This window comes from Diospyros lotus, chromosome 15 (assembly GCF_014633365.1).
Source record: "Diospyros lotus cultivar Yz01 chromosome 15, ASM1463336v1, whole genome shotgun sequence".
Lineage (NCBI taxonomy): Eukaryota > Viridiplantae > Streptophyta > Magnoliopsida > Ericales > Ebenaceae > Diospyros > Diospyros lotus.
Genome location: NC_068352.1, coordinates 17,698,439 through 17,811,736, shown reverse-complemented (window position 1 = coordinate 17,811,736; position 113,298 = coordinate 17,698,439). Strand labels below are relative to the sequence as shown.

General features: G+C 36.1%; 2 protein-coding genes across 4 annotated transcripts; one reads left to right on the top strand and one right to left on the bottom strand.

Moving 5' to 3' along the window:
• Positions 1-26,817: 26,817 nt before the first annotated feature.
• On the bottom strand, positions 26,818-94,961 carry LOC127791836 (probable sugar phosphate/phosphate translocator At1g06470). 3 transcript variants are annotated; one of them, XM_052321963.1, is made up of 14 exons: positions 94,602-94,961; positions 94,209-94,261; positions 93,469-94,107; positions 93,187-93,356; positions 76,530-76,615; positions 76,327-76,376; positions 52,468-52,535; positions 50,240-50,340; positions 50,096-50,108; positions 46,484-46,668; positions 46,160-46,246; positions 30,144-30,238; positions 29,137-29,301; positions 26,818-27,442 (listed from the first exon to the last, which is right to left on the bottom strand). In XM_052321963.1, exons 3-13 carry the CDS (start codon positions 93,729-93,731, stop codon positions 29,157-29,159), a joined length of 1,263 nt encoding a protein of 420 aa, XP_052177923.1. In that variant the 5' UTR covers positions 93,732-94,107; positions 94,209-94,261; positions 94,602-94,961; the 3' UTR covers positions 26,818-27,442; positions 29,137-29,156. The 3 variants fall into 3 exon arrangements, with proteins under 3 accessions (XP_052177923.1, XP_052177922.1, XP_052177924.1); XM_052321962.1 differs by having other exon boundaries at positions 93,469-94,261; XM_052321964.1 differs by lacking the exons at positions 93,469-94,107; positions 94,209-94,261; positions 94,602-94,961 and having other exon boundaries at positions 76,530-76,635; positions 93,187-93,350.
• Positions 94,962-100,641: 5,680 nt separating this feature from the next.
• Positions 100,642-104,330, top strand: LOC127791470 (uncharacterized). The gene is made up of 6 exons (XM_052321369.1): positions 100,642-100,925; positions 101,594-101,707; positions 101,816-102,071; positions 102,502-102,616; positions 102,849-103,010; positions 104,108-104,330. Exons 1-6 carry the CDS (start codon positions 100,821-100,823, stop codon positions 104,142-104,144), a joined length of 789 nt encoding a protein of 262 aa, XP_052177329.1. The 5' UTR covers positions 100,642-100,820; the 3' UTR covers positions 104,145-104,330.
• Positions 104,331-113,298: the final 8,968 nt, after the last annotated feature.

Here is a 113,298-nt window from a genome sequence, read left to right as displayed (position 1 = left end):
TGCTGAGAAGTCAGAGGTAGGGTCCGATCACTTTATCTGTAACAGCCCATGCCCCTCGTAATGAGGATCCCACTGAAGGCGATAAGAACTGTTTGTCCCCCATTATACAATCACTATATTTTTATATATTATCTAAATTGTAAAAGCCCCTCAATATAAATGGGAATCAAAGAGACCATGAGGGGCAAGGACGAAAAGAATAATCAGATACCGCCACTCTGAGAGAATAATCAGACGGCGGCCGTGGACTAGGCATCGTTCTGGCCGAACCACGTAAAAGATTCTGGGGTACACGCTTGGAATTTTGGGGGGAGGGGTTTCCTTCCTTCTCGGTATTTTTGGATTGACTCACCGCGGCCCAAAACGAATCACGGTCGGCCGAAATTGAACGTCGACACGATATATCCTATTATAGATTCAAGTACGCATTAATTACAGTTTATGTGATTTATATGAATTTTACGATTATGGGCATTAATGATTAATTGTATATTATGTTTATCATGCAATATTATGATTTTAACTTACATGTAGTATCAGAGCCTCATTTATAAAACTCGTGTATTTTTCGTATAAATTTATTGAATGTTCGTATTTGCATAATCCAAGCATATACAGATAATTGAATGTTCGTATTTCCATAATCCAAGCATATACAGATAATGACATTAATTTATGTATATTCATGAACTGTGCTCATATATTAAAATAAAATAAAAGTTTGGACAGTGGAATAAAGTATATGAGGTTTCTCTATGGCCATTGTTCCGTTTTCTTCTCACCATCATGCGTTTACTTTTCAATGTTCATGAGTATATAAATATATGTATATATATATATATATATTATGCATGCCATTTTAGTGGCTATTACAATGGGTTTCATTCTCCACCATAACACACTGGACATGGCTTTAAGGCTTGCCACGGACGACAGTGTACTGCAATTTTCGCACACCATGGCCGTCGGTCCTTACTCTCTGCTATGACTGATTTCCAGTTATGGCTCTTATTCCCTGGCTGCGCATCTCTTTGCCTTCAACGAAGATCGATCGACATTAAGTGTTCTTCGATTGGTCAAAGGCCACGATTCCTTGATCATCATCGTCGATTCAAGCTTCTTGCCATAACAGTGGCCAGTGAGAGCTTGTAGCTCACCATGACTGTCCGTGTGGGCTTCACGATGCTGCTCCTTACTGTGGCGGACGGTCCTTGAAAAGTCGACGGCCATGGCGTTGCAATTGCCGACAATTAAGGGTGTTCAAGCTGGTAGTGAAGGGCGATGAAGTTGCCGTGAATGATAAAGAAGACGGCGATGGGGCAGCGCACAGAGAAGAAGATGAGAGGCGGGGGCGGCTAATGCAAACCCTAGCTTAAAAGTGAAGAAGAAGATGAGGTTTAAGATGGGTCAATATTTGGGTCGGATCTAGGTCGGTCCGACCCTATCCATTAAGTAATCCATTCAATGATTTGGGTCAGCCTCTTTGACCCATTAATACTAATGACCCAGCAGATTGGTTTGGGTCTATTTTGACCCATATTATGATTTAAATAGATCCATAATGGGATCCGTTTAAAATATATAATTACGATATATATATAATAAATAAAATTACTTATAATTTAAAATTTATATTAAGAAAAAAAATTTGTTAGTCACCAAAGTGGCCAAATTTTTGTAAAGTAAATAAATTTTAAATTATAAAATAATAAATCCATAATTGGATTTGTTTATATATACAATTATGGTGTGTATATATAATAAATGAAATAAATATTTATGGCTTAAAATTTATATTAAGAAAAATTTGTTAGTCACCAAAGTGGTCAAATTTTGCAAAGTAAATAAATTTTGAGCTATAAATTATTTTCAATTTTCTCATAAATATTATAGTTGATGACATTAAAGTTTTGTTTGATGTTTGTTTATGGGTAAATTGAAGTTTACATTATAAGGCTTTTTGGAATTAACCCAAAGGTTATTTATTTGTCCTTATAATTGTCAAACATAAATGTAATAATTATTATGTTCTATTAATTTTATTTTGCATATCCAAAGATAGCAAATAGTTTTAATTGGTGCATATTTAATTATCAATTATTTTTTTTTTTTATACACCTTAGTATCGCCCAAAAGAGAACTATGATGTGCCTTCTGATTAATATCTGAATCTGAAATTACGTGAAATTTTTATGCATTGATGTTGAGTATTTAAATTTCTTTTGCAGTATCTGTGCCTGTTTCAATGCATTCGCAAGCATCATCTGTTCTGTTTTTCAACGGATTAATTTTTTTCGATTGGAGTGAACAAGTTCAGTTTCATTTAGGTGTTCTAAATCTTGATTTAGCATTCAAAACTGAGAAACCCGCTCATCTCACTGATAAAAGCAGCGATGAGCAGAGGGAATTCTATAAAATATGGGAAAGATCAAATAGATTGTGTCTTATGTTTATGCAGATGACTATTGCAAACAACATTAAGTCAGCACTTTGCAAAACTGAAAATGCTAAGGAACTTATGAAGTTCGTGGAATGGCGTTCCCATACTGCTGATAAGTCTCTGGCCGGTACATTAATGGGTTCTTTGATCACCATGAAATATGATGGTTTTCATACCATGCATGAGCATATTCTGGAAATGACTACCTTAGCAGCGCAATTAAAGACTCTAGGAATGACCGTGGATGAGTATTTCTTGGTATAATTTATTCTCAATTCCTTGCCTCCAAAGCAATACGGGCCATTTCAAATGAACTATAACACTATAAAGGATAAGTGGAACGTCAATAAATTGACCAGTATGTTCATTCAGGAGGAGACGAGGCTGAAGAATCAAAGAGCTCATTCCGTTCATTTTCTGAAGCATCAAGAAGCTGGTAACAATTTCAAGAAGAGAAGTGGCAAGAGCAAGAAGAAAGGTCCTTGTAACCTAAATGATTTTTCGAAAGGTGCTGATAAAGAACCTATGGCTGTTAAGTGTCACTTTTGTAAGAAAAGTGGACATATGAAGTAAGACTGCCTGAAACGTAAAGCATGGTTCGAAAAGGAAGGTAAGCCTTATAAGCACCCCCGCTCGGATATCCCCAACCACCCGGACTACCCGAACGGAAGCGCCTACGGAAAGTAAAAGAATGAAACACGAGACAAGAACCACCATGGCATGCATACACAAAAATAAGAACAGCAAAAACGAAACTAAACACATGCATGCACTACGGGTACCTCGCTAGCACAGCGGTCACATGATAAATAAATAAATATAGACTTCTGTGCCGACATACAAGAGACTCGAGGAAAGATCCGGCACAGTACAAAATAATAGAGTAAATTCTACTCAACCATCAGAGTTGACCAGGACTGACGGGACTATTTGTACACCATATCGACTCTGTCGCTAAGAGATGGCTCCCTTGCCATGGCCCACGCTGGCACTACCTGGAATGATGGAAAGAAATGTGAGTCGAGAGACTCAGAAAGCATAAGAAAAGAAAGGATGAAGGTTGCACAAAACCAATAAACTTCTCTAAGAACACCAACCCCCAAATACATACAAGTCATGAGACGCTACAACACCATAGTATAGCATAATAAAAACACATACCGGTCCTTGGGGCCCACATAAGTGTTAGATATGAGCCCTAAAGACCAGTTCCAGTGACACAAAGGGACTCGATCTTGTAATTCTTTAAATATTATTTAAATGGCAAGTTTATGTTTTTTATTTAAATTGCAATATGGTTTAAATTATAAAACATATATCCATTAGTATAATAAGAAGTGGATACCATTCTTAAGTGTTAAGAATACGAGTTACGGATAATCCACAATTTGTTATACTATAAACATGTTCCTGGCCATAGAATTCCTATCATGGATGATAGCAACTCGTAAAGGCCAGCACATTGTCTTCCTCCTTGTTTCAGTATGAGATACTGAAAGATAAGGTTGGTGAGTCTCGTGCCATTCTGTATGAGCTATAGAAGGAAGATAAGTGGGTGCTCGTTACAAGAACGAGTTCACTGAACGGGACTGTTAACATTAAATCACATGGGTTATTTCTCACGGGTCAATGATTTAATGTTAGCTGCGATTTTACAACTAGTCCTTAGACCTGAGATGACATGGATATCTGTGTATTGGTGGATTAGGATATCAACGATATCATGTGGTTGTTCTAATCAAGGATAATCATACGTATCTATATGCCTGATTCAGTGATACATGAGGTATGTGTGCATTAGACATGGAATCTATCACCTCGAGATTTATGAGGAAGATATCCTATGCGATCCAGTAATCACTTGACGATAAATCCTTGGCCGAGGTAATGTGACGATGGAATTTGTTCCATACGGGTTGTGTCATAATTTGTCAAGATTGATTTTGGATTTGGTCATATGACAAGATTAAGAGATTCGACCTACTGACCATGATCTCATATCTTGTCGGGATATAGGATGATAGAAGGACCGTATTGTATGGTAACGTAGTAAAAGGTTCACAATACCCGCTTCACAATAAATTGGGTAATCATGATATATTGCTAGATGTCACTCATGATTTACGAGAATTAATTGTTGATTATTTTTGTTGCCAATTTATTTGTGGACCCAGAAAGTCCCACCCAAAAAGAAATTACTTTCAAAGAGAAAATAAATAAATTAGTAATTTTATAATTACTAATTATAGTGCATTTATTTATTGGATAAATAAGAATAATTAAATAATTATATTATGAATGTAATTATTTAATCATAGATTGGGTTGGGCCTTTTGCTAGTACATTAGGCTTGGCCCAATGGCACTATTGGATTCAAATAAATTCCATTGGATTGGGCTTGGTCCAATTGCATTAAATGGAATGGGCTTGAGAAGCCCAACCCATTTAATGAAGAATAGTTTTTAATTGGAACTATAAATAGCTCCAAACTCTTATTTTCTCTTATAAGTGTCTTCTTGATTCACTTGAATGTAGAGAGAATTTTGGAGAAGTGTTCTTGAATCCAAGAGGTAAGTTAGAAATTTTTGTGAAAAATTTCTTCTACTTATCTTCTCTCTTTGATATTCTTGAATAGAAGTGATTTCGGGTGGACCGACTCGGCATCCTACACTTGGAGGATTATACGGCGGGAAATCTAACGGTGAAATAAGATTTCATCAAAGAGGTATTTTTCGTTTATGCCTTCGTTTTATTAAACCATAATTTCTGAAAAATGGGATACCTCCAAATTAAATTTTAATTTCCGCTGCGCATATGATAAGATCTATGTAACTCAACAATAAGACACCTGGCACCTAAGTCCCATACCAACCTGTCGCTGCCCTGGACGGTAACAAATACCTCCAGCATCCTGTGCGCGCCATCCCGGGTCGGTACTCCTGCCACCCGTGTGTCCGTGTCGGTACTCCCGACACCCGAGCCATAGGCTCCCTCGGAACGGTCCTCCCGTTCGAGAACTAATAACTACCAGTATCCATGCAATGCACATAGCAATGCAATGGCGTAATGAGCATCAACGTGATACATGGCGCCCATAAATCCAGGCATCAGGCCATGCTCCGCCCACATAGTAAACCACACGCGATGCATATGCCTGTGCTGGATGCAACCTGACCAGCTAGAATGTCCGTGTCCAAGCATACTCAATAAATAAATATCCCAACATGCAACCCGTATCCATGTGCATATCAAATCATGAACAGTAATATAATGAATCTAAACGTGTAGTGAATCACATACTGGTAGAGTTAGTCAGTAGTGCCCGGCACTGGTCAACGGCCAGTGATTAGGAGTGTTCACCCAACGGTCCACTTTAGGGTCGTACAATAGTCTACCCCAACGTCACCAACAACCGACCCCTACCCCACTACTCGATAACCCTAACTGAACCATAAATAAATCCGAGAAAATTCGTAAATAAACCTGATAAAATCATAAATAACCCGCACATTTAGGAACCTAGTTCCCAGGCTGGTTTAGCATCATTCCCAAAAGGAGTGGGGGCGGTACAAACCCCCATAGGCTCACAACGAATAAAATTCTAAAAGTCTCGGATTTAATTTAAATTAAAGCAAATGAATAATACTTTAACAAATAAGGCTAGGTGCCGAATTAAAGTAAATGAGGTGATAAAATACAGGAAATCACTGAGTTTCTCATGGGAATTAAAGAACACGAGGAGAGGGTTAGAAGCTTGCCTTTACACGGCCATTTCTTACTTTTCTTGCACTCCCGCTACGAAGTAAAATGTTTAATAGCAATTAATAAAACCATGGCTCGCATTAATTAAATCTAATCGTGTAATATAAATAATTTAACCGTCTAAAATCCTACGTAGGTGCACCTCAAATAAAATCTCAATAAATCTCATATTTATTTTAAATTAAATAGCGCTAATAACATCTTCCATTTATATATATAATTAATACGCGATATCAAAACGAGTTAAGGGAAGGTGAGGGGTTTACAAAATGGAAAGAAATCGCAAGGGTAGAGGAGAACTTGCCTCGTTTAAGCTTATTATAGCGTTTTCACGCTTAAACACCACCAAATTAATACACGCTGCAAATTAGATTAAACTCTCAAAATTAATAAAATTAGACCCAAAAATTAAATTTCAACCGTACAGATTTATTCACATAAATTATTTAACTTACCTACATATTTAAACATTAATTAAACTGCATTTCTTCTATTTTTCCATGATTTTCCCCCCTCATTTTCATGGCCGCGCGCTGCTTCCTCTTCTCAAATTTTCCTTCACTGTTTGCTGTCGAAATCGGCCAATTTCACGCTGCAAACGAGTTAAAATGAAGTAAAGGAGGGGCTGCCAGAAGCTGCCGCGTGGCAGCTCAATTTAACCCACCGCCTCAGCCTCCAAAACGGCACCGATTTGGTGCCTCATTTGCTGGAAAATTCCAGCGTTATTCCAAAACCAACCCCGCGGGCCTGCACTTGCCGGGAATTGATCCCAGCTCCTCCACCTACGCATGTGCGCAAGCCACCAGCTGAGCCGCATATGCCTACTCATTATTTTGGCTGTAATCATTAATTTTAAACTATAATTTAAAGCTGCCTTACACACAGAAGGGAATTTTCAGGATTGCACGCATCAAGTTTTGATCCCTTAACCTTCTCCCTACATTTAAACACTCAACCACTAGGCTGCCACCACTCTTGTTTCTTATTTAGCGCAACATTTGATTTTCTTATAATCAACAATCCCCATTTCCCCAATTCATCCTTTACACACACAAACTACCACAAATTCCCATTCCCTCTAAAATAATTAAATTAATATTTTCCTTTAAACCTACAAATATTTAATAATCACCACAAATACAATAATTAATAATTATCAACCAAATAATTTAATTAATTCCTTATTTTCCTCAAAACCACATAAATAAATACTTCTTCCTAAATTCTCAAATATTCAATAATGTCCTCAACACCGGTTTGAATAATTATTATTTATTTTCAAATTTTGGAATATTACAAGCCTTGTGCTTTAATATGTTATGAATCAAACTTTACTGAAGTTTCACATAATATTTGATGGATTGATTCTGGTTCCATTACTCATATTTCTAATACGATGCGGGGGTTCCTTACGATCCGAACCACAAGGCCAAATGAAAGTTTCATGTTCATGGGGAATAAAAGTAAAGCTCTCATTGAAGGCATTGGCACTTATCGTTTGATTTTGGATACCGGACATCACTTAGATTTATTAGAAACTCTTTATGTTCCTACATTTACTCAAAACTTAGTTTCATTACAGAAACTTGATGTAGTTGGTTTTTCTTTTAAATTTAGTTCTGGATCTTTTAGTTTATTCAAACATAACAGTTTTATTGGTTCCAATATATTATGTGATGGTCTCTACAAGATTAAACTTGATAATGTGTTTGCTGAAACTGTGATGACCTTGCATCATAATGTTGGTACTAAACGCAGTTTAGTTAATGAAAATTCAGCTTACTTGTGGTATAAACGTTTGGGTCATATATCTAAAGAAATGATGGAAAGATTAGTAAAGTATGAAATCCTTCCATATTTAGATTTTACTGACCTTGAAGTGTGTATCGATTGTATTAAAGGCAAACATCATTTTGTATACCTTAGTTTTAATTGGTACATATTTAATTATCAATTATTGTTTTATTTTGTACACCTTAGTATCGCCTAAAGGAGAACTATGAGGTGCTTATGATTAATATCTGAATATGAAATTATGTGAAATTTTTATGCATTAATGTTGAGTATTTAAATTTCTTTTGCAGTATCTGTGCCTGTTTCAATGCATTCGCAAGCATCATCTGTTCTGTTTCTCAACGGATTAATTTTTTTCGATTGGAGTGAATAAGTTTAGTTTCACTTAGGTGTTCTGAATCTTGATTTAGCATTCAAAACTGAGAAACCCACTGATCTCACTGATAAAAGCAGCGATGAGCAGAGGGAATTCTATAAAATATGGGAAAGATCAAACAGATTATGTCTTATGTTTATGCGGATGACTATTGCAAACAACATTAAGTCAACGCTTCCCAAAACTGAAAATCCTAAGGAACTTATGAAGTTCGTGGAATGGCGTTCCCATACTGCTGATAAGTCTCTGGCCGGTACATTAATGAGTTCTTTGACCACCATGAAATATAATGGTTCTCATACCATGCATGAGCATATTCTGGAAATGACTACCTTAGCAGCGTAATTAAAGACCCTAGGAATGACCATGGATGAGTATTTCTTGGTACAATTTATTCTCAATTCCTTGCCTCCAGAGCAATACGGGCCATTTCAAATGAACTATAACACTATAAAGGATAAGTGGAACGTCAATGAATTGACCAGTATGCTCATTCAGGAGGAGACGAGGCTGAAGAATCAAAGAGCTCATTCCGTTCATTTTCTGAAGCATCAAGAAGCTGGCAACAATTTCAAGAAGAGAAGTGGCAAGAGCAAGAAGAAAGGTCCTCGTAACTTGAATGATTTTTTGAAAGGTGCTGATAAAGAACCTATGGCTGTTAAGTGTCACTTTTGTAAGAAAAGTGGACACATGAAGTAAGACTGCCTGAAACGTAAAGCATGGTTCGAAAAGGAAGGTAAGCCTTGTGCTTTAGTATGTTATGAATCAAACTTTACTAAAGTTTCACATAATACTTGGTGGATTGATTCTGGTTCCACTACTTATATTTCTAATACGATGCAGGGGTTCCTTACGGTCCGAACCACAAGGCCAAATGAAAGTTTTGTGTTCATGGGGAATAAAAGTAAAGCTCCCATTGAAGGCGTTGGCACTTATCGTTTGATTCTGGATATCGGACATCACTTAGATTTATTAGAAACTCTTTATGTTCCTACATTTACTCGAAACTTAGTTTCATTACAGAAAAATATTTTATTACTTTTATTGATGATTTTTCACGTTACAGTTATGTTTATCTATTGCATGATAAGTCTCAATCTATCAATGCACTTGAGGTGTATATTAAAGAGGTTGAGAGGCAATTAGATAAAAAGGTGAAAATTGTAAGGTCAGATAGAGGTGGTGAATATTATGAAAAATTTGATGAATCAGATCAATGTCCAGAACCATTTGCCAAATTCCTTGAAAGATACGGTATTTATGCTCAATACACAATGCCAGGTACACCACAACAAAATGGTGTTTCTGAAAGGCGTAATCGTACCCTAATGGAAATGGTTAGGAGTATGATTAGTCACTCATCTTTACCCTTATCATTATGGATGTATGCATTAAAGACTGCTATGTATTTGCTTAATAGGGTTCCTAGTAAGGTAGTTCCAAAAACTCCTTTTGAACTGTGGACGGGTAGGAAACCTAGTTTAAGGCACTTACATGTTTGGGGTTGCTCAGCATAAGTAAGGGTTTACAATCCACATGAAAAGAAATTGGACTTTAGAACTATCAATGATCATTTCATTGGATATCAAAAAAAGTCCAAAGGGTATAGATTTTATAGTCCTAATCACAATACTAGGATTGTTGAAACTGGAAATGCCAGGTTCATTGAAAATGATGAAATTAGTGGGAGTGATAGAATGCATAATGTCAGCATTCAAGAAGTTAGAGTGGAAGTTCTTATGCCCAAGACTGATAAAGTTGTTGTTCCTCAAGTTGCAAACCAACCAAATAACAGTCAAGAACAACAAACATTCCATGATAAACCGGCAGTAGTTGAACCACAAGCAATGGCGTTAAGGAGATCTCAAAGAGATAGAAAATCTGTTATTTCTGATGAATATGTGGTTTATCTACAAGAGTCTGAATTTGACTTAGGAATTGTTAACGATCCAGTTTCATTTAACCAAGCCATGGAATGTGATGATTCTACTAAATGGTTAGATGCTATGAAAGAAGAGTTAAAATCTATGGATCAAAATCAAGTCTGGATCTCGTTGAATTTCCTGAAAGGTATAAAAGAGTTGGATGTAAATGGGTCTTTAAGACCAAACGTGACTCTAAAGGCAATATTGAACGACATAAAGCCAGACTTGTTGCCAAAGGTTTTATTCAAAAAGGTGGCATCGATTATAAAGAGACTTTCTTACTAGTCTCTAAGAAAGATTCTCTTAGAATCATCTTGGCTTTAGTGGCTCATTATGATTTGCAATTACATCAAATGTATGTAAAAATTGCCTTTCTTAATGGGGATTTGGAGGAAGAGGTCTATATGGATCAACCTGAGGGTTTTTCAATTGAAGGTAAGAAACACATGGTGTATAAATTAAAGAAATCAATATACAGACTTAAGCAAGCCTCCTGCCAATGGTATCTAAAGTTTAATAATACCATTACGTCTTTTGGCTTTCAGGAAAACACCGTTGATCGGTGTATATATATGAAGGTCAGTGGGAGCAAATTTATTTTTCTAATCCTATATGTTGATGACATTCTACTTGTTGCTAATGATCTTGGTTTATTACATGAAACCAAGAAGTATCTCTTTGAGAATTTTGAAATGAAAGATATGAAAGAGGCAACTTATGTGATAGGAATAGAAATATTCCATGATAGATCACAAGGATTGTTAGGGTTGTCTCAGAAAGCATATATTAATAAAATTCTAGAGAGATTCAATATGGATAAGTGCTCATCAAGGATAGTTCCAATTCAAAATGAGAATAAATTTAATCTTATATAATGTTCGAAAACTGAATTGGAACAAGAGCAAATGCAAAATATTCCTTTTGTATCTGCAATTGGGAGCCTAATGTATGCTCAAACTTGCACTAGACCAGACATAAGCTTCGTTGTCGGGGTTCTGGGCAGATATCAAAGTAATCTAGGCCTTGATCACTGGAAAGCTGCAAAGAAGATTTTCAGATACCTGCAAGGAACTAAAGATCACATGCTCACTTATAAAAGATCCTATCATCTTGAGGTGATTGGCTATTTAGATTCAGATTTTGCCGGATGTGTTGATACTAGAAAATCAACATTCGGCTATTTGTTCCTATTAGGCGGAGGAGCAATCTCATGGAAAAGTGCGAAGCAGTCTGTCATCACTACATCCACTATGGAAGCTGAGTTCGTGGCTTGCTTTGAGGCCACCGTTCATGGTTTATGGCTACGGAATTTTATTTCAGGGTTTCAGATTGTCGACAATATTGCCAAGCCGCTGAAAATTCATTGTGATAATTCCGCAACAATATTCTTCTCTAAAAATGACAAGTATTCTAAGAGTGCTAAGCATATGAAAATTAAATACTTGGCCGTTAAAGAAGAAGTTCAGAAACATACAGTGTCAATAGAGTATATTTGCACCAATCTTATGATTGCAGATCCTATGACAAAAGGACTGCCATCCAAAATATTTAATGAACATGTTGAAAGGATGGGTATTTTGGGTATTATGTAATTTGACTCTATTAAAGTTTATGTATTTGACACTTTGATTTCATATGTTTCTGATATTCTTGTTTTCTATTTGTATACTTAATTGTTTAGAATAAAGTTGACAGGAATAATTAAAGTTGGACTGTCATGATCATCTTCATTAAATGTCATGTTAAGTTGGAAGTTAGTGTTGTAATACATGGAAGGGACTGGGTCAGAAAGAATTGACTCACAACCGTCACGACCCGTATTAATATTTTAACTTAATAATAACGTTATGGTAACCAAAATAAAGAGAATTAAATGATGATTGTTTGTGCACATTATGTTATTTCTTATTAAATCATAAAGGTAATATCATATGAGCCAAGTGAGAGAATGTGAAAATTATCTTGTGGCTTACATGATAATTAAGTAAATATCTCAATAGATATTACAGTGTTTATCTAATGAGATAATCAAGTTCATTATCAAATATAATTGTATTAATCTGATAAGATAAATATAAAGATTTAATAAGATAATAATCAATCCTAATTCTATTTGGTTTAGAAGATGTTAATAATAACTCCTGAGAGTCTTGATGGAAGACTATTTCTATTATTATAAATAAGGGTCTGGTCCTCTCCTTACCCAATACGATCAAAAGTATTAATTACAGTTATATTATTCCATCATTATGTTTGAGGTCAAGGGGGAGAAACCAGATTCCGGTATTTCGTCATCAGTTGGTATTTCTCATTACAGTATATCCTATTATGGATATGTTATCCATTATTATTTCTAGCTCAAATATAAGGATTGGAATTAAATTCTAATTTTTAAGAAATTTATTCCAAATGAGGTAACTAGAATTCGAATTCTATTGGGATCGTTTGAATTACCAAGTATGAATTCTATATCTAGTTGTGGAATTGGTTGGTTCCAACCATACTGTAAAAAATTTCTCATAATTTTAAAAATTATTTTACATTATAAGTCCTGTTTTAAAACATTTTTTAACGGTTCCACTTAACAATTTAAAAGAATAAAAATAAGACATAATTTAAAATAAATTTTACAACTATTCTTTAGAATGAGACTAATTAATTTTATTTACCCCTAATGAAATAAAACTTATTAATCTTTAAAACAACACTTATTATCAAAATAATTGTAAACAATTTTAGAATGAGGTATATATTTATTTTTCTTGTAAAATTTATTTTTTTCACATTGACTCAAAGTCAACATTTATGTTCACGATGGAAGCTCAAATGACAGGTGAATTATACAAATAATCACTAAGTGTGCTCTTAATTACTATTTAGTCATTAAATTTTAAAATATTAATTATTAATTATTTATTTTTTAAAATCATTTTTCATCGATCACTCATAAACTCACAGTAAATTGGGACAAATGATTATACATACTATAAAAAAAAACACACATGATGATGTAAATTGATTATGCATTAATTGCTAATCACAAGTTAATAGATGTTACTAACTCATGTGCCCTTTACTTTTTTTTCTCAAAAGTAGAAAGGGACACTGCTATGTTACCCATCGTTGGGCAACATAACAATTGCCCAACTGAGATGGGTAGCCCCATGCATGTGGGGCCCACACCCCTCTCTTTCAGTTTGGCAACTATTATGTTGTCCGACGATAGATAATATAACAATTGCTAGTAAAAAGGTAAGTGGGAATTCACTTTTATGTTCAAAGGTTACTATTTATTAGCAAAATATTAAAATAACAAAGATTGGTCTCAATATTTTGGAAGAAAAACAGTGTCATTCTTGGAAGAAAAAATTATCAGGACCACCAAACCAAATTGTGTCTCTGGATGCTACAGCAGCTTCATTATTTATTTATTCTATATATGAGGGACAAGTGACAACTCGTTGGATGGGCCACACTGTTGCCCAAATGATAACATTAAATAATAAGAATGTGTTTCGCAAGGCTATCACATTCCATCAATAAAATGATAACATTGAATAAATAAATAAAATGAGATCAGTGGTCGTCGTTGACTCAAAGTCAACATTTATGTGAGCTATTTTTTTTTCTAAAATTAGTATTTAGAATAAAAATAATCACTCAAGTGTGCTCTTAATTACTATTTAATCATTAAAATTTAAAATATTACTTATTAATTATTTATTTTTTAAAATCATTTTTCATCCATCACGCATCAACTCATAGTAAATTGGGACAAATGGTTATGCACACTATCAAACAAAAAATACACGTGATAATGTGAATTGATCGTGCATTAATTGTCAATCACAAGCTAATAGGTGTCACTAACCCATGTGCCTATCAAACCTACCCTTTTACTTTTTTTTTCCTCAAAAGTAAGTGTCAGTAACCTATGTGCCCATCAAATATACCCTTTTACTTTTTTTTTTCAAAAGTAAAAAAGGGCACTACTATGTTGCCCACCGTTAGGCAACATACCAATTGTCTGACTAAGAGGGGGGTGGGCCCCACATGCATGCGGTCCACCCCCTCTTAGTCGGGCAACTGTTATGTTGCCCAACGGTGGACAACATAACACTACCGCATTACTTCCCAAATGATAACATAAAATAATAAGAATGTGTTTCACAAGGCTATCACATTCCATCAATAAAATGATAACATTGAATAAATAAATAAAATGAGATCAGTGGTCGTTGTTGACTCAAAGTCAACATTTATGTGAGCTATTTTTTTTTAAATACTAATTTTATCTAAAGAAAATTAGTTTGCATTCTCTTTGCTATTTTAAGTTATTTTTAGTTTTTAATTTTATAAAATAATAAAAACGCGTTCTTTTTGCTGTTTTTAAAAATAAAAAAAAATTACAAAGAAAACTCAAAATAACAAAAAGTTATTTTGAGTGTTTTCATTTAAAACAAACTCCAAATTCAAAATATATTTATTTATTTATATTTTATTATTGTAATGGGAAAAAATATTACAAAATTTATTAATTTTAAAATGTATATATTTTTAATAATATATTAACATTAAATATTTTTAATTTACTAAATAATCAAATTTATTGAATAAAATATTATTAAAAAATTATTTTCAAAATTTCAAAGAGAAAGCGTTTTCTAATTTTCTATTTTGAGAAATAGTTTTTCAAAATAACAAAGAAAATACGTTTTTAATTTTTTAAAAATAGACTTCCAAAACACAAAAATAAAAATGAATTCAAAACTCAAAACTCAAAATTAAAAAGTAAAGAGAACACAGTCTTAGTATTTAGGAAACGAAAATGTGTTTTGATAGATACTAATTTTATCCAAAAACTTGTGAGCTATACTCAAAGGAAACAAAAGTATATAGGAATAGTGTTAAGAGTAAAAAAAAATATGATTTTTAAATGTGTTTTAATTTGATAGATGGATTGTGAGAATTATTCTTAACTTTTCTTTTTCTTTTTTTTTTTCTAATCGATGATTATCAAAAATTCATTTCCTTCTTCTCAAATGTAGAGGGGTAGGGGGAATTCCTTTTCATGTTCAAGAGTTACTATTTGTTGGCAAGATATTAAAATAAAAAAAAATTGGTCTCAACATTTTAGAAGAAAAATAATCATTTGTATAAAAGTAACTTTGTTTGCTATCACTAGGGATGGAAATTGCAACTGAAATCATGGGGAACCAAATCGAAACCGAACTGGTCAACGCGGTTAAAAATCGTTTGATTGGGTAATGGTTTGATTTGGGAAAAAATCGAACATTGTTTCGATGGGTATGATTTGGTTATGATTTTCACTAAAACTAAACCAAAACCCGAACTGAATGATGGGTAATTGAACCAAACCAAACAAAATATATATAATATATTATACATAATATAATATGTATAATATATATATAATATCTATATTATATACAACCCAACCCACCCGAGCCTAGCCCACCCCAGCCCAATTACCTTGCTTGTAAACCCTTCTCCTCTTCTCTTCTCATTCATCTTCTATTCTCCTTCATAAGTTGTGTAACGACCCGCTCCCACTTACGGGCGCCACCGGTAAATAATCGACCGGATTACTCACCCGACAACCACAACTAAAGGGTTGGACTATGTTTCAACAGGAGATGCCCTAGGTGGGAACTAGGCTTCTTCCTTCCCATCGCTCCACTCAGGAATCGGTCCCAACTCAAATAAGAAAAATCCAGCGGACCGAGACCCGAAACCCGAGTGAGCTTCACCTCTCTTCAGCTCACCCCATAGCAAGCCAAAGGTGACCCAAGCACAAGGCTAGCATACAAACACTTCGCTGAGTATTGGAGATTTATGAGAACATACCTTGCTGATCTTAACTCGGTCCGAAGCTTGGCTTTACCGACTATGCCACATTCAACAAGCAATCTCACAATCATCTATCACACTATGATGATTACACAATTAAATACATTTAAGCTCAATAACACAGACATTTACTCACAAGGGTATACATACACCACGCCCCCTGGCTACATACAAGCAATATTAAAAATACATAACTCGGGCAACTCAGCTAGTTGCCACGACGGCCTCCCGGCGCCATCCCTGCTTGCATTCGGACTTGCATCATCTACACATGAGGTAAAACCTCATGAGTCATAAAGACTCAATAAGGGTGCAATGCATGTAAATATGAATATAATCATGTTTATGTATGTCAATGCATGCAAATGAGGCTAGGCTCACACATCCTCACAACCCTTCAAGGTTTGAGGCATCAACCTATCAGCCCCCACCACTAGTCCTCCTTATGGCCACAGGTCCACTAGAGCTTGCATCACACAAGATATAACCACTACATGCCAATGCAACATAAAAACATTATCAAACACATTTACCAACTTGCAAGGCCACCTCCACATGGGGCCATCCCTTACTTGGCTCGAAGCTTCATCTCTGCCTCGACACGAATTCCAACCTGAATCTTAAGCTCTTCTAGGATCACCGTCTCCCCGGTCGAACCTAGATGTAACCACACACAAAATCCCAACTCTACACATCACCAAAATTATTCATTAACAAATTTCAAATAACCCCAACACAGGGTTTAATCCAACTAATACTACCTAATTCATTATCTCATATAATGAGAATAATTAAATTAATTTACTTCAATTAATTCAAAAGAATTAATTAATTACCTTATTCAATTGGAAGGAAGAATCGACCAATCACCCACGCCGACGTTGCTTCCCGAGCTGCCATCTCATGCCCGAAATCCCATTCCCGAGCTTCCGGTATGCTCTATGAGCCTCAATATAATTTCCAGGACTTTTCCCCAATTTTCTGAAATTTTTTCGGGATTTTTCCCCAATTTTCCAGATTTTCTTTCATTTCCTTTTCTTTTTCTTTTTTTTTTCCTTTTTCCTTCTTTCTTCTTCACTTTTCTTCTCCCGCGCGGCCACTGTTCACTTTCTTCTTCGCTGGCCTGCGTGCACAGCGCGCTTGCGCGGCTGCCACCGTCGCTCGACCTCTCCAGCCGCCACCCGTGGCCGACGTTGCCTCTTTCCATCTCCCTCGGTCGCCACTAGCTGCCCTGGGTCGCTGCTTGTAGCTGCTGAGCACAGCCATGGACCCCATTGGTGCTGCAACGGAAGCTTAGGAGCTGCCATGGCTGCGCTCTCGGCCATCCCCATCGCTTCCAAGCACCTCCTTACACTCCTGCTGGCCACCTCGCGCTTGCTGCCATCCACCATTGCAGGCGTGAGCCATCGTGAGCCACCGCCAGCATGCACAGCCGCACCAGCGAGCTGTCATAGCCGATCGTCTTCCTCCCTCGTCGCAGCTGCAGCCTTCGGCAACCCCGTCGTCGTCACCGCGAGCTACTGCAACTCACACTTGAGCCATCGACGGCCGCCTCAGGGTATCCCCGCGCCAACGCCTCTGCCTCAGCCACGACCGACTGCCATTACTGCTGCCTCCCTCGCGCGTCTGCCATGGCTGCACTCGATCGGCCATCTTCCAGCCGCCGGCCATCACCGCATCTCCCTCTTTGACTGCTCTCGGTCAGCATCCTCCCGACCATGAGCTCTCGCTCTGCTCCCATTCTCTCCTTTCTCTACCTCAAAATTTCAGAGAAAATGAGAGGGGGGCACTGTTGCAAGCTTGGACAACAAGCTTGCACGTGCCTATATATATATATCTATATATAATTGCACACTAACCCCTAATTTACATATTAATTCCACTTAAGAATTTTTAATCACACTTGGGGATTCCAATAATTATACTTGCACCCTCCCAAGATTTTAATTAATTACCCCAAAGCCACCAAATCCTTAATTCTTCAAAATTAATAATTGACTTTTTCTCGATAAAGCCAATTTCGTCCCTGCACCTACACAGGACCTCAATTCGACCCGAAAGCGTTTAAGGGTTGCCTTATTCAGAAAACCGAACCACCCCTAGGGTCCCCTTAGCTTCCAGGAGGTCCCTTCCGCCTATTCGGTATTGGCACCCACTTAGGCTTATACAGAATTTATTTCGAAATTTATTCCTGATTGGACCGCTTCCAGCGTCATTATCCTCATCTCGAGACGCTCACCAATCCCTTGCCTTCTTTCCTGGACATCCAAGTCCCGAGGCACTCCCAACTGCCAATTCGACAATTTTATTAATTAATTTCTCGATATTAACCCTTGGGCTTCCCGGACCACCCGAGGTCCTTTTAAAATAATCAAAAATTATTTATATTTCAGCACCATGTAATACCGGGTATTACAAGTTGATGGGTGTTGTTGCAGTGTTAGATCCTAGGTATAAGATGACTTTTCTTGACTTTTACTCTGCTAAGGTCTATCCTTATGATTATGATGAACAAATTAGCAGCATCAAGTACCTTGTTATGATTTGATGGAAGAAAATCACATTAAAAAGAACAAAGTGAATGATGTGAATAACCAATAATGTACATTGGATGGGAGCGTCACTCCAATTCCAAGAGAGAATTTCATTTCTTTTGATGATGAATATCAATCTTTTCTTAAAAAGAATAAAACTATTAAAGTTACTAATTTCAAAACTGAATTGGATCTTTACTTGGATGAAGATGTTATAGTTGATAATTGTCAGTTTGATATTTTACTTTGGTGGAAAGTGAATGGGGTGAAGTATCATACCTTATAAACTATTGCAAGAGATATATTAGTCATTCCTGTATCTACTGTTGCTTCGGAGTCGGCATTTAGTTCTAGTAGGAGATTGGTGAGTCCTCATCGTAATCGACTTCATCCAAAGACAATAGAAGCATTGATATGTGCCCAAAGTTGATTATCAAATGAAGTGGAAAAAGGTGAATTTATTTCATTTACTAGTTATTTTTTATTAAGACTACATTTTCATATTAATTTATTTTTATATTTATAATTTTGTTAGATGGAGTTGACTCATTTATTTCAGATGGCTATGCATTAATTTACGAAGAAGATATTAATGTTGTTGATGAAGGTATTAACTTTCGTAGCTAATTTTTTTTAGTTTAAATTACAATATAATTATGCAAATATTAATTTATTGATCTTAACAATTGTAGGTTTGGAGATGTGATTTTATATCTAAGAAGTTTTGTAACTTTATGCAAGAATAAGATAACTTTATTAGAATTTATCTTTGTTTGTTGTGAAATTATCAAAAAAATTTATGAATACTATTTGTCTTTGTTTATTGGTATGGATTAAACTAAAAAAATCATGATTAAAGTGAAACCGAACGGTTTGGTTATAATTTTAAATTTTTAAAATCAAATGGGTAATAGTTTGGTTTTAGTTTTAGTAATTTAAGTTTGGTTTGGTTATGATTTTGACAAAAACCAAAACAAAACCGAACCATTGTCAACCCTAGCTATCACCCTCTTCCATTACATTTATATTATATATTCTTTAAGAATTGTGACATGACCCTTATCTACGAGATTTATAAGAATTGTCTTTAAGTAAAAGGAATTATAATTAAAAGAATTAACGGACAATAATAAGCCACATTACTTAGGTTTCACATTATTAATTAATTTTACATTATTATTAATTCTACAATCAACCCCGTAAACATAGTTGTTATGAATTAATTTAAAACACCCAATATTGAATAACTAAATAATCAAAAGTAAAAGATATATATATATATTTTATATTAAGTTCATTATTTGAATAATGCCTCATCATCTCAAAAAGTATGATAAAAAAGTTAAATCAAAGAATTCGATGACTCCCAATTTTGATACTAAAGCAGTACTTTAATCATAACACATAACACAACAGACTCCAAACAAAATCAGTAGGACCAGGACGCTAGGACAACTTCATTATCCATTCTATATCTGAGGGACAATGACAAATCAATGGAGGAAAATGCAGATGCATCGATGATTGGGCGAGGCGAGGGAAATGAGGCGACAAAGGCACAACGACAAGGCGAGACGAGGGCAGCGGCGAGGCTAGGGCAGCGATCATGAGAGGGGAGAGGAGAGGAGAGAAGCAGGGACGACGACAATGACCAATTTTACAAATTTGTAAAGTGGGCGAGGACAATTTTAACCTTTTATTCCCTTTTTATAAATATCTCTGTGATCTTATCTGACTCTCCTGTAATGGAGTTCATCGATGGATGGGCCACATTGTTGCCCAAATGATAATAAAATGAGATCAATGGTTCTCGTTGACTCAAAGTCAACATTTATGTTCACATTCAGATGACTGGGCAAAAAGCTATTAGGCTGACGTGGTTCCCTATTCTAAGCTATGTTATATTAAAAATAATTATTTTTTTGATTTTATGTTAAAAATATATATTTATTCTAATTAGACTCTCTATTTTCATCTTTATTTAACTTCTTATTTTATTTATTTATTATTAAATTTTAATTTTATTTATTTTATATCACACAAAATTAATAATGAAATATATAAAATAATTAAAATACACACATACATAAAATTAATAATTAAATACATGCATATATAAAATTAATAATCAAATATACAAATTAATAATCGTATATACAAAATAATCAGATACACATATACATAAAATTAATAATCAAATACACAATACCACTCATCCAATACACAAATAAATAAAAAAACTTTCAAAATCACAAAACCCAAATCTGTATAAGATAATCGAACAGCACGCCACACAATACACCTATCACCACTCGTTCTGCTCATTGCTGTAGATGGCGCTTTCGAGGCCGCCATTGCCTAATTTGGTGGTTGTCGCCTCAATTTTGTCTGTTGCCACGTCTGCAACTCGTCTTCTCTAGCCATCTTATTCAGATCTGTTGGTCTCCAACCAATTTCGTCTTCCAAGTGTTCGGTGGGGCCAATTGTCCAAGTTCTTTGAGAAATTTTTGTTTTTCCAAATTCATGAACCCAGAAAAAGAGTAACAAAATGTTTTGAAATTATATTAAATTATTAATTTTTTGTCAACTCATTTAAAGGATTAATTTTATTTATTATGTTATTATTTTTATTTTAAAGATAAAAAAAAGTTGATATCTTGATGTTCTAATTATTGAAGATATATTAGCAAATAACTAGTGTACATACATACACACACATACATATATATTCAACTACTACTCTTAAGTTCGGAATATTCGAAATCAATTATCTCAAGCTAACCCTGATTATCATCAAAATTTTTGTGTGTTTCGCGATATGACATATAAAATCTTTGTGCTTCCTACAAAACATGGAATCCAAAACGTTTCATCTTTAACTTCCTCAATACTCAATTATTTCTTTCAAAGTCTAATGTAATCCCTCACCTTGCATATAAGTAAATTTAAAAGGTAAAAGAACTTATCATGTTTAGGGGTGTGCAATCAGTTATAATCGAATCGAACCAAATCGCATGTAATAACTGAACTAAACCGATCGACTAACCCCAACTAACTGAACTAACCAAAATTTAAACTGAGTTAACCAAACTAATAACCAAAAATCAATTGTGCAAAACCATAAATTGATATAGAAATTAATATAGAAACAAATCAATTTACAAAAATTGATATAGAAACAGAGGAACAACATCAATTCATATAGAAAAATGCAAAACCATTTACAATAAGGAAGAACCGAAGGAAATACAAATTCGTTTGTGCAAATGAAGTAAATACAAACGAAAAACTCTTAATGCAAATGAATAAATACATCAAGAAACTAACCTAACTGAAAGTAAAAAAAAAATGAAAAATCTTACAAAACCCTAACTTAATTGTTGATCGTCCAAGCACAAGGAAAGGAAGAAACAAGGAAGTGAAGGAATGGTGTGGGTCATCAATCTGGGTCTAATGAAGGAGACGAAGGGGATGACGAAGGGAAAGGCAAGCGCGACTGATTATCGACGGTGAAGGGATAGGTGTCGAAGGCGGAGGTGACCATTACTGATGGTGACGCGCCAATGGACACAAAATCGATCGATTTGTGTTGTAGGGTCTCTCTCTCTATCGATCTTGGTCTCCATCGCGTTCGTCTCTATCCAGCCTTCTAGGTGAGCAGGTGAGTGACTGCCTTGGTTGTCGCGAGGAGAGGGGACTTGGGGGGGGGGGGTCATGAGTAATAACATGCACTTTTGGTTCGATTCTTCAATTATTTATACCAAAGTAACTGAACTGAACCGAATAATCGATTTTCAAAGGAAAATATAACTGAATCGAACTATTTTATATGAAAAATCAAACCAAATCGACAGAACTTGTCGGTTTAGTTCGGTTAGTTCAGTTTGCCCGAACTTCTGCTCGCCCCTAATTGTGTTATTATAAAATCTTAGTAGTATTCTTTAAGCATGCTTGATTGTTAAGAGTTCCCCTTGATTTGGGGAATTGTGACAGATAGCTTACCCACACATAACTTTTGGCCAAATGGCCTTTGACTAAAATAAGGTAAAATAAATAAATCAAAAGTTGAATAAATTAGTAAATGAAAAATATACCTTTCTTTTCAATTTGCTCTCTAATCCCCTTTGTCTTTGTCATTTTTGCTGAGGGAGCTGCCCTGCCCAACATCCTTGTCATTTTCGCTGAGATAACTGCCCACGACAAGAAGGTTGGTAGGTGTGATTCAACTATCTTCTTCAATAATCATCAAATGGCCGCCACTTTCTCCGTTAACGTCTAACTCGACATGAACTGGAAATCCCCCAATCGGTAAACTCTCCATGCACACCTTCTTTATGCATATATGTTTGTTTACTTACAGTTGTGTGTCGTATTTTCAGTTTTGGGCATTTGGGTTTGCCACATTTCAAATGTTCTTGGTTATTTGCTCGCACTTTGATGTTTCTATTCATATGTTGTAGGGTTTTTTGTTTGGAGAAATTTCTGGTTGATCTACGTTTGAAGTAAATGGCGTAACAAGGTTACAAAAATCAAAATTTTTTGCCCTTAATGTAGTGTAATGCAATTGTGATGCCACCAATTTGGCACAAATTGTGACTTTTGTAAATCGTAGAAGCCAATGTAATTTGAAAAATTTTTAAGTTTTTTTTATTTTGCCTGTTGTATGTTTGAATACTGTAAGAAGCTTATGTATTTTGTTCCATTTTCATATTGTCCACTTAATGTAATTTGGTTGATGAATGTGGTTTTGAATCAAATTTGAGATAAAGGGGATGGCAAATTGAACAGAAAAAATATCTTAGTTGAAAGTGGTTGTGAATCAATTTGTTGGTTTTCAAACACCCTTAATAGCCAATCATGTGGATCAATTAGCAAATGGGCTAAATGGGTAAATGCTTGGAGGTGTTGGAAGGATAATTATTTTAATCACCCATTGTTTCTTAAATAGCAAATGCAAACGATTGGGAAAAAATGTTGATTAGTTGTTTGCTTTTGTGTTTTTGTTTCTTTTGTAATCAGAGATGGTCTTTTTCAAAACTGATTAGTTGTTTGTTTGGGTAGATGGAAGAACATTCTATTAAGTTTTTATGAAGAACACATATGCATCATTTGTCATTGAACTATTTTATTTTTGTAATCAAGATTCACTTGCACTTTGCTATGGAACTATTATATTTTTTTATTCATTTGTCAGTAAAATTAAAACTTACTTCTAAGGAAATAAATTCAAACCAACTTTTATCTAATAAATCCAGAAGATTAGCTTATTCACTTATGAGTTAACTATATATGATTCGTCAACTATACATATTAACTACTTTTAAGACCTGAAATTGATTTTTTTTTTTTTTTGTTCTACAGAACAAAAAAATAGAGTATGCAGTTGATGTTAAAGACAAGGTATATGGCAGATAAGCAACTGATGTAGAGTAGATATGATGATGATGTGGAGGGTAAAAATGGCAGCTGATGTAAAGTAAATATGATGATAATGTAGATAGTATGGTTGATTTTCTTTTGTAAAATTGCTTCTATCATTACTAATATAAATTTTGACACATTACAGGCCTTTTTTTTTGTGCCATAACTTAGCTTTTGTATGGGCAATTTTGTGGGCATATTTTTGGCACTTTGTTGGGCATTTATTTTGTAAAAATTATATGTTCAAAGGTAAAAAAAAGCAAGAAGTAAGCTATGTATGACAATGATTGTACATAAGTCGTTCTTGACGCCATCCTCGATGTGGGAAATGCATGTTATACAAGGACTTATAATCATAGAAAATAAGCTTTTATATCTCTTTGTAGTATGACACAACCATTTCATCATAAACAAAGTAAGCATCCATTCCACATATGTATGTTAATTACTCTTGAAATTATCAAAACTAAGTGTTATCGAGGTCATGATCACAACTAAGCATACAAACTCTATTAAAGATGTTATTATAACCAATTTAAGATGTTCGGGGGCAACGGAAGCCGGAGACAAGCAATATATGACCATAACAACACATAACTCGTTTTAGTTTTATCATAACGCTGTCTATGTCGTTAGGTGTCAAAACATTATCGGATGGGTTCTAAACTGGTGAAATAAGTACATTTATTTCACTTAAGCAAAAATTAGATATTTTCAGGTGACAAAATCGAGAAGTCAGCTAGATATTGACAATAACGATACATAAGTCGTTTTAGTTTCACCATAACTCCACCTATGTCATAAGAGGTCGAAATCCTATCGAATGGGTTTCCCAACCAGTGTATGTTCTTAGAGATGTTATATAGGCACTTATAATCGTATAAAATAAGCTTTTATATCTCTTTGTAGTATGACAACCATTTCACCAAAAACAATTTAAGCATTCATTTCACATATGTATGCTAATTACTTTTGAAATTATCAAAACTAAGTATTATCGAGGTCATGATCACAACTAAGCATACAAACTTCATTAAATGTGTTATTAAAACCAATTTAAGATGTTTGGGGGTAACATAAGCTGGAGACAAGCAATATATGACCATAACAACACATAAGCCGTTTTAGTTTTATCATAATGTCGTCTGTGTCTTTAGGTGTCAAAACACTATCGAATGTCTTCTACATTGGTGAAATGAATACATTTATTCCACTTAAGCAAAAATTAGATGTTTTCAGGTGACGGAATCAAGAAGTCAGTTAGATATGACCATAACGGCACATAAGTCGTTTTATTTTCACCATAACGCCACCTATGTCGTAAGAGGTTGAAATCCTATCGAATAGGTTTCTCGACCGATGTATGTTCTTAGAGATGTTATACATGCACTTATAATCATAGAAAATAAGCTTCTATATCTCTTTGTAGTATGACACAACCATTTCACCATAAACAATGTAAGCATTCATTTCAAATATGTATGTTAATTACTTTTGAAATTATCAAATCTGAGTGTTATCGAGGTCATGATCACAACTAAGCATACAAACTCTATTAAAGATGTTATTATAACCAATTTAAGATGTTTGGGGGCAACGAAAGTCAGAGACAAGCAATATATGACCATAACAGCACATAAGCCGTTTTAGTTTTATCATAACATCGTCTATGTCGTTAAGTGTCAAAACACTATCGAATGGATTTTACACTGGTAAAATGAGTACATTTATTCCACTTAAGCAAAAATTAGATGTTTTCAGGTGACAAAATCGAGAAGTCAACTAGATATGACAATAACGGCACATAAGTCGTTTTAGTTTCATGATAACGCCATCTATGTTGTAAGAGGTCGAAATCCTATTGAATGGGTTCACGATCAGTGTATGTTTGTTTTATATATGGTTAAATGAATGCAATATCATCTGTGAAATACATTATCTCTATTTTTGTTATGTCTAAAAAAAAATTATAATTTTCTCGAATAAACAATTTGAGAGGAGCATAAATGGTCTATCATGGTAGGAAAAATAGTTTTCTCAAATTAATATTTTTTATTTATCTCTTATGATATATTATAATTGTTTCTCTTATTATATATTGTTTGGGGCAATAGAAGAAATAAGCTAATTTTTAAATAACGATGGAGTTTGATAAACATTATAATAACTTGTTTAATAATAATGTGTGATTGGGTTGGGAAGAAACACAAATTAATAATTTGTTAAAATAAAATTATAGCCATTAATTGTTAAAACAAGATAGGGGTACTAAGGTCTTTTGACATACATGGCTATTTTGAACATTTAATAATAACTTTTACCTTTTATTTAATACTTGAGACCTTTTATACAAATAACATTAAATAAAGGTTTTTTAATCAAACTTATCCTTCCACTAGGCCCTTTTAACTCAATCCCCCATTAATTTTATACTAACTATTTGGCATTAAAAAAATACAATTATGTTGCAAGTAGCATGGATTTTCATGTATTGGAGAGCCAGGACACTTTTTCTTTTTGGGTCTCATAAATAGTCTTGAGGGAATAGTATTTCGCCTTTCAGAAGTACTTGTTTCAATAATTCCAGAAGTATGATAAATGGTTCATTAGTCCATTCCCCATGATATGCTTCTAACGAACTCTTTGTCGCAACATCAAACTAACCACATAACTCCTTCTGAATTGAACATAGTGTTTGGTCACTGAGAAACTCATTCTAGAATACAAATAAACGATAACAAATGTTAATACAGTAGCAGTCGAGACAGACAGACATAACCCTAACAAATAGAATCAAGACATATGCAACTTTCAGGGTATAATACATTTCCTCAAAACAATTTTAAGTTTACATCCATGAGAAGGCAAGAGGCCAATATTTTCCAATGAATTTAATGTTAAAACAGTAACACCCAATGTTTCATACGTGGTTCTACCTACTACCTAAATCCTCAATATTTCAACAAACAATACTCCAAATGAGCGGCAACAAAAATCAATTGTCAGGGTTGGTATTTGGTACTTGAATCATCTGACTTGACAAAAAATATACAATGCACAATCAACTTGACGAAGGAAAAAGAATCCCCATTTAACTTCCAATTGTATGCTGTGGGCAGATAGTCGAAAAAGTTTGTTTTCGACACTTGCAATACAAAATCTGATAGGAAAATTGTATAAATGGAACCCGAAAAAGGTTGAAGAATGAAGATACGGGTACAATGTTACCCTTGAGTTATAGCTGCAGGTGCTCCAGCCTCCAGCTAGCAAACAAGAGAATCAGATTGCTCCAGGTAAAAGTTGTTGGCGCATACCTTACCTAGTGATATATCAAAAAAGTCAAGACTTCCTGTGATCAATCTGAGTAACAACTTTACCCAGGAATTTTGAGATTGAGATTTCGAACTCCTCCAACATTAAAACTTTTGGTATTCAATTAAATAAACAACTTTAAACAGGTGAACTCGGACAGATAAACCATAGAATACAAATGAAAGCATTAATTGGTATATCAGATACTACCAAGACTACTTTGTTTTATCCAGTGGTAACAATCAGAAATAGTATACACCATTTGAGGGGAAAAAAATAATTTAAATGCATGCCAAAATGGAGCTGGAAATGTTAAAGAAAACAGAAACTTGAAACATGGTCCAAGAATATATATATTATAGGACACAAGAAGTATCAGGGGATTTAAAAATTAAAAACAAATTTTATCACATTAAAAAACACTTTCAAATATGTGTAAAAGAATTAAAAACAGTAATACAGAGCATTAGACTACTTGCACGATAAATAAAATAATAGTCCTAGAAAAAATAGGCATGCCAGAGCTCAAGAGACCGTTTTGAGTTCTCTTCCCGTTCTCATCCTTTCGTAAAGCTAAATTCTTTGTAATCAACTCTTTGTTGGCCATTTTCATTGCTTGATCTTTTGTTAACTATCTTAATGTTCTTGGATGAAATGGGTCTTGGGATAATATCTGTATTATGTGTTTTATGCTCTTGTTCCCCAGCGCAGCTTGTTTAACTGAAACATGACCTATTGTGAAGGATTTGCAAAACCCGGAGTAGCCTTAAACCCTAAGATAACAAATCTTATTCTTAGATCTCAATGAAAATGAAAATGAAGCAAAATTTAATTAGAGTTATGATTAGGATCTTCAAATTCAATCTGATCATTTAGATATTCCTTTTGCAGATAAACACAAAGCTGGTGGCAGAACACAAGCAGAAATATGGCAAATTTACCTCTTGGACTTTAGATATCCCCTCTTGGACAAATTTGTAATAATAATGATACTGTTAGATGACATTTAGACAAACTTCAGAAAATGATTACGAGTTATTGTGGAAAAATAAATTTCAAAAGCATTTAAAAGAGAGAAAATGTTGTTGTCAAATGTGTTTCTGAAATGATTTTTCAAGATTTCTAGGGCTTTATGATATTTCAGAAAATGTCTTCAAAACATTTCTTTCAAGTTTGCCTAAAGATTTATGAGGACAAGTCAAAGAGAGTTTGCTCGAAACTAATGATTTAAACCAACAATCACATACTTTTTACTAGCCACAAGAAATCCATCTAATCTGAATAGGAACTTCCCGAATTAGAATCAGAAATAGAAATAGAACCATTCTTCAAGCAAAATAACTCCACATAAAAATCTCTCATTACATGAAGGCAAACTAAAAACAAGTTAACCATATATACCTAATGTTATCATCACAATATCAGTACAGATGAGAAGAATATATTAAGACTCAGCGTGCATTCTATACCATACATGTAAAAAAATGGAGAGATTCACAATTTGTTTTTATAAAATTAAAAATGGATGAAGACTCGTGAAACTAAAACATGTTATTTGGAATCAATAGATCACAGAAGTACAAGATTTCATCTAATGCACTGAAAAACATGTTATTTGGAATCAATAGATCACAGAAGTACAAGATTTCATCTAATGCACTGATGCAATCTCTTAAAGAGGACATAGCACAAGAGGACTACCTGAAGCTTATCCATTATATTCAACTGTCATGACTACTTGGCTGCGAGGAGCCATCACCTTCATCGTCCATCTCCTCGAGGATAGCATATTTTGCAGCTGAATTTGTTAATGATGACCTTGGCACTTTCTCTTCACCTGATTCACCTTTTTGTAGCTTCATGTATCTAGCAAGGTGTTAAAAAGAAAAACGAATAACATATCAATACACATCATTTAATTTTCACTTAAAAGAAGCAGGAAGTTTCCATTTTCGTATACAAAATAAATAGCCATGTTTTATTTGTAAGAACATGAGACCAAGATAGCTTCCTCTTGCCTAGTATCTAGTGATAGGTGTTGCAACAGATATCCATTGACAACTTCACCCATAAAAGAATGAGAAAATGTAAACACCAGTATAAATAATAAAATCTATGGGGTTGAGAAAGGTGCAGGTTTCGGGTCACAACAACACCAAAAACACTTTCCTGTTTCAAAAAGGAATAATGACTACTAAGTTAAGAAATTAGTTTGCTTAATAACCAGAATAATTCCATTGAACTGCCAAAGAGAATAGAAATGAAGAAGGATAAAATATTTGCACTTGATTTTTAAAAAATCATTTAGGTTAACAGTTAAAACAAAAAGTCTTAATTCCTACTTTTTCCGCAACCATCAGACATATAATTTAGACATCTTTAAATAAAAAATCAGCCATGTAAACCTCCAATATGCTTGGATATGGTGGAGACAACCTATTTGAAACAGCTACAATGTCTCAAACAAATCAGAAACGAGGTTCTCTTTGTTTCATAAGCATGATACCATAATATGTGGGAATTAAGAGAATCAAAAGACTAGATATTGCCAAAAACTGACCAACATAGGCATTGTTGAAAACTATCAAAATTGCATCGTAGAAAACTAAACCAGAAATGTTTTGTGGAGAATTGACTTCAATTTTAGCTATGCAAATGAGGAATATCAATGACAAGATCAGGTATCAAAAAACATATGAATGACTTACTTGTACCAGTTGAATAAGCTCACACCAACCATGATTGTAATAAGACCAAACCCCTTCATCCAAGTAAATTGATCATGGAAATAAAACACAGCAACCTGTATAAAGATTATGCAACATAAACAATTAAGTGGACAACCGCATGGATCAGTAGCCCCTCAGAAAATATGAAAACATATGAGAATCAAGTTTATGAAGGTAGAGAACTTGGGAGAGCAGCAGAAACCAGTTCACAACCTAATCCTAACATTTTAATGTAGCTTAACTTTTTCAAAGTTTTATTGCTGAAAATCTTGAGAATTTGTCCTGTACCTAGGGTTTAACCTAGGATTGGATTGGAAATTGGAAGAATGAAGGGGGAAATTTAGAAGAAGAATAGGGAGAATCAAGAGAACAGAAAGTGAGGGAGAGAAAGATTGAGAGAGAGAGAGAGAGAGAGAATTTGGAGGAGGGAAATCAGAATATCATTTATCAATTCAAACATAATTTCTTCCTACGGTAGTGGCTTATTTATAGCCTCACCGCTCTTGCACCCATGTGCAATTCGTTTGGTCTCAACCCATGCATCCATGTGCAGTACAACTGTAATCCTAACAAATTGCAAAATACCTTCGAACAACTATTTATATCCCTATTACAATTTTGCCCCTCTATTGCTCCTAGGGTCATAACAATTCCACTCACCTTAAAACATTTCTTGTCCCCAAGAAATGCCAAACCTCCATAGCTTCCTATATGCTTTTTTCCTTCTCTTCCACAGCTTGGATGGAGATGTTTTGAAAATTCTCTGTATGCATAGCAAATTTGTAGTAGTTCTCATGTACACCTTGACTGGAACATAGCCAAAATCGACCACTCTCTGTTGGTCAAAGTGAGCAGCTGAAATTTGTCGATTGCTATCCTTATCAACTTCCCCCACCACAGTTTCTTCAATGTAGGCTGGTGCACGTCCAGGAAATTGACTAATTGTGACCCCACTTTCTTTTAATATTTCGTCACCATTTTTGTCCAAGCCCTTGATGAATGCATGTCCAAGTTCATCAGCTTTAGGATTAGTTGTTGTAGAGCCAATATAAGACTGTTTAAGTCCTAATTGTTCAATCAAACCACTTTCAACTGCATGTGGACCATTACAATCTTGACCCCACCTAGGATACATGTTACAGGCATTGCCATTCTCAGCTCTAGGGCTGACCTGCTTTATAACCGATTTATCCAACAAGTCAATGTTTTGTTCCAAATCTGATTGTTTCCATGCTGTTCCATCAACATCTCTATGTCTCAGTTTCTTCTTCAGTGCTTCCAATATTAATTCATGAAGCCTGGCACTATCAGCAACATGCTTGAGAGTATTGGGCTGGAGCGCTGTCAACATTGGCCTCAACTCTTCGTTTAAGCCAATTATGAAGCTTGAAACGAAATAGGCCTCTATCAAATAGGGGTTATGATTGAGCATCAAGGCCTTCAGCTCTTCAAACCTCAATTGGTATTCCATCATTGACTCTACCTACCTAATTTTGTTGAACTCTTCCACCACATTAGACGAGCCCCATTTTAAGGGACTCCAAACCTCTTCTCAGGCTACCCCATTCAAGGGACTCCTCTTGGTTAGAACTTCTGCGAAAATCATCCGAGACATTTTTTCTCGGTTTATCAAAGAATTTTGCATGAAAGTTAACATTATACCTCTCAGTCAGCATCATTGCAAACTCCTGTAGCTACTCTCATAGTACACAACCCCATTCCACGCACGATTCGTGTATCACTCTTTTTGTTTCCTTGTCCAATCGACTGGACTCATTATCAAATTTATTTTCCCCCGTCTCATGTTTTAGGCCAAAATCCTCATGATTCTACCTTTGACTAAAAATACAACATTCTTTGGCTACAATTTAGGTTCCACTTGATTCATGCGTGCACTACTCCCCATGGCCAGCTTCTCATGAACAAGGCATCCCACTAAAAATGCAGCACTCTTTTGCTCCAATTGAGACCCCCATTGTCTCATGCATGCACTACTCCCCATGGCCGGTTTCTCACGAACACAACACTTCAAAGACCAAGGGGTAGGGGTTTTGTACATACTACTCTTCTTTAAACAAGTTAACCAGATTTAAAAGCTGGAATCAACCTCCTGTTTCCTTGACTCACAGCCTAGAGTGTTAACAATAAACAAGCAGAATAAGTTGGAAGAATTCGCTTCTCAAATGGAATCCACCTATGATTTTACTTCCCTTCTGTCTCTGCTTTACAACAGTTGCCTTATGGTACTGCTTACTAATTTGCAATCGGCTGCTCCAAATCCGCCTCCTATATTGATCGACTCTGATGCAGTCGATACAATTTGCTAGATTCAAGCTAGAAATCACCCAACCTGCTTCGTCCCTCAATTCCGAGCACGAAACACCGAAATTAGTGGCCAAGGGTCACTCACTTGCTCCGCCTTCCAAAAATTGAACGGAAATTTGGATTGGCTGGTCTATTACAGTCACAAGGATAACCTCGCTCTGTGACGCCTTTTGATTTGGACCGCAATCTCCCCAAAACTGGTTGATTCTGAAACAGCTGCTACTATTTTCCTATTCTGCTTTAATCACTACTTCAATTTCAGTAAACTTAATCTGTTGTGCATCCCGGATACTAGCTAAACCTGATTGACTCAGTTTAATTCCCTTTGAAAATCTTCCGTAAACCAACCTGCTACACTGCAATCTTTCTAGAAGCACAATCAGTTTCTGTTGCTGCCAAGAATCGATCAGAAATCACCCAGATCTATACTCGATCATCTTTGTTATGGCTTCCTGCAGGTCGCATACTCTCAGCGTCCCAAGTCACTGGAATCTTGTCACTGGTCGCTTGCCTATCCTGATTCACTTAACTCACAAAGCAGTAATCAAGATTCAGCCGTTTGGTTGCACCTCCAAAATCCGAGTCTAACCACGAAGAGTTGTCAGAATCACAATCGAAATCGCCGGACCTGCTCTACCTAATCACCGATCGCAATTGACAACGGTCGCATCTCCCACTTCCTCGTCCGACTCACTCGTGAACCTCCTGGCCATCCGCGTCACCACCTTCGATGGACTCCCTCACCAATCACGAACGTTCCTCTGTACTGATCGCCGATGGGCTCACGCTCTTCTCATCCACCTGCAACGACCTAGATAGGTTCCGAGAGTTGTTGATTTTACTGCTCGAACTCACCTAACTACTACCGGTTTTCCTAATCGCCTCTGCCTCATCTTCAAGTCTAGAATTGATTGAAATCACAGCCGAGGATGACTGCTCTGATACCAATTGTTGTGTACCTAATGTTTAATCTAGGATTGGATTGGAAATTGGAAGAATGAAGGGGGAAATTTAGAAGAAGAATAGGGAAAATCAAAAGAACAGAAAGTGAGGGAGAGAAAGATCGAGAGAGAAAGAGACAGAGAGAGAGAGAGAATTTGGAGGAGAGAAATTAGAATATCATTTATCAATTCAAACGTAATTTCTTCCTACGACAGTGGCTTATTTATAGCCTCACCGCTCTTACACCCATGTGCAATCCGTTTGGCCTCAACCCATGCCATGTGAAATACAACTGTAATTCTAACAAATTGTAAAATATCTTCTAACAACTACTTATATTCCTATTACAATTTTGCCCCTCCATTGCTCCTAAGGTCATGATAGAATTTGCTAACAAAAATACAACTTATAATTAATTCTTTAGCATAAAAACCACAATCAATCACATGTAGAAGTAAAAGCAATCACACAAGTGACAGAATTGCTATGTAAAGCTCAAAAGAGAAACCCTAAGAAGAAAAATCACCATACTTGATCCAGCCAACAAGTCCACCATTAAGAATATAGATAGAGGTTGATTATTTTTAGTCCGAATTCCACTTATTTTTTGCAATCCAATCTATGAAATGTGAAAAATAAACTTGTTGGAAGTTTTAATGAGAGGAATAAACTTCCATAATCTCATTCATCCGAGGGATGCAAAATATATGACACAAAATTCCAAAGAAAACTCCTAACATTTAGGACTAGATTACAACAACATATTTTTTATTAGGATTAGACTAAATTCAGGATTTCCTTATCTGATTTTAAGGAGCATCCTTATCCTTCATGCTTGAATTCTTCTTCATCTTTTTACATCTTTATCTTTATCATCTTCTCTTCTTATTCTCTCATATATAACTTGAACTTTTCTCCTTTATCTTCTCCAACACTCCCCCTCAAGCTCCTAAATAGATATCCATCATTCCCAGCTTGCCTCGAATAGATTCAAATCCTTGTTTCTGCATTGCTTTAGTAAGGATATCTGCCTCTTGAAACTCGGTAGGGATATAGGTAAGACTTATACATCCTCTTTCAATCTCTTGCTTGACAAAGTGTTGGTCAAATCTCATGTGTTTCATCCAATCATGTTGTACCAGATTATTTACAATGCTAATTGCCAACTTACTGTCACTATGAAGAATTTTTGGAGATGACACTGGTAGGTGCAAGTCTTCCATCATTTTCTCCACCCAAATTACTTCACATAGCCCTTGTGCAATAGCCTTATGCTTCTACACTGCTTCTTGCCACCACCGGATGCTTCTTGCTTCTCCAAGTTATCAAATTCCCCCATAATTTTGTGCAAAATCTGGATGTAGATCTAATGTCTTCAATAAAACCAACTCAATTAGCATCTACAAATGCACTTATTCCTTTATCTTGACTCTTCCTAAATAAGAGTCCTTTCCCAGGGGATCCTTTGAGCTACCTGAGAATGTGATATGTTGCCTCAAGATGTCTTCTTGAAGGTGGAAGTGACTTACTATGCTTATAGCATATGCAATGTCAAGTCGTGTGAGTGATGGATAGATTAATTTACCCACCAATCATTGATATCTTCCTTTGTCTACTTGGTACTCTCTTCTGCTATCTTCATTATTTTTCCAGTTAGGTTCTAAGAGAGTACTAGTAGGTTTACACCCAAGTTTACTAATTTCCTTCAGCAAATCAATTGGTACTTCCTTTGACATATAAAAACCCCTTCCTTGCTTTTAGCTACTTTCATCCCCATAAAGCATTTCAATTCTCCCATATCTTTCACTTCAAATGTAGTCCTTAGTTGCCCTTTTAGATTTTCAATTTCCAGAATGTTATCCCCTGTGATGATAATGTCATCCACATAGACAATAAGGATTGTCCTCTGCCATCTACTTCAATTTTTGTGAATAGGGTATGGTCTGTCTACCTTTGTTTGTATCCTAGCTGAATAAGGGTGTTACTAAATCGTTTGAACCAAGCCTTTGGAGGCTGCTTGAGACCATATAGTGATTTCTTTAACTTGCATACCTTTCCTCTCGTGTTTTTTGTCTCAAAACCTGGGGGTATCCTCATATAAATTTATTCTTTTAGCTCCTCATTTAAGAATGCATTCTTGATGTCCAATTAATGCAACTTCAAATCTAAATTAACAACCAATGAGAGTAAAACTTGGATAGAATTAAGCTTGTGTCATGATCCACGTAGCAAGGAGAGGGAGATAGAGTAATTAAATGAAATAGGCAGGGAGAAATAGCTATTAGCAATATAGGCAGTAGTATATGCTGTAAGGGGGGTACAAGTTTGTTGCTGCTTAGGCGGGTTGTACATTCCCTAGCTGTATGCGGTTAGCCGCACATGGGCAAGGAATCCAGCTATATATTCAGCTGCTCCTTGCCACGGATGGGTATGAAATGATTCTAACAGAATTCTGACATTCTCTCCCTCATTCTCTCTCTCTCTCTCTCTCTCTCTCCGATCTCTCTTTCTCCCTAATTTCTCTCCCTATCTGTATTATTTCTCCTTCGAAGAGTCCACTGGACGAAGGAATTCTAACCAAGGTCCCCGAGAGCTGACATTTTGGTATCAGAGCACGACTTGGGCAACGAACGGAGCTGTAGTTACCCTCACCATGGCGGATGGAACGAGAATGAAGCAAATGGAAAACCAACTACAGCAAGTGGCGACATCCATGGCGGACATGCAGACCAGAATGGGTACACTAGAATCCTCAGTAGGAGCGGGAGTGGATAATCGAATTACCCAAGCCATGGAGAGGTGGCGAGAAGAAAACCAGGAGCAGAGTGCTCTGTTGAGGGGACAACTAATGGAGCAGATGCAACAATTTGTGAGAATGTTCGCATCGCAACAACCAGTGAGACTTTCAACAAAGTTTCCTCCCAGGCAAGGTTGTTAAAATCGGGATTTTAAGTGGGATCGAAAAAGTGTCCATAAAATCGGATCGTAAAATCGAATCGTAAAATCGTAAGATTTTAGAGATAATTAAAAATACCCTTCAATTTTTGTAAATATATGTTTATAATAACATAATTTTATAGAAAATGAATTAATATCTTTTAAGAACCTGATTATTCCTTATTATAGTTCAAAAAATGATACTTCCAAAATATAGCTCAAAAACTAACCGGTTGGTATAGGCAATTTAGAGGCAAAATATAGGTAATTTAGAGGTAAAATATAGCTTAAAATTCTTTAGAGGATTCTTTCAACGTCTTCCATTAGATTTATGTTGCATTTTTTTCTTGATTTAACATTGATTAAATCAAGTAAAATCCCGATTTGGGGTTTGGTGGTCCATTAATTAATTACTTGTTTGTCTTGATTTAGTTATGCAATCAATGTTAAATCAAGTAAATTGGAACTTATTCAATTAATGTTAGATGTTATGTGACATTGGAACTTATACAATCAATGTTAAATCAAGTTCCAATTTAGAGGCAAAATATAAAAATTTATTGCATAAGTTCTAATGTCAGATGCTATGTGACATTGAGACGTTGGAAGCATCCTCTAAATTGCAACTTAAATCAATGAAAGTCTTTGAATCGTAAAATCGTTTAGAGATATCTGAAGCGTAAAATCGTAAAATCGTATATGTAAAATCGAGATTTTATAGGATTTTATCTCAAATTGGATTTTACATGGGATTTGAATCGATTAGGGGTCTTCGAATCGTAAAATCGTAAAATCGTACGCATAAAATCGGGATTTTAACAACAATGCTCCCAGGGATAGAACGGAGCCAATCCTTCCTGGGGTAGGAATGGAGCCTCTGCATGTTGGGTGTCGGAATTTGAATTAGAACCGGAGATGATGGAAGAGAGCCTGATGGGAAGAGGACCGGGAGTTCAAGCTCATCGGAATCAGCCGAACTTCCAGGTGCCGAAATTAGACATCCCACTATTCGATGGGGAGAATCCGAGATGGTGGACCAGGAGGTGTGAACGAATGTTCGCACTATACCAAGTTCAGGAACAGCAGAAGGTCATCCTGGCATCCGCCTACTTGAATGAAGCGGGGGACGCCTGGTACCAAGGATGGCTTGCGTCCAAAGAAGGGAGTCCGTGGAATGTATTCGCAAGAGACCTCTGTACAAGGTTTGGAGACAAGAGTTTGAGGGACGTGATCAAGGAATTTAACAAGCTCAAGCAAGAAGGAACGGTGCAGGCCTATTAGCTCAAATTTGAGGAGCTGAGGTCGTTGATGGTCATGCACCAACCCCACTTGACAGAAGAATATTTTGTGTCGAGTTTTATCAGTGGGTTAGGAGATGAGGTGCGACCGATGGTTAAAATGATGCAACCGGGGACGGTGGAACAGGCTGCTGACAGTGCAAGGCTGCAAGAGATGACGATTGAAGCGCTGATGAGAAAACAAAGAAACCAAGTTAAGGGGGTCATCACCGGAGGATGGCAGGCGGGAAACAGAGCCGTTGGAAGGGATACGGGACAAGGAGGCAAAGGGGTCTTGGCTTTGCCTTCAACAGTTCCAAATCCTGCTAATGGGGGACGATTGATGGAGCAAAGGCGCCAGGCAGGACTCTGCTACAAATGAGGAGATAAATATTTTTTTGGGCATAAGTGTAAAAGGCAGCTGTTAATATTAGAAGCAGAGGAGGATGAAGAAAAAGGGGTAGACGGGACTCCAGAAACGGATGAAGAAGACAAAGGGGAGATTTCTCTACACCCGCTTAAAGGGTCAATCAACAATAAGATAATTAAGGTGGAGGGAAGAGCCCGTGATGCTCAAGTCATGGTACTTATAGATAGTGGGAGCACCCATAGCTTCTTGGATGAGACTATGGCCCGAAAGTTAGAATGTGAGATCTCCAGCTCCCCCCCTCTTTCAGTAACAATAGCTAATGGAAATAAAGTTGTGAGTCAGTCCTCCTGTGTGGGGTTTTGCTGGGAAATGAACGGTGAAGAATTTGTGGCAGATTTGAGGCTATTGAAGCTGGGGGGTTGTGATGTGGTGCTTGGTGTAGATTGGATGAAGGGAGTCAGCCCTATCAGTTTCGATTTCAATAAAATAGAGGTAACTTTTGAGAAGAATGGGAAGAAAAAGACCCTAACAGGCAGTCAAGAGTCAGGGGTGTGTAAGATGATTTCCGGGAAAAGGTTGCAAAGGATGTTTAAAAACAAACTTTACCAGGTGGCCCAGCTTTTCTCTATACATGCCATAGAACTCACACAAGAACAAGGAGTGCAAGAAGGGGAGTTGACAATGGCTGTGAACAGCAACTCACATGAGCCCTGGAAGGTACAAGAACTCGACTCTCTTAACATGCTCTTAATTGAATTTAGGGACCTTTTCTCTGAGCCAACTGCTTTGCCACCCAAAAGATCACTTGACCACACCATTAACTTAAACCCAAATGCCGAGCCTGTTAACCTAAGGTCTTACTGCTACCCACCTAGACAGAAAACTGAAATAGAAAAACTCATCAAGGATATGTTACAAAGATCCATCATACAACCCAGCCATAGCCCATTCGCATCTCCTGTATTACTTGTCAAAAAGAAGGATGGTTCATGGCAGTTTTGTATTGATTACCGCCAACTTAACGCCATGACCATCAAGGACAAATTTCCCATACCAATTGTTGAAGATCTGCTTGATGAGTTAAAAGATGCTTCTGTTTTCACCAAACTCGACTTAAGATCCGGCTATCATCAAATTAGGATGAGGCCGGAAGACATCCCTAAAACAGCTTTCAAAACCCACCAAGGGCATTATGAATTCATAGTAATGCCATTTGGCCTCACCAATGCCCCTGCAACTTTCCAAGCCTTAATGAACCAGATTTTTGAACCATATTTACGCAAATTCATATTGGTTTTCTTTGATGACATTTTGATCTACAACCCCACTTTTGCCCAACACTTAACCCACCTTAAAACTACCCTTGAGGTCCTTAGCTTCAATAAATTGTATGTTAAAGAGTCGAAGTGTGCCTTTGCACAAAAGCAGGTGGAATACCTTGGGCATATTATATCAAAAACAGGTGTGAGTACTGACCCTAGCAAGGTGGCAGCCATGGTTGCTTGGCCCAGGCCTCAGAATGTCAAGGGGCTAAGGGGATTTTTGGGTTTAACCAGCTACTATCGACGGTTTGTAAAGGACTACGGTGTGATCAGCCGGCCACTCACCAATCTGCTGAAAAAGGATGGATTTCAGTGGGATTCCAAGGCAAAAGAAGCTTTTAGAGATCTTAAACATGCTATGAGTCAGGTACCTACCTTAGGCCTGCCAGATTTTAGCAAGACATTTGTTCTAGAAACAGATGCGAGCGCTAAGGGGATCGGGGCAGTACTGGTTCAGGATGGAAGGCCGATAGCATTTTTAAGCCAAGCTCTAGCTCCTAGGCATCTCGGGCTGAGTATCTACGAGAAGGAGCTACTGGCGGTATTAATGGCAGTGGAGAAATGGCGACATTACCTGGAAGGCGGGAGGTTTGTGATTAAAACAGATCATGAAAGTTTGAAATTTTTGCTACAACAAAAGCTGCACACCCAGCTGCAAAGGAAGGGGATGACAAAGCTAAAGGGATTGGACTATGTTATCCAATATAGAAAGGGGAAGGAAAACCTAGCAGCCGATGCACTATCAAGGTGCTTTGAGGAAGGAAGCCTAGCGGCAATCACCACCCTCGTTCCTGACTGGTGCCAAGAGGTAGCTGACAGTTACAAAAAAGCTGGAAGAACCAAGGAATTTCTTCAGCAGCTGGTAGTAAGTCCAGCCTCAAGACCAGGTTACACTTTGAGCAATGGAGTAATCAGGTACCAAGGGAAGCTGGTGATAGGCGAGGATGAGGAGTTAAGAAAGAAAATAATAGAGGCATTACATGCCTCTCCTATAGGAGGACACTCGGGAATTGAAAACACCCATCACAAGGTCAAACAACTATTCCAGTGGGCAGGGATGAAGAGGTATGTCAAGGATTTTGTTCTAAGCTGTGATATTTGCAGGAGATGCAAATTCGAGAATGTAGCCAAACCAGGGATGCTGCAGCCTTTGAATATACCTGAAGGACCATGGGAGAGTATCTCAATGGATTTTGTTGAAGGGCTCCCCAAATCTGAAGGAAAAGACTGCATCATGGTGATAGTAGACCGGTTCACCAAATATGGCCATTTCATCGGGTTAGTTCACCCCTACACTGCTCAAGAGGTAGCAAAGGTGTTCTTGGATCAGGTAATTAAACTACACGGTGCACCAAAGGCCATAGTATCTGATCGCGACAAGATCTTCACGAGTTTGCTATGAAAGAAGCTGATGGGGCTGCTGGGGGTGAAGCTACATATGCCAACTGCTTACCACCCTGAATCCGATAGCCAAACTGAAAGGGTGAATCAGTGTCTAGAGATGTATCTAAGGTGTTCTTGCTTTCCTACAGCCAAGAACTTGGCACAAGTGGCTTCCCATGGCCCAATGGTGGTACAACTCTAGTCACCATAGTTCTATAAAAAGGTCACCTTTCGAAGCACTCTATGGCTATAAACCGCCTCTACTACCATCCTTGGGAGACTCTTCCACAGTGGCAGCTTTAGATGTTTATCTTCAGCAAAGGCAGCCAGCGTTACAGGTGCTAAAAAAGGAATTAGCTACTTCCCAGAACCGGATGAAGCAATTTGCAAATAGGAGGAGTGAAAGAGAATTTCAAGTGGGAGAATGGGTGTATTTGAAGCTTAAACTATGTCACTTAAGGGCATTACTGCAAAACCCCAGCTCCAAGTTGAATCCAAAATACTACGGCCCATTTCCCATCACTACAAAGGTGGGAAATGTAGCATACCGGTTGCAACTTCCCGAAGGCTCCAACATCCACCCGGTATTCCATGTGGCACTCCTTAAAAAATCGGTAGGGACTCAACCAACAAGTCCTACTCTACCCGACCTCCCCAGTGCCAATGACAGCATTAAAGAACCGGTGGCGGTGCTAGATAGAAGGGTGATCTACAAGCACGGGGCCCCTATTCCTCAAGTACTCATCAAGTGGTCTCATCTTCACTCGGATAGCAACACATGGGAATACCTGCCGGACATGCTTCGCCAATTTCCAAGAGTCACCAGCCTCCTCCACATTTCTTGAGGACAAGAAAATTTTGAAGAGAGGGGTAATTGTCATGATCCACGTAGCAAGGAGAGGGAGATAGAGTAATTAAATGTAATAGGCAGGGAGAAATAGCTATTAGCAATATAGGCAGTAGTATATGCTGTAAGGGGGGTACAAGTTTGTTGCTGCTTGGGTGGGTTGTACATTCCCTAGCTGTATGCGGTTAGCTGCACATGGGCAAGGAATCCAGCTATATATTCAGCTGCTCCTTGCCACGGATGGGTATGAAATGATTCTAACAAAATTCTGACATTCTCTCCCTCATTCTCTCTCTCTGTCTCTCTCTCTCTCTGTCCGATCTCTCTTTCTCCCTAATTTCTCTCCCTATCTGTATTCTTTCTCCTTCGAACAGTCCACTGGACGAAGGAATTCTAACCAAGGTCCCCGAGAGCTGACAGCTTGGCCACTGGAGCAAGAGTTTCCTCATAATCAAATCCTTGGGTTTGGTAAACCCTTGGGCTACTAGTATTGCCTTGTACCTATCAATGCTTCCATTTAACTTGTACTTTATTGTAAAAACCCTGCCAACAATTTTCTTCTCATCTGATAAACTGACAATATCCCAAGTTTCATTATCTTCTAGGGCCTGCATCTTATCCATTAATACTGCCTTCCATTTCTCATCTTGCAATGCATCATATATATCCTTAGGGATCACTATATCATCAATGCTAATTGTTAAGGCCTTGAACTGCGGAGATAGCTTTGAATATCCCACATAATTTGAAATAGGGTGTCTAGTACATGAACTCACCCATTTCCTTAATGCTATTGGAATATCTAGATCATCAAACTTGTTAGATGTCACCCTTTCCATACTGCCATTGTCATAAGTTTTTGGACATATCTTTGGATCAGACTCTGGGTTTGGCTAAGGGTCACAAGGCCTTCTAGAAGATACCAGAGTTGGTTTATCAAAGGCTGGATTTTCTTAAATCTGGTCTTCTTGATCTGCCCTTGAATTAGGCACTAAGGTTTGAGTTTGAGGAGGGGGAGGTTCAAGAAGTGATTCAGTAGCAAAAGGAGGTTCAGGAGTTGAGATCATAGGTAGAGGCAAAGTAGAGTCCCACTATTTCTCTACACTAGGTCTATGTCCCTACAGAGGAATGGTGTGAAAAAATCGTTGATGTTCAAGGAAGGATACATCACAAGATACAACGAGACGTCGTGTAGAAGGGTGGTAGCATTTGTATCCTTGTTGAGTGGGAGAATAGCCAACAAATATGCATTTAAGAGCTTTAGGTTCAAGTTTAGATTGAGAGGGTTGATACTTATGTACAAACACAATGCACCCAAACACTTTTGGTGACAGAGAGTTTAGAACCCTAGTGTGATGGGGATAAAAATCAAGAAGGACACTTAAAGGGGTTTTAAATACAAGGACCTTGGAGGGAAGCCGATTAATAAGATAGGAAGATGTAAGAATAGCTTCTCCCTAGTGCATTAGGGACTGAGTTTGTGAACATAATTGCCCTTGTAATCTCAAGAAGGTGGCGGTTTTTTCTTTTTGCCACCCCATTTTGTTGAGGATTGTAAGGGCATGAACTTTGGTGAATAATGCCATGTTTAGTTAGATAATGATTAAAATCATTGAAAAAAATATTCCCGACCATTATTTGAACGTAAAACATGGATTGAAGATTGAAAGACATTGTATATCATTTGATGAAACCTTTTAAACACAACATAGACGTCAGATTTGTCTTTCATTAAGAACACCCAACTAACCCTTGTATGGTCATCTATAAATGTGATGAACCATCAAGTGTTAGTCAAATTAGGAGTCCTTACTAGTCCCCAAATATCACTATGAATCAAATAGAAAGGCTTTGTAGGTTTATATGCATGAGATGGATGAGAACTTTTGGTTTGTTTAGCAAGGATACATTGTTCACAATGAAAGGAATGGCTTCTTTTATTAATGAAAAGATAGGGATACAAAACTTTGAGATAATTGAAACTAGGGTGCCCTAAATACTAGTGCCATAAGTTCAGAATTTGAAATAGTAGACAAGGAAGATTGGATTTGTGACCTAGATCCAAGGGACTGACCAAGCTTTGAAATATAATAGAGGCCTCATTTTTCCTCAATACTGCCAATCATCTTCCCCGAAGATGGGTCCTGAAATTCACAATAGGAAGGAAAAAAATGTCACCAAACACTTCTTTTCTTTGGTTAATTTACTTACTGACAGCAAGTTACACTTTAGATTATGAACATATAACACTGATTTCAAACTTAGACCTTCCACATTAGCTGTACATTTCCCTTGGGCCATGGCTGTAGTACCATCAGCCATTGAGATGGTTAAACCTTGATCATAAGGTTCATGGGCTGATAGCACTTTAAGTGATCTAGTCATGTGATCTGAAGCACCTGTGTTGATTATCCAACAGTCTATAGGGAATTTGAAAGAGATTAGAGAGTGTCTAGGTGTATCTTGTTTAGCAAGAGACACTACCGGCTTAAGGGCTTTTGTTGTCTTAGGTTTGGTCACTTTAGTTTGGCTCAACAGTTGCTATAAAACCTCCAACTAATTTGCAGATAGAATTAGATTAGTTAATTTTCTAGTCTCCAATTCTCCCCCATAGGCTGCTTGATTTCCTTTCCTCTGATTCCGAGGCTTTCAATTTGCTAGTTTTCCATGAATTTTCCAGCAAGTTTCCTTTGTGTGACAACTTGTTGCGGTGGTCACACAATGGTTTGTCTTTTTGAGGCTCTCCTTTGGATGAATTAGATGTTTTTATCCTTGAGGAGACTAATGCTGATGTTTGTGAGTTTACATCAAAATTGGACACCCTGAAGGATTTAACATCACCTTTTTTTGCTCTCTTCACTCCTGACTTTTGCAAAGACTTCCCTTATTGATGGAAAGGGTTTAGTTCCAAGTAACCGCCCTCTTACTTCATCAAGATCAGAATTAAGACCATGCAAAAAATCGAACACTCTCTTTTTCTATCATCTTATCATATTTATTTCCATCTTTAGCACACTCCTATTAAATCTCATGGAATAAATCCATCTCCTACCACAACTCGGTTAAAGCATTGTAATATTCAGTAATTGAACTATTACCTTGCCTTGTTATCTGAATGGTAGAATGGATCTGGTAGCTTTGGGCAGTGTTTTCCATGTCCGAGTAAATTTCTTGCACAGCTTCCCAAATCTCCTAGGCTGTCTTGAAGAAGAGCTAAGTCCATCCAATCTTTGGCTTCATAGAATTGACCAACCATGCCATCACAATAGAGTTTTCAGCCTCTCATACACCATAAGTTGTTGAGTTTGTGCTTGGCTTAGAAACTATCCCTGTTAGATATCCAACCTTGCCTTTTCCCTAAATTACCAGCGAAACAGACTGGAACCATTCTCTAAAGTTGGTTCCATTCAGCTTATGCTGAGTGATCTAGAGGGAATGACCATCGAGAGTGATTGGAGATGGTGGGACTTGAGTATTCCTCATTGAAGAAGGTAAGTTGGTAGATGCTTCACTTGCTGATTGAGTTTCAGCCATAATATGAGCTTAAAGAAGTCTACCAACTATAGGAGGAGGAGAATAAGTAGGAGAACTTGCCACGAAGCAGTGGCTCTAATACCATGAAAAATAAACTTGTTTGAAGTTTTAATGAGAGGAATAAACTTCCATAATCTCATTGATCTGAGGGATGCAAAATACATACACAAAATTCCTAAGAAGACTCCTAACATTTAGGACTAGATTACAACAACATTTTTCAGATTAGTATTAGACTAAATTCAGGATTTCCTTATCTGATTTTAAGGAGCATCCTTATCCTTCCAGATTGAATTCTTCTTCATCTTTTTACATCTTTATGTTTATCATCTTCTCTTCTTATCCTCTTGTGTATAACTTTAACTTTTCTCCTTTATCTTCTCTAACAAAATGTTTTAAAAGTCTGGACTGCACTTGTTAAGGGGCATTTAAAACATTTCATAGCCCAGACTGCAAAAAACAAGTGCAGTCCGGATTGAAAGTAGTGTTATTCATATGTATATGTATACATAGCAAACAACTCACAACCTAATCCTAATTGGTTTCTTCCCCACAACTGAAGTGGCATATCTGCAAATCTGCTGGCATTTCAACCTTGCCCCAATGGAGTAATACAGTTATGCATCACAGCAATAATGGTAATGGTGGTGATACCAGGGTTTCAAGGCATAACAAAGGCAACATAATGGTGATTACAGGCCTTTTTTTTGTGTTATTCTGTTGTTCTTAAAGGAAGTCCCAAAAACCTTACTACTATACACTTCCTTTTTTCTTTTTTCAAAATCACATTTATTGGGTTTTAAAATAATTTTTGGGAATATAGCTTGTTTTACCAATACGAATTAAAATATGTATCAATTTTATGTTTTCTTTAAATTATTTTCAATTGAGTTTAACTTCTTTGGATAATTAATGATGCCATGTTTCATGAGTGAGTTTGAAACACAGCATGAGATTTTTTTCTAGTTATAGGTTGGACTGAAACACAGAACTTGTGGCATCTACCCATACATTGCATATTCACCTTATAACTGGACAATAATATGAATAGATCATACCAAAATAGTGACAGCCTCCTTGACAACTCCTGCTATTGTCACAGTTACTGCACTAGTTACTGAAACAAGAATATATTCTGTCAATACCTGCAGAAATAGAAAAGAAAAAAAAATGAATATAAGGAGAGCAGTTATTATGACTAAATCAAATAATCATAGGACACCAAGATGAAAGGAGTGGAAAGTGTGAAATCCATACAGCATAAACTTTTTCATAAAAAGAATTACCAGCTTTTAAGAGTAGGGAAATTCTAAATGAAGAGGGGGATAAGGCGGGGAACAGAGATAGGGAATAAATCAGGACAAAGGCTTCGAGATTGCTACCATGAAAAAGGCCAGAGTTCCACCAAAAAGCATCAGCAGAAAGCTTCGAATGACATGCCATGAACTGTTGAAATAATTGCTTATTTTGAATTCATCCCAAGGGTCCATCATAAGAGACAGCAGAGCAGTTGCCAATGCCATTACTGGAGTTAGGCAGCTCATTAAGGTAAGTGGATTTTTCAGACCTAAGAATGACCGCATACACAGTATTGTTGTAAGTAATTGAGTGAACTTTATAGATGCAAACAAGGTACTATTTTTATGAAAACATTGGTATTTAAACCAAGACTCAAAGATCATTTAACTTAGCAGCCACCTAACTTGATCATTTTCAAGCCAGAAGAAAACGCTTCTGCCCACACCAATTTTGGTTTTTCTCAATGTAGCACCATTAACCAGTTTAAGATATAGTAATGTGGTCTAGCCACATGTGAGAGGGCATGTTAAGAGTAAAAATAATAATACAAAAGGTAAAATTAACCCTCTATCTAACAGCTTAATCTTTTAAATGAAATGGTGTTAACAATTCAGCAATTACCTTTTTAGGTTAGTCAAAGACCTTACATATACCCATTGTATACATTCTGATTGAAAAACGAAGAACACAATATTCTGTTATTTCAACAGGAAACATTCTCATTAGGTATCTAACTTAGTGCATGATTAGGCTCCGTTTATTTGGAAGTAAAACTTTACCCATTTTCTAGTGTTTGGATGACAAAAAACATGAAAAATATTTTCATATGGAAAATATTTGACCTTAAATTGGGGAAAATGACTTACCAATTTAAAGTCAAATCATTTTCCTATTCACACCAAACTAAACAACATATCCAGCCTTTATCCCACTATGTGGGGTCGGCTACATGAATTCTAGACTTCCATGTATTCACACCAAACTAATAAATTATTTTTTCCACCATCAAAACACATTTATATAATTATCCAAAAAGACACATTTACATATATGTCATATATATACATACATATATATACAATATGTATACTGTTGGTTCACGGGAATGTTGCAAGAAAGAGATCCTTTGAAGCGTCTAATTCTGAATTAGGATACTTCCTAAATCAGACTTAGGAAACTTTCCTAAACTTGTTCATATGTATCTTTATGTATCTTTCCTTTTTGCAATTAGATTAGTTTCCTTATGTTGTAAATTGTAATCTTTTCCTCTATAAGAGGATGTAACCATGTACATGCTCCTGATCTAAGCGAACCATTCTGATTTCCTACATATACATATATATATATATGCATATACTTGTACATAAATATACATACATAAATGCACATTGATAAATAATTAAATATACATACATATATACACATGCAGATATACATATACATTTACAAGTATATATATGCATATACATACACATATAGCTAATTTTTGGAAAATATTTTCGTATGCAAACCAAACACCAGAAAAAAAGATAAAATATTTTTTTGTGTAAAATATTTTACATTGAAATATATTTTCCAATGTAAAATGTTTTTTTACATCATATCAAACAAAGCCTTAATCTAAGGCCTTCATGGATTTGTATGTATTACAGTGGTGTAGGTATTGCAACCGAAATTTATAAGAAAAAATAAAGTTCAAACGCGGTTCAATTGTAGCATTATGGAAGCAAGTTTAGATTGTAACATTGAAGTACCTCATGGACCCACTGTACGTACCAAAATGATTGTAGAAGATTGTGGAGGTAATTACAAAAAACCAAAAAAAGAAACAAACTAAATTTCCCCTTAACTATATTTCAAGAATGGGGATGGAATTTGGTTACAAGATTGTTTCGTTTCCTCTCCCTTGAAATTTCACTTCCAACCTAGTGGGATTAAGACTTATGATTGCTGCTATTGTTGTTCTCTTTAAATTTTAATCCTAGTAATTATGAACCCTTGTTTGCTAGGGCATCCCAACTAAGAAGCATGGGCATTTCAATGAAAGTGTCATGACAATGTGGGACATTGAAACTCAAAACTTCTTCATACGTGTCTAACATTCAAACTAATGTGTTCAGATATTTTATAAATTTTTAAAAATCAAACATTTCTCAAACACTCGTGGACACTCATCCATAATACATACATGAGTTTCCATTACCTAAAAAAATTATATCCATATTATAAATTTAAAAGAGAAAATTCAAAATCAATATAAAATAATTAAAAAAAACATGGGACTTATATCTATTAATCATTACAACTTTAGATGTTTTGCTTTCAAGAATTTCCAACATTTTACTTTGTTCATAAATATTTTTTTTGGCTTTTATATATATGGAATATAAGTTTGGTGAAATAGAAGTTCTGAAGAGAAGATGATGTGAAGAAAAAATCAGTTCAAAATCTTAAACCAATTGTTCAAAAAGAAAGGGGAACTAGTGAGGATTTTATTCGCACAATAAAGGTAGAACAGTAAGACTGGAGAAGTGTTTCAAATATTTTGTGCTTGTAAAATCCCCTTAACCTTAGAAGGAAAGTTTATTGAATAGCTATAAGACTAGCTTTCTTGTATGGCAATATTGGGTAGTTAAGTACTACGATGTGTAAAATATGTGCATAACTAAGATAGGATGCTGTGTGGGCATGCAATATGTGAACATACAAGAAAAGATGGCACTAGAAATCAGATTATCTCTAATAAAGTTGGACTAGCACCTATTGAGGATAAGATGCCCCTCACATGATAGTTTGTAACATGGGATATAATGGCCTCACATACGATAAGGTTGTAGATAAAGCTGACTGGCAAGCTAAAATCCATGTAGCCGAACTCTCCTAGCAGGATTAAAACTTGTATGTTGTTGTTGTAGGTATTAAAGTTTTGTTCATGTTTCTTTAATAATATGAAGAATCTGCAAAAACAATTTCTTGATAATTGATATAATAAATTATTAATGTATTTGTCACGTAAAACATGAAAATATTTGTAAATATATATATTTATCTATTCACATGTTGGCGATGTCCAAAAGTATTTCAAGATCGTAGTGACAAGATGTGGGTGTCATATAATGTTTGTATCCAATGCCCATATTCGAGCTTCATAGCCTTCCAGCATAATCAGAATTCATATAGTATAATTGAAAATGTCCTTAATCCAGTACTTCCAGCAATATCCCATGCAAATTTCCTCTGAAACCTTAAACAACATAATTTGTCCGCTGTTAAATAAAGTTTTGTCTTTATCAACCTAGGGGTCCATAAAGATCAAAAGCTCTAGGTCCCAATATTTGGGTAGGGAGCCCTGGCCCTCTTTCTTAAGATTTAATCATAATTCATGAAGTAAATTTTTACAATATTCTTCCTTTCTCAAATGATGAAATACAAACTAGTAGTCATTCATTAATAGAAAACCAAATAGTAACAGAAAGATAGACACTACCACCCATGTTTAATATTGGACTAGCACGTGTTTGATATTCTAGCAAAGAAGACGGCAGGGTTCTCATAGGGTTCGGTATTATGATGTCCGATATGTGAATTACATATGCACTATCAAATATAGTCATGAAAACATTTAGACATGGACATTTACAAATAGCAGCTGGAGAATTTGCTAAAATTTGCAACAATTAAATGATGGTGCTTACCATAGACTTCTTTCTTTAGGTTCATTTTGGCATAGCACGCAGCAAACAAAATCCCAGGACCGATCAATCAGAAAAACAAGGTAAGCTCATATAACTTCACTTGAAGGGAGCCAATAAAAGGAAAAGAAGAACAGAGATTCATACCTGAAGAAGAATCTGAGTCATAGCCCAACGAAACCCAGACATAACAGCAGCAAGCATCACGAAAATGAATCCCCAAAATTGAAATTCAGTTTCCTTTGCAACTGTTACACACAAATGCGAATTAGAATATAAGACTGAGGATTTGTAGGATAGAGCATACATGAATGAGAGGTACAGCTAATAAGATCAATATGAAATGAGGTTGGTTGATACTGATTTTACCCTTCAAACAGGTGAATTAAAGTAATTTTCCACAACTAGTGTGATTCAAGACTATTTTCATCTTTTTTTTTTATTCAAAATTAAAAGTTCATTTTAGAGTACCACAAAAGGTTTAAAAATTAAATTTAACTCATTAATTATTTTCTCAAATGTCTGAGGCCAGCTATTTGGATTTTTTCTTGATTATACACCATCAAGGGCCATAAATTCAGTTAGACAAGGTGTGTATCTTTGATCTCAAGCTAACTTATTTTATCTCCCATATCCACTGGCATGTCCTTATAAAATGTAAGATTTACTGCAAGATCAGAAACATGGTATCATTAAACGGGCTCCTGCCCATGTGCTCTGGCCATTATTATGTTTCAATGACATAACTTCTGGTTAAAAAACCATCTCATAAAATGCTCACCTTTCTTATCTCTAGTGGAAATGGAGAAAGAATATTGGAGAATCCCTTTTTCATCTCACACCAATGCCAGATCGTGTATCGCATGCCTTTTAAGTTAAATTTGACTTTAAAGTGAGGACATAAACAAGAAGATAGTGATTCACATCTAAATTAGAATCGTTTATGAAAATCTAATATACAGAATTGAGAGAAAACAGAATAGAGGAAAAGAGATTGGAGGGAAAGAACAAAATCTAACTCTATTAAATTAGGGTTACAAGTACTTATATTAAAACATTGTATCTGCTATGTACAAGCTACCTATGCTAGGTACAAGGTACAACTAGTTTATACAGTACATCTAATACAAGCTAATATGAATTCTTGACAATTTATATGATAAACTAGTCTCAAACCATATAAATCATTTACACTAGGTTGGCTACATGGGTTCTAGCTCTCCAGTCATTTTTATCCACAGCCATCTGTCCTATAAGGTCAGCCAGCTAGTGATAAACAAATTGATCTTATTGCCATCTAATTAAATTTCCCTCTTAATTTTTTTATTCTTGCATTTTGTAGTAACATCCTCAATAATCTCTTTCTTTTGAACAATTGAGCAACTTATCAAAACTGATCTTTTTCAAGAATAACCTGATCTTCAATTTTCAAAATTCTAGCGTGTGAAAAAAATTTACATCCATATATTCATATCATTCATTAGTTTATGCAGATTGCATACCTCAACATAAAAGATTGCAATATTTGCAAGTCTTGCATATCATTTTACACATTCAACATTCTAATGGACACATAAAATGGATATTGGCCAATGATCACAAATCTGCCACTGACTAACAGAATTTTCTATTCTTATTCACCACAGGTTGATAATGCAGGTAATATATGCAAGCAGAAAGATCCATGTGTTACAATGATTTGTTAGTAATAATGGCAAGGATTCCACCAAATTGCACCAGCTAGCAATTTCCAAATTAAAAATTAAAATTAAGAAAAATGGAAGGTTTTGTTAACCAACTATTACCATGTTAAGGAGTATGGATGTGATTAAAAACTGGAATACCAACATGGCAATTTAGAAAAGTACAATATTCGTAGGCACATGAGAATAATTAATTAATATTTATTTTATTATTTCATATTTCAAATATATATTATAGCAGTAAGAAAACACTTTGATGATCTGCAGTTCCTAAAAACATTTCTCTAAAGAAGAGAGGATTAAGGGGTAAATCCACGTTATTTTTTAGTATATTATGGATCTCAAATTATTTACTTTGAACTTGCAATAATTTCATACGCATCCAAGCTGTACAAGATCTCCCCTAGTGTCCAAGACATGTCTAGCTCTAGAAACATTCAAAAAAGAAAGGAAGTGAGTGTTGTTGTCCAACACTAGTCTAACATAGATGCTGCCATCTTTTTAGCAGTGTCCAAAACTTGTAATTTATCATGCATGAGGTGTCCTAGAGAAACAAATGTAATGTAACATTGTTATTTTTTAGTGTCATTTCAATTAATTATTTGAAAAATATGTAGAGAAACTTCTAGAAATAAAAGAGTAGTAAGCAACGAAAATAATGAACCTATATACCTGTCAAAAGTACTCCAACAGATATAATAAAGATGATGCCCAAAAGTTTAAAGCTTGGAGACTCCAACCTTCAGAAAAGAGTTTGAAACAATAGCTAGAATAAAGATAAATCTCAAAGGACATATAGTTATTGTTCTGATAATGAATAAATAACATGTTTGGGACAAATGAACGAGCAAATTATATCAACAAACTGCATATGTTCAAAGCGCAAAGATAGGCTTACCTATAACATTGGTAATAATTAGTAACTTCATATTTTGTACATATTGGAAAAATGTATAACCGCCCCTCAGTGCCACACAATGAGGAGGTTGTAAAGCATGTAGAAAAAGACATTACAATCTCAATTGGTTCAATAGCATACACACGTAACACACCACATTAAAATGATATTTGGTTACATCTGATGATACTATTAAATTCAACCATTTCTCAAGACAATTATCAACAGCATATTTTCTATTGGCAGCACACAATGAGACATGTTGTAATAATTATCAACCTTATATTTGGTAAATGCAGACAACAGCATTTTTTCTATTGGCAGCACACAATGTGGCATGCTGTAAAGCATATAGAAGAAAACCTTAACAGCCTAATTGGCTCGATAGCAGGTGATTAATGGTAAAGAAACTACTTGGGCACATTTGATGATACTATCAAATTCGAATATTTCTCTAACTGACAGATTTTAAGGATATCAAATTGTTATAGTGATCTAAGGATTCTTGCAATGTTTGTGACATTTACCTTCAAAGTTGTCAGTGCCCAGATTCTAGAATCGCACATTTCTTTCCATTCTGTGAAATTGAACCTAAATGAAGGATTAGATTGTCTTCAAATCAGACAGGTATCCATCAACAAATCACTATTTTTGGTCAGACCCCAAGATGGAGATCAAGAGTCACAATTATTTTAAAACTTTATTATTCTGGCTGTGATGTGATTTTATTTATTTAGGAACCTTAAAGGATTAGAATTCTTTGATTTTATGAAGATATATTTTAGCATTATTAGGATGTTTAATAAATTATGTGGTAGAGTTTAAGCAGTATTAGGTTACCATATTAGATAAAATTAGTTTTGAAAGAGTTAAAGTTGGTTTAAGAGTTTTATCAAGCACCTAAATACCATTTATTGGTATAAAAAAAATAGTTTTTGAGACCATATAAGAGTTGAATATAAGGAAGACCTAGAGTTTGCTTTCTTCTCCTCATCTTCTTCTTTCTTGCCCCTTATTCTCTACTGTTCTTTTTGCTGCTGCCACAACAGATCCTTCTTCAACATCTTCTCTTCTTATTCTTCTCCTTTCACTCTTCTTTTCCTCAGTTCCACATCAGTCTAACTATCAAATTTCAATTTTTCACAAAATACATTTCTATGATTGTAGATCATGTATTATTAAATTTCAGAATCAAGAGAGGGTATATTTCCTTCTAAATCTCCACTAATCTCAGTCATGTTTCCAAGTTGTACAAGTTGGTTTCACAATATTAACTATGTGATGCACAACCATATCATTTATTGTCATTCACTACCATCTCATGAAACTTTTCCATATGAAGACAGTTTTAGAACTTTATTTCACCATTCCCTTGCTAGAGGGTCACATTTAAAAGGGTATACAACATAAAATTGCCACATTGCTCCTTTTGCATGGATTTATATTGTTAATGTGACTTTTAAAAGTCAATTGACATTGCATTCCACTATCCATTATTTCTAATCAAGGTTCTCTATTCACTACTCACTTCTAGAGGGAGTTCCAAAGGGCTTTTGGGATAGAGTTGAATTTCAATATGGCTTTTCACCCTCAAACCGATGGACAATCAGAGAAGACTATTCAGACTTTAGAGGATATGTTGAGGGTCTGTGCCATGAATTTTAGCATTGGTTGGGAGTAGCATTTGCCACTATGTGAGTTCGATCAGAATAACAATTATCACTCTAGTATCCAGATGGCCCCGTATGAGGCACTTTATGTCAGGAGTTGTAGGACACCTGTTGGATGGTTTGAGGTTGGCGAGGTCTAACTTATTGGACCAAGACCAACCATTATTCAGGACTCTACAGAGAGAGTCCGTTTGATTCAAGACAGGTTAGTTATGACTTAGAGTTGACAGAAGTTGTATGCGGAGCATCGTAGATGTCCTCTAGAGTTTGCCATCGGTGATAGCGTATACCTTAAAGTATCACCTATGAAGGGAGTGATAAGGTTTGGCAAGAAGGGTAAGCTTAACCCTAGGCATGTTGACTCGTTCGAGATTTTGGACTAAGTGGATGCCGTGGCCTACCATTTGGATCTTCCTCCTAGTTTTGAGGGAGTACACCCTAGGTTTCATGTGTTAATGCTTACGAAGCATGAGTCTAATCCCTTCCAAGTCCTTTAACCACACTAAATTAAGGCAGTACAGTTAGATAGAGATCTTAGTTATGAGGAACAACCTAATTGCATCATTGATAAGCAGGTGAGGAGCTCCAAAATAAGGAGTTTGCCTCAATGAAAGTGGTTTGGCAAAACCACTTTGAAGATGAGGCCACATAGGAGGTAGAAATGACCATGAAGAAGAGGTATCATCATTTGTTCACCACTCAGGTAGTAGTTTTAAATAAAATTAGAGGACGAATTTTCTGTAAAGTGGTAAGATTGTAAGGCCCACGATTTGGGCCTTATAAAAAAAATAACGGTAAATAAAATAAATAAATATACATAATTCCATTTCAAATCTTTGTCTCTCAATTATCTTCTCTCTCTCTCTCTCAATTAAAGATCTCTCTCCCAATTATCTCCCCTTCTCTCCCTCAATCAAATCAGCCCCTTCCATCTTCATCCCCCTTCAATCACTCCAACATTAATATGGCCAATGAGTTAAGGTATATATATACCCCCCTACTAGTATGGTTCATCTCTTTAAAAACTCTTCTCTCCCCTTCGCAATCTTCCTTCCTTTGTGTCAACGCGTGCTCCAATGTTCTAAAGGGCGGCCAAGGGGCCGGCAAGGGGCTAGGCAACCCTTGGCCGCCGCGAATACCTTCAAATCACCCCCTTAGGAGCAAGGCTAGATTAATCGGGCCCGAGTGGCACCTAGGCAGCCGATGCGGCCAAAGCGACGCCTCCCAGACATGTTTTTTGTTCTCGATTTTCCCCTCCCTTTTATATCCTCTCCTCTCGTGACCGTGGTTTGGCCTCGTCTGTCACTCGACTCCATCTCCATCCCAGATCAGATGGATGGATCTAAGATCCGACAGCTAGATCTGAGCGACGATGATGGAATAGCCGAATCTGGCGATGCTACAAGAAGAAGACAGTGATGGAACAGCGGAGAAGCAATGGCGACGATGGCCAGTTGCCATGGGTTAGCTTGGGTTGCGGTCGCACTGTAGTCGACGATGGTAGTGATCACCGAAAAAGAGTAAACATGATATAAGCTCCTGCCTCTGTTAGGCTCTGATGAGAGCCGAGCATATGATTTGTTTATAACTTTATATATATATATATGTGTGTGTGTGTGTGCACAATATTATATATATAATATAATAATTCTAACAATAAATAGATATATCATATATGTGATCTGTTTATAACTTTATTTATAAATAGAGATAGATTTATATATATAGCCTCTATATATATATATGATTTGTTTATATATATATATATATGAACATATATGTATGTATGTGTATTTGGGATAATATAAATTTTATTTAAATAATTTTTTATGCACCGCCTAGGCCCCTCCTAGGCAGCCTAGGCGCCAGGCCCCAGCCTGGCGCCCGACTAGCGCCTAGCGCGTTTTAGAACATTGGAGTGCTCTATTAAGTCATCGAGATTGCAAGTGATTTCGACACATCTCAAGCAAGATGCAATTAAGGAGAAATGTTTGACCTTCCATATCATTGAGTGGGGAATTGTATCATGGTGTTTTGACAAATGCTTGCATCTAACATTTATAATTCATTTTATTCAATTCATTTGTATTGCCAATCCCATATTGATTATTTAACTTGCATAAAATTGGGAAGTAGGAGTTCATATTTTATTGCTATGTGAGACAACCATCTTAACCTTGCATGACATCAAAAGATGACAAATATGATATCAATGAATGTACTTGTGAACTATGCAGTTTGAACATGGAGAGCAAACTAATAATATGATCATGCATCCATGGCATCGAGAGTAGCTAGTTAGAACACTATATGCTAACTATAGTTATATAGTTAGCCATTGGTGCACCATGTCGATGAGAATGGGTGAGGGATTATCTCACCACTATGCCAAGAATGGGCAAGAGATTGTTCAGCCACTATGTTAAGAATGGGCCAGAGTTTGTTCCACCACTATGTTATGAAAGGGCAAGAGTATGCTCCGCCACCATGAGTATTTTTGGGGGAGAGATTGTTCCACTGTTATGTTATTTGTTTAAATGTATACAAATGATTGGACGCTAGTTCTACTTGTTTGTTCCCATCATTATACATGTTTTATTCATCATGACTATTATTGTGCTTACATCATATTTATTTATCCCCTATTACTCTCTAAAATGTCATGGCATGTTTAGTAGTATATCTTGTTGCATTAACTCTTATTTTCCCCATCATAATGTTTTTCCAACCTTATTGAGTCTGTTGACCTTTGACTCACCCCACTATAGTTTCTAGTTGTGAGTCTGGGCACTCGTGCTAATTTAAGGATCATGGTAGGGGGTTTTAACTGCATTCTTAAGATAGTCACGCTCTAAGCATACAATACACCACATGTAGTGAGATAAGGACATAGAGTGTTTGATTTTTTTACTGAATTGTCTTGTAAATTTCAGATGCATTGAGATATTAATCTATATCAAGAATGATGGTATTTGATAATGATGCTACAAGATCATAATATGGGAATTTGACATTAAATCCTATTATTTAATTATGAAACATGAGGCTTGGCAGGATCCGCAACCTATTAGAGGGTAGTGAGGGTCATGGTCCTGAAAATTGGGTCATGACATTTTTGGACCTCACAATATTGTGCCCATATTCTTCAATATGAAATATTGTGATCTTGAAAGAAAAAAAAAAATTGCCATGGAACTCCTGCACACATTATGAGTTTTACGAGCAAAAAAGAGAAAAAAAATCAAAGACCTTAAATCATATCTAGGAAGTTCATATAGTGAGTGAAATAAGCTAAAAACCTTGGAAAGCTTACTTGAGTTTTATTGAATCTAAGTAGGGGTATTTATACAAGGAAAAATATCTCTGCTATCTCCTAGAAAACAGGAATAAATTTGAATTTAGACTTGAGAAGATAAATAACAGCAACTGATATTTAAAAAATTCGGAATTGTCTTCTTCTTCCAGCTACATCATCCCTTTAAATTTGGTAGCTTATCTTATCTTCTAGGTTGCCTCATCCTTCCAATCTTGAAGTCTTGTCTTATCTCCAACAATCCTATCTCCCTTCAAAACTCAAGCATCCTATCTCATCGTCCAACACTCCCCTCAAGCTAGTGAATAAATATTTGTCATTCCCAGCTTGCCAATAAGTTATTCAAAACTAGGTCTTGCCATGGCTTTGGTAAGCACATCAGCCACTTGACTTCTTGTAGGAATATAGGATAGGTTAATTCCTCCTCCTTCAATTTCCCGCTTGATGAAACTTTGATTTATTCATACATGCTTCATTTGATCATGTTGAATTAGATTATTAACAATACTAATTACTGATTTGCTATCACTATACACCTTTGCTTTCTGTGACAAAGGCATATGTAAGTCTTCCATCAGTCTTTCTAACCAAATTACTTCAAAAATTCCTTGAGCTATAGCTCGGAATTTTGCATCAACACTACTGCAGGCAACAACAAACTCTTTTTTACTTTTACATGTAACCACCTTTTCCCCATACTTTAGTGTAATAACCTAAAGTTGACCGACTATCTTTAATAGATCCTGCCCAATATGCATAAACAAAGCCCTCAATTCTTCTTTCTGTAGTTTTTTAAAATAACAATCCCTTTCCAGGTGTCCCTTTTAGATATCTTAGGACATGAATAACAGCATTCATATGTCTTTGGGTAGGAGAATGCATATACTGACTTATCACACTCACCGCATAGGCTATATCAAGCTGTGTAAGAGATAAGTAGATTAATTTTCCCACCAACCGTTGATATCTTTCCTTTTCTACCAATGCATCATCATTGATTTCTCCAGATTTCCAGTTCTTTTCTAGAGGTGTTCTAGCAAGTCTACACCCTAGCATGCCTATTTCTTTCAAAAGATCTAGTGTATATTTTCTTTATGAGATGAAAATGCCTTCTTTACTCCGAGCCACCTCCATTCCTAGGAAATATCTCATTGTTCCTATGTCTTTAACTTCAAATTCAGCTCTCAACTGCTTCTTCAAGCTCTCTATTTCTTGCATGTCATCTCCTGTTACTATAATATCATCTACATATATGATCAATATAGCCCTTTTTCCATTAGATGTATGTTTTATAAACAATGTATGGTCTGCTTGCCCCTATTAATACCCTAGCCAATTAAGAGTCATGTTGAACTTCTTAAACCAAGCTCTTGGTGACTGCTTCAATCCAGATAAAGACTCCTTAAGCATACAAACTTTTCTAGCTTCCACTTCTTGCTCAAAACCAAGAGGAACCCTCATATAGATTTCCTTATCCAAATCTCCATTGAGGAAGGCATTTTTAATATCTAATTGATGTAAAGGTCACTCTAAATTGACAGCAAGAGAGAGTAATACTCTGATAGAATTTAATTTAGCCACAGGAGAAAATGTCTCTTCATAGTCAATCCCATAGGTTTGGGTGAAACCTTAGGCCACTAATCTAACCTTGTATCTATCAATATTCTCATCTGCATGATATTTTACTACGAATACCTATTTACATCCAACTACCTTATTTGATGGCAACTCTACTATATCCCAGGTATTGTTACCAACTAGGGCTTTCATTTCTTCCAGAACTACAACCTTTCACTTAGGATCTTTCATACCACATTGGATGGTCTTGGGAATGTCAATGCTGTCTATACTTGCAACAAAACCCCTAAACTACGAAGACAACTTTGAATAGGTCAAATGATTAGAAATAGGGTACTTAAAACAAGACCTTACCCCCTTTCGTAGTGCTATAGGAACAGCCCAGTCACCAGCCAAATCATCAATCTTTCTAGTGTTTTCCTTAGATGGACTAGGCTCCAGATTCAATGTTTGGTTGTGTTGAGGTTGGTGATGATCTTTAGGCAACCTGGAATAAACTAGAAGAGGATTATCAGGAGCTGGAAGGTGGGTTTTAGAAGCTGTAGTGAGGTTTTTAGGATCAATAATGGAAGTAACAGGAGGTTCAGGAATTGCTACCAGTGTGGTTTCAGTCTCTCCCTTGAGAACACACTGGTATCTAAGAGGTAATAGGATCAGGCATAGGGAGAGAGGTGGTGGGATCCCAATGCCACTCTACACTTGCAGTCTCCCCTGGAAAAGATATAGGAGGATATAAGGGTTGATCTTCATAAAACAGTACATTAGAGCACACAAAAAACTTTCAAGAGGAGGGACAATAGCACTTGTATCCTTCTTGGGAAGGAGAATATCCAACAAAGATATACTTAAGTGCCTTTGGTTCAAATTTTGTCCGAGAGGGATTATGGTCGTGAACATACACAGTGCAACCAAAAACCTTAGGGGAAAGAGAAGGAGATGGACATAAGGAAACAAATCACGAAGAGTGTTGAAAGGAATTCTAAATTGAAGGGCTTTAGAGGGAAGACGATTGATAAGATAAGAGGTTGTAAGAATAGCTTCTCCTCAATAGGAATTATGAACATAAATAGTGAACATCATGGCTCGTGCCATCTCGAGAAGGCATCTATTTTTTTTTTTTCAACCACCCCATTTTGTTGAGGGGTGTATGGACATGAACTTTGATGGAATATGCCATGTTCAGATAGATATTGAGTGAAATCATGAGAGAAGTATTCTCGACCATTATCAATTCGAAGGACATGAATAGGATATTGAAACACATTCAAGATAAGTTTGTGAAACCTTTGGAAAATGCTACTAACCTCTGACTTTTCTCTCATAAAATAAACCCAACAAACTCTAGTATGATCATTAATAAGGGTTATGAACCAATGGGTACCAAAGATATTGGGATGTTTAGGAGAACCCCAAATATCACTATGAATCAAGGGAAAAGGTTTAGATGTTTTATAGGGTTGTATAGAATAATGAGAGCGAAATTGTTTAGCAAAAGTACAATGCTCACACTTAATAAAAGATTACCCTTTATTAATGAAAAATGTGAGGATACAAGGATTTCAGATATGGGAAATTAGGGTGTCCTAGGCGTTTATGACACAACAGAACATTGGCAGTGGCTATTACAACAAGAACTATTTTATTGGTTGGAGAACTTTGGAATTCCGGAGCATATTTTGAAATATAGTAAAGACCATCTTTTTTCTGAACACTGCTAATCATCATCCTCAAAGACTGGTCCTAAAATATACAGTGAGATGGAAAAAAGGTTACACTACAGTTCATGTCTCTTGTCAATTTACTAATTGAGAGTAAACTACACTACAATCCAGGTACATGTAGAACATATTTCAGCTTTAGTTTTAATAAACAAATTGCTCCAAACCCCAAGGCAGGAGAAGTTGTGCCATCAGCCATAGAAATATTAAAAGTTGTGCTACAAGGTGTATAATCCATCATAGAATTAGCCAAACTTGACATATGATCTGATGCACTAGTATCAACCATCCAAACATGTTTAGGAAGTTTTTGTGATGTCAACGAGTACTGAGTGTTGAGCCATTGAAGCTGTTGGCTTAGGAGTAAGAAGACTTTAGGGTTTTGTACCTGTAGTTTGATTTAGTAACTTGATAGGTTTAGGTTTGCGTTGTTTCCAGTTTCAATAGAGACTTCTGTAGCATAGGTTGATCGGGTTGTTTCTCTTTTGTTTCATGGCTTCTAATTTGCTGACTTCCATGAATCTTCTAGCATGTTTCTCTTGTGTGGTATGGCTGATTACAGTGGTCAGACCACTGCTTATCCTTCCCTTGATTCCTTGACAGAGTATCCTCCCTTTTGACAGTAGCAAGAGCAGAATTTTGAGGGCCTAAGATCGAGTCTGTAGGTTGGGTGAGCATTACCTTCCACCAGCTTTCCTCTCTCCTTAGTTCAGCAAACACTTCTCTAAGTGTAGGTAAGGGTTTAGTACCTAACAATCTTCCACGAACTTCATCCAAATCCGAGTTAAGACCATGGAGAAAATCAAAAACACAATCCTTCTCTAACATTTTGGTATATTTTGTAATATCAGTTGAACATTCCCAACTAATATTGTAGAATAAATCCATCTCATGTCATAACTCAATCAAAACATTATAGTATTCTGTAACATTAAGGTTACCTTGTCTAGTTGTACGAATGGTTGACCTGATTTCAAAGCATTGAGAGATATTCTCTAAGTCTGAATACATTTCTTGTATTGTATCCCAGATTTCCTTTGTAGTCTTGTAGAAGAGATAGGTTTCACTAATCCCTGGCTCCATTGAGTTGATAAGTCATGCCATAATAATTGAATTTTCTGCTTCCCAAATGCCATAATTTGTTGTTGTGTTTGGTGGGGTATGAATAGCTCTTATCAAGTATCCAGCCCTTCCCTTCCCTTTGATCACTAGCAACACAGACAAAAACCATTCTCTAAAATTACTCCCATTTAACTTATGTTGAGTAATCTATAAAGAATGGTTGTCAATTGGGTTTGTAGAAAAATTGGACTGAGAAAAGAAGGTTAGAAGGACTAGTGGTTGAGGCCTCAATTATCGTTGGAGTTAGTGGGTTTGCGGCCATGCTTTACTCAAACAAAAAGCTTGGACTTTAAGATCTAGGGTACTAGTGTCAGAATTGGATCTAACAATGGGGAATTCTCCTTTGTAGTAGGAAGAATTGGGGAAGAAGAAGGAAGAGTAACAGAGAAATGAGGGAGAGAGAGGGAGAGAATTTGGTGGGAGAATTGTGATCAAGATATTCCAGAATGATCATTTGGAGCGAGATCAGTTACTACTATTTATAGTGATCCAAGTTCGGAAAAGGCATCAATTGGCTACAAAAATTCAAACAACACATGAATTTGAAAACAGGCTACAACTACCTAACTAACTTTCCTGCCAAGTATAATTCTCAATTCCATATCCATGACAATTCCCTCCCCCTTAGGACATTTCTTGGCCTCAAGAAATTCAAAGCAACCCTGCCACCTTTGGAAATTGGGAGAGGAAGATTGGAAGATATTCCCACATGTTGTTTTTTGGATGTAGGTTAGACCAAAGCACTAGAACTTGTGTCAATGGGGCTCTTTGTCGATAGATAACCCTCTTATTTAGGATGGCCAAGGGTTCTAACTCCTCATGGGCTTCAGTGAGCAAGGTGGGTAAGATTGCATTCATTGTGCTTGTTCTGACTGACCTCTTAAGGAGGGACACATGGAACATCGGATGTATTTGAGAGTCCTCGAGTAACTAGAGCTTATAGGCGACCTTTCCTACCCTTGTCACGATAGGATAGGGGCCATAATACTTGGTGTTGAGCTTAGTGACTTTGCCTTGTACAAGGGCCTTCAAATGGGCATGTCTCAACTTCAAATAAACAGTGTCTCCCACTGCAAATTCTCTATCACTCCTTCTTCGATCTACAAATTGTTCGGCCCTATTCTTAACATTAGCTAACTCCCTTTGTAGCAACTTCATTATATTCTGCCTCTATTGTAGATAGAATCCACCACAGCCACTGTAGTAGGCTCTGGGATGGATGGTAGTAAGGGTGGTTTATACTCATAGAGAGCTTCAAATGTAGTCATCTTAATGGAACTGTGGTGGCAAGAGTTGTACCACCACTAGGCCAAGGGTAACCACCTATGCCATCTTTTGGGTTGTAAGAAAACAAAGGCATCTCAAATAGGTCTCAAGGCACTGGTTAACTCTCTCGGTTTAGTCGTCTATCTTCAGGTGGTCGGTTAACGACATATGCAATTTGGTTCCCAAACACCTCAACAACTCCTTCCAAAATAGGCTGGTGAACACCCTATCCCGATTAGACACGATGGATTGGGGAACCCCATGTAGCTTAACTAATTGGTCCAAAAAGATTCAGGACACCTCCTGTGCTATAAATGGATGTGATAGCCCAATGAAGTAGGCAAATTTGGTAAGCATGTCCACTACCACAAATACACAATCCCTTCCTTGTGACCTAGGCAGTCCTTCTATGAAATCCATCGACACACTGCTTCATGCTTGCTCTAGGGTGGCCAAAGGTTCCAGTAATCCAGGAGTGGCCACGGTCTCGTGCTTACATCCCTTGCACGTATCACATTTTATAACATACTCCACTACCCATTTCTTCAGCCTTAGCTAATAAAAAAGTTACTTAACTCGGTAGTAGGTATTTTGTATGCCTAAGTGGCCACCTAAGGAGGACCCATGCAAGGCTTGGAGGATTTTATCCTTCAGCTGTTCATTGTCTCCAATCACCAATCTCCCTTGGTACTTGATTATCCCGTTACTTAGGGTTTATCCTGCCCTACTATTAGGGCCCAGGATGAGTTGTTCTAGTAGTTCTTTCAACCATCCCTCCTTCTCATAGCTGGCAATGATGTCCTGATACCATTCAGGAACAACTGAAGTGATTGAGGCCATGGTCCCTTCTTCCACACACCTAGATAGGGCGTTAGCAGCCTTATTTTCTTTCCCCTTGCGATCTTGTATTACAGAATCTAACCCCATGAGCTTTGTCATCCCCTTCTTCTGTAGGTGGGTATGCAACCTTTGTTGCAACAAAAACTTTAAACTTGCATGGTCAGTTTTGATGATGAACTGACCCCCTTCCAGATAATGCCTCCACCTATCTACTGCAAATTAAAACCGCCAATAATTCCTTATCATAAACACTCAAGCCTTGATGTCTAGGTGCAAAGGCTTGGCTGATGAATGCTATAAGTCTCCCTTCCTATGTGAGCACTGCCCTTACTCCTAAGCTACTAGCATCAATCCCCAACACAAAAGGTTTAGTGAAATCAGGCAAACCAAGGGTAGGCACTTCACTCATTGCCTTTTTAAGCCTTTCGAAGGCTTCCTCTGCCTTATCACTCCAATCAAATCCATCCTTCTTCAGTAGATCTATAAAGGGTTTAATGATTACTCCATAATCCGGCACAAACCTTCGATAGTACCCTGTTAATCCCAGGAACCCCCTCAATGCTTTCACGTTAGTTGGTTTTGGCCACGTTGTCATAGCAGCCACCTTTTTCGAATTAATGCTCACTCCTGCACTGGATATCACATGCCCCAAATATTCCACCTGTTGTTGTGCAAAAGCACACTTTGATTTCTTAATAAACAGTTGGTTGAATCTAAGGACCTTTAATGTGGTTCTCAGGTGCTCTGGGTGTTGTTGAAATGAAGGGTTGTATATCAAGATGTTATCAAAGAAAACTAAGATGAATTTCCTTAGATATGGCTCAAAGATTTGGTTCATGAGGGCTTGAAATGTAGCTGGGGCATTAGTGAGCCCAAAAAGCATCACCAAGAATTCATAATGCCCATGGTGGGTGGTGAAAGCTATTTTGCGGATGTCATTGGGATTCGTGCGAATTTGATGATAGCTTGATCGTAGATCCAATTTGGTGAATACAGTGGCATGTTTCAATTCATCTTGTAGGTCTTCTATGATTGGTATAGGGAATTTGTTTTTAACAGTAAGGGTATTTAGTTATCGGTAGTCGACACAGAAACGCCAACCACCATCTTTTTTCTTAACAAGGAGTATTGGAAAGGCATAAAGGCTTTGGCTGGATCTGATGATGGACTTTTGAAGCATGTCCTTAATCATATTCTCAATTTCTACCTTTTGTTTGGGAGGGTAATGGTAAGCCCTTATGTTGATTGGTTCAATGTTGGGTTTGAGGTGATTGAGTGATCAAGGGATATGGTGGGAGGAAGGAATTGGGTTCAACAAATAGGTCCTCATATTCAACCAACAATTTATCTAGGGAATTGAGTTGGTGTACCTTCCATTGAGGTTTGGGTTGGCTATCAACAGTCAGCCTCAGTTCTCCTTCCTACTCCTGACCATCACCCCTCTATTCCACTGCATGGATTGAAAAGAGTTAGGCCACTTGTGCCCACTTGCACTTGAATATCTTCGGCAACCTCTTCCCTGAAATCATCTTACACACCGTCATTTATGTGTTGCCAATGAGTGCCATCCTCCTTCCTTCTTTTTCAAAATTGATGGGACTCACCCCCTTCATCCAGTCCACCCCTAGAACAATATCACAACCCCCAAGTTTGAGTGGCCTTAAGTCAGCTTCGAAGGCTTTCCCATGCATTTCCCAACAAAATCCAATGCATGCCGATTTACATATCACGTTGCGGCCATTTGCCACTATAATCGATAGTGGCTAAGTTCCAATTAATTCACAGTTCAACGTCTTAGCGATGCTTTCATCTAGGAAGCTATGAGTACTCCCATTGTCAATTAGTACCAAAAGTCTGCAATCCTGAGACTTCCCTTCTACTTTAATGATCTTGTTATTGGTTAGTCCCCTCAGAGCATGGAGTGAAATCTCTACATTCTCATCCCCTTCAAATTCTACCAAAACAATAGCCCCTTCATCCACTACCTCTGCCTCTTCTTCTCCTTCCAATAATAAAAGTTGTATCCGGCATTGATGTCCCACAGCATATTTATCCCCACATCTAAAACACAGGCCTATCTACCTCCTTTGTTCCATGATTCTCCCATTGGTGACTGGAAGAAGGATAATAGCGATCGAGTAGTTTATCCCCTTCGTACCTTGGGTATTTCTTGGTTAGGTGTGGGATTAAAATCAACATGAGTGACTTAAGTTCTTCAAACCTTGGTCGATAAGATTGGACCATCCCCTCTTGCCTTAGTTTATTAAACTCCTCCATGACATCCATCATACTCCGATCCCCGAACCGTTCACACAGATCCTCCACAAATTTAGACTAACAGCAATTCTCCTTATCTCCCGTCCATTATTGGAACCACGCATCTCTGGCATCGCTAAGATAGGCGACAACAAGGGTAACCCTCTACTGTTTAGGTATGTTATACACACTGAACACCCGCTCACACCAGGGCACCCACCACCACTGGTTCAATCCATTGAATAGTGGAATTTCCAATTCTGGCATTAGGAAGCTAGGCTAATTATAAACAGCCTGAGCTGCTTGCCTCCTTTCCATTACATTCTCTCCAACAATTATTGAATTAGCCTTGAAGTCTAAGGATCCTTCCCTCTGGTGGGCAGTACCATGCCCTGGTAAGATCAAATCTAATCTCTCCCTGTGAGGAAATTTAGTGGAGTCTTACCTGGTTTTGGCTCATGAATTGTTGCATTTGATCCCTTAATTGATTGTGCTATTCACGGCTCTCTTCACGCCACCTTTCCATTGCCCCACCAATCCTCATTTCTTCCATTGATTCCAAAGCTCCCATCCTTACTTGCATATCCGATACCGTCGCAGTCACCTGCTGCAATTGCACCTCCGTATGTTTCATGCAAGTGTCGTCGGCCATTATACCGAGTGTTGAATTCGTCACTCGAGATCGTGCTCTAATACCAAAATTGTCAAAGTTGGATTTGACAATGGGGAATTCTCCTTTGTAACAGGGAGAATTTGTCACGACCCTAAGGTTTGGCTAGGGTTTAGAAAGGAGTTTTGGAGGAAATTGAAGAAGAAAGAAGAGAAAGGAAGGGAGAAATAGAAGAGAGGCCAGAAATTCAAAAGGATGGAGGGAGAATTAGAAGAATTAAGAGAGGGAAACAACATTCAAATTCATTCATAAGCTGTCATTCTCTACTTCTACTACCTAATTATAGGTTGTTACATCCCTTCAGTTAGTAACTAATTGTAGGTACAACAAAGACAAATACATGTAACAAAAAAATTACTCCTATGCCCTTGGGGTCATGACAATCCCCTCTTCTTGAAAGGTTTCTTGTCCCCAAGAAACTTATTACAATTGACCTGTTGTTTCTTCATCCAATGCCCATCTTCACCATCTGATTTTTTCTTCGCCTTTTCTTGTTCTTATCTCTTATTTTCCTTTTCTTTTGCTTTCCCTTTTATTTTTCATCAACAGTAACAATACCATGACTTGCTACAACACCAAGTCAACCATCTACCTCTTCTCTATTGCCATTGAAAATGGTTCCAATTGATCTATCATTCCTGCAACCATATCATTTCCAATCATAGAAAGGAATTCAAGCTTCTCCACAAACCAAAATCTGGTTTGACGCTGCAACTCTCCAACTGAAATAGGAATAAACAAAACAACAAGAGTCTTGTTCCTCTCAACAAAAAATTCCTCCACCATCTTCCCAGCATCCTCTCCTTCCTCATCTTCAATAGAGGTATCATCAATTGGAGTATCTTTTACTTCCTGATTGCTGGTGTACACTAAAGGCTCACTTTCAGCAAAATTTTCCTCCAGTAGAACCTCAATAGCTTTTTCAGCAATTACCATTCCTTTCTTGTCAACTTGAATTGCCTAATCCAATTCAGGTTTTTCCTCATTTTTTGCAACTACCATTCCTATTCTTAGGACCTTATCAGCCTCATACTTCTCATCAGCTGTATGAATGCCATCTTCATTGCAATCCTTCTCTTTAAGTGCTACTTCATCAACTTCCAGCAAATATAAACTATGATCCCCACCAATATCCTTGTCCGAACTCTCTACCTTGCCGGAGTCTTTAGTTACAACTGGCCGCTCCAACTCCAATTTTCCCTCAGATTCCTGCTCGACATGATTTGCAGCCTTAGAAGCTCCTTCAATCAGTTGACTGCTCTTAGTAGAACTGTAACGCCCCGTTTCTCGAGCGCGTTATAATTCAAATGAAATAAGGCAAGCATTAAAAAAGATGAAAAATCATAAGGCAGTGGGACCAGATAATATACCAATAGAAGCATGGAAATGCATGGGAGAAGAGGGCATCTCCTGGCTAACGCAACTATTTAACGCCATCCTTAAATCAAAAAAGATGCCAGATGAGTGGAGGAAGAGTACTTTGGTTCCTATATACAAGAACAAAGGAGATGTTCAAAACTGTGAAAATTATAGAGGAATTAAGTTAATGAGTCATACCATGAAACTCTGGGAGAGAGTAATAGAGCAGAGGCTCAGAAAGGAAACAAATGTGTCAGAAAATCAGTTTGGTTTCATGCCTGGTAGGTCAACAATGAAAGCTATATATTTACTGAGGCGTCTAATGGAAAGGTATCGAGATCATCAAAAGGACCTACATATGGTGTTTATAGATCTAGAAAAGGCCTATGATAGGGTCCCTAGAGAAGTATTATGGAGGGTTTTAGAGAAGAAAGGAGTCAAAATAGCCTATATACAAGCCCTTAAGGACATGTATCATGGTGTAGAGACAAGGGTCAGAACATGTGGAGGGGATATTGAACCATTTACAACTACAATAGGACTGCATCAAGGTTCTGCACTAAGCCCATACTTATTTGCCCTAGTAATGGATGAACTCACTAAAGATATTCAGACAGATGTGCCATGGTGTATGCTATTTGCGGACGACATAGTGTTGGTGGATGAAACAAAAGACGAAGTGAACACTAAGCTTGAGTTGTGGAGAAACAATTTAGAATCTAAAGGATTTAAATTAAGTAGAAAGAAAACAGAATATATGGAATGCAAATTTAGTAAAAATGCAAGAGTGGATGATGTTATAATAAAATTAGAAGACCAAATCTTACAAAGAAAAGACCATTTTCGATATTTGGGATCAGTGATTCAAAAAGATGGAGAAATCCACGAGGATGTCGCACATAGAATTAAGGCAGGTTGGCTAAAATGGAGAAATGCATCGGGGGTGTTGTGTGATGGTAAAATCCCATTAAAATTGAAAGGAAAATTTTATAGGACAGCTATAAGACCAGTCCTGTTGTATGGCTCAGAATGTTGGGCAGTCAAATACCAGCATGAGCAAAAGACGAGTGTAGCAGAGATGAGGATATTAAGATGGATGTGCGGACATACAAGAAAGGATAAAATTAGAAATGAAGTTATTCGTAATAAGGTAGGAGTAGTGCCAATCGAGGAGAAGATGAGAGAGACTAGACTAAGATGGTTTGGTCATGTGAGAAGGAGACTAAGAGACGCTCCTGTGAGGAGAGTTGATGAAATGGAACAATTAGTCACAAAAAGAGGTAGAGGTAGACCCAAGAAGACTTTGGGAGAGACATTAAAATTTGATATAAAATATATGGATCTAAATGAGAATATGACAAAAGACAGAAATACATAGAAGTCTAGAATTCATGTAGCCGACCCCACATAGTGGGATAAAGGCTGGATATGTTGTTGTTGTTGTACTACTAAAACTAAGACTAAACCATATCATTGCTCTTATACATCCCAAATTTCCATTCATTTATCTCCAAAGAGAATTATCATAAACATTAAATGCGGAAGCTAGAATCGAACCTAATATCATAACATTAATAAAAAATCAGCTCTTACATCACGAGAACATAAATTTCTCAACATGACTTAATCATAAGTTCTCAACTAACATTAACCCTAAATAGGGTTTTACATAATCATTTCTCAAACATTTAGAATTCGAAGTAGCAGAACTTAAATACATGAGCAACATAACATACGTTCAACTGATCATACAACTCATCATGCACTTTGCAAAGTGCCATTGCATGCCTCATTCATCCTCGTTTCTGCTATTATCTTCATCTGGAACATTTGAATATTCCAGGGACAAAGCCTAGGTTAGATGATGAATCATCTAAGTAAGGATACAAAACATTTAATGCTCATGTATGTATACAATGCACATAACATCATAACTCTCATGTTTGGGTCGACTACACCTTAAGATTACCCGCCATTTTTCCAGTCTCCCTGCCAGACCGAGGTGTATGGGTGCACTCTTGGCAAAATAACGGAGCCAGTACCTAATCCCAAACCCATGCAACGTATGACCGTGAATCTCATCATGCTCATATGCATATTTCATCATCAAACATGTAAATGCAAACTACATGGCATACTCATATCAAGGCATGACAACATGATAAAATCATTTACTTAAAATCAGATTTTGGGGTCGAACAACTTACAAACCAAACATTTTCATAAAACTAAATCCGGTTGGGAAGTACCACTTACAAATCATTTTCATAAACTAAATCCAATTGAATAGTACCACTTACCTTGCAAAAAGACAATTTTGCCCCTAACATAATTTTGCCTCAAAATTCGCGTCGGACTTCCAATCATACTCAATTATGAACCTTGGCGTACCCTGAGCATCATAATTATTTAAGAAAATCAGATTTCTAATTTTCTCTAATTTTTCTAATTTCTCTCGTTTCCTCCTATTATTTCCTCAAGATTATGAAATAAATACTTCCTCATAAAATTTTCTCAATTTCTCTTCTCAATAATTCCTAAAGCAATATTCCTAAGCTCCATAAATTTCCTCATAATTTTCAGAATCCATGTTCTATTTATTTCTCATTTTCTCTTTGATTTTCAAGCATCTATTGCCTCAAAAAAATCCATAATAAATACTAATCATGCATTTCTCTTCCAATTTCATCATCAAAAATTCTAAAATATCATTCTTATATTTCTGAAATTTTTGAAGATAACTCACCTTCTTGCGGAGCGATTCGGTATTCTTCAATATTGCAATGAAACCTCGATTTGCGTATCCAACAACGCCTTTTGCCACAAATTTTCACACAAACTACTAAACCCAGCCTATAGAATTTTTTTAGAAATTTCTTGGTATTTTTCTCTCTCTATTTTTTTTTTCTTTCTCTTTTCCAAACCTCTCTCTCACTCTCAAATCTTTTTTTTTTCTTACAACCTTTCTCTTTCTAATCTAAGTCCTCAAACCTTTCAAGTTTTCTCTATTTATAGAAGGTTGAGTTAAGCTTAGCATAATTGTAGTGATCCACTATCTTTAATTATTTTGTCACATTTCATAATTATTTTTCACTAAATCTAACTAAAAATCCTTAATTATTTATCCACACCTTACTTTGTCTCCCACATTTCTCAATTATTTCACCCATCATCTTTGATTATTTGTCCACACCTTATTTTGTCTCTCACATTTCTCAATTATTTCACTCATCATCTTTAATTATTTTGTCATCTTTCTTAATTATTTTCCACTAAATCTCACTCATAATCTTTAATTATTTGTCCACACCCTACTTTGTCTCCAACATTTCTCAATTATTTCACTCATTATGTTTGATTATTTGTCCACACCTTAATTTGTCTCCCACATTTCTCAATTATTTCATTCATCATCTTTAATTATTTTATCATCTTTCTTAATTATTTTCCCCAAATCTCACTCATAATCTTTAATTATTTGTCCACACCCTACTTTGTCTCCAACATTTCTCAATTATTTCACTCATTATCTTTGATTATTTGTCCACACCTTAATTTGTCTCCCACATTTCTCAATTATTTCACCCATCATCTTTAATTATTTTGTCATCTTTCTTAATTATTTCCCACTAAATCTCACCCATAATCTTTAATTATTTCTCCACACCCTATTTTGTCTCCCACATTTCTCAATCATTTCATCCACTATCTTTAATTATTTTGTCACCTTAATTATTTTTTTTCACTAAATCTTCTTTTAAATAGATTATTATTTAATTCATTAATTTTAAACCCACTTTTTTAGCCTACTAACTTTAAGCCCATTTAGTTAGCCTAACCCATTTACTTAGCCTTTATTTTTTTCAACTTAGTCCACTAACTCTAAGTCCATTAGTTTTCTCAATTATGATCTCTAATTGATGTCAAAAATATTTTAAATACAAAATTAATTATTATTATTATTCTCAAAATACTAGGATATTACAAGAACTGTTAGGTTGCAACCCATGCTTTCTAAAAATGGCTTCCAATGAGAGTTCTTGAAACTTTGCTTTCTCAGCCGCCTATTTCACGATTGCAGGCATCATCATCTTAACCATTGATCTCAGTTCGTCCCTCAGACCACTAATAAAACTTGATGCAAAATAGTGCTCCGTCAAGCCTAGCTAAGCATTCCACATTACGGACCTTAGCTCCTCAAATCTAACATGATAATCTATCACCGATCCCTCCTACCTTAATTTGTTAAACTCCTCCATCACATCTATCATGTTTCTCCCCAAATCGGTCACATAAATTTTTAGCAAAATCAGTTCGCCTAACCTCCCCTTCCCTAAGTAGTGGAGTATGATTGGGAGTGTGGGAAAATGATCCTCTTACCTGAATTTCCGATTCCAAGGCCGATAGTTCCTCTATCTCTTGCAGACTAGAGGTCTTAGGGAGGATGCCATGGTTGGGCAGAATTGAATCAGCTACTGCTCAAGGAGGAAAATCTGGTGATAGGCAGAATTGAGGTAGTGAAGACAGCATGTTGAACATGTTGTTGATCCGTTGGCCATGTTGCTCCATATGAATTGTCACCGAACAAATAGCATTCGATGCACGACTTTAATTATGCCTATCCTCAATTCATCGGAATTGAGAATCGACTGTTGCAGTCATCTATGTAATCGCATCCAAATTCGCTATTGATTGCCTGAGTCCCTTTCAAAATTGGATTGACGCAACTACTAATAACCACCTGACACGCCACCGAAACCAATTATCAGGTCCCGATTCTTCTTTGTTGGGCCCTGTTGCAATTAATAGATGTCGCTGGAATTCTTGAATTCGACAACTCTATTAAATTCGCAGGAATTACAAGAATCACAGCCCGATCAACGTCACCTGCTGTGGTTCGACAATCCACAATTTCATGCTGCAAACCTAAGTCATAATGCAATACCCGAGAATCAACAACTACGAATCCACCTTCTAAGAATTTGCTTTGCCTGCTATTTCCGAACCTAGATCAACTCCAAATTTGCCTCCAATAATCGCCTAATCTAGCTACTCAAAATTCACCGAGATCTAATTCGCCTTCCTCAAAATCAAAATTCAGCAGTCCTGAGTTTGCCTCAATCAACTGCACATGACCGCCTATGTCCGCAATCACCGATGATCAACGTGCTTAGGAATCTGTTTTCCCTTCACACATTTTTAAATTAGAGCCAAGACTTAGCGAAATTCATAGCCACAAGGCTACCTCCTGCTTCACCTTCAAGATTCAAATAGGAGTGCCAAAATTCACAAGCGACAATCGCCTCACATCAGTCGCCAGGAGAGTCGCTCACCCAATCACCATCCAAGGATTGTTGGAATTCACCTAAATTCAGTGTCTCTGATCTGCAACTGAATTGCTGATTAGAGCCGACAATCACGTTGGATAAACAACCTCCGGACTTGCTCGCGATCTGCTCATGATCACTACAAATTCAAGATCGCTCGGACCTACATCCACTTCACGCCTTCACTATTCGCCGAAATCAAAGTGATTCAAAGATTGCCCCAGCCACGCCTTCTTCTCACCTTGGTCACATGCAATAACCTAGATTAGTTCCAAGAGTCACTCGCTCTGCTGCTACTTCAAATCCGAGCCGCCATTCACAATCGGAATCGCCACAATTGGGAATCATCAATTATCGGACTTGCTTGCTTACACTCGCCTAGCCAAGCTATAACCAATTGAAATCGTTGGAATCTTGAATTCGCCAGATCATAATCATTGTATCACCTCTATATCCACAATTTTCGTGACCTGATTGGCTCTATTGAGCTTTTCTGAGAATTGACTCTCTTATCGCAACTTCCTACTTCGACTTCAAACTCAATCTCGATCAATTCCACAAAAAATCGTCAGCTCTGCTGCAATCTTTCAAGAATTCAATTGACTTTGTTGAATTAACAGCACTAAATCACTGGAATCTTAGGCAAAATTAGCTTCGCTGGCCTGCTTTGCCTTCAATTCTGAGCCTAGATCGTCAAAATTCACCTGAATATTAATAGAAAATTTCTTTGCTCACAACAGAGGAACGATTGGCTCTAATACCAGATGTCACGACCCTAGGGTTTGTCTAGGGTTTAGAAAGGAGTTTTTGAGGAAATTGAAGAAGAAAGAATAGAAAGAAAGGGAGAAACAGAAGAGAGGCGGGAAATTCAAAAGGATGGGGGGAGAATTAGAAGAATTAAGAGAGGGAAACAGCATTCAAATTCATTCATAAGCTGCCATTCTCTACTTCTACAGCCTATTTATAGGCTGTTACATCCCTTCAGTAAGTAACTAATTGTAGGTGCAACACCATAACAGTCTAAGGTACAACAAAGACAAATACATGTAACAGAAAAATTACTCCTGTGCCCTTGGGGTCATGACATAATTGAGGAAGAAGAAGGGAGAGTAAAGAGATATTCTGTTATCTCCTAGAAAACAGGAATAAATTTGAATTTAGACTTGAGAAGATAAATAACAGCAACTGATATTTAAAAAATTCAGAATTATCTTCTTCTTCCAACTGCATCATCCCTTTAAATTTGGTAGCTTATCTTATCTTCTAGGCTGCCTCATCCTTCCAATCTTGAAGTCTTATCTCAATCCTATCTCCCTTCAAAACTAGAGCATCCTATCTCATCGTCCAACAGTGAGTAAACCACCAGAGCACATGATAACTCTCATAAAAAGTTGCAATCATGTAGCAGCATAGCAGCAGTAGGTGGCCAGCCTAATTATGTCCTTTTAGCAGGCACTGACATTTAGCAATGGCATCATAGTAAGTAGTGGAAATTCTAGGGTCAGGTATCATCAAAAAAGATGTAACAGAAAAATCTTAGCCAAATTGTAAGTATCCAAATGGACCAAATCTGATAAAAGAAATTGATGCACCAGATTATAAAGGGAAACACAGGTAGCCCACTTGCCTACAGAGGATCAGTGGCCCTTCAATACTATAGGGGCATGGAACATTGTCTAAAGGACGTGGAAACAATTTAAAGATATAAAATGTTTCCAGAGAAAATGATGTCTCCAAAGTTTTGCGTAAATCACTGTTTTGCATTTGATTTTTGATTTAAGCATCTGAAGGTCAATTCTGGAGGGGTTCAGATCAAGCCTCCCAAAATATAGTAAGATCTTTTGATGCTATACCATACAACAAATGAAGAAAGGTTCAAGAATTAGTTCAACCAAAGGATGCCTTGAACACGCCTTGACAAAGAGAGCCTAACACTTAAATAGGATAATTACAAACCTATATTAAATGCCAAAAAGTTTAGTGGTTCCCATGTTAAGGCATCTAATAATGCAAAATGAGCCCCTAGTTTAATCCTATATTCCACTTAAAAAGGCCAGAACCATTGTTATGAAGAAACCTAACCAGTTCACTGACATTGAATACAGAAGTAGAAGGCAGTTTCAAGTTTTAACACAAAATGCCAAATTGCCTACAAAATTTTTAATTCTAGAATAGTTGATTTTAGAATCAGTATTCATAGTTACAAAAAAAATGTTTACAAGAACACGACAGCCAATTTTTAAAAATAGCTGGTTAAATACAGTTATTCAACTCTTTAAAATCCCTTCAACTCCCTTTTTAAAACTTATAAGTCACTATAGGTTCATAGCCTTTAATAGACTATCCCTAGAACGAAGTAGAAGAATTCTACACAAAGTACAAGAAACTAGAAAAAATTAATCAGACAAATACCATGTCATTGGTTATATACAGCAAAACATTCACATGATTAATATGTAATACAAAAGGACAGAATAATTTGGTAGCTACCAAGATGATTTAATGATGTTTTACCTAAATGCAAAAGCAAATAGGAGGAGAAATATGGGAGATGCTGATTTACACTGCAAAAACAGAAGAAAATGGATCAGAATTAGAGAGAGAGTTTCACAAAGTATAGCTCATTTTTTATTGGGAGTGGGGGAATTGTTGAACAAAATAAAAAGTCTCTGACAATGACATATGGCAATATCAAGTAAGAAGAAAGGGAAACCAACCATGGTGGCAAATGTAACAGAGATGAAAACAAGGGAAGCATTGCTCAGGTTAATATCCATTGCTGTTCCTAAAGCCGTTGGTACAACTGTAAAGGGTAGAGTCCATCTGTAGCATTAGTTGTTAGGATAGTTAAAAAATGCAGTAAACTCAAGAGTCAAAAAGTGTTGAGAATGAAATAATACCATAAAATATATAATTACCCATCTCTCTCTCTACAAGCTTAAGCTTTTAGATGAGTTGAAGGTTTACAATTTAACATGATATCAGAACAAGCAAAAATACTGAGTTCAAACCTCAATGCCAACATGATACTTAAATAGTTGCACATGTTTAGCCTACATAAGTAGTGAAGTCTAAACACAGGTGAGACGGATTAAAGAATAAGCACCCAAATGTCAAACGAAGAAAACAAGTTCTGGGGATAGATCTAATTAGCAACAGGAACTGAGGTTATTTCAAGCGGTATTTCAACTATTCTAAAACCACTCCAGAATAAATTTCAGATAATATGTAACCATTCAAATTCCAACTCCAGTAAACTATTCTAGTTTTATTACTGTATTGTCAGGACCCTAGGTTTCGAATCTAGGATTTCTAGTTGACAGTCATGAAAGAAGAAAGAAATAGAGGAAGAAATGAGAAGATTTAGGGAGAAAACAGAGAGAAGCATAGATGGAAATAGAGAATTGAGAGAAATGAGATAATTTAGGGAGAAAATAGAGAGAAGAACAGAGGGAATTAGAGAATAGATAACTTCAATATAATTGCTTGATTTCTTGGCATACTATAGTATAGCTTTATATAGGACTATCCAAACAATCCAACAGTTATTTACAGTAGTTACCACTACTATACAATTATAAAATAACACCCCACTACTACATAATTATAAAATAACACCCCACTATACATAAATGTTCTACTTATCTCCTAATTCTCTGATTCCTAGCATTCCCCTTCCCTTCAAGAAAATCAAAGAAATTGAGTAACTCGAGGAAATTGAGCTGGGAGATCTAGCAAATATACCCAAGTGTTGTTATCTAGGTGTAAATGGGAACATTGAACGAGAACTTGAAGAAGGGGAACTTGGCTCCTGTGTTTATCCAAAATTACCAAGGGTTCCACCCTGATATCCCCTTCAAAAGTTAGGTAAAGTAGAACAGGAAGTAGCAACAAGACCAATGGTTTTCTATTAGACCAATAGAGTGTGGAATTCCATGCAATTTCCCATAATTTCACACCAAAGTTGTATATGTCTAACTTCTCATTGGATGGTTCGTCACAAGGAACATCGGAAGCCACCCATTCAAGAGTTCATGTTGTTGATTTTGTAGAAAGAAATGTGCTAGCTTTTAAGTAGAATAAGCCAAAATCACAAACCTTTACTATATTCTTCTTTTCAACCAAAAGATTTGGAGACTTCAAATCTCCCATGAAAAGAACAATATTTGGATGTCGTGGGTGTTTCATAATTGTGACCTCCCTTAAAAATTCCTTCAATCACTTTGGATGGAAATCTTGATCCATAAGAATCTTTACAACAACATCTAAGCCCTGCCAATCAACATGATGGACAACACCAAAGGAAGTTGCTCTGACTCTCTCTTTCAGAACCAGATCACTCCATGGGATATCCAAATCTTCCACCTCAAGTGAAAGCTCTTGAGTTGGTTTAGTTGGAACAATTTGACCTTCCTTGACAAACCTAAAACCATCTTAGACTGTAATGTCCTTTGGATCAGAAATGCCTACGAGTGGTTGAACTTCTCCATGACCAAGTAGAGGGAGATACTTTAAAAGGAGGGAATCTTTGAATGTGTTCATTGAGCTTGTGACGAAGACAAGGTCATATGATTTGAACAGATTCAAATCCCAGTCATAAACATCTTTGTTGCTGCTTGAACTAGGCACCTTGATGTGTTCATCTGCTGATTACTTAGGACATTTCATGTTAGCAGCATCACCATCAATACCATCCAAAATTGGATCAGCATTCTCCTTCAATAAAAAGTCCTCTAGCAAGTTGATTTACAAAATTCTATGAATCACTCCATTTCCTAGCATGAGTAAATCTGATCTTTCTTTAGGAAGAAAATTAGAAGGAAGACTTACTTGGGGCACTTTCGAGAACATCAACATAAATCCATCTAGCCTTCTTGCTAAGCCATCCATAGATGTCTCAAACTTCCAATCCAAGGAAAGGATCGCTTCATGGTTTTTGTTGTATCCAAAGTCCAGAGAATCCACTCGAGCCTATAGATCTAAAACTTTCACATTCACCTGCTGTAATTGAGATTCAAATTGCTTCATGCAGGTATGGTTAACCATAGTTCCAAAACTTGTAGATGCAAGTTGTCGTGAATAGCAATCCAAGAACAGACTGCTCTAATATCAATTGTCAAGACCTTAGGTTTCGAATCTAGGATTTTTAGTTGATAGAAAGAAAGAAAGGGAGAAATGAGAAGATTTAGGGAGAAAATAGAGAGAAGAATAGATGGAAACAGAGATTAGAGAGAAGTGAGAGAATTTAGGGAGAAAATAGAGAGAAGAACAGAGGGAAACAAAGAACATATAAAGAAAAATGAGATAACTTCAATATAATTGTTTAATTCCCCAGCATATTGTGGTATAACTTTATATAGGGCTATCCTAGCAGTCCAGTAGTTTCTTACAGCAGTTACCACTACTACAAAACTGTACAATAACACCTATTACTACATAATTGTAAAAATAACACCTCACTACACATAACTGCTCTACTTATCTCCTAATTCTCTGGTTCCCGACATGTATCAGTATTGAATGCAATTGCCTCATTTTTGGAAGGAAAAGGAAAAAAAATTAATGTAATGTAATCTCATTCATTTTTCTTTTCTTTTCCTGAATTTCCATAATTTTTCAGTAACAGAGGTATGGATTTCCTGCATGCTTCAAGTTTTTAATTTTAAAAACTGAAAAAATAGTACTCTCAATGTACAAGAAATTCATCGTTATCATTCCAGAAATGCATGGAAACATGCACTATCATTAGTGTCAAGAATCAAGTCTGTTATTGTCAAGAATCAAGGCTGGAATTAAGTATAGAATTCTGGAATTAAGTATAGGGAGTTAAGGCTAGAATTAAGGACGTAATGAGTCTTCTGTAGATAGAAGTTTACTTAATTAGGTGATTAGGAAATCTGCCTCTGTTTCCATATTTGTAAATCATCTACTGTATAAATAATTCCATTGATTCAATGAAGAATATACAGAAATTCTTACCTAATTCTCCACATGGTATCAGAGCCACCTTTCTAGCGCACCTTTTCTTCCAACCTTCATCGCCTTTCCAGCCTTCATCGCCGCCATCACATACCTGCAGTTCTGCCTTCATCCCTAGATTAGAAATCTAGGAATCTGTTCAAGCATTCATCGCTGGAAAATCCAGTGCTGCCGACAGCCTCTACTATTGCTGCCGATAGCCCCTCCATCATCGGAAGCCTGCGACAAGAAACCTTTGCTGCTGCCAACAGCCTTCCTTGTTGCCGCACACCGTTTTTCCGTTATAACCTATCTTCTACCAACTAATATATACCACTTCCAGTGAAATCAATTCCAGCAATATAGAGGAAGTACCAGCAGTCCCAAGGATTCTACCATTGGGGGAACTACAGAAAATCAATGCTGCCTACCGTTTGAAAGGAAAAAATTACTTGAAATGGTCCCGATTGCTCAAGATTATTTTAAAAGGGAAAGGAAAGATCTGCTATATTCTGGTGGGACTGGAACAAAAGAAGGGGGACGAGGAAGACTCCATGATAATGGCATAGCTCTGGAATTCAATGGCACCTGAAATCAGTGACACCTGCATGTTCCTACCGAAAGCAAAAGATGTTTGGGAATCTATCCAACAGACCTACTCGAAAGTCAAAGATGCTGCACAAATCTGAGTTGAAGATCAAAATGACTTCAACTAAACAAGGAAATAAGACAGTTACAAAATATGTCAATCTCCTAAAAGGATTGTGGCAAGAGACGGATCATTATAGGGTTATAGAGATGAAAAATAGTGATATGCAGCGACATTGAAGGCCTTCATAGAGAAAGATAGAACCTATGATTTGCTGGCAGATCGTGTAGTGTGATTAGGTGAGGGTTCAAATTCTGGGCAAGGATGACTTACCATCATTAAATGAAGTTGTTTCAATCATCCTAGACGAAGAGAGTAAGCGAAGTGTAATGCTTGAGTCCAAGGATGGACCGGTCATTAGACCCAACTTCTAGAAATGAGGTAATATCCTTTAGCCCAACTTCTGATTCCTTATTTGACCTTGATTTTCCCATAGCACTTAAGAAAGGAACTAGAGAATGCACAAAATATCCACTATACCTAATATCTCACTTTGTGTCCTTTAAAAGATGTTTTCCATCCCATAGAAGTTGTCACATTCCAAGGGTATTATTTATAATTTTGGTTTTCTGTAATTCATTTTTTTTTTAATTTCTATTTATGTTAGGGTTATTTGTCTTAAAGGTTGTTAGGATATTTTTCCCTTTTATCTTTTTCTCTTTTCATCTTGTAGCTTAGGCAGTTACAATGCCTTGTCTTGTAGCTATAGCTGTGAGCTTATATATTAAGCCACAGCCTTCATTCAAGGATATATGGAATTAATGAAACTTCTGTAATTCCCTCTTATCTTCTATGATCTCCTTTCTCTCTTATATTCTCGTCTTCTTGTTGTTGTTTCTCTCTCTCTCTCTCTCTCTCTCTCTCAGCTATCTTCTCTCCCTCTCAGCTATCTTCTCTCCCTCTCATCTAATTTCTTCCCAAATTTCTCTCTTAATTTCCAAATCCCCTTTCACACCCTAGTTTAACCCTAAGGGTGTAACAATTGATATCAGAGCCAAACCATCCTTGGCTATGTTTATGTTGCGGCTTCGATTTGAAGGCGAATCCGACTGGGGCTTAGCGGTGTGCTGCTCACTTTGATCAGAAGGTGAGTCCAACCAAACCGGTGAGACATTCAATTGTGAGTTGATGTGGCTGGCCACCTAGCTTAGAAAGCGAGCACACCAGAGGGTGATGCAGACAACCAAGAGTTTCGGACTAGAGCAGACGACTGGTGCGGTGAGTTCCAAAGTGAACACGATTGTTGCAATGGTTTTTGCGATCGCGGGACAAGGCAATGGGTGTCGCGACCGTTGTTAAATTACGGTTGGTGATTAGGCAAAAAACCTGAGGAAGGATTTGAGGTGAGGTATAGCGAAGGGCACAAGGATGAAACAGTTGGAGACGAGGTTGGATGCCCTGGAATTGGGCCTCCGGTAGAACCATGAGCAGGTAGACAAGAGGCTCGACATGGCCGAGGCAGGAATCCGACACACCCAGAAAGAGGTCAGCCACATCCAAGCGGACATGGCTATGATGGAGAGGAACCTCCGAGAAGAATTCTCGGGGTTAAGCCAGCACCTGAGTGCTGCCCTCGCTATGTTTTCCCGGCAACCTAACGCAAGCCTACCAGTGGATTTTTTGTCGTGAGCCACAACTACACCATCTTCGCTGGAACGAAGGGGTGGTAAGAAGTGGATGAATGAACAGAGTATGCTGGTAAAGGCTCTCTTTGGGGATCCCTAGCTAACCAGAATAATTCACCGACGTCACCAGTAGAAATTCTGATGTTTGAAGGGGATAAACCCCGGTGGTGGATCAGACGTTGTGAACGTTTCTTTTACCACTACTGAATAGCTGAAGGATGCAAGGTTAACATGGTAGCTGCCTATCTAAATGATGTGGCAGATTCATGGTTTCAAGGGTGGAGCAAAAAACAGAATGGCGGTGGCCTAAATTCATAGAGGAATTTTGTACTCGTTTCGGGGAACAAAACCTAACTGATGTGGTGGAAGAATTTAACTGAAGCAAGAAGGACCAGTGGAAGAATATCAGGTAAGGTTTGAGGCTTTTAGGTCTATAATAAGACAAGCTCACCCAACTCTAGATGAACACTATTTCGTGTCTAGCTTCCTCAATAGACTGAGTGATGAGCTAAGGCTAATGGCCAAAATGCTGCAACCTACTTCAATAAGATAAGCAGCGGAGAAGGCCCATTTGCATGAGTTATCATTGGAGGTGTTTGTTAAGAAGCACGAGACTATAACAGAAAAATGTCCTCAGAGCAGTCAGGAAGTGGGAGAAAGTGCTTGGACGACAACCTTAGATCGGACTCAAGGAAAAGAGTATCCTTAGGCAACCAAATCTCCTATTATGGAGTCCAAGAGAAAGACTCGGACTATGCTTTAAATGCAAGGACAAATTTAGTCTGGGCCACCAATGCAGAAGGCAATTGCTACAAATGAAGGGTTTAGAGAGACAACGAAGTAGGAGAGCCAACTAGAGTGGGATAAAGGAACAAAGGATCGACGAAAATAAATTTCTTAGGGACAAGAAACATTTCAAGGGGGGAAATTTTGTCACATTCCAAGGGTATCATTTGTAATTTTGGTTTTCTGTAATTTGTTTTTTTTTTTTAATTTTTATTTATGTTAGGGTTATTTGTCTTAGAGGTTGTTAGGATATTTTTTTCCTTTTGTCTTTTTCCCTTTTTGTCTTGTAGCTTAGGCAGTTACAATGTTTTGTCTTATAGCTATAGCCGTAAGCTTATATATTAAGCCAAAGCCTTTGTTGGAGGATATATGGAATTAATGAAACTTCTGTAATTCCCTCTTATCTTCTGTGATCTCCTTTCTCTCTTCTACTCTCATCTTCTTGCTACTATTTCTTTCTTAATATTTCTCTCTCTCTCTCTCTCTCTCTCTCTCTCTCTCGATTATCTTCTCTCCCTCTCATCTGATTTTTTCCCAAATTTCTCTCTTAATTTCCAAATCCCCTTTCACACCCTAGTTCAAGCCTAAGGGTGCGACAAAAGTTTCCTTACAAACATAACCACAACATTATCTTAGGCTTTAAATTGTGAGAATTGGAAGAATGCTACGAATGTTGAAATGCAGGCCCCAGAGAAAAACAGTACTTGGGAGATCATGGATTTGCCAAAAAGAAAGAAATGGGTGGGATGTAAGTCAAGTATAGAGCAGATGGGACACCTAAGAGGTATAAAACTAGGTTGGTGGCTAAAGGGTACACTCAAACATATGGGATAGATTATCAAGAAACTTTGGCCTCAGTTGCCAAAATGAACACAATGAGAATCCTTTTGTCTCTAGCAAATAACTTTGACTGGCCTTTGCAACTGTAATTTGAATAGAAACGAACAAAGATGAAAACCAGACAAAGACAAGAGAGAGCAAAAGAGAAACTGTCTGAAAAATGCCTCAATCAATACTTCATTACTGATAGGGGAACACCTATTTATACAACTGACCTATCTCTTTAATAACACTTTAAACATAACAAATAACAACTACAAGTAGCAGCTATTACTGAACAAATACAACAGACACTAATCAGCAACTCAAAGGCTTCAACCAGCTTTAATTCCTTCAACATGCCCCCTCAATGTAGACTTCCTGGTAGTAGTAGAACTCAACTGCTTAGCCTCATCTGAATTTGAGTTTGCTATTATAAGAGCATGAACAGTAGACCACCAAAGCCCAAGTTTGTTACATAGAAAAGAGAACCTGTCTTTTAGCAACCCTTTGGTGAAAATATCTGCTACTTGATACAAGATAGGAACATACCTAATCCCAATATCTCCATTTTCCACCTTCTCTCTAACAAAGTGAACATCTATCTCAATATGCTTTGTACGAGAGTGAAATACTAGATATTCTGCTATGCTCTTAGCTGCTAGATTATCACACCACAAAACTGGAACATGAGACAAGGAATAACCCAACTCAATGAAGAGGGATTTTAACCACATAACTTTAGTTACACCTTGTGCCATAGCTCGATACTCAGCTTCTCCCACTGAGTGAGCAACAATAGACTGCTTTCTTGAGCTCCATACCAACAAATTTGAACCAAGAAACACACAAATACCACTTGCAGATTTTCTAGTTACCTTGCAGCCAGCATGATCTGCATCAGTGTAAACTATCAAGGCTAAATCAGATACATTAGGTGTAAACAATAGCCCCAAGTCAATAGTACCTTTCAAATACCGAAGTAAATGCTTACAAGCTATCCAATGTTGTATTTTAGGAGTAGACAATAATTGACTCAGCTTATTTACCACAAATGAAATATCTGGCCAGGTGTAGGTTAAGTATTGAGGGAACCTATAATGGTTCTATACAGTGACGGATCTGAGAAAATATCACCTTCATCAGTAAAAGAAATCCCCAAATTCACTAGGTATTACATGGCTTGCAATCGTACAAAATAGGTGTATTATCGAACCTAAGGCTTTGAGAGCAAAATAGGTGTTCAAATCATGTATGCAGACTTTAAGAGCTAAAGAATCAGAACCCGTGATAAGGATATCATCCACATACACCAAAAGAAATAACACAGCCTTAGGGGATCGTTTAATGAACAAGGATGCATCTAAGACTGACCAAATAAAACCCCAACTTTGTAAAGTTTGGCATAGCTTGGTGTACCAAGCTCTTGGGGCTTGCTTTAGTCCATAAAGGGACTTCTAAAGTTTGCAAACATAAGATGGAAACTGAGAATTAGTAAATCCTTCCGGCTGTGCCATATATACATCTTCAGTTAGATCTCCATTCAAGAAGGCATTGTTAATATCAACCTGCTATATATCCCAACCAAATTTTATAGCCAAAGAAAAGAGAACTCTTATTGTTGGAGCCTTTACAATAGGGCTAAAAGTCTCACCATAATCTATACCAGGGGTTTGTAAGAAACCCTTAGCTACCAAACGAGCCTTGTGTCTAAGAATGAATCCATCAGATTTGTACTTGACACGAAATACCCATTTACACCCAATAAGATTCATATATGATGAGAAGGAAACCAAATCCCAAGTGTGATTAAACTATAAAACAGTGAATTTCTCCTACATATCCTTAGCCCAATGAGGATCTAAGAGAGCTTCATGCACTGAGTTAGGTTCTAAGGTAGTTAACAACACATGAGGAGAAGTAGCCAAAGACAATTTAGCTTGAGATCAAGTAAGCATAGGATGAATTGAAGGTGCTGGAGGAAGTTTGTACTTAGGTACATGAGAAGGTTGACAGACATAATGTCTAGATGAAGATGAAGAAGAGTGTTGAGATACAGCTGGGTTCTCCAAAGGCACTAGAAAGTTGTTGACTGAGCTACCATTATTAGTGTGTGATAAGGGAGAAGCTGAGGACTGTCTCACCCAAGGAACACTTGAAGAAAAAGAGGAAAGATAACAAAAAACTTCAGTTGAAGGTCCAGCAGAGTTAGCCGTAGATATTGAATTACCAGATGACCGAAAAATATTAGGATAGAGATATTCATTAGGGTTAAATTGAACATGCATTGAAACATACCCTGTTTGCTCTCCCTGAAGGATGTAAGCACTTATACCATGCTTGATCATGACTATACCATGCTTGATCATGACTATACCCAATGAAAACACACTTAAAGGAATGAAAATCAAACTTATGCAAGTTATAAGGTCTGAGATAGGGAAAACAAGTACACCCAAAAGGTTGAAGAGCAAAATAGTTAGGCTGTTTATGATAGAGTAGCTCAAATGGACATGAAAAATTAAGAACAAATGAAGGTAAAAGATTAATGAGATAAACAGCTATGTGGAAGGCTGCAACCCAAAAGGACAAAGGCATTCGAGCATGAGCTAGCAAGGTTAGTCCCATTTCAGCAATATGACGATATTTTCTCTCAGCTACACCATTTTGTTGATGTGTATAAAGACAAGAAAAACGAGACTGAATATCATAAGTACGAAGGTAGGGTAAAAAGGCCTTAAACTCACCCGCATTATCAATTTGTAAGGCTTACAACTTTGAGTTATACTATAATTCAGCTAGCTTATGAAAGTTTATAAAGGTTTGTAGGGCATCAGATTTCAACTTTAAAGGATAAAGCCATGAGTATCTTATGTAAGCATCAACAAAGACAATATAGTAACAATAACCCTCAATAGAAGTAACAAGTGTTGGACCCCAAACATCGGAATAAACTAATCCCAGAGGGTTTTTAGTTGTGATTGGACAACTAGAAAAAGGAAGTTGATGTGATTTGCCAACCTTACAGGAGTCACAAAAAGAAAGAGCAGACTTTGGACAAGAAACTTGAATTTTATTCGGCACATGTTTTAGTACATAATAGGCAGGGTGCCCTAATTTGGCATGCCATTGTTGTCCTACACAGTCTGCTTGAGCTACATTTACATTCAAGGGCAGATCTGGAGAAATCAAATTCTGTCGTATACAACTTTTATTAGAAAAGGAAGGAACAACGTCTGAAATCTTGAAACAACGCTTGGCAACAAGTCCTGAGGTCTCAAAAGAGTGATGGTCTAAGATGATTTGGGCACAGCAAAATCAAAAGCTGACACCAATTGATACAGGCCATCTCTAAGGATTCCTCGAAGTAACACCAACCTGGAGTCCTTGTCCTTAATCAAACAAGAAGTAGAGTTAAACTCAACAACTACATTGTTATCTCTTGTAAGTTGAGAAACACTAAGAAGACTCTTCTTCATATGAGGAACATGTAGTACATTAGGCAACGAAAGAACAGATTGAGGACAAGATTGTGTATGCAAATGACCAACACCAACATGAGAAATAGGTAGGCCTTACCATCACCAACAGTAACCTTATCAGTGCCTTGATAAGGATATGATAGAGATAAGTTGTCGAGACTAGTGGTAATATGATTGGTTACACCAGAATCAACAAACCAAGGAGAATCAGCAAGAGAGAACAGCTGAGAAAAATTATCTATTGGTTGTGGCAGATAATTATAGGAAGAGGTAGAACCTAGATCAACCATAAAAGCTTCATTAGACTCACTAGGGCTAGCTAAATATGCATGTGGTTCTGTTTGGACCTGAAAACCACCTCCTCGACCAAACTGACCATAACCTTGTAATTGACCAGAACCTCATTGAAAATTTCTGTCAAATCGGTGGTAACACTTGTCCACAAAATGGCCAGGTTTGCCACATAACTGGCAATAGATTCTCCTGCCACCAAACCGGCCTCTACCTCAACCACCTCTATTCACATAGCCTCCTCCATGAGACATATTTCCTCCTCTAGTGTTATTAATTGAATCATTACCAGATCTAGAACCATAGTTGCAACATTGACATTAACAGCAGAATCAAAATTCACAAACAAAGAATAAACTGAATTCTTAGAGGCTAAGCGTTGTTCATGCATAAGGAGGAGATATTGCACTTTTTTTAAATTGATCTCATCCATCTGATAAGTAATCAAACTTACTACTATGTCATAGTTATGATCCAGACCATTCAAGATAGATAACAACAAATCCTTGTCACCTAGAGGTTCACCGATTGTAGCTAGAGCTTGTGCAATAGTCTTAATTCGCAGAATATAGTCATTAACAGAAAGCGAGTTTTTCTTAACTGACCACAATTGATGTTTCAATTGAAACGACTTTGCAATAGTCTGCTGCGAATACAGAGTTTCAAGTGAAGACCATACCTCCTTCGAAGTCTCACAATGTATCACCTGAGTGAGAACTTCCTTGTCCATTGTCGAGAATAACTAGCCAAGAAGCAGCTGGTCAAAACGAATCCATGTCATGTACACTAGATTCAAAATTATCAGACCAAAACCTTCTGCATCAAAATTTGGATTCAGAATGTACTTTGAAGGTGTCTGAGACTCATTTATGAACAAAAGAAGATCGAAGGCTCAAATGGTAGCTAAAACTTGTGCTTCCAAGAACAAGTAGTTATCGGTGTCGAGCTCAATTAGAACGAAATAATTTGATCGAGGCAGAGATGAGGCACTAGAATCGCGAGCAGCAACCATGGATGTGGGTCGTGGCTCTAATACCATGTAATTTGAATAGAAACGAACAAAGATGAAAACCAGACAAGGGATGAGAGAGAGAGAGAGAGAGCAAAAGATAAACTATCTGAAAAATGCCTCGATCAACACTTCATTATTGATAGGGGAACACCTATTTATACAACTAACCTATCTCTTTAATAACACTTTAAACATAACAAATAACAAAACTCAAAGGCTTCAACCAGCTTTAATTCCTTCAACAGCAACAATTTGATGTAAAAAATGCATTCTTACATGGAGATCTTGAGGAGGAAATCTACATGGAAATACCCCCAAGATTCAATAGAAGCATAGCTGCAAATAAGATTTGCAAACTCAAGAAGGCACTATACGGCTTGAAACAGTCACCAAGAGTCCGGTTTGGGAGATTTTCCAAGGTAATGTATTCCATGGGATATAAGCAGAGACGAGGGGATCACAAACTATTCATTAAACACTTAGGTTCAGATGTAGTTACTACTCTTGTAGTTTATGTTGATGACATCATAGTGACGGGAAATGACGAAAAGGAAAGGAAGAATTTGGGAAGGTGCTTAGCTAAGGAATTTGAGATTAAGGAACTAGGGAATTTGAAATATTTCATAGATATTGAAATGGCAGAATCAAGACAAGGGATCTTTATATCCCAAGATAAGTATGTCCTCGATCTCTTAAAAGACACAGGAAAATTAGCTTGCAAACCATCCAATATCTCGATTGATCCCAATCATAAACTTGGTGAAGTAGAGGGAGATAGATCTATAGACAAATAAGCATATCAAAGATTAGTTAGTCGACTAATTTATCTATTCCACACACAATCTGACATCGCCTATGCAGTTAGTGTAGTGAGTGAGCCAACTCATGCACAACCCCAAGGAGCTTCACTTACAAGCAGTCCACAAAATACTGCACTACCTTAAGGGAACCCTAGGAAAGGGGATTTTATTGAAGAAAGGAGACAAACTCACTCTGGAGGCCTACACAGATGTAGACTACGCAAGCTCTGTGGTTGATAGAAGATCCACCATGAGATATTGCATTTTCTTAGGAGAAAACCTAGTCACTTTGAGGAGCAAGAAGCAGAATGTAATAGCAAGATAAAGTCCAAAATCAGAATTTAGGGCAATGGCATAGGGTGTATGTGAACTACTATGGTTGAAGATCATTTTGGAAGATCTAAGACTCAAGTGGGGTGTTCCTATGAAGCTCTACTGCGACAAGAAGTCTACAATTAGCATTGCACATGATCCTATTCAACATGATCAAACAAAACATATTGAAGTTGACCAACACTTTATTAAGGAGAAGCTTGACAGTGGTTTCATTTGTACACCTTATGTACCAAGTGAATCACAGCTAGCAAATGTCCTAACCACGGGACTCAATAGTCTACCCTTTCATAAGATTCTAGCCAAACTAAGAATGGACAATGTCTATTCACTAGCTTAATAGGGAGTGTCAAGAATCAAGGCTATCATTGTCAAGAATCAAGGCTGGAATTAAGTATAGAATTCTAGAATTTAAGTATAGAGAGTTAAGGCGAGAATTAAGGATGTGCTAGTCTTTTGTATATAGAAGTTTACCTTAAGTATGTGATTAGGAAATTTGCCTCTGTTTTCAAATTTGTAAATCATCTACTGTATATATAATTCCACTGATTCAATGAAGAATATACAGAAATTCTTACCCTAATTCTCCACAATTAGTATAACCCAACAAAGGTGAACCATTTTCAATTGTAGTCTCTTTTGTAGAATGGCAACTTGAGATAATAGAGAACTTAGTGTATACTGAAGAGAAATGTAACATCACAGAGCATATACATGCAGGATCTGTGACCAAAATTTTAAGCTTTTGATACTAATTGCAGTATTAACCAAGATGTACCCAGATAAAAGGATTGACTGAAAATCTATTCCAATTTTTAACAATCAAGAGCTTATTTGTTGAAAATGAATGGGAGAAATAAGGGCCATATAACATTAAATGATGCCCCAAAGTAGCCAAAACATTTGTAACGAATTTATACATGAAATAACTTAGAAGGGAACAAGGATATATACTCTTCATAATCTGGATGACAAGTAATCATTGTTCTAGACAATGAAAACCAATAAATGAGAGAACTAGATACTCATCTCAAAGTATATACAAAAGACAACTGCCAATCTTTTTGCATGGAAACGAATCAAGTCAAAACAACTTAAAAACAAATTCTCATACTATTCCTGTGAGACATGCACCCTTAAAACTCCCATTGTGAAACAAATAAAATACCAAGAGAAAAGAAATACCCTAAGAGTTGAAATATTTTAGAAATTCCAAATATGAAACTGAAAATAACTTGACTGGCAGTCTTCTGAATCTAAACTAAGTCCTACTATGCAATTGAAATTTTGTCAACTATGATATTGATGTAGGACTCAGTGCAAAGGAGTTCATGGAGGAATCAGATCTAAACAAGACAATGAACTCTGAAACCAAGCCTGAGGTAATATTATTATTTGACCAAGATGATAAGAATGGTTTGAAATCTGGTAGTTGATCAGACCACTCTATTTCATAGCTTTCATTGTGATGTATGATTTTTTATTTTTTTTTTGGGGTGGTGGGGAGGGAGCAGAAAATTCTTCAATATGCTAATTGATATGACCTCAATCTAAAACCCCGACAAAAAGATAACTTTGAAGGAAAAAAAGAAAAGAAAAGTAGGAATAGAAAGAACAAGAAAAGAAATGAAAAGAGGATAAATTTCACACCAAATGAAGCATCAAAAGATTTTGCAACAACAATTTGTCCACTATATTGGCAAGCTAGAATTCATTTAGCCTCAAAAGACTAAGGCTTAGAATGTTGTTTGTTGTAGTATACCCACTTTACTAGGACCCTCATGGTTTTAGCAGGGAATCAACTACAATTTTCTTCTACTTTTATAGACTGTAAAATATCCACATAATCCTGTCATTCCTAATGGAACTGCAGACACTAAACGATCTAACTCCACTAGGATTTTTAGGAAAAGAATTAGATAAATAGGACAATAAAGATGAAAGATAATTAAAGAGACAAACTGATGAAGTGAGGAATAGAGAAGTGAAGATAATAGTAAATTTAGAAAATATCATTGAAGAGATAGAAAAAGAGAGCACAAATATCTTAATTATGTGTCAAATTTTATTCTACGAGGAAAAAAATTCACATTTATATGGTGATTGAATCTTTGTAAGATCCCTAAAGATAGGTGGAAAATGTTTAGATCCTGAAAGTCTTAGAAAATATCCTAGCTTATAAGATCTCAAACTAAGAAACGAATAAACTCCTGGGAAGTTACTGTGTAGTTTCAGATACCAATAGACACTTCCAAAAATGTCTGGCACTCATCCAAATATATCTTATTGGTTTTACTCTTCCAGAACAGTTGAAGGACACACATATCCAAAGGCAGACATATGGATGTCTATCACTCAAAAAAAAAACACAGAATTACATTACAAATTTAAGAAATTGATTTTGTGTATCTTACTAAGAATGATTCTTGTTTTATTTTTCATCTTACTAAGAATGTTTAGACAAGCAGCTCAGCACACTTCACCATAACTGGTACTGATATCACAACAATCTGAAGAATGCTTGTTCCAAGTGATTTTCCATATTTATGTTGTTCTCACAGCAGCTTCAAGAGTGTTAGGAGGAATGAGCACTCACAGAATAAATAGTTTATTTAATCTGTTTCACTATGTACATATCTTACAAAAAACCCTAAATGTGTTGCCTTCTAAGAAGCATGGGCACTTATTATGAAGGCATCCTATCGTATTGATCATGGACAGTCGTTGAGAACTTCCAAGTGCCTATCAACTAGTCATCCATGTCCACTGATCTTTTATGTCCATTACTTAAACAAAGTTATAAGTTTTAAAAAAAAAAAAAAATAAGCCACAAATCAATAGCAAAGTATAAACAATATAGAAGCTTTATATTTTTAAGAATTTTCAATCTCAAAACTCTTATGAATATAATGTCTACAACATATACTAAGACTTTTTAATCAATGTTATTTCTGATTGTATAAAGAAGGCGGGCCCTTGGTAGCAATGATAAGGTTGCTACTTCATGAATAGAAGGTCAAAAATTCGAGTTGCTAAAAGTCTCTTTGCAAAAAAGAAAGGATAAGGTTCCATACAAAAATGACCTTTCCCCAAACCTTGCAAATTAGAAGCCTTGTATACTAGGAAACCCCTTTATTTCCAATAATTAGAATGTGAATTAATTAGTCAACGTATATGAAGATACATAATTTTTTTTATTTATTTGGAGTGTTCTTGATTTGTCTTGCCCTATATTTTTTTAAATTATCATGTCAGCATGTCCAGTAACCATATCGGTGCTTCTTACATTGTCTTGGAAAAGTAAATCTAATGTCCTGTATTCATATATGTGCTTCTTACACTGCCCCCAAAAAGTAATATAACCACAAGACAGAATGATTTTTTCTTGCTATTCCAGTTATACATATCTGGCATAACGAAGTTATAAATCAGTATGCATCAATATGTAGTCTTTAGAAAAAAGAAAAGAGTTAACAGAACCTGCAAGACTGATCAAGAAAATCACTCAGAAAAAACATTGAATGACATGAAAATCCCTGAACTAATACAACAAATCAACATTTATATGTGAACTGGTTAAGCAAAGGAAAAGACAGCATGCAGAAAGCCATATAGTTACCTCTCAAAAAGTAATCTCTCCATGACATAGATACACTTGGCTGAAATTTTTGAGACCAAAACCACGTAATAGCCTTTGATAACACAGCTTGCATTGCAAAGTGAACTGTATTCATCAACAGGGGAGCTGGGAACTTTCCCAATTTGTCTCCTAACAGAGTTTTATTATACCTGGCACAAAAGAAACTGTATTAAGATGAAGAAACAACTGTATTGCTGTCATAAGAAAAATATTATGAATCAAACATTTAGGAAACCATAATTGAGTAAACGAGAAACTTACACGGTCAACAATGTGCTGAAAATGTACCAGACAAGTATAAAGAACAATGTCTTCAGCACATCAGCAGTAGAAATAGCAACTTTGCTACTTGATTGTGATGAATCATGTATATTCATAGAAACGGACTCATTATGTCCAAGATCCAAGAAATCTTGATCTATTTGAGTCCCATTTTCAACCTCAAAATGTGCATAACTTCCATTTCCTGTTCTCATGCCAAGAGCAGAAATACCATCCTCAATGTTATCGCCATTCATCTGCATACTTTTTGGCTGAAAACTTTCTATACTGGTTGCTGTTCCTGTTGGAATGTACCTATTCTATACCAACTTCTTGTGGCAAAAGGTAATACAAAGTGGAAGTCTTCTATAAGTTGATCCACATTTTCTAGTGGATCATCTATGAGGATTTCCCCGTCTTCATTGCACCAACCTGAGAATGAAGGATCCCTTGGAAAACCTGACCCTTGACTTCTTCTCTCACTTAAGTTATTTCACATGGACTCAATCTTTTCTCAATTCTAGAACCACCATAGACCATCTCATTTCCTATTTGAGCTCAGAGCCATCTAAAATCCAGCTTTCCAAGCCACTCAAAGGACAACAGTTACCTTCAAACTTAACTTCAGTCTTCAGCCACCTAGGTGGTGCAAGACAAATCAAATCAACCACAAAAGCTTGTCCTGATGAACTCAAAATGTGCAAATTCACGGATATCAAATCAAGCAATAACTGACTAACTGCAATGCTTGTCAAATAAGCAAGTCCAATTCTTCCACGCTCCGGAAGGCCACCTGTTATCGTGAGAAGTTGCACCAGAAGCAGCCACAATTACACAATTCAATAAACATAACAAATGCGCAAACGTACATGGAACTGTTAAAGACGTCAAAATATAAAACGAATCAAATATTATCAATCACTAAAACTCCTGATTTGTCCGTACGAAACATTTAGACCTACAAAATCGAAGAAAAGAATACAAACTCTCCGGCAAGAGTCCAGCCGCAAACAATCCAATGACACGCAGTTGGCCAGCCAAAACACTCAAGACAGAGAATGGCGCGATTCCAGAAGCATAAGAGTGAGGCTAGTTCATGCACAAGCGTTATTTACATAGAGAAAGAGACTAACCTGAGCTCCAAGAGATCAATGAAGCGTCTGATCGGAGAACAACAAGATCTGATCCGCTTCTCTTGTATTGATCGGCTCCTCCGCGAACACAGAGAGATTCAGAGATGTTTTCGGATTAATCGGACAGAATGTTAACGTCATTTTGGCGTTGGCTCCATATCTTGTGAATGAAGCCTTGCTGCCGCAACATTCATAATCATATAAAGATTGATTCGAAACAAAGAAAAGGCAGGAGAGAGGAGAGGATTAAGATCCGGTGATTAGTGCACGGTTCCCCGGTTACGTACTTGCCTGATATTCCACATCTATCCCATTCACCCTAAATTTTTCAAAGCACAATCCTATTTGTTCTTCCGAAAATGTTATTTATATTAGGATCTTTTTACATGTATAGGAAGAAATATAGCTTTGATGCTCCCCATATAAAATGCTATTTAACTTCATGAATAGAACTTTTATCATTTATCATCAAAATGTCATGGATAAGAGAAGTCAATACTTCATCCAAAAATAACGATTACAAATTAGATAAAATTATTTTTGTCATTTAACATCTTTAATTATTCTCTCGATAATTTAACTATTTGAGTAAGTAATATTTTTTTTATATTAACACCTAATATATTTATATTGATGTAATATAAAAGTACATTATATGAATATACAATATTACTTAAAATAGCATACTTCATGATTGAAAGGTATTAGTAGAAGGATCAAATAGCATTATTCTTATTTAAATTAAAGAGATGACGACTTGACAATAAAATAAGTAAATTTTAAATAATATTAATTAATAGTTACAGTTTTATTTTTTATTTATTTTCAAAAAATTAAAAAAATGAGTTTTGACTTAATAATAAAGTTCAAAAAAAAAAAAAAAACTTCTCGCCCATCTACAACTATGGAAATACTCTTGCAACCGGAATATTGGCTACTAGTAACTCTAAACAAATAAAAAAATATATACTTAAATTGTGTTGCATTAAACAATATATCCTAAATCAAACAATGTCTTTGAGATTTTAAAAATAAAATCTTATTTTGACTTTATAAATTATGTTGTATTACACCCGCATTTAAATATGAAAATGAGAAAGAGCAAAAATAAGAGAGAGAGAGACAAAGATATAAGCACGGGCCAAGTTTTATCGGGTGTTGTGACGACCATCCAATAATGATTGATTTCGATTCATTTTTTTATTTTTTTATTTATGTTATCAACTTTTTCAAGAAATTATATTTAAAAAAAAACTTGAGAAATTTCACAATCTATTGAAATACTTTCATGTTTGTTTCAAGAAATTCTACAGTCCAGTTTTTTTTTTAAATATATAAAAACTAAATACTTATAAGTAATATTTATATATTATATATATTAACATTAGATTTTATTAATATATAAATTAGGATTAAAATTTCTAAATATATTTAGTTAAAGATTATGAAATAAAATTTTCAAGTATAACAATAATTTAAAAATATTTTCTATAATTATACCATATTTTAATATATTTTCAGAAAATATACATATATTTTTAATTTAGAATTATATTTTTAATATAATTCTATCAAATAAAATTTATGTATATAGTTTAGAAAAAGTAAAGAACCCAAGGGTAAAGTGGTCATTTAATGATAGGTGTAATTTATGATTTATATGCATTTGTATTAAGTATGAGTAGAATGAATCCGGTCTCGATCTCGTTACTAATTTTGTATAATAAATAGGATTAAGGTTGTTAAAATTAAAAAAATATCCATAAAATAAAATCATAAACTCGGATAATAAAATTATAAAATTTTAAAAATAATTAAAAATATCCTTTAATATATGTAAATATATGTTCAGAATGACATAATTTTATTAAAAAATAATTAATATTATTTAATAGTATAATTATTATACTTTATAACTTTATTTCTAATTAATAAAATACATATATCTACCTATTTCAAAATAATTTCATTTATTGATTTCAAAAATACTAAATAATATAAAATTTATAAATATTAAGTCCATTTGCCATAATTTATCCATAATTAAAATTTTAAATATTAATTTATATATAATGTGAATTTCAAAGTTTATTAAATTTATCACCGAGTTTACAGTATTAAATCGCAAATCAATTATAATTCTATAAAAATTCAAGTTTATAAGTGAGTTCACTCATTTAAAATTACATAACTCGTACGACTTAACTCACGAGTTTGACAACAATAAATATGATCAAATAATAATATCTAAAAACATATGCATTTGCATGCTTATTCACAACTGTACTATTATATAAATTAATATTATATTTTAATATTATAAAGTCATGTCAGTAAAGTATTTTCTTAAAATGCCATTTATGTTTCTGATTTTAAAAAATTAATTGTCTTAATAAGTTTACCATTACACTAATTTTTCAAATAACTTTACCATTACACTAAAACTCAAACTATTTAAATTGAACCTAAAAAGATTAAAATGTAAATTATTTAAAAATCAGCACAAACTTAAAACTAAATACAAAGTTTGATATATTATTAAAAAATTAAACTAAATATAAAGTTTAATATAATTTTGAAAATAATTTAAAAATCATTATAAAATTAAAATTAAATAAAAACTTATAATAATTTGCCCTTTTCTAATTAAAGTGAAAATTTCATCAACCAATCTTGCGTTTTTTAAAAATGCCACTAACTTTTCTTGACTTCATAAACTATGTAACACATAAGCCCCTTTTTTGTTAAAAGAATAGTAATTAGTTTTTTTAAATTCCTAAACTAGGATTGCCTCTTTCTCTCCAACGTGTTTACATAAAAGCAAAAAAGAAAAATAAAATAGTAGCTGAATATTACTAGCCAAACATATCTAGGTTTTTTTCATCATTGTCGTTGATGACTAATAGAAACACTGATAATGAATAATAATGGAAAGATATATAAAAGGAGTCTATCACTAGTGGGGTTTCTACAATTCCATCCCAATTGCAAACATGGGATTGCAAAAATCTTGTTGACAAATGGGGTTGATAGAAATGTCATTATTATTGAGACAAATGAAAATAAAAAGATATATATAGAGATTTTTTTTTTTGGGGGGGAGGGGGGACGAGAATTGTTTGAATTTATCTCTTCTATCACTATCTTAATCAATAATGTCTTGTGAGAAAATCTTCGACAACCACATCCCAAAAACTTATTCACTATTAGTGAAATTTTGCAAATCAAGGAGAGAGATGCAAAAATCCTATCATGAGGGTTTTTATAGAAAGCCTAATCAATCAGTGGAGTTTCTAGCAAAACTTCAATCAATCACCGACAACTAGTAAGAGAGTGGAAAATGGAAGAAAAAAAAATAAAGTTGTCGCGTGGAACAATTGCTTGAATTAACACGTGGGAAATTAGAGAGAAATAGAGATAAAATGAGAGATGAGAGAGAAAAAATAGTTTAAATATAAAGGCAAAATAGTCAATTCATGATCTATTAATAGGACGAGAGAGTGAGTGGCATTTTAAAATCACAGGGTAATCAATGCAATTTGATTAGACTTAGGGTAATATGTGAAATTTTTCCAAACATAAAGTAATATTCCGAACTCACAAAGAAAAGAAAAGGGGTTAGATAAAAAGAAAAGTAACTATAAAACTAAAAAAAAAAAACAAGGGTAAATTTCATAAACTATTCCTAAAGTGTGTTTAAATTGGTTACCCTATATTTTTTAAAATGCCATTAACCTTCCTTAAGATAGCATACCCTTTATTGTTATATAATAGCAATTAATTTTATTTAAAAAAAATCTCAAAATGCGCTTATAATTAAAAAAAAAAAAAAAAGGCCCTCACCAGCTATCACCACGACGGCAACCGACAAGTTTAGAACACATAGACTACAAAGAAAAGAATAACACATTGTCGATCAATTTTTTCTTAGATGGATAAAGAGAAATAAGATAAAAATGAGAGAGATAAAGATAGAAAGAGAAAGAAGATCAGTAAATCATTGCCTATAGAAAAAGATAGAGATATGAAAATAAAGACAGAGAAAAATAAAAAGAAAGACACTCAGTTCTAAAAACAAAAAAATCATCATTGAGAGAGACAGTTGATGACCACCACTATTGTTTGAGCTCTATTCTCGATTGAGATGAACTCAAAAAATCTTCAAGTTCTTTCAAATTATTTTCTAGGTTTTTATAGGGTATCTTCAAGATCACAAGAAAGATAAAAGAATAGATAAATAGAGTGATACATATATAAAGAGAGAAAGATGAGCGAGAAATTTACTAGCTATTATTTGTCATCGCCCTCACCATTCTTTATCATAATTGATGCCTAAAAGGTTTCCAAATCCCCTATTCTAAACTCGCTAGAGTCAATCTTTGCCACGAGATTCCAACCTTGTCGCATTGGTCACATTTAGTGGGTTTGTGTAAAGAGACATTTTTTCCGATCTCAAATCGCCAGCACAAGAGACAAAAGAAATGGACACATCAATGCCTGTGCTTGTCATTACTGAAATCAATGTGAGGAAGAAGGAAAAGTCTTGAGAGCCACATAGGGTGATTGGCGGGCTTACCGAATGGGGGTAAAAAGATGAAATTGCCCCGTCCACTTTGTAAATTTGCAAGCCATTGCCCTGCTCTCTCATCTCCCCTCCCATGGTTGTCACTGCCCTCGGCTCGCGCGTCGCGCCTCGCTATCCTCGCCTCTGTCGCCTCGCTGCCCTCACCTCCATCGCCTAGCCTCGCCGTGCAACGACGGTCGGTGAGGCGAGGTGAGGCAACAAGGAGCGGCGGCGAGCCGAGGGCAGCGATGACCATGGGAAGGGAGATGGGAGAGTAAGACAGTGGCTTGCAAATTTGCAAAGTGAGCGGGGGCAATTTCATTATTTTGCCCCCATTCGATAATTGCATCGGTAAGCTTGTCTGGCCCTATAAAATGACTTGAGGAAGAAATGAGTACAAGAGAGAGAAAGCATGAGGGAATGGATTAAAAATAAGGGTCAAATCATTAATTTTTATTATCATTATAACTTATAGGTTGTTTGGCTTACTGTTTTTAATTGGAGCTTTTAAGTTAGTTAGTAGTTAGTATAAAAGTTGTGTGGTATTTAAGTTGATAGTGTGTTTGGATAAATATGCTTTTAAGCTGTGAATTAATAGTTATGTGTTTGGTTTATAAAATCTGATAAATTGTCAAAACTTGACAAAAAGACTAAAATAGATATGATGTTAAATAATACAAATAAAATTTATAAAAATATCATTTTTAATAAAAAATAGATTAATTATACCTACTTATTAAAAAATATATCAATATAATATATATATCTTTTATTTTTTAAAAAAATAGTACCATTAATATATTTACAATATATATATATACCTGTAAGCGTATATATTGTATATACACTTACAGGTTGGGGACGCCACTAGCGATAGAGGAGGTGGCACCTGATGAGGCAATGGCGATGGCTGGAACTAGATGAGATGATGGCGCGACCCACCAACACGAGCTGTTTGCGGCGGCCCAATTGCACGACGACAATGGCGATGGCAGTATGGAGGAGGGGCGACGGCAGCAGCGGTGGTAATGGCAGAGCACAACTTCGGAAAAGATGATGGAGAAAAGAGCTTTGGGTAACGGTAATGAAGGATATTTTGGTATTTTTGTTAATCAATGATATAACATTTTCTCGCAAAGCTGGGGATACTAACTTTTGCTAAACGCTGCTATAGCAGCTTTTTAGTGGGATATCGTATAAGTTGAAACGCTAAGCCAAATAGTTAACTATCAAACCCACCATAGCGGATCAACTGCACAAATGGCTTATATGCGGTCAAATCGCTAAGCCAAACAACCTCTTATGATATGGTAAAAAAGATGAATATTTTTTTTAAAAATACACGATTTTTAAATTTTAGAATTGGTGTGTGAAATAAAAAAAAGAGGAAAAAAAAAACAGAGTAACTGCCAAAGCAGGCAAAGAAAGTATCCGGGTGATGATACAGACATCAAAGAAGTATCTCCTCGATGATATTTTTGTGGGTTTCAGATATTTTAACGCCAATTCCAAGTTCCATCTACGAGAAATATCTGACCCTTATGGTTTCCATTACTCAAGCACTTTCATTTCGTCTTAAGTTCATCACTTCTGCATTTTCTTCCATACTTTCCCGCGAGGTTTAGATAGGTTTTGTTTCTTGAGAGACGGCGAAGATGGAAAGTCAGGGAGTGAGACGGAGGATTAACACGATTGCCGCCCACTTCGTCGCCGTCGCCGCCGAAGATATTTCCGGCGCCGCAACCCACGTCTTTCCTATGGTAATTCTTCACCTACTTCTATTTCTACAGAAAGGCTTTTGCTCTAATGAGTTGGATTTAAGAGATTCCAAATCCATCCATCGCGCGCAAATTGAAAGCTAAGATATTATCCATGACTCATGTTTAGCTTTAAGAGATTGTAATTAGTACATGATTGCAGTTGGGGGAGTTTCCACTTTGAGCCATTCTTATTTCTGTCTATGTGCCTTTTCTGAACCATTTATGCTTTTTACACTTAAAAAGAACAGTAATTGATTATGATGAGCACCTTCAAGCATTGAATTATAAGTCTCATGATTTATCATTGATTTGCTTATTGAGTTGGTTAAGATGATTATTTCGCAACCATCCAAAGAAGACATCTGATGTCTGATATGTAATTCATGTGTCATCAGCATACTTATTTTGTTGAGTTGCAATTTGTATTTTTATTCCAGCATCAGTTATTCTTAACAGAGGAAAAAGAAATAAATATTGCGTAATTCAAAGCCAAGGACCGCTTTAATAAAATCCAAGGAAACCCCATACAATTATTTAGCCATCACCAAATTATAATTCTAGTTGGTAATATTGTTTTGCATAGTATATGCGTTGGAGTATTTGTTGTTCTTCAATTCCGCTTTTATGGAGTGCACTTATAATTGGCTCACTTGTCCTTCTTTCCTCAGAACTGCAGTAGTAGTTTGAACTCTGTCATCCGGAGGTTCGACAACAGGATGAATTTTGCAAGGCAAGGGTCTTGTTCTCAAGCTTATTTCATGAGGCAGGTTTCAATGGATCAGGTGTTAGTTTCCTCTTTTAAACTTTTTCCAAGCCTATAAGTTTTTCGTGGATTTTACTTTACTGATTTCTGTTATGTCTCTCTGCTGTGTGTGTCCTGATTTTGCCAGTCTAGCTCTGTTCAGGCCAATGTGCCTCTCAAAGGCTCTACTTCTAGTGTTGACTCTTCCAGGACATTGGAAGCACCTTTGTTTTCTAAACCTGCTAAGATGGAACCCAGATTCTCAAATATCGGAATGATCCAGCCTGGGGCAAGAGAATGCGAATTCTCTGCACCAGAGCCTCAGTTTGCCAGGCCCAACAGAACAACTACTGGACAGCAGCGATTCTATTCCAGGAAAAAAATACCTTCTTTTAAATCCAATAGTAAGGAGTTTTTGATATCTAAAAATGTGGCTTTTTTCATGCATAGTTCAAATGATTTGCTCAGCGGTTCTTTCTTCGGTGGGCATGGATTTTCTATCCTTTGGAAGTACCAATTGGTCAAGTAAGAAATTGAAATTTGGGTTCAAGACTTTGGTGGTTTTTTTTTTTTCTTTTTTTTTTTTTTTTTTGGGGGGGGGGATGAAGAGAGAGAGGGTGAGAGAGAGAGAGAGAGATTACATTTTAGTCTTAAAAAATGTTGAAGTGCCTGCCAGAAAATGTTGGGTTAAGATACTATAAATTATGGATTAATTGTTCTCCGTCATTCTTATCTTTTGGACTGTCATTTATGAAAATATGGTTTCTCTGGCATAGATTCAAGTTTGAGATGTTAATCATTGATTGCTTTTCTTCTGCATATTATGTAATACAGGATTTGAGAGGACCCCGAGGATGGATGTTGCAGAATCTGGACGCAGTTACATTGTTATGGTAGAACTTCCAGGTGTCAGTATTGGTGACATCAGAGTAGAGGTCAACGATCAAAGGTTGATTCAGTTTCTAAGATTCCAACCTCCAATGTCATCTTGTGTTTTTTTGTCTTTTTTTTTTTAAGTTTTTTGTGTTTTTATCTGTTTTGACTTTTCTATTTTCAAAGCAAGGTGTTTCAGTCTGTTAGATTTATTTGTGGCCTTAGGTTTTTGTACCCAAGTAATTATCTGCTATCAAAGAAGTAGTGCTTTGTATATAGTTCTAAAGTGAGAATTCATTTCCTTACAGCTTGACCGTGACGGGTAAAAACTCAATGCATTGTTGGACTATGGCAAGTTCAAATGAGACAATGTCTGCATATCACAAGATGAAGGTTTCACACGGGCCATTCCAGGTTGTGTGGCCCCTGCCCAGTAATGTGGACAAGGACCATGTCTCCGCAGAGTTTGTGTAAGTCCCAGTTTAATCCCATTCATTGCCTTTCGAATTATGCATCTTAGGTTTGATCAATTTCACTAGTTATTTGCTAAATATAAAGTTTTGCCATTCGTGAAACATTTGCATCTCTGGTAAATTCAATCAATCCTATGTAGGATAAACCTCTGGCATAGTGATTTCACACATAAGAACAATAATGAATGGCTACTTTATCTTACCAAACAAAAAAAGAAGTTGTGTTGCAATCCCTTATCGGTGCTGGTATGGGGGACTTATGCCATTGACAGCCGTTTCAGTTAGCAATTGCCCGGAGGTGGTGGGGTGGGTGTTAGCGGGTCCCATTTTCCCTACTACGTGGTCTCTATTCATCCACTTTTAAGCGTGGAATCTAACATTACTACATGTTATAACAACAATGATAAGCCTTAATCCCACTAATTGGCGCTGACTACATAAATTCTAGACTTCCAACTATCTCTATCCATGCCCATGTCCTACTTTACTACACCCGATATTCAACTTTGATTTACGGGGTTTCTCTATATCCCCCTTTTCTCCCCCTGTTTTTAGCCCCCTTTTTTTAACATGGAAAAATACTGTATCTGGCTTTGGAATAAGTTTTAAGCAAGAAGTCAATCATCACTTAACAAGAAAGCGGGTGATATCAAGAGGAAACTATAAACAGTAGACCTGTAGCATATTTATTCTTTCTAAGTCAAATGCTAGTGTGCCACAAGAACTTCCCATTCAACTGGAAATGTTGATTTAGTGGTGTGAAACCTAATACGGGCTGGATTTGATGTCATAACATCGGGTCTATTCAAATTGTATCGGCATTGTCAAGATATCATGTTCTGTTTCTTAAAATGTTCTGCTTGGAAAAGCACACTCAGCAGTATTGAGCTTCCAACTCAACACCCGTTTAAAATCATGAACTCGTGCGGTTTATCTTTATTTTCTAGGATGCAATACGAATATCCTTTTAACCGGCCTGTTCTGGCCATGGACTAGGACTGTGCCACCATTGCACAACCATAAGGTTTACTCATATTCTACTATATATATGTACTTGTTGCAAGTATGTATTTTGACTAGCCTTATTGCTGCAGGGATGGACTTCTCCGTGTCACCGTTCCTAAGCTTTAGATTCCTGTGGTGGAAGCTGCATGTATATATATATGTACACACACACGTTTGAATATATTTATATACTGATGAGCAGTTATGTCATGAACTTATTTCTTCGTGTTTGTATTGGCTATTTAACTATATATGCCAGCCAGCTTGTGCTGAAGTCAATAAAACTATCTTGTAGGCCTGGAGCTGTTCTTACTTCTTAGGGTCATCATACTATTGGAGTCTGGTTGGTTGGTTCTCTTTCTTTGATTTATTAGACAATTCACTTAGTATAACTGGCTTTACGGCGGTGGGATTACGACTTTGATACATAGTTATATATTTTATAAAAATGTTATTTGTACTTGTTGATAAACTTGTGAACCAATCACACAGTTATACAGTCAAGACCAAGAGAAGTATCAAGAAACAATTTGGAATTGAAAGCCAAAACAAAAACGAATAGCACAACATAATGCACCCAAAAACAACAAGAGATATACATGTTTGGATCAAAAAATCTTACTCACGCCAGAAGTTTCACCTCTAGTCAATCCACTAGAATAATCAAGGGATTTATAGAATATATATACACACAAGATCATCATGGCAACTCACAAATCAAAAACTATAACAATGAGAAATGCAATAGAGTACAATGTTCAAAATACTCGAATAACCTAACACTCATGCCTCACTAATCTCTCATTGAAAAACACCCCAAGTGATACATACATACCATGAGCCAAGATTGGAAACGCACGCTTCTTCGTTCCTTTTGATCATCGAGTTCGCCTTTTCCATTCTTCAATCTTGTTTCTTGAATTTGTTCTCTCTCTCTCTCTCGCTCTTGCTCGAACGATTAGGGTTTCTAAAGTGTGTGTGTGTTAAAATGACGAGTTCTACAGAGTTCTTCCAAATCTCATTGCTTTATATATATGCAGGTCAAGGATAGGGATGAGATAAATGAGTTTGACACAATAAGCTTGGGCTTGTTGGGCTGCAAACACTGACGGTTCAACCTAGATTAATTATACACAACTCAAATAACAAATCTACATGTAAATGAAATTAAGGCCACATGAAATTTAAATGTAAAAATCTACATGTAAATGAAATTAAGGCCACATGAAATTTAAATGTAAAAATAAATAACAATATTAGTACATTTTGAATAATAAATCCTAATAGTACTCCTTGAGTTACATATTAGACTATACAATATAATTAAAATGATAAAAATATTCTTCACCTAAGGCGATGAGACGTGAAGAATATTTTAATTATTTGTGCGTGTCTAATATAAGGTATAGGCCTTAATGAATAACTAATATGGTCCATATTTTATTTTACATAGATTAACGAGATTAAGGCGCTGAACGATATTAAAGTGGTATAGGTGAAATGTTTCAGTCAAAATATTAATTGATATTAGTCAATGACATTCGTTTTTTGTGTTAATTAAGCTCTTGAAAGTGAGTAATGTTAATTTTGTCAATTAAGTTTGTCAAATCACCTAACCGACAAAAATAGCAATTTCTTTTAGAAGTCTCTCTCTCTCTCTCTCTCTCATCCAACAGGAACTGGAGAGAGGGCACATCCTTTTCTACCCTCAACTTCTTTTATCTAAAAAGTATATAATATTAGAATATATTATACATATTCATATTTAGTTTGTATTGTATTACTTTATTAATGTGATAAATTATTTTATTAGTTATTATTTTTATGGAACTTAATATTCTTAAATATTATGTAACTAGTATATGTTATAGATTTCATTTAAATTATAAAAGAATAAAAGCAAACTTAAATCTAGGGAATGCCCAATTCTAGAAGTGATTTGCCTATCTTACGCCTGGGTCACACTAAATATGTAATCGAATTTTGTATTGAAAATGAATGTGATTCATAAAACTTGGATCTAAATCATCGTGTGGTGGCATATGAAGGTTGGAGATAAGGTTGAATGATTGCTTTATGGTCTACCTTGGCTTTTGGATGGACGGATTTACCCATAAATATTTAATATGACCCAAGATTTTTTACATAAATTCGAATTGAGTTATCAATCGATTAACATGGGTTTGTGTGGCTTTGGTGAGGTTTACATAAGAGGTTTAGGACATTTTTTTGTTGTTGTTATTTTTAGTTTTTCAATACAGTAAAAATGTATTTATTTTTTATTTTTTAAAACATATTTTTAAAAACAAAAAAAAATATAAAAGAAACTCAAATTTTAATTATTTTCGGCCAAAACACGAAAAATGACATTCAATCCGCTATTGCCTTTCACCTGCAACCCTCATGCCGTCGTTGTTGCAGCCCTCAGCTTGTTGGGTCACATGATTTTGTCATGGTCAGTCTCCTGCGACCATCACCTTCACTGCTTGTTTCCATCGTGGCCATGCTCGTTGGCGACCTTTTCGCCATCGCCATCACTACCCATCGTCGCTTCAATGGTCTTGGTTTTCGACGGCCTTACTTTGTCCGTCGTCCTTTGCGACCGAGCATGATCATCGATCTTGCTATTGTCATCATCAGCAATATCCTGCGACGATCATCTCCAGCTTCTTCCTCCTTGGCTTTCGAGCTTGTCCCTCCTCCAACTAAGCTTATAGAAGCTTGTATTAGAATGTAATATAATATGTATATATACATGATTTTTGAACTTTCCCCTTCTTATTTTTTTGTATATTAATTTATTTATTTATTCATATTTTATTTTTATAACAAAAAATATTACAAAATTCACTAATTTTAAAAAATATATATTTCTTAATAATATATTAATATTAAATAATTCTAATTTACTAAATAGTTAAATTTATTAAATAAAATATTATAAAAAATTATTTTTAAAATTTCAAAACAAAAATTATTTTCTAATTTTTTATATTTTTCAAAATAATAAACAAAACAAGTTTTTAATTTTTTGAAATAGATTATTAAAATAAAAAATAAATTTAAAACTCAAAATTAAATTAAAACGCAAAGAGAAGAGGCCCGGCATACATTCTTGAGGTCATGAGGGGATTAGGGATGGCAATTGCAATCGAAATCGTGGGGAACCGAATCGAAATCGAACCGGTCAACGAGGTTAAAAACCGTTTGACTGGGTAATGGTTTGGTTCGGGGAAAAATCGAACACTGTTTCAATGGGTATGGTTTGATTATGGTTTTCACTAAAACCAAACCAAAACCCGAACCGAATAGTGGGTAATCGAACTGAACCGAATATATATATATATAATATATTATATATATAATATGTATAATGTGTATATATAATATATATTATATACAACCCCGTCCACCTGAGCCCAGCCCACCCCAACCCAATTGCCTTGCTTGCAAACCCTTCTCTCATTCTCTTCTCCTTCCTCTCTCAACCTCACTCTCACTCTCTCTCACCCTCGCTGCCTCTTGCTCGTCCGCCCGCCCTCGCCCTTGCTTTCTGCATGTCTCTTGCTCTCGCTCGCCCTCGCTGGATCTCTCATGCTCTTGCTAGGGCTCGGCCCCCGCTCTCGCTTGCCCTCAATCTCTCTCACATTTTCTACCTCATTTCTCTTGCTCCTCCGCGCGAGCTCCCCAATCGCCCTCGCTCTCTGCATCTCTCTTGCTCTCACTCGCCCTCGCTAGATCTCTCTTGCTCTCGCTCACCCTCGATCTCTCTCACCCTCGCTGCCTCTCGCTCTCTGCCTCATCTCTCTTCATATTAATTTATTTTTTATATTTATAATTTTGTTAGATGGAGTTGGCTCATTCATTTCAAATGGATATGCATCAATTTACGAAGAATATATTAATGTTGTTGATGAAGGTATTAATTTTCGTAACTAATTTTTTTTAGCTTAAATTACAATTTAATTATGCACATATTAATTTATTGATTTTAACAATTGTAGGTTTGGAAATGTGATTTTATATCCAATAAGTTTTGTAACTTTATGCAAGAATAAGGTAACTTTATTAGAATTTATCTTTATTTGTTGTGAAATTATCAAAAAAATTTATGAATGCTATTTGTCTTTGTTTGTTGATATGGATTAAACTAAAAAAACAATAGTTAAACCGAAACCAAATCGAAACTGAATGATTTGGTTATGATTTTAAATTTTTAAAACCAAATGGATAATGGTTTGGTTTTGGTTTTAGTAATTTAAGTTTGGTTTGGTAATGGTTTTGGCAAAAATCGAAACCAAACCGAACCATTGCCAACCCTAGAGGGGATGATTAGTGGTCCCGTTGGAATCTAGGTTCAATTAAGATTGGTTGAACCAAAAAGGAAATTAAAAAAGAGGAGACAAATGAGGAAAAGATAGGAAAAAAAAGAAAAGAAAAGAAAAAAGTGAAGAAAATAGGTTGAAATTAATTGAGATTAGTTTTTGATGATCGGTCATTAATTAAAGATGATTGGAGACGATGGCACAATTGAGTGCATAGCGAGCATGAGGTGATAGTTACGCATGTGTCGGCATATTAAGGAGAGAAAAAAATGGAAAAAAAAGGAATAATATGAAAAAAAAAAAAGAAGGGAAATTAGGCACATTTTTTTTAAAAAAAAAAAAAAACCTTTCTTTATGTCCTCTTAATATACAACGTCACCTTTAGAATCGATTAAGAAAAATCTTGAGAATTTAAAACTAAGATAATATCAAGTAATTCTACAAGCTAACACTATTGATTATTATTGCTTTCGGGGCACATGTCAAATAATTAGGTCATGATAAATTGGAATTCACACTAATAGATTATAAATTTGATTCTTTATTTTATGTAATAAGGTAAAATCTCCACTTACAATTAACTCTTTTGTCAAAATCAAATGTACGAATGGTGGGAGACTACATAAAGACGATTATCCCAAATCAGTACAGATTATTTTAAGAAAAGTGGCTTGAAGGATTTTGCTGAACTAAGTAAGGGAAACCATTGGACGCAAAGAACTACACATATTGTAAGCACCCCTGCCCGGATATCCCCCAATCACCTGGACTACCCGAACGGGAGCACTTACGGAAGGGGAAAGAATGAATCACACAAGACAAGAATTATCATGGCATGCATACACAAGATTTAAAACAACGAAAGCGAAACAATATATACATGCATACACTACGGGTACCCCGCTAATACAACGATCACATGATAATAAATAAACAAAAACTCTTGTGCCAATATACACGAGACTCGAGGAAAGACCTAGCACAGTACAAAATAATAAAGTAAATCCTACTGAGCTATCAGAGTTGATCGGGATTGACGGGACTGCCTGTACACCATACCAACTCTGCCGCTAAAAGCTGACTCCCTTGCCATGGCCCACGCTGCCACTACCTGGAATGATGGAAAGCAAAGTGAGTCGAGAGACTCAGCAAGCATAAAAAAGAAAGGCTGAAAGCGGTATAAATCCAAAAAAACTCTCCCCAGAATAAACCCCCACGTACACACAAGCCATGAGATGCTACAACACAATATCATAGCATAATAAAAGCACATACCGGTCATTAGCCCCCATATAAGACACACGGCACCCAAGTCTCATATCAACCTGCCGCTACCCTGAGAGGCAATATAAATCTCCAACAAACCTGCGCGCGTTGTCTCGGGTCGGTGCTCTCGTCACCCGTGTGTCCGTGTCAGTACTCCCAACACCCGAGCCATAGGCTCCCTCGAAATGGTCCTCTCGTCCGAGAACTAATAACTACCAGTAACCATGTAATGCACATAGAAATGCAATAGCGTAGTGAACATCAACGTGATACACTGGCGCCCATATATCCAGGCATCAGGCCATGCTTCGCCCACATAGTAAACCACACGATGCATATGCCCGTGCTGGATGCAACCTAACCACGCTAGAATGCTCGTGTCCAAGCATACTCAGTAAATGAATATCCCCACATGCAACCCGTACCCATGTGCATATCAAACCATGAACGGTAATACAACATATCAAACTGTGCAATATATCACATACTGGCAGAGCTAACCAGCAGTGTCCCGCACCGGTTAACGTTCAGTGATTAGGAGTGTCCGCCTGATGGTCCATATTAGGGTTGTACGATAGTCTACCCCAACATCACCAAACAACCGACCCTTGCCCCACTGCTCAATAGCTCTAACCGAACCATAAATAAATCTAATAAAACCATAAATAAACTCGTACGTCTAGGAACCTAGTCCCCAAGTTGGGTCCGTCATCATTCTGAAAGGAGTGGGGGCGGTACAAACCCCCATAGGCTTTCAACAATTAAACTCTAGAAGTCCGAATTTAATTTAAATTAAAACAAATGAATAATCATTCAATAATTAATGCTAGGCGTCGAATTAGGGTAAGAGAGAGGATAAAATACAGGAAATCACGGGGTCTTTCACGGGAATTAAAGATCATGAGGAGAGGGTTAGGAGCTTGCCTTTACACGGCCGTTCCTTGCCTTTCCTGCATTCCCGCTGCAAAGTAAAACGTTTGCTGGCAATAAATAAAACCGTAGCTTTAATTAAATAAATCTACCGTGTCATATAAATAATTTAGTCGTCTAAAATCCCACGTTAGTGCACCGCAAATAAAATCCCAATAAATCTCATATTTATTTTAAATTAAATTATGCCAATAATATCCTTAATTCATATAATTAATACGCGAAACCAAAATGAATTAAGGAAAGGCGTGGGGTTCACAAAAGGGAAAAAGATCACAACGGTAGAGGGAGCTTGCCTCATTTAAGCTGATTACAGCGTTTCTATGCTTGAATGCCACCAAAATAATATACGCTGTAAAATAAAATAACTCCCAAAATTAGCAAAATAGGACTCAAAACGAAATTCCAACCGTACAGAATGATTAATACACATTTCTTTACTTACCTGGCTATTTAAAACCCATTTAAACCAAATTTAATCTTGGATTTTACCCCCAAATTCCTCCATTTTCAGCCTCGGCGCTGCTGCTTCTTCTTCTCTTTCATTTTTTTCCATTTTCTCTTCTGATCCGCGCGAAATCAACTCGAATTAGGCCTTAAATTGGCCAAAAGTAAGCGGTCAAGACGCAGCCACATGACAGCCGCTGGGAAGCCACTGCCTCATGCCCAAAACGACGTCGTTTTGGGCCTTTGAGGCTGACTAAAAATCAGTCAATTTTTCCCATCCGCACGCAGCTCCCCCTCAGTCTCAAACCCGCACCAGCCACCTGCACACGCAAATCACGTTCAGCACCCAAAGATTTCCATTAATTACAAATACGCCCCTTTAATAATTTCCCTTACACCCGAACTCCCATAAATTGACATTTACACCCCCAGATCCAATTTTTCTGATATTACACTTCACCCCAAATTTTCAAGAAAATCCAATAAATTAATTTATTCTACTATTTTCATAAATACTCCCAATTAAATAATTATTTTCTCAAAATAACATAAATAAACATTTTTCTTAAATCTCCAAATACCCAAATAAATTAATATTTTCTTTTAACTCACAAATATTCAATAATCACCACAAATACGATAATTAATAATGATTAACCATTCTTAAATAATTTAATTAATTATCTTTAATTCCATATTTTCCTCAAAATCACATAAAGAAATACTTCCTTTTAAATTTTCAAATATTCAATAACGTCTTCAAATATCAATTTGAATAATTATTATTTATTTTCAAATTTTGAGATATTACACATATTGAAAATAAAACTGAGACTGATCAATTGTCATTGAACATATATATATATATATTCTCTCAAGCCTCAAGGAATGTTAACGGCATCAGCTTAAAATCTGTGGCTTAGGTCATTTTCATAGAGACTTTTATGGTTTATAAATGACTCTAGAGATTCTTATGGTTTATATGATTTTGCTTAGACATATCATCCTTACAAACACTGTCATTTAAACCCTAATTAAGATTAATTTGGATCATTAAATTTTAATTAATTATATTAAATTAAGTTTAAACAAAAATAAAAATAAAAAATCAGGAAATAAATAAAAAACCCATCGGCGCAAGCAATGGTTTTCAACAAAGACAATGAGCTTTAGGCTAACTCTAATAGGGTTGCTATTTTTGCTTGCAAAGAGAAATATAGTAAGCAAACCCCGATTTGATGCCTCCAACAGACCTTGCCATCATAAAAAATTTTGCAAAACTCAAAAGCATTGCTTGATGTGGCGATTGAAATCTACAAGAGGATTTTCACCATCTCTCCTCCCGCAACGGCCATCGATGATGGGAGAAGTCGACCAAACACGACAAAGATGACATCAACCAAAGAAGAGAATGTGCAAAAGTGGCAATAATAGATTCGGAGAAGACACAGTTTAGGCATGGCGAAAGACGAAATTGACTACTAGATCCTATAATTGTGGTGACTAGTGGAAGCAGCAGCGACGACGAGCAGAAGCGTTATCGAAGGCAATGAGCAGAATGACCTGCGGTGAACCTATTGCTGCGACTTACTGTTCATCGTTCGTCCTAGATTGGTTTGTGATTTTTTTTTTTTGAATTTTTTATTTATTTGTGTATTGAATGAGTGATATTGGATATTTGTGTATTTTGATTATTGATTTGTGTATTTGATTATTGAGTTTATATATATGAGTATTTGATTATTTTGTGTATGTGTGTATTTAATTATTGATTTGTGTATTTGATTATTAATTTTGTATATGCGTGTATTTGATTATTTTATGTATTTTATTATAGATTATGTGTATGTGTGTATCTGATTATTTTGTGTAAATTTTCACTACTAAATTTTTATAATATTGAAAATTATAAGTAAAGTAAAATAAATAGAATTGAAGTTTATTAATAAATAAATGAAATAAGAAATCAAATAGAGAAGAGAATAAAGAGTGTGATTGGAGCAAACACAATTTTTTAGGCAAAATCAAAATAAGGAGTGAATTATTTATGATATAATAAAGATTGAGATAGAGATCCCTATTGGAGATAGCCTACCTCCGAGAGTTGACATTGCAAAATTAGTGTTTGGCTTACCATTTTTTAAGGTGACTTTTAAGCTTTCCTACTTAAAAATTGTGTAAAATTTTAAAGTTGTCTAATGTTTAAGTTGATAACATATTTGGATAAATGTGTTTTAAACTGTCATTAATATAATTGTGAGTTTCGTTTGAAAAAATTGATAAACTATTAGAACTTAACAAAAAAAACTAAA

Bases quoted from the DNA above. Each gene is read 5' to 3' on its own strand.
- LOC127791836 (XM_052321962.1), bottom strand. From the start codon at position 93,731: ATGCAGATGAATGGCGATAACATTGAGGATGGTATTTCTGCTCTTGGC. The intron at 76,616-93,186 runs GTAACTATATGG...TACCCTTTACAG, and splicing joins GAGAGATTACTTTTTGAGAG to TTGTACCAACGGCTTTAGGA. The intron at 52,536-76,326 runs GTAAAACATCAT...TCTTTTCTGAAG, and splicing joins CTATTTGCTTTTGCATTTAG to GTTGGAGTCTCCAAGCTTTA.
- LOC127791470 (XM_052321369.1), top strand. From the start codon at position 100,821: ATGGAAAGTCAGGGAGTGAGACGGAGGATTAACACGATTGCCGCCCAC. The intron at 101,708-101,815 runs GTGTTAGTTTCC...TGATTTTGCCAG, and splicing joins GGCAGGTTTCAATGGATCAG to TCTAGCTCTGTTCAGGCCAA. The intron at 103,011-104,107 runs GTAAGTCCCAGT...TTATTGCTGCAG, and splicing joins CATGTCTCCGCAGAGTTTGT to GGATGGACTTCTCCGTGTCA.